The 144179-nt window shown below is 38.6% G+C and overlaps 4 protein-coding genes across 8 annotated transcripts in view; 2 read left to right on the top strand and 2 right to left on the bottom strand.

Annotated features, from left to right (window-relative positions):
- Positions 1-19409, bottom strand: part of LOC139719989 (uncharacterized) — a 23665-nt gene extending 4256 nt beyond the window's left edge. Inside the window, exons 1-10 of the mRNA XM_071631366.1 lie at positions 19109-19409; positions 17964-18180; positions 17091-17180; positions 16100-16171; positions 15578-15636; positions 15031-15083; positions 14043-14185; positions 13566-13652; positions 12139-12210; positions 1073-1134 (exon numbers count right to left, since the gene is read on the bottom strand). Coding sequence (XP_071487467.1) covers positions 1073-1134; positions 12139-12210; positions 13566-13652; positions 14043-14185; positions 15031-15083; positions 15578-15636; positions 16100-16171; positions 17091-17180; positions 17964-18180; positions 19109-19359 — 1106 coding nt within the window. The 5' untranslated portion in view covers positions 19360-19409. The remainder of the gene's footprint in view (positions 1-1072; positions 1135-12138; positions 12211-13565; positions 13653-14042; positions 14186-15030; positions 15084-15577; positions 15637-16099; positions 16172-17090; positions 17181-17963; positions 18181-19108) is intronic.
- A 10982-nt stretch (positions 19410-30391) lies between these two features.
- On the bottom strand, positions 30392-89809 carry LOC139720006 (uncharacterized). 5 transcript variants are annotated; one of them, XM_071631381.1, is made up of 6 exons: positions 89725-89809; positions 68759-69280; positions 35100-37896; positions 34234-34327; positions 32936-32985; positions 30392-31946 (listed from the first exon to the last, which is right to left on the bottom strand). In XM_071631381.1, the coding sequence occupies exons 3-6, from the start codon at positions 37866-37868 to the stop codon at positions 31914-31916; spliced, it is 2946 nt and encodes a 981-aa protein (XP_071487482.1). In that variant the 5' UTR covers positions 37869-37896; positions 68759-69280; positions 89725-89809; the 3' UTR covers positions 30392-31913. The 5 variants fall into 5 exon arrangements, with proteins under 5 accessions (XP_071487482.1, XP_071487484.1, XP_071487483.1 ...); XM_071631383.1 differs by lacking the exon at positions 68759-69280 and adding an exon at positions 89046-89159 and having other exon boundaries at positions 89725-89805; XM_071631382.1 differs by lacking the exons at positions 68759-69280; positions 89725-89809 and adding an exon at positions 89046-89227.
- Positions 89810-93859: 4050 nt separating this feature from the next.
- On the top strand, positions 93860-120416 carry LOC139720005 (eukaryotic translation initiation factor 3 subunit L-like). Its single transcript, XM_071631380.1, has 18 exons — positions 93860-93997; positions 100569-100611; positions 101049-101202; positions 102132-102211; positions 103371-103432; positions 105012-105081; positions 106889-106962; positions 109112-109192; positions 109590-109680; positions 110474-110628; positions 111374-111544; positions 112345-112478; positions 112920-113093; positions 115739-115796; positions 116534-116572; positions 117543-117635; positions 119248-119328; positions 120149-120416. Exons 1-18 carry the CDS (start codon positions 93965-93967, stop codon positions 120182-120184), a joined length of 1629 nt encoding a protein of 542 aa, XP_071487481.1. The 5' UTR covers positions 93860-93964; the 3' UTR covers positions 120185-120416.
- A 6076-nt stretch (positions 120417-126492) lies between these two features.
- The window catches only part of LOC139720008 (transmembrane protein 184B-like), a 79361-nt gene continuing 61674 nt past the window's right edge, over positions 126493-144179 (top strand). The window contains exon 1 of the mRNA XM_071631386.1: positions 126493-127078. Coding sequence (XP_071487487.1) covers positions 126839-127078 — 240 coding nt within the window. The 5' untranslated portion in view covers positions 126493-126838. The remainder of the gene's footprint in view (positions 127079-144179) is intronic.

The following is a 144179-nucleotide window of genomic DNA, read 5'->3' as shown; positions in this document are numbered from 1 at the left end:
GCATTAACGATAATGACAGTAGAAGTAGAAGTAGAAGTAGTAGTAGTAGTAGTAGTAGTAGTGGTAGTAGTAGTAGTAGTAGTAGTAGAAGTTGTAGTTAGCAGTAGTAGTAATAGCTGCAGTAGCAGTAGTAGTTGTAGTAGCAGTAGCAGTACAAGTGTGATGATGAAAACACATAAAATATGAATTGCAATAATTGCAAAACCACAGTTAGTGCAATCGCATTTAAACAAAAATCATAAATCTTATTACTGATGTGATTTTAGTTTGAAGTAGGACTTTGTGAAGAACATTATATCACATACACAAGATTTCAAAAACAGCAAAATGTTGGATCATGATATTCCATAAACAAATACAATACAACTTTAAAGCTATATTGCTAATAAAAACTATATATGGGATATCCTACATACAATAAGGGCCACTAGATGCTTTAACTTAGCATACCAAGGCACTTGGTCTAAGTTTTTTTCTTCTTTTTTTTTTTTCCTTTTTCTACAATTCTTTTTAACTTACTGTACAAGACTGGTACAAACAACTGTACAATGGCCATTGTCAGGACTTTCACAAAATATAAAATAAGTGTAGCAAAAACGGCTGCTGAAAACTGCTTATGTCATCCATTAGTGGCGAGCCTAAGTAGTAAAATGGAGTCAAAAGGGGCCTGAGCTTTCAATTCCTAGCAGAATCTTCATCAGAGGCAAAATGACAAACAGGCAGGGAAAGCAATCACATCATGGACTACATACAAAAGCACAGTCAGGGGAGGGCTAAGGACACAGAACAAAGAAAACAAAAGGGAAAATAGGTAGGGAAAACAATCACATATAAGGACTACACACAAAAAGAACAGTCTGGGGAGGGTAGGGACACAGAACAAAGAAAACAAAAGGGAAGGGTAGGAGGTCATGGGCAAGGAGCCCAACAGGTATAAGTGAGGGGGATTAAAGGAGGATCAGTGATAATCCTGAGGACCATTGGGGGGGGGGGGGGCAACCTGTGAAGGATAAGGATTAATAAGGAGGCAACATCAAACAAAATAAGAAAATACAAAATACAAAATACACACCTTAATCTTTCCACAGCTTTCATTTGATCCGATGTCAGCTGGTTGTGTGATATTCTCAGAGCCTAAAATTGGTTAGAAAGGAAGGAAAGAGAGAGGAACACAAAATATACCCTGCATTAGAGTACCTTCAAGACTAACCGCAGCAGCGACCCCATACGGACAAATACGTACCGTAAAGGGGTCGCACAGCAAACCTATCCTGTCACGGAAGCACCTGATATGGCTAAGCATTTACGTGACCAGAGACCAAAATAGAGGGTTTTATACCGAAATTAGTGGCCTTACTCTTAGATAAGATACTTACAATCACGGCAGGCGAAGTCGATTTACAATATGATCTGTTTTGAGAGCCCTGTGAAAGAGTTTATCCGAGGTTTTTATAGTCCTACCGCATTTCGTATTGTAGTATGACTTACACAGCGCATGCGCTAATATGGATAAAACGTAGCACATACTGTAATACGCAATGTATGCGTGTGGAAAAAAACCGGACGGCTCGCTGAGAACTGAAATGAATATTCATGAGACGTAACAAATAGAATGCATGCTGGGCGATGATTTACTATCGGGCCTACCGGCACTTATTTATTTCGTTTTTAAAGCGCATTTCGAATGTGTGGTTCATTATTTATTTGCAATAAAGGAAGTGCACACATAATGAACATCTGGAGATGTGAAGGATTAAGAAAATGATAGGTGATTTTCATGATAGAGGGTATGTTTTGTTTTGTTTTTTATTTTTTCCCCAGTCTGCAGAGGAAATGCCCCAGATGTCTCATCTATGTAGATCAAGTTTCCTTTCACACTGTACATTATAGTTTTATTAAATGTTGTACATTCACAATGGGCTCCACTCACAAGCTCTGCTTCTTGGGGACTCATATTCATTTTTGCTTCATGTTCATTTTCTACTGTGATTTGAATTGAATACACTTCTGTTACATACATGTTTTGTTTATTTCCAATAGTTGAGAATTGTTTGATTATTTATTGAGAGACCTCCCCCCCTCCCCAAGACTTCTGTCGTATGAGAGGAGATCCTTCCTGTCTTTCTTTTTCTGTCAGGCTTGTCACTTTCTGTTTGATTGTGTGTATGTGTGTGTGTGTGTCCGCGTGCATGTGTGTTTCATAATTATTGTGTGTAACAAGTTGGAAGAATTGGAAGCTAAATTTCTATGTACTGTGACATACAGATAAATAAAATTGACTCTTGAGTATTCATTCATTTTCATTCATTCATTCATTCATTCATTCATAGCAATGGGACAAGAAGTGTCTTCTGAAAATTTTTGAAATTTCAAATGTCATAACTTCCTTATTTTTTATCCGATTTTTATCAGTTGACATCACACGCTACGCAGTTCAGTTCTTGCTACCACGTTACTCTCTCGCAAACATTGGGATGCGCTGCCAATGTCACTTCAGGCAACATATCCAAGCAGGACAAGGTCGACGGAAAACTGTTTTCCTTTTCTCTATCAAGAAGGAAGCTAGACTCATATAATAATTTTCATGCATCATCCGAGATAGAGCAGCGATATTATTGGGAGTCTCTTCGAAATTCTCGTGCACCTTGCGGAACTGCTACGATACACTAGAATATTAATAGTGCTTTTGGCTGCGGATTCTGAATTCAGAAGAATGGACACATTTGAATTTCACATTCAGCCTCAGCAGCATGACCCCGCTCTTCGTGTGTAGTCCCGTCCATTTGTCTTTGTGCGCTGTGCCCTGGAATAGTGATATACAGTCAGTGCACCGTGTCTCAGCTTGGCACTGTGCTGTGGAACCAGAACTTCACGTTGGAGACGAGCAGTCTACCCCATCATGCCCCAGCCTGTTCCGTCACAGTCCCCTCCCTCAACGAGGAAATCAACTGCGCTTGTTTGTCAAGTAATCAAGGAGCTGTTGAACAATGAAGACTACATCAATATGCTCAACAGTGTAGTCAGCAATGCAGTCGACAAGGCCTTCACTAAACTCAACAGCCGTGTTGAAGTGCTTGAAGGTCAAGTCCATGATCTCCAAAATGAATGCGACAACAAGTCACACCAGATCACAGTTCTCAAGAAGGAGATAAGTCAGCAGTCAGACCGAATCCAAAATCTTGTCCAGGGTCAACTCGACCTCGAGCAGTACTCCAGACGTAACTGCATCCGGATCTTCGGTGTCAGAGAAGCAGCAGGGGAATGCACCGACAACATACTGTGCGACATTGCTCAGAGCAAGCTAGGAATCACCATAAACCCAGCAACAGACATAGACCGGAGCCACCGCACAGGAAGGAAGAAACCTGAATCGGCCTCTCATTCTCCCAGACCAATCATCGTCAAAATGACCTCGTACAAAAAGAAGCATCAAATCCTCACAGCAAGAAGAAAACTGAAAGGAAGCGGTATCTCCATTCATGAAGATCTCACGAAGCACAACGTCGATCTCCTACGCAAAGCAACACACCACCAGAAAGTGAAGAATGCCTGGTCATCAGACGGTCGTATCATAGTCGAAATACCTGCCTCACATGGGAAAACGATCAACAAAGTAATCAGAAGTGAAAGTGATCTGGCCAGATTATGACTTCAACTTCTCAAAGTCCCCCACCTCCATGTATGTATCCTGTAAGTTTTTGTAGTTTTTGTAAGAGACAACGGGCTCAAGATAATATCTGTTATTTTTGTGCAACCTCTAGTTCCAGTCGCCTGAGGGCATTAGAAGAAGATGAAGATGGTGTATCTGTACTTGGTACTGAAACAGAATATTTCATTCCAAGTGAATTTGCCTCTATGATGAATGGTACGTTTTCAGAAATGTTTACGTGTCTGCATTTCAACTGTCGAAGTTTGAAGGGTAACAGTGATAACTTTATATCGTGCATTAATTCCTTGAATACTGAAATATCTATTATTGCTGTATCTGAAACATGGGCACAGGGAAATGAATCCCCTCAGTTTACGTTGCCCCAATATAAATTCCTCGGAAGGGGAAGAACAGATAAGAGAGGTGGAGGTGTTGGTATGTTCATTAATAAAAAATATAATGTTAAACAGAGATGTGATTTAGAGGTTTTTGATCAATGTATTGAGTCAACATTTGCTGAAATTATCAATTTGAAGGATAAAATTGTTATTGGCGTGGTATACAGACCCCCCAATCAATCTCTTCAATCATTTCTTACTGGTCTACAGCCAACATTACAGAATATATCTCGAGAAGGTAAACATTGTATCCTACTTGGTGATTTTAATGTTGATTTATTGAGTTCCGACAGTTCCACTCACCAATTCTTGGACTTAATTCTTACCTCCTCATACACTCCTACTATTTTTAAACCAACACGTGTAACAAACCACTCTGCAACCTTACTTGATAATGTATTCATTAATCGTCCTGAAAATGTAGTTAAGTCTGGTATATTGATTTCAGATGTGAGTGATCATTTATCACCCTTTGTCATCTATCACCTTGGCCGTCAGCAGGTGAGCACCGAAAAGGAATCATCCACTTATATTTACAAAAGAATGATACATGAAGAGGGTATGACAAATTTTTTTTCATTGCTCCAGTCTTATGAGTGGAGCCACCTGGAAAATATTCCAGACATCAATGAGAAATACTCTGTTTTTATATCTCATTTTATGACCCTGTACGATGAGTGCTTTCCTATAAAGAAACTTGATAAAAAAAAATATGAGAAAAAACAAACTTGGTTTAACAGCCATCTGAAGAAGTTGTGTAAAAAGAAATACATTTTGTACCGTAAATACATCAAGAATCCTACAATGTACAGAAAAGAGATTTACGTCAAATATAGAAATTTTGTGAATAATGAAATACGACATGTTAAGCGGGAATATTATCATGGTATTTTTGATAGAGTAAAAAATGACCAAAAAGGTACATGGAAGGCGATTAACGAAGTCTTGAATACATCGAAGTCTAAAACTACATGTGCAAGTATTATGAAAGAAGGTGTTCTGATTGAGGATAAAGAAAACATTGTGAATTTATTCAATGATTATTTTAGTAATATTGGTTCTGAGTTGGTTAGAAATATGCCCCCGTGTTCTATGAATAATGATTTTTCAGAGTATTTAAGACCGAGAGTATTACATACTATGTTTTTTAACCCCATTTCTGAATCTGATTTGATTACAGCTGTATTAAGTATAAAGGATAATAAGAGTTCAGGGCATGATGGCATAGAAGCATTTATTGTCAAAAAATGCATTCATTTGATTGCATCCCCATTATGCCATATTTTCAATACTTCAATTGAAAAAGGTGTTTTCCCAAGTGATATGAAAATCGCAAAAGTTATCCCAATCTTTAAATCTGGGGATAAGCGTCTTTGTTCTAATTATAGACCAATTTCTATTTTGTCCATTTTTTCAAAGGTTTTCGAAAAGTTGGTACACAAACGATTGATCTCATTCTTGGAAAAAAATGCAATCCTGTATCAAGGGCAATTTGGTTTCAGACAAGGATATAGCACATTTATGGCCCTTTTAGAATTTGTCAATAATGCTACTTTGGCTTTTGAAGAAAAAAATATTGTTATTGGATTATTCTTAGACTTATCAAAAGCCTTTGATACTATTGATCACAAAATTCTGATAAGTAAAATGTATCATTATGGAATTAGAGGCAATGTGTTAAACTGGTTTGAAAGTTATTTGTTAAACAGAAAACAATATGTGTTTATTGATAATCATACTTCACAATTTCAACATATCAATGTTGGTGTCCCACAAGGATCAGTGTTAGGTCCATTACTCTTTTTGCTTTATGTAAATGACCTGGCTTTTGTAAGTGATGTTTTAAAGCCCATTATATTTGCTGATGACACAAACATCTTTCTGTCAGGCAAGGATATCCATGATATGAATGTTGTATTCAATGCAGAACTTGAAAAGGTGTATTCCTGGTTTTTATCCAACAAACTCACTATTAATTTTGAAAAAACAAATTTTATGATATTTAGACCTCAGCAATTACAGCTAGATACAGCTTTGTTTGATTTATCCATTAATGACCAAAAAATAAGTAATGTTAAAAAAATAAAGTTTCTTGGTGTCATTATTGACGAACATCTCACATGGAAAGAACAAGTGCAAAATATTTCAGGTAAAATAGCAAAAGCAGTGGGTATTTTAAACAGATTGAAGAGTTTGCTTCCTCTTCGAATTATGTTAAATATTTATAATACCTTGGTTTTGCCACATCTTTCATATTGTACTGTTGTATGGGGAAACTGCTCTAAATATCTTTTGGACAGATTGCTTGTTTTGCAGAAACGTGCAGTCCGTTGTGTCTCAAACTCTCACTTTTTAGCTCCAACAAACCCTTTGTTTGAGAAATTGAAGGTTTTAAAGGTCTTAGATTTGTATACATTGCAGGCAGCATGCTTCATGTACAAATTTTCTAGGGATTTACTGCCTGATGTTTTTAAAGAGTATTTTATTTGTAATAACAAAGTTAATTTGTATAGAACTAGAAACTCTGATAAATTGTATGTACCATTTTACCGTCTTAGCCTGTCAAGAAAGTCAATAAGGTATACAGGCCCAAAAATATGGAACTCAATTACCCCCAGTTTGAAATCATGCCCCACCATTTCATCATTCAAAAGACAGTTTAAGTTACAGTTGATTAATGCATACCGGTATTGTTCATAGAACTGTACTGTGTCTATACAGTGCACTGGCTGATTCTCGGCATGTGTTGTTCTGTGTTCTCTGTTCGGGCGCCTGCTCGGTGGCCTTCACCCCGGCGCGCTGGCGGGGTGCGCGCGCCGGGGTGGGGGTCGCCGGGCGGCCGCCTCGGGTGGAGGATGTAGGGTGGTACAGGTTGGGAATCGCGCGCGTGCCTGTGGTGATTATGATCGGAGCCTTCTACATTCATTGTACAATGTATTACAATTATTCTTTTACACTGTACTCAGTACATGTATCGTAATGGAGAGCTCTGATCATGTTGGAAGTGGTGCGCCCTCAGTGGCGGGGCGCGGCTCACGATATTGCTTGGCATAAATGTACACACTGAAGAATCACGATTATACAGCTGCACACCATATTCAATGATACTCGGTATTATGATGATATGTATTTTTTTTTTTGTCTTTGTCGATTCTTATAGAATATTATATGCTCAAACCATATATATATTTCTTAAATTGCATTCAATGATAATTCTTGCCCATTTTTGTCCCACCCTTTTTATGGTTGTTTTTGGTATGTCGTGGTTCCTTCCTTTTGGATGTGCTTTTTTTTCTTCTTCTTCTTCTTCTTCTTGCCCCTATTTATTGCAAATCCAGTTCTTTTTTATGCGACTCATGATTTATGTAACAGTGTATAACGACATACAGTTTTAATATTGTATATTTGCTCAGGGGATCAGCCTCGAAAGGCCAATGGCCTACTGCTGATCTCCTCCACCATTTATTTTAATTGTTATGTCAATCTGGAACACACACTTTTTAACTTTTAACTGTGATTATGTATTTATCCAAAATAATTTTTGGTTTGTATGTATATGTTAGAACTGATTGATTGTGTATTTATATGTTTTTACCTGAACTGTGGAAATAAACTGAATTGAATTGAATTGAATCATTCTTGCACTGTTCTGCTGGATTTTTTTTATCATTGTCGTGAAATTGATAAAATTTTAGATTGGCTTTCATCTTAAAGGCATAATGGATTGGTTAATGAAAAACTAGAAATTAACCCTTTCAGATCCATCCACATGGTCATTGGGATTGTATTCCATTGCTCCCCATGGCTTTTTTTTTTAATGTTGTCTTGCTTGACCAATACCCTTTTAAGCCTTATACATACGTGTATGTACAATACTGCTGAAATGCATGCCGGTATTCCCCAACGCGTTTACATCGTTCGTTTGCTTGCGATCGGCGGTCATGCCATCAGACAAGGAGTATGTATTCGTAGAGGCGCACGCATTTCTGTGGTCATTTCACTCATGCCTTTTTTTAACCCATGATCCGATCCCGGCTTTGCAGCAGCGTGGCAGATGACATGATAGAACGAGTTTACTTGTGCAGATTTTTAGAAAAATTGAAAAAATTACAGCAGTATAAAGATCTGATTGCGTTTGTTTTCATTTCATTCCTTCAGAATGGTCTCATAATGAAGATAGGCACAAAAGGGATAACGAAATTTGTCCTGTTGTTTACCTTTCAAGAACGCATGCACAAAATGTGACGAGAAAAAAATTAAAAAAAAAAATCATAAAATCATCGCAGTCCCGTTGAAATTTGCGGAAACAGTAGGCGCGAAAAGGATCTTGAATTCGGTCCTGCATGCCATGTTGGTTATCAAAAACGCATGCACAAATGCGAAGAAATTATCGGGAAAAAAAACTATGTACTTTCAATCCTTCTTGTGCGTGCATCACAACAGATTACAGCCGAAAGAATTCACGAAATCATCGCAATCCTGCTGATATCTGAGGTATAGAAATAGGCGCAAAAAATCGTGATATTCGAATAGTGCGAAGAGATTATTGGGGGAAAAATAAAAGACACATTTTCAACCCCTTCTGGTGGTGCGTCATAAAGATTACAGCCGAATATCAAATCATGGCAATCCCGTTGAAATTTGAGGAAACGATAGGCGCAAGAAGGATATCGAATTCGGCCCTGAATACTGTCTTTCAAAAAACGCATGAATAATTCCGAAGAGATTTTCGGGAGAAAAATAAAGAATGTTTTTTCAACCCTTCTGGTGTGTGCATCACAAAAGATTAGAGCCGAAATAATTCATAAAATCACCGCGATGCCGTTAAAGTTTGAGGAGGCAATATAGGCGCAAAACGATTCATAAATTCGGCCGTGAATACCTTCTAATCCGAGAGGACGCGCATTTACGAAATGTGGGAGAGAATATCGGTAAAAAGTATAAAAGGACACATTTTCAACCCCTTTTGGTGTGTGCAAAGTAAAAGATTACAGCCGTAGGAATTCATGAAATCGTCACAATCCCGCTGATATTAAATTGATAGGCGCAAACAGGATCATGAATTCGGCCGTGTTATGATCTTTCAAGAACGCATTTACGAAATTCGAAGACTTTATCGGGGAAAAATAAAGAACACATTTTCAACCCCTCTTGGCACGTGAATCATTAAGATTATAGCCGAATAATAATCCATGAAATCATGGCAATCCCGTTGAAATTTGAGGAAACAATAGGCGCAAAAAGGATCATGAATTTGGCCCTGCATGCTGTGTATCTTTCAAAAACGCATACCGCATGCACAAATTCGGGAGAAAAATAAGACACATTTTAAACCTCTTTTGGCGCGTGCATTATAAAAATTACAGCCGAAATGATTCATGAAATCATCACAATCCCGTTGAAGTTTGAGGAGAACAAGAGGTGCAAAAAGAATCATGAATACGGCCGTATCATTTCTTCTAATCCGAGAGGACGCATTTACGAAATGCGAAAAGATTACCGGAGCAAAATAAAGGGTGCATTGTCAACAATTCTGGTGTGTTCATCACAACAGATTACATCCGAACAGTGATCCGAAGTAAAGTTCATGAAATCGTCACAATCCCGCTGATATTTGAGTTAGAAATAAGCGCAAAAAGAATCGTGAATTTGACCCTGATGCCGTATGCTGCCGTATATACCTTTCAAGAGCGCATGCACAAATGCGAAAAGATTATCGGGAGAAAAATAAAGAACTCCTTCTGGCACGTGCATCAGAAAATACTATACAGCAAAAATAATTCATATAATCATTACAATCCAGCTGAGCACCAAAAATGTGAAAAGCGCAGAACTTAAGTAACGCGTGTTACTCTACGTGCGCCGATGTTGACAAAAAGTCACAAACGCATTTGATACAATCTGATTTTGTTCATAATCATTTAACACTTTGATTCACAAACATTCAATTCTTTTAAAATGGTTCTATACACGAAGAAGAGATAGGAGTACAAAGCATTACAAATTCGACCCTGCAGTGTACTTTCAAGAACGCCAAGATACGGGAAGAAATTTTCGGAGGAAAGTTAAAAACCGCATTTCAGTCCCTTCTTTTTTTCTTTTTTTTTACTTCCTTTTCGTATCAACAAATCAATTCACAAATGATTCCTTTTTGTTCCTTCTCAAGAAAATGATCCGTAAACAAGGTACTTGAGTTTACAAAATGTTTATTTGCAAAATGTTTTTTTTTTTTTTTTTTTGGGGGGGGGGAGGTAATATTATTGTCGACAAAAACATGAAAATAAATTTGCAAGCCAGTTAATGCTTTTTCAGGTTGTTGTTGACCAGTAAATTTTCTGTTCCGACCAGTACAAAAATGGGGAGGAAAAATGGATATTTACTGATCCGACAGAGACAGGTTGGACCGGCAGAAAAAAAAAAAAAAAAAAAATGGGTTAGTGTGCAGCCCTGCTTTATCCAACTTCCAAGATTTGGTGATGAAACCAAAGCAAGCACTCTTGCCAAACTCAGTTGGCAACATTAGGAAGGTGTCATTCTGTTTCACTGCGTTCTTGATAATTTCTATTTGCTCCACTTTGAACTTAATTCTTTTTGCATCCTCCTCTACTTCACTTAGAGCATCTTTGAACTCCATGATACCTATCGTATTGGTACGAACAAGTGTCCTTTATTAAATGAGACCGAGAACCAAATACGAGCAACATTGTACATATGGCAGATGACGTAAAATATGAATATTCATTTGCGCATGCGCAGATCAGTATATTTGCGTGATACGTTCAAAACGGCGAACGGACAGTATCTCGACTAGACGGTCTCAAAGATGACTATTTATCTTGTTTTCGGAGGTAATGGTGAGAAATACATAGTCGTTTCTATTGTTCAACAATAATGGTTTTATATCATGTGGCTTTTCGTTGCGAATCCAAGTGTCCTTTTGAGCGGTGAGTTGTTTACGTGTTGCAGTGCATTTGAGTGCTTCCTAAAATTGCATGGGTTGCTTCGGGGCGCTGTTACTGTGTTACAGCGCCCCGCGACGGGGTTACTTCAAGACCAAATTAAAGGGATAGCCGAAATGATGATTATATTTTTTCTTTTTGTTTTTATTGAGGCATAACAAGACCATACATAGGGTACATACACATTATGATGACTATACAGTTATTTACAGCCAAAAAGCCTTTCAAATGAAGAGGGCGAGGGTAATCTCTTTCTTCAATCATTTTCCTTTTTTGGTGTGAAATTTCAGTGACTTGTTAACCGGTTGAGGACGGTTTGATTTGGCTACAACACGCATTTCCCATAGACACTTGCCCGAGAATACTCGGGACTCGTCCTCAACAGTAAATTCTGTAGGTTTTTGAATTGACAAATGAGGTCTTTGACCCTTATGGTGTGATTGACACACACGCTGGAGCAGCTTCTTCACCAACTGGCATGGATGACTGGAAACTAATTGGCAATGAAAGGAGATCATCCATAGGGTAACCTCTCTAATCCCTTTTGTGACAACATGGCCTTTCTGTTTAAGACCAAGGCACTTTGCTACACCTGAGTGAACTTCCTGAAACTTCAGGACTGGATCAGATTTGGAAGGATTACTTCATGCTGATGAAAAGGGTTGGTAAGTTATTAGAGCTACAATTGTAAGCACCGGGGCATGTAAAGTCAACACTGTATCTGATATGATTTCAACTGCACCAAAACTGTGACAAAAAAATAGTGATCTATACAATAGTGTCCCACTCTACATTTCACACTGCAAGATGTATCCTTTCAGTTCTAGGGCAACTACCCCCTGGACAATTTCCCCAGACTCTTCCCCTGACCCTTACTGCCCTGATATGATCCTTTCAACAATCATCACCCCCCCCCCCCCCCCTCAAAAAAAAAAAAAAAAAAAAAAAAAAAAAAAAAAAACACCAGTATAGAAATGAACAACAACAAATAAACATGCTCCAGCAAGAAATACCAAATGAAAGCATGAAACCTACATTCTATCGCCAAACACTATAGGCCAGTCACTAGTATAACTGTACTGACTACATGCAATATGTGTCCTGTAAAACACACAAGCTCTGAGCTACTTACTGTGAGATTGTGAAGGCTTTTCAGTCCGCTGATGTCAGTAATTTTGTTGTTTGACACATCTAGCTCTTGCAACTACGTAAATGCAGGGAAGAATAATAGGTACAACACATGCACTCATTATTTATCTCATAAGAGAATAGTCAAGTATTTCATCACCTCCATCTTTGTCATAAACAAATATTTTCAAAATCCTCATTTCACAGCAGAAAATACTATGTCTGTTGACTCATCAATGATATTTCTACACTCCTTTCATATTTATCATGTTATTGTAATAAAGTGATTTATAATCAAGGTTAACTTTTAACAGAGAGTGTAAATAAGAAAGACAAAGAGATATCTGGCTTTGTGTTTCAGGACCAGGGATAAGTGTGACCAGTTACATGGTCATGTTACTTACAGGGAATGTCATGTCTTAGAGTTCAAAATTTCTGACCAGGTAATAGATAGGACAATGATATCAGAGAAAAGTTGTACCAAAGCAGACAAAACGAGTCAAAGTAGTTGTAAGTAATCATGTAATCATGAAATGTCTTCTATTTCATGTCATGAAAGGAGAAACCTTGACCTCATAACTCATGAGACCAACATGAGCCAAACATTGCAAAATCTACAATATACAATACCTTTTGGTCTCTTCATAAACCAAAAATAATATGATAAACAGGGCTGCACACTGACCTATTTTTTTCTACTGGTGCTAAAGGTACGGGTTGGACCAGTAGATACCCAGTTTTTTCCATATTTTACTGGTCCTGTTCTTTCTTTAACTGGTCCCAACAATGTTATTTTTTTTTTATTGGTCATGCCGGACCAGTAAATTTGGCAATTCATGAAAAGTTAGAGGCCCGATGGTGGTTTCCACCGGTCTGGGACTGTCAGACTGGCGCCAGCATTAAAGGGGCTGTACAGTACTGGTTGAGGTGGGGATTCATGTTTTTTACATTCCGAAGTGAGATAATGAGAAACCTCTTATGAAATATGAAAGAGCATGTAATTTTAAGAAGGATTCAATGTTTATTTGATGGAAATTGGTTTTCAAATGGCTGAGATATCCAAAAAAGTGATGACAATAAAAGACTACAGGCCACAACTTTATTAGGATCTCTTTGTCTCACCTTGTTTTTGGATATCTCGGCCACTTCAAAACCGATTTTCATCAAATAAACTTTTTGATACCCCTTAGAATTGCATGCTCTTTGACATCTCATAGAGTGGTTTCTGAATCTCTCGCAAAATGTTAAAAGCTAAATCCTCCCCTCCACCAGAACTGTACACACCCTTTAAGCGTTGGATAAAATCATGTAGTAAACCTCTCAAAATATTCCATGTAGCATACAGCAATTCATTGGAGGCAACACGGTCATGAGGCATTCACTGACAAAAGTACTAAAGTAAATGTGTGTGAATACAAAGCAGGAGCTTACCTTTCTACACCTTTTGAGATCACTGATGACTCTGAGACAGTTGTGGGTTGCATGAAGCTCTTCCAGTGAGGACAAGGCATTGAAGGCCTGAGCAACAATGATAACAAGATAATACAAGAATAACTTGAAACATAATCAGCCTATCTCCTCCATCCAAAACAAAAACACCAACACCAACAAAGATTCATGAGCATTTGATTCAAACTTAAATGCAAATGATGTTATCAAAAAAAATTAATTTCACTTCTCTGAACATATATATTCTGCTGCTAAAAATTATTCATCATCACCCTCCCCCAACCCTCCCCCCCCCAAAAAAAAACCACTTCTGCAACAAGAAAACTCGAGAAAGGGATGAGGGGAAAGGATTTGAGTGCTGAATCCAATCAATATCATTGCAATATGGTTATTTCTTGATGAAGTCCTAACCGCAACTGCAGCTTAATAAAAAGGTATCCTTGAACCTTGGCTACTCACAGACAGACTGTCTAGCCGGTTGCTGCTAACGTCCAGGTAGGTGAGCTGAGAGCAGGCAGCCAGCTCCCTGGCCTCCACCTTCCCGAGACAGTTGCTGTCCAGCCGCAGCATCTTGAGCTTCCGCGAGAGGGCCAGACCTTTACCTGTCGCCATGGTAACAATGGGTCATTGGATAGTGATGACAAGATTGGAGTTGAGTCTTGGAAAGAAGACTGATAGAATAACAACTCGCCTCAATACACTTCTAAATTCAAATTTCTTTGTGTTCTGACAGTTGTTCATACCAGATCCATATGGTTAAAATGGTTGATATAGCAAGAAGTTTCTCCAGTCCTAACATTATTTGTGAACTTCAGATTACCAGCGACAACACTAAGGCTGAACAAAGACACACATAATACATTCACTTATTGGTCATATAAAAATATTATGCAAATAACACCAGCAACTACATTAAGCAGGAATGAGCATGTTTTGATGTGTAGTTACTGAAGCAGTAAGAATGCATATCATACAAGGGAAAATATAAGCAAGGCTTTTAACCCTACGCGACATTTCGCGTGATTACTCTGCAACACACAATGCTCTCGCCGCGATGCTCTATGACTTTTTTCTTTCAAGTTTCCCGCACATTTTGACACCAAATTTGTGACACCCGGGGGTACGGTTCTAAAGTTACATAACATTTTGTACATGCATGTGAGGCCGAAAATGGCTCAAAAATGTGATTTTGTGTACAAAGTCAATGCAAATTGAGTTTTTCACATGGTTCATATAAATATGCTTATTTTTACTCTCAATGGCTAAAATTAATTTCTTTTAGGAGTATTATGCTTCAAAAAGTAGATTACATCGCACACTACCATTGTGCAAATTTTCGCGGCGATCGCGCGATCTAAGGCCCCCCCCCCCAGTCTTTCGAGGTACCAAAATAGCCCAGTCTTTTTAGGGTTAATATAGACACAAGTTGCAAGTAGGTCCCACCTACCTATGGTTCGGATCTTGTTGTGTTGAAGTTGAAGCGAACACAGCTCTTGTAACCTGAAAAAGAAAAGCACATTTAAAGTAAAGATTGGTTTTGCCCATAATGTAACAAATAACTTTACAGCCCATGCAAGTTTATGATTTGAATCAAACAAAATATGGAGAGAAACCAAATCCCTTGAGCAATATTCCATCTACTCTGGATCCCAGAACTTAGCAACATTAAAAAGAAGAAAAAATGTCACCGATCAAAATGATCTGCTGCAGATCTTGTATGTTTAGATCCACTGGCAAGAGGAGTAAATGGGTGTATGAAAGCAGAAATTTGAAGTACACTAATCCCTCACTCACAAAAATATCCACTAGATTTCCCCAGATTTTAGGGATGTGCATAAACATACATTGTAGTGTCTTTTCATAGTTTTGGAGAGAATCTGTTTGGAATATCAGATTATTAGAGCAAATATCAATGATACTGCAAATCCAACTATTTCATTTTAATGTCTGGCTATGCAAACAAACAATCAAATACAAGCCATGAAAATATTCACCTCTCCAGGTTTGTGATAGCTGTAATTCTGTTATCATACAACTTCAGGTCACGGAGATCCTGCATTTAAAAGAACAAAAAAAAAATAAATACAGGTAAAATGACAATGGAAAATATCAAAAATAGAATCATAAGGGCAACAAATCAATAATAAGATACACAGAGCTCTTTCTATGAATATGTAAGGAGAAGAAAGGTAGATGTGCTAGTAGAGAGGATTTATTCTTTTAAATCTCCAACAGTCTTATTGGCTGAATGTCTTAGAATTGCTCAACACAATTTCAATTCCAGCCTAATCTGAATTATAGCCGATATTCAAGCAACACAATGTTTTAGGAGCAAAATCATTCAAGCCCTGCTAAGCAACTTTCTTTGTCTTCAAAAGTGAGTACAGGTGACCAATACGAGAGAACATTTCAGTACGTAGAGCATTCAGTAGCGTTTTATGTAAATGCATGCATACAATGTACGTGTATATAATGTTGATTAATTAAAAAACTACAACGCTTGATCTGGTTGTTACTTTGTTGTTGGTCAGATTCTCAATGTTCCTGATGCAATTACAAGACAGGTCCAGCACCCTCAGATTGATGAACTGAAAGAAGAAGGAAAAGATGACGTACATTGCATTTACAATGTAAATACTTGTATACTGTAATACATGATTATCAGCATGATCAGGGAGCATGACCCACACATGCACACACACTGACATGATCCCACACATGCACTATACAGGGGCGGATCCAGGAATTCTGTAAAAGGGGGGGGGGGGGGGGGGGCGTGACTGACATTTCTGGTGCCACTTCTGGGTTTCATTTTATTGTTTTTCTTTTTATTTCTTTTGTTTTTTACAAAAAATAAAGGGGGGGGGGTGCGCCGGTTGCGCCCCCCTCTGGATCCGCCACTGCTATACCCATTTACCAGGCTGCTCCCTGGGTGTAAGTGGGAACCACAGAAATTTTACCCACAATGCCTAGCATTCCAGCTGTCAGGTTTTTGTTTTGTTTTAGCAAAGCGAATACATCTATTGACTTATGCATGGCTGAGACCATTCAATCATGATGACATAGGTGACTTGTTGATTTATTGATGTCATCTGAAACGAGAATTTTATGAACAATTTTATATGATCCCATTGACTATGACTTATTAATCATCTAGCACAAGGATGACTTACAATTGTACATACATTGTAGATCCATACATGGATTTATCATAGAGATCAGATTAACATCCTTACAAAAAATTATTGTTATAACTGTTTACTTTATGAACCGAAACCTTACAGTGTATACTGTTCTGGCTACAAAAGCTCTTGTTTACAGACAACACAGAAAATAAAGTCAAAGTGACACTACACAGAATTTAACTGTAAACCTTGTGGTACTTCCATAATTTGTAGAATGCTGATGATCCTGCATCAATCGTGTCAAAACTGATTGCAGCGAACATTGAAGCACTGCTTTCAAAACACGTTTTCTTTGCAAGTAGTATGTCATGCCTATACTTACCACATCTAAATTGTTGATTGTTCCAATGTTGGCAGCATGAAGGTCGATCTCATACACCTTGGTAACATCGCTTTCATGGGATGCTTCAAGCTAAAATTGTAAATATCATATCAATGTATGTAATGAAGAAATAGGACAGAAGTGCACTACTATGGCATGTATAATCAAACAGCCTTGATATAAGGTCATCACTGCCATCTAAAAGCACTATAAGATAACTGCAAGGATATGAAACCACAAATTTGTATTCTCTATGAATCTAACAAATTTATACTCTCTTGGTAAAACAGTAATATTTTCATCATAAAACAGTTCCCAACAATTTCTATACATGTTCCTCACAAGCATACAGAAGTGTTCAAATTTGTTGAATCAGAAAATTGCAATAAGTAGTAAGCACTCTGGTTGTGGTAATGTACCGTATACAAACAAGATATTTGTACCTCTGATTTGTGTGATAAGACACCATTTCAAAGCAAGCAAAGCCTACTATGTTGAAGTTCTATGATACTTGCCTGATGGCATAACAAAAGCTTACACTACATTAAAATCTTACAAGAATCCCACAGTACTATGGCAAGTAATAACATTTCAAGCCTTTTTAAGAGGACGAAAACCTAGAAAAGCTTGAATTTTGAAAGTGAAGTTGTATTCTTCTATATTTAGTTCTTATCATGGGATTTGACATTCAAATCATGCGATCCAAAATTATGTTTTCAACAAGAGCAATTGATATTCTACACTACAGTAGAACATACAATTACTAACTAAAGTTTAATTCATCTTAGAAAATGGAATGCATGAATCAAATTTCCATTGTTCTCCAGTCAAAAGATTAAATGACCTGCTAGGTGCTACACCTCTACAACTCACCAATTCACGTGCATTAATTCTGCCAGTTGCTTGGCGGGATCCCACATTATCCTCAGGTTCTTTTCGTTCTCCTCTATCCTCTGCCTCAACATTAATGAAATTGATTTCAGTGTCATTGGTATGGGACTTTTGTCGTCTACTGCTTTGAGCAGACGTGACCTGTGATACTCCATTTGAGGGCGACCTTTTCTGCGGAGCCATGGGTCTACGTGTGGCACTGTAATTTAGTGAGAAGGAGGTAAACATCATAAAGCTTTAATCTTGAAGACCTGGCATCCTGAGCAGTTACTGTATCACATTAACTTCTCCCTGCAGACATACACTTAATTTTTGAGAAATATTAGAGCAAGCCGCCTATAGCTTGACAATAACACCGTCCAAAATTCGACGACTGGCTGTATGTACAAGCGTAGAAATCTATGCCCCTGTGTGCGCGTGTGGTTAAATTTTGGCACGGGAGGTCGAACCTTGATGCAGGTTTTTTTTTTTTTTTTTTTTTTTTTTTTTACCAACTTCGATAATTAATAATATTTCAATCCATCTTCCTCACTTCATAACCAAAGCTGCAATCATACATCAGCAGAAGAGATCATCTGCTCAAACTCTGTGTCTCCGAGAGTTCAATGAAATATTTTGTCTGAACCTTTGGCTTTTACAATGTAACGTTAGGTATTAGCCCATGCCTTGCTGTGCACATCAGTTCGGGAAACCCACTCACAAGGGGGGCCCCTCCTTATAAGGCATGGCCCCCAGTGTGGGCAGCGCAGCATGAGCGGCCATCGCCAACCAAGCTCCAAGTCATCATCATAGCTAGTCATGTCATTGTCGTATGTACACTTTACAATACTAACATAGCATACTGCGCATGCACCGCATAATTATGCATAATGCATTGTTACGTGCAAACTCTGAGGTTTGATTAGAGATTCCTCTAGTTAAACTGTAGTGTTAGATCTACAGTTGGCATGGTTGGGTCTATCAACAATATGAATATGTGGGACTAAAGGGAGCATACAAAACCTGCGTCCAGCCATCTCTGGAAATACAAGCATAAGCAAAAGCTGTCCAAAAAGAATACGACGAAAAACATGTAGGCCTATATTTTAGATACCATCTACCTTATTAGATGTGATTAATCTACTAACCTGCTATTCTGGTTCACTTGGCGTCTCATTTTAGGTGAGTTTTCGCTCTTTCGTCTTGCTTGGAAACCGTCAACAATCCCGTTTCTCACCATCTTCGCGCTGGATGCACTTGCTGATTGCGTAGAGGAATTTTCATGATCACCTGTATTTTTTAGCCTCGTAGACGTAGAAAGCGCGGATGGAGAGTATTTCCTCCTCGACACACTTCCTGCTGTATTTCTTACGCTTGAATTCTGGCGAGATGCACTCATGGTGACAGAAAATGAGGTCGAAAACAAATTCTCACGATACTTATATTTCTGCTGAGGTCTGACTTTTCGTGTGTGTATAAAAAATAAAATGCTACACAAATCGATTAACGCCCTCTCCGTCCAAAGATCGGCATTAGTTCACAAGTGGAGTTTCAGCTGCGCTGATGGAAAGGAATGGTTACACCGGCTTTCCGGCCTCAAGCTCTCAGTCCCATTCGCTTACTTTCGAAGATGTGATACGATGTTTGCGAATCTGTCCACTAAAAAGTCTTCGGTTTGCAACTGACGCATATATCGTGCGCACTCGTGAGGAGTCATTAATTATTGTGTTCTTTTTGATATGTGAGTTTCCGTTTTCGATTTTTATCTAATTATTTCTATGCTACAAAAGTAATAGGTCTAACAAAGTAACATTAAAAAAAAAAATCTTCATCCATGACCGATGACCATGGTCATGGTATGGACCATGGCATGAGCTGATATGACTATGACTCCTGTATGTATGAGGCTCTCCCCATGATGGGGATGATCATCTACAGTTGATCTACCTCTTGTTGAGAGGTAAAATCTAGGTTTAAGTACACATACCGTAGTAGAAATCTACAGACGTCACAGAACAGAGATAGGGTGCTAAATGATAGTGATCTATAGATTCTGTGACTGTGTTGTTTGAAAGTTTGAATGGTGATGCATATCGGGACAAGCACACCTACAATCAAGTTACTAAGTAAACTACATGTACCTGTAAAAGTACCGACATTTTCGCGCATTTTGCGCAACCAGAAACTAGCGCGAAAATAAAAGCACGCAAATATTTTTGCTTGCCATATGTTCCAGTAGTTGATGTCTTGATTCTGCGGAATTAAAAACACGCGAAACTCTTCTTACTCGGCTAAGTGCAAAAAATTAGTCACGCGAAAATATCCACTCTTAGTCTAACACTAACAGTATCATACCTAACCCCAGGGCGCAGTAATAATACTCCTTAACACAGTTATACTGTAACACAGTTATACTGTAACTGCGACCAGCCCCAACGCTGGTCGCAGTTTAAAGGTGCATGGTCCCGGTAGTGTAGAGGGCGTTGTTGATGGTACTGCCGATCACCGTTTGCATTGATACGAAGATTACTGAAGTTGAGCTGTCATCAAGAGTAAAGTGCGTAGGTGTTGCTAAGTAATGTTGCCTTCGTTGTCTTCTCTGCGCATCACGCAGTCTGTAGTAATGCCAGGGTGGGTGCATATGTGCTTGTTATTATGACATCACGAAAGAAGATTGCTATAGCTGTCATCTCCCTCAGCCGTATCATGAGCCGAACTGTGATCGGACCACTGACTACAGTGAATCGGACTTCTTGGGACTCTGGAAAGTGGGCCAAAGCATAAGCGTCAAAGAGGAGTCGATAGCATAGGTCTCTATAGGAAACTTGCGCCGTGTGCCCACGTACGCATTTGACTAAAACACCGGGACCATGCACCTTTAATACTATCATACCATACCACACCACACACCCACCGCCACCTGGCCTTGATGTACCTTGGTATCCATGTCATTCCAGTCAATATCTCCAAATTTCACAAAACCAAATTGTATCAAAATCACTGAAAATACCTTAAAGCTTATTTCCAATCATTTGGAAGGTGTGGATATCAACATAGACTTTCATGTCATCACAACAACTCCCTCTTTTTTATTTTTCCTCAAACCTCTGAAACTTTTATAATTCGCGATCGTGGCTTGAATACACTTCCCGCACACTCAGAAACTGGAGGCAGGCATCAATTATTATGCAAAGTATCCTTTATATAGACGGCACTGCTTTCAAGGAACAGGGAGCAAAAATATGTGCACATGTTGTGGCAAGTTGAATAAAGTCGGTTGAGAAATTCAATTCCTAGAGCACAAGCAAACGACCACACACAGACAAACACAGACAGACAGACCAAGGAAGACACAGACATGCATGAAGTTTCTCAACCAACTTCCTTTAACTTGCTATAAATCATTATACAGTGGACTCCCATTATAACAAAGTCCTTAGGACCAGCAGTTTCCTTTCGTTATATCGAAATTTCATAATAACCAAATAAACAATAAAAATACATAGAGTGGATGACGTTGCGGCCTGAATTTTTACTTCATTGTAGCTGGAATTTCGTTATAACCGTGTTCGTTATAACGGGAGTGCACTGTACAATGATTATAAGCTGCATGGCTAGTTGAAAGAGGTTATGTCACATAATAATAATATATTAATATTAGAGGGCCAACATCAGTGACAGATAGTGCAAATCTATAGCATACGCCCTGATCGCGAAGAGCGAATCTTTTTGAGCAACGGACATGAAAGTCGACATCGGTTTGGTTCAAACTTATGTGAGTGATTGGAAGTTAGCTTTATTAGTGCCACTCGAGGGAGCAAGTAAGGGGGAGTGTGTGAGATTAAAGTGACTCCCACGGCAAGTACGGATATCTTTAAATATATAGTACAATCTGGTGGTGCATATAAAATGGAATTTAACATTTTTTCTAAAAAAAGTTTGTCCCAAAATGTGACATTTTTGATGGTAGGAAATTCATGATTTTTTTTTTTTTTTTTTTTTTTTTTTTTTTTGGGGGGGGGGGGGGGGGGGGAGGGAGTTGTAAAGTGTGAGAAAATGATTGCCGGGTATTTCAGTATGAGAAAGATGCCTAATGCATAAGACTTGGTACATGTATGCAAATTCTCTCAATATATGTACTGTATAGTAAAGCTGTTATTTTCGCGTACATATATTTTTGCGAATGAGGAGATCACAAACATTTTCGCGAATGGACGCCAATGCTTAACATTAATGCACTATTACCCGAGTGCATGGCAACATTTTCGCTTGTTGTTAAATTTGCAGTCCAACAGTGATTCACGAAATTCGCTAAAACTAAACCCTCGCAAAAATAACAGCTTATACAGTATATGTAAAAGTGTAGGCCTATGAGTATATGGTACTACATTTTGATGAGGAATTCACCCCAAGGTCATCAGTTATGATCTTGAGTGTAATATTTATTGAAATCCCCATGAGCAAGCATTTTGCCAATGCTGCTAACACCCTCTCTCTCTCTCTTTCACATTTGATATTCTCAGTCCATCCTCCGAAGCATGGATGACCAGCTATCATCTTCATCCTCATCCCTAAGTCTTGAGGAGCCGGGTCTACTCTACTACGGAATTCTCATCCCGTTGACCATTCCTGTCTTTGCGTTTTTTGTCCTCGTCAATTGGCTTGGCCTCAAATTCTTTCAGCACAACTAGAAGTACGGCACTGTATCAGGAGGACAGTCGTGTACCTGCAGCACACCATCTCTACGCAGTCAAAATGTCAACAATGAGACTGGGGGAAGATCTGCTGGCAGCCTCATATTATTGCTTTGGGCTAATATTCCTTTGACAACAGAGTGAAAGAACATCATTTTGAAGTGATGACAATTTGTTTGCAACTTCATTATGCATGTATTTTTTTTTCTTTTATTCAATCAGTGATTTGCTGGAGAAAAAGGAGAAAAAAAAAAGTGTTTTGCTGACAAGAGCGATGGTAGTGGTTGATCTGCCAAGCTTTATGTGTAAACAAGCAGCAAGAGAAAGTTCCCTACCAGAAACAGGAACTGTATGTACAGTGTACAGTATTGTGCAAACCAAAATTGACTTTGAAATGCAGTTCATGTAGCTGATTACAAGACAACCACTGCAGCTGATTATATTGCAGTCCCAACTGATGGAGCATGAACCCCGAATGGATATTTTTTAACTTGGCAACATGAAGCAGTTCTTTAACTTGGAGCCAGGCTTAAAGGACAAGTTCACCTTCATAGACATGTGGGTTGAGTGAATGCAGCAATATTAGTAGAACACAGCAATGAGAGTTTGAGGAAAATCGGACAATCCGTTCAAAAGTTATGAATTTTTGAAGTTTCTGCTCAGTCATGGCTGGATGAAAAGACTACTATAGCTTGTGATGTGTACAACGATATAAAGATAGTATAAAGAAAATTCAAGATACACTGTATTTTCACTTTTCTCACATGACAAAAGAGCACTCGACTTCTCTCTTTCAGAAGTCAGGGGAATGATATTACCCCTAACATACGTCAGTAACAAGTCGAAGAAATGTGCACTTTATTCAAAAAGTCAAGTTTTGTGAAATTCTCTTTTTATTTTCCTTATATCATTGTACGCATGTGACATCATACACTGTAGTAGTCTTCTCCTCCTGCAGTGATTGCGCAGATACTTTAAAAATTCATAACTTTTGAATGGATTGTCGGATTTTCCCCAAACTTTCGCTGATGTGTTCTACCATGGACCTGCTACAGATATGGACTATGAACGGAGGTCTTTCTTTGATCCAATGTTCACCACCGCCACCTGATTATGTGCATCTTAATGAGTATATTCAGACGTTTGGACAATGACGATTGTGCAATCGTGCATCGTCTCTGTCAAAAGAACCGTTTCCCTCATTTCGGTCCTATTTGGCTGTGGTGCCTTTTCAGACTCAACTGCCTTTGAATAAACACCAATGATGGGGAACAGCAAACCTCAAACAAGGACAAATTTTGCGTCACATAATTGGTAATTACTGAAGCGGACACTTGCGGCCACGCATGTAACGTCCCTGAATGGCGAGACAAGCATGTCCTTTACTGTAACTGTCCATGTTTACTCTGAAACAATGTGCGACAAATGGGGAAAAAATAGATTACAAAGCACAGTCAGCCTGCCTAATCATTTGCTTTTTCTTGTAAAGTACCTGTATTTCGCAAATGACATTGCGTTAGCGATGATTTCGTAATATACACTACAACTGCACATGCATATTTCTAGATTTAAGAGAGTTATCTTCTGCGCATGTAGTTTTTAGATTTCTCAAAGCGCCGTCTTGTTTTTATCCAGGCTGGCTGTCGGTGGACAACACTGGATCAAAGCAGGAAAGCATGTTCAAAATGTTTTTGTGACGCTTTTGACAGAAACAGGTGCACTAATTAATTAATGAGCAATGAATGTCCATGTGTAGTAGGTCCATGGTTCTACTAATATTGTTGCATTCACTCAATCCACATGTATATGAAGGTGAACTTGTCCTTTAAGCTTATTCCCTGTGTATTTTTCACACTACAGACAAGGGATCCAAAGAACCTTCAAAGAAATTCAGCAATCTCATGTCTACAAATGAAATCTTTAAAAGGGGTTGTATGCTGTTGAGCACTAAGCATGTACAGTCAACCTCACTTAAATCTAATTGGACTGAAGAAAAAGCTTCGACTGATAAAAAATTTGACTTATGGGGGATTAATATCAATAGAATATAAAGAGAAGAGGACTTGATAAGATCTTTGACTTGGGCAATTATTTGACTTACAATTTGTATGTGAGGTCAACTTGAGCAAGGTTGACTGTACATGGCTCAGTGGTTACATAACACTTGCAGATTTTTGCCTGTTAAGACCATCAATAAGAGTACATTGAAGAAATTTGTTTTGAAAGAAAAAATATGGCAAAAGTAGCAAAACAAAGCAACTGCCAGGTAGGAAAATGTCTTCTGGACTAAAAGAGACTGATGCCAATTACAGCAGTATGTGTGCATGGTAGCAGTCATTTACTGTGTTATTGTACTTTAAAATAAAACCTGCATGCTTGTGGACTTAGAGTACCAACCTTCACACCGCCAGGCGGAGGCCTATTGAAACATTTCTTTGATCTTCATTCAGGATTTTCATTCTTCTGCTTTGTTTCCATTTCAGTGTGGTCTACATTCAAAACAATGCACTTTGTGACAGCTTCAGTATTTTGTGGCTAGACCTTATTCACAACTAGATCATTGTGGTTGCATTTATTGTGGTGAAACTTTATGAAGCCAGCATTCACCAACAAAATATATTGTGTTGATTTCGAAAATGTAAAATGATTTGAAAGTAGACAAGCAGTGTACCTGCACCTATCTGCTGGCAGATAGATCAAACAATATAAAAGAAGGAAATCAGGTGTTAACGTTCGATTGCAAAATCAAAGACAATTGTGAAGTTGACTTAAATCATGCGTAAAGCTAGATACCCATTGCAAAGTAATGTCCAGTTACATGAAAACAGTGCTTGTGTAAAACCTTGACAACCTGCTGGACTGCTCCATACACTGCTGGAGCTGAGGTGTGGGGTTATTTTGTGAGTAATATGTAAATAGAGTGTACATACATAGTTTTTACGTGACATGATCATGACAGAATAAAAATCAAGCACCTTCAAAGATTCTTGGAATTTTACAATGCTTTTTCGTCTCTTTTAATCACCAGGCATTGATATTTGTTTCGATGATTTTTAACAAAAGTACAACACAAGAAACGAATGACACATGAATTATGATTCAGACTAATCTTCTTGTATCGCATCTGGTAACAAGCTATCGGCATGACAAAAGCTAATAGAAAAATGAAACAAGACATGAACATGACACATAAATTACATGAAGACAAAGAAAAGCGACTTTACACACAGTTAATTCTCTGTACATATTTACAACCATGGAATCCACCTCCCTCTGTCAAAATGGCTGCTTGGTTAAAACAATTTTGCAGCAAGGGATGCCAGTGGACAAAGTTTCAGGAAAACAAAATGAATATTACTGATGCATGGGTGTTTCTATTTACATACATGTACCATTCTGGTTTGCAGTCGACAAATGCAACAAAACAACCACTTGATTGTTGGTCACTTGATACAGATGTACAGTGACTGACATACATATAATTACGGTTTAGATGGAAGCAAATCATATGTGTGTTTGCTATATGTGCATGTTTATGAATGCCATGTTTCCCTGACAATTTACTACACATTGCTGTGTTTTACCAAACATCTGGAAGTTTGATCCATACACAAACATTTAGTGAAAAAAAACCAAGGAAAGATGGCATGAAAAGACCAATAACATAGAATATTCATATGTAATAAATAATTGGACTAACATCAAATGGGATGCCTGAAAGTGCCAAACAAATCTTGACAATTTGTTGTATGTACGGTGAACATCCTTACAATGAGCTTCTTGAGACCACTAACATTCTCGTTTGTTTGTTTTTCGGGTATTTTGTTACATAAAGGATAAAAACAAAGGCATATTGTAGGAATGGAACCTACAAAATTACCTGGTTATACAGTGCACTCCCGTTATAACAAACACGGTTATTACAAAATTGCGCTTACAATGAAGTAAAAATTCGAGCCCCAACATTATCTCAGTTCTATATATTTTTGTTTATTATTTGTTCAGTTATGACGAAATTTCCATATGACAGAAAACAGCCAGTCCCGAGGACTTCGTTATAATGGGAGTCGACTGTATCAGATTTCCCGTAAGATATCTGACCCCAATATGATCAGGTTCCCCTGTATTCAAATATTGCCAGTTGCAGAAAGTCAGAATCATCATGTTTGTTTGGTAGCACTTACAAATTCAATCTCTCCTTTCATTAACATCAGTGTGTATTGATATTGAAAACTGCTCTTTCGGTTTCATTGCAAAGACAATGAGATCAACCACAATCACATTACAAAACAAAGTATTGTATTATGACCACCGTCAATCAACAGCCTTCCAGGAATGGTTACTTTCTGTGTGTGGGCTACTTTACTGCAATATTGGGTGGGGGGAGGGGAGACACAGACTCCTTTTTCTTCTGAAATAAAGAATGAATGATATCGCCATTACACTACAAGGTGGAGGCGTAAGACGAGATCTTTCAAAATTTCAATTTGAGAGGAAGCATTGTAAACATCACCATGTGAGATCTTTTTATTGTGATCCCTTGAACAACTGCAGGGCACAGTGATTGGTTTCATTTGTTTGAAATGCTCCATTATGCACATTTTGCACTGCCACAAAATGCAACTTGCAAAACCTTGCTGCTCACTGAATAATCAAGCAACCAACCTGTAAAAACAAAAATTTTCACCAATTTTGCGAGGAGCCAAGATTCGTGAAATCCAAATGCACACAAAAGTTCATTTTATGCATTGCCAGAGGCAATTCGCAAATATTTCATGCCGCAAAAAAGGGTGTTGACTCCAGTCTGCGAAAATTTCTTGCCTCAAATATTTCTGATTGTAAAGTAGTTTCATACTGCATAAGACTGTCACGTCTGCATCATCAAAATTATGCTTAGTGCACTTTGTCTATGCCTCACCTTCTGAAAAGCTAGTTAACATTTTATAGGTTACTCTTTGCATACAAATGATACAGAGTCAAAGTCAGCTAGGCAGATTACTACCTGCTCATTACCAAAACTCTGCAACACCAAAGCCACTACGATATCTCTTACATACAAAAGAAAATAGCCTCAGAATATCTTTAAGGATTATATTAATTGTACCAGGTGTAGATGACTTTATTAAGTACAAAGATTATACAATGTGCATGGGATTTCTGGTCTGAGCTTCTCTGGAATTTCAACATAGCACAGAACAATTTAGCCTACCATTCAAGCCATTAAACGTGTGGAAGAAGCACGCTATTTATTACACAGTAAGCTCACTCGACACAACTGTAGTCGAGTTTCATAATTCTTCGCATAATTGATACCTAATACTTGAATCTCCTAATTTGCATATCTTTTCAACCTACTAGAATATTGGCGCACGGCCAGATCTACTGATGCCCAGACTAGCAGATATGTAGCACATACTCTGCATAACTTTGTAAATACATTGTAGTTGCATGGGTTATTTATGACTTTCAGTGAAAATGACAGTCAAGAACAAGTGTGGGGCAAAGTTCATCACAGCAAAAGTTGTATTGGCTGGAGATTGCATCCGAATGCTGTCAGCTGAATCCCAGACAAAAACTATACTGTGCAGGACCACTTATGGGATATTAAGAGTACAGTCAATCACCACATTGCTGTCAAATAACTGTAGACACCATGCTTCACTCTATCTCTTCTTTCTTTATTCTTCCACATAGGTTTCATATCTACATGCGTTCTGCTCGTAATATAGTAATGGCAGTTTTGATAAAACTTTTGAGAGGAGAACAATTGAGTTGTCAAGGTGAGAAGAGTTCAAAGCCTCCCCATGGACAGCAGGGTGCAAATCGGGGGGGGGGGGGGGGGGGGGGGGGGGGACAAACAAACAAACAAACAAACATCATTTGATGAACCCTGCGAATCCATCATGCAACTGTTCACATGGACGAACTAACAAAGCACTTTTCTGGAAGAGTTTGATAGAGGTCTCCAAGCAAACTGTCCAACCTGCTGCCCCAGAGGATTATTCCAGTTTTGAGGGCCCGATTCACACTACATTTTAAATCCTCTCCCCTTATCTTATATCCCTACAAGGGCACACATTTTCTTGTTCTTTTTTTTTTATGAATACAACTCAAAACCTTGATGGTAAATTAAGAATGTCACGAACCCAACCTGTGATTTGAATACCTTGTGTTGCTCCAATATTACCTGTTGGCAGTTTAGAACATCCTTATGGGAGAAGCGGGTACAATCTGTATAATGGGAGCTCCAACACAATATCACATGATCGATTCACTGTACAAGGGGTTGACAATTTTAGACAGACACCAGATGGGGAGGGCTCTGAGACATCGAGTGTCTGAAAGGACAGCATGAAAACGAAAACAAAATTTGTGCTGACCGTATGTGACAGATTAAATGTACGTACCGGTAAGCAAGAAGGGTGACACGCCTTTGTTTCTCTCATCCTACACTTGGCATGGTAAGCCATATCAACAAGGTAGGTCTACACCTTTCAAGGAAATGTATGCCATATGTGCCATATATCTTATGACAGGGCTCGACACTAACGGTGGCCCGGTGGCCCGGGGCCACCAAAAATGAAAGTCGGGCCACCAAATTTCAAAAAAGGGCGAATTTGGTGGCCCGCCTCGGGCCACCAAAATTTTTTGAAAAGTATGTCAATAAATTCGCAACTTTTTGCGACGGAAATTAGCAGTTAAATTTGTTTAAAGGATAGATAAAAAGGACTGAATGAGTGCCTGAGAGTGAGTGTTGCAAGTTTGTTGAAGTTTATTTATGAGTAGATAATTATGTCCAACTTCTAATTCTCACTATCATAAAACTTAAATATTTGACTCATTAAAAAAAAGGACTTTTAATGTTTTTTATTGGTTTTTTTTCGGGACACCAAATTTTTCTCTTGGGCCACCAAAAATTTGAAATATAGGATTTTGGTGGCCCCATCGGGCCACCAAACAACAAAAAAGTTAGTGTCGAGCCATGCTTATGAGTATGATATTTCCCAAATTGGGACTTGTAAGACCATTTCTCAAGGTTGACTTCACCAATGAGAAGCAAAGTGAAGGAATAAGGAAACGAGTGATATCCCTTTCCAGAGAAGGATTTAGTGATTCCTTACCTTGGGGACTAAATACAAGGCATTCATGTTATGGGTTGTACAATTTTAGCAGGTTGTTCATTTCACCATTACAAGTCCACTTGCAAAATTTGTGATAAATAAAAACACAGTGAAATATACCATGTATACAGTATGGGGACATTAACAACAAAAACATGGTCAAAATCTTTGAGAAGTATTGCAGAAGGTTAAACATATGGCAGTATTCCAAATACCCTTTGAAGACAGAAGACCTTTTGTTCCTTACATCTTTAATCCTCAAAACCGAGAGCTGAGTGCTAGTAATGTTCAGCACCGAGTATGAGCAGCGAAACTCGACTCTAAATGCCACCAGGCATGGCTCACGTTTTATCCTTTTCCCCCCAGAAACTCACATTGAAAATTTCTTTTATGTACTGTAACGTGATACAACAAATCATATCGGATTAACTGGAACGGGCATGATTGTGGCAGACATGGAAGATGAAAGGCATAGCACTGTCTGTGATATCACTTAATGCATTCACCATGTTGATGATTTGCGACATGATATATGTGCAACTCATGTGTCAAAACTGTGAACCCTCCTCATCCCCCTCCCCCCCCCCCCCCCCCTCCAGTTTTTTTTTTGGTGGAGTATCTTGAAAGCAAGAGATGGACAAGATGCTGCAGTTAAATAGCTGGCAGGTGTTAATTATCAATGCTGACACAGGTAGCAACGTAATGACCTCGGAGCATTTGTTTTCATCTGCATCACTACCAAAGTGCCCTTGTAATGGAATGCATACAGGCACAACAACAACAACAACAACAACAACAGAGTTGTGTTATCCATCCATCCCATTAATGTATAATCTGTCCGAAAACAAAACAAAACACAAACAAAAATCAAATTTGGTTCTCTTCGGTAACATGGTCATTTTCAGTTTCTCATACATCTTTCCACGAACACACAGAATATTACATCTCCAAGAAATAAAATGCATGGTAGCATTTTATTCTCTTACCACCCTAACATGGGTATCTTTCTTGTTGATGGTCCACAATCTACAACTCCGTAGACATGAAACGTATGCACTTGAATCACTTTTCACAACATCGTACACAATACAAAACAGAAATGATTCTCTCAAGTACTGAATTATTTTTCATATCTGTCATTCATCTCACGGCAGATTTTGGCGGGATATGTTGAAAGTTTAGTGTCAAAAGCATCCTGTGTGAAGAGACCATGCCATACACACCACACATGTTCTTTGAAACACGGTGTACACACAGGTGTTGAGATTGATTAACACCTGTAGGTTCATAGCAACCACCTGCTTGCCTACACAGCAAAGCTTTACACTCTCTTCTACACTGTTATCACATTTGATTAACACTTTACTTGGATATGTGGGTGGCTTATAACAATCAGAAACGTGGATTTCTTCACTGGAATTTTCACAAGAGGAAGAATGAGTGTGAAAAATTGGATGGGGACTTTACCAGGTCATTCGAGACTGCTTTGGAACCCACTGTAGCTTCTGTATTCAAGACCACGCTTTGTCAAAGTTAACTGCCAGCAACTGGTTATGGGCTGTAAATACATTATATTGAGATCTTCATCAGGGCGTACACATGTATCCCATTTTGGGATAGCAAAGCCCAGTCCTAAGGAACAGCGGCATTCGGGGTGGGGCATGCTTATCACGACTGAATAAATATAATGTAGGATGGCACTCCACATAAATGAGCAAAAAATCCTCAGACTGTTAAAAGTCTGTGGTCAAATCAACCCATGAGTACAGTGCATGGTAAGGGGACAAAAAATGAAAATCAAGTCAGATAACAACAAAGCAACGATTTTGCATGATGAAACATTTTTCCACCTTTCTTCAATTTGACATACAAAATGCCTTTTAACGCACTCAAATTCAAACACTGTACCATGTAAAAACAAACAATAAACAAAACGATGGTAACACAATCAATACAGCTTTCCACAATTACTTGCATTGTCAAGAAAGCAGTGATCACTATCATATCCCTTCCTCAGTCACATGAAAAAAAAAAATGCAAAGAAATACAAGCAAGAAGATCAAATACAAGATGCTTCGAGAATTGGCTGTGTAGTGTCCGAGAAATGTTTTCTCTCGCCTCCCGGGAGCCCGGAGAGATTAGGTTTCGCCTCTCATCTTGACTTTCTTGTCCTGCACACAGAGAAGAAAAAGAAGGAGAACCAGATGGGCAATTCTGTGGTCAGTAATGTTATATTTGAGCAAATTTACATATTACATATAATAAATCACCATTTCTCCATTTTAAGTCAAAATCATGTGAGAAACATGTTCATCCTTCCTAGGATTATGATGTAGAAAAGAATGAATAAAATTAGAGTTGCCATGGCAACTTAAAGGGTTGGTTAGTAGCGTTACGAAAAAAGGACAGACAAAAAAAAATCAATGTCTTGTGACAAAAAGTATGCAAAAATGTAAGTTACTACCAACAAAGTGTCACATCTATTTCAGTTATTGCATCATAACAAATGTTCCCACAAACATTTTTAGCAGTTCAACCAATAATTTTTTAGCCACAACGTAGACCTTCAAAAGCATGGTTAGTAATGTTACAGTTAGTAGCATTACATTTGTCTGGAGTATTTCTGTGAGTCATTTCACCCTTTTTGTAATTGATAAAATATCACACGACCTCTGAAATATCTAAATATATCTATCTTTTTCTCTTTAGCAAAAGTTGGAAGAAACAATATCAAAGGAACCCACTGTAATTTGCATTTAAGTGAACTTAATTAGACCCAGTTCCACGTGTACATTTTAAATGATGGTTTGAGATCTCGCATAATCAATGAAACAAAAAAATAAAATTTACTGAATTTGAAAGACCTTTATGATTTCTGAACATCCATGCCATCATTTGATACCAAAATCAAAGATTACGATAAAGAGGCACATTTCTTTTATTGATGCATTTCTGTCAATGATATATCTATCAATCACTGGAAAAATGGAATATGATTAACAAAAGATACTGGAATGCACCTTACCCTAGACTGAGCATACATGTATGTTTTCCTGCAATGTCTTTTGTTTCAGTTAATAAAAACTATGGAAACATGGAGATAAGGCAAAAGTGGCAACAAATAAACTGACATTGCAGACACCTTCTGGAGCATGCTTACCTTGTGTTTAGGACAGGTCATGGAGAAGTTATCCAGATGCATTTGGCATTCTATGTGGTAGGAGGACGGAATGAAGGGAAAACAAGACATACGTAGTGAGTACTTGTATACTACAAATTTATGATGCCACTGACAAAACAGGGCGTACAAAGTGCTACAAATAAAGAGCTGAATATGGGGCCTTTTACTCATCTTGTCTGTAACACGGAGAAGAAAAAAAAAGTGCAGTACCTTTGTTGACAACTGACAGAGGTGGGTTTTTGATTTTACTAAACTTATGTGATGCTGATTTAATCATCTTTAGAAGCACAGTGAATACAAGATTCCTCAAAATAATGGACAAGAGAAGGGATAGCCATGATCAAAACTATATTAAAGGTACAAACTGTATGGCCAATAAAAATGCATGGTAATCTTTAGTAATTGTAACAATTGAATTAGTGCTTCTAAAGTACCCACTGACTTAAACTACCTATTTATATTCAGGCACTTGAACAGGATAACATCAAAACTTGCAGTATTTTCACTGTGGTTTAAAAAAAAAAATTCTTGTCCACACAAATGAATTTAAAAAAAAAGAGGAAATAATTGCAACCCTGCACTCTGCCTGGATGATCCATCAAATGTTAATGTCAAATGAAAATGCTGATGTCACAATTACACTTATCTTTTACCAAAATTTTATCCTAGAATTGTAAACAGGCACTGTACTTCTGCTAACACCAACACAACTTTCATAAATGGATATTGCGGTGGTGTGTTGGCTCAAGCACTGGACATAGACATTTGGTCAGAGGGTCATGGCTTCATGCTAACACTTGACCACAGGTCATTCATTAAGCTGTTATTTTTCATATTCATTTTATCATTATTTTTTTTTAAATACTAGATTATATTTATAAGAGAAAACTGAATGGTTTTGCATCATTCTTTAATTCTGTGAAATTGGCATTCAGTGATCTCAAAATCCTACTCTAACAAACTTTACCTACAGTGCACTCTAATTTATAACACACAAAGTCATAATGAAATTTCAGATACAAGTAAGAATCAGGTCCCAAAATTATTATGTACACTGTATATCTTTATAAATCTTATCTGTTCAGCTATGATGAAATTTTGATATGATGAAAGAAAGCGGCCGATCCTGAGGACTTTGTTATAACGGGGGTCGCCTGTACCAACCAACAACTGCTTGGATGAGGCTCCATATTGTGACAGGGAAAGGGGCCAGGAAGATTGAAAACTAAACAAATCAGAGCAAATATTCGACAACACTGCATCACCAACACACTGACCTGATTCCATAGCACACAGGTAATGGTAGACTTGCTTGCATCCTTTGCTCAGGCAGCCGATGGATGCCCCAGGGTCCCGACACAGATTGCATTTCTACAAGGGGGAATTGGAAATGAGATTGATATGGAATACCTTGAAAGTAGTAAGAAAAATTTAGCGTGAGAAAAGATAAAACAATGTCAGAGAGAAGTCTCTTGAAGATGATTTACTTAACACTCTTCATGCGCCCGGCAGAAGGGCCCTAGCATGGTAACTTGAACATTATGCTAAGGCCCTTCTGCCGGACCACAATGTTATATTTATTGAACAATATTCATCATTACAGCACCTGTAACTACACTAGACTACTGTTTCTACAGAATTATATTGTTGCAAATTTGCCAGTGTGATTGCAGGAGAGTTATGTTTTATCCATCACCAAATAGAGATCAGCCTTTTCTTCTTTTTTTTTTTTTGTTCAAGGAGAAAAAAAATTGATATCAATCAAGAATATTTTGTGCATACACCTTGTACCTCTATACAGTCAAACAATACCGACAACAGCATCACAAATCTTATGGAAACCAGAGTATTACATAGTCCACATAATGTTCTGAAATACGTGGTCATTTTCTCCCTAGTAGGCTAATTCAGCATCTTATTAAGAGGGGGTACACATTGAAGTAACAAAGAAACTTCAATGCAAAAGAAAAGTATCTAATTTTGTAAGGTGTATGTAATAAGAGTAGGTAAACCACTGTCTTTTGACTTCTATAAGTAAAGCGACATAGGCTGATGCCATAATACATCAGCTGACATACACACATGTGTGAGCCTCTGTAAGATGTCTCCAGCTAACGATAAACACCAGCTAAGTCTCCTTTACCTTTGTTGCTGCTGCTTTAACAGCATCATGGATGCCGTAGAGCATCCCATGTAGAAAGAAGACTCCCTGTGCCCAGACTGCGCACTCTTCGTGCACCCACAACTCTGGCACCTCATCCTCGCTGTCACTCTGACTCCACTGCGACAGCCGCCTCTTGCCCCTGGATAGGGACATTTCCTCCATGTAAGTGTTGATTTGCCGCCACTTGCGAATCTTTGCAGGATTGGCCTGCTTTGCCAGTAGGGACTTTCCCCGCTGACTCCGCCCTTTCAGTGAATGACCCTTGTCCGAAGTCGATGCACCAGCACCGGCTCCCCTAGAACCAAGGTGTGACTTTCGAGGATCGCTTCCTCTGCCTCTCTCGTGTCGCACACCACTTTCCTTTTGTGAGCAGGAGGCAGTGCTCCCTGGAGGATGGTAGGGTCCATACAAGTCCCCAAGAACACCAAAGTTGGCAGGGTTGCCGCAGAGTGAACACACCCAGAGTCCGGTGGGACTGCTTGGCTCCGAAGCCAAAACAGCCGCCTGGCCAGCAGGGCCTTCCGCTAGCACACTTTGACGCTTTACCTGCTTGGACGTGACCTTCTTTTTACTTCCTTTTGCTTGCTCTTCCTCAGTGCCCGGTGAATTCACCACCTGACTGGAAATGATAGAGTCAATGCTAGTTCCCTGCACCCTCATAATGGGCCCTCGAGCAACAGCAGGGGTTACTTCAGCCTTGCCTTTCACCATCGGTTTGCTTTGCTTAGACTTACTCGCTTCCTCCTCAGCATTGTTTTCGGCGGCACTTTTCTTTTTCTTACTGTACTTTCGCTTAGGCTTGGCCTCCTCGCCATCTTTCTTAGGTTTGTTCTTTGTGCCCGGTGGTCTGCCCCGCCTCTTTTTCAGAGGAAGGGAGTCATCTCCAGTGCTGCTCTCACCCTCTTCTGGTTGCTTTCGCTTTGAGGTTGGGGTAGTGGTTGGAGTTTCATTCGCTGGAGTAGGTGGCGACACCGTTTTCTCACTGAGCTCACTGTGTGTCGAGGGCGGGGTCTCTGGCTTGGCTGGCTGACTTTCCGAGGAATGCTTCGGCTCTGTACTTTCCTTTTGGCACTTGGTTTCAGGTGGAGCACAAGGTTCTCCTAGTTTTTTGTGTGGTTCTCCTGTGTTTTTGTGTCCTTCCTGGACATTTTGTGTGTCTTTGGTTTGATCAGTGTTTTTGGTTTTTGACTGCCTTGCCTTCGGTGGCTTAAAGGGCACACTACTTTCACAGTTTGTGCCAATTGTGGAGCCAACATCATTCTCCTGTGTTGTGTCTGTCCTCCCATTTGGATTGGTACTGACCTTTCCACTGTTCGCTTTTGTCACTCTTTTCACTGAACTGTCTTTTTCACTGCAGTTTTCTGCTGGCCCATTGACAGTACTATCTTTTCTTTCTGGCATTTCATCTTTTTCTCCAACTCCATTAGCTAGTCTTCCCTCCACTTTGTCTGTACTGTTAACTTTTTCACAAATGACTTGAGTCCTTTTCTCATTAGAAGCATGTGAGGGGTTAAGACTAGTAGCAACTGTTCTACTGACTTCCAAAGATCCATTGGTTTGACTATCATGAAGCATTGAGCTGTTATCTGACACTATTTGATCTAACGACTCTTTGGCATTTGATTCGCCAAGCACAGCGACCATTTCTTCCAAGCGAGGCAAATGTCCTGGGTCAGACACTTTTGCGTGCCCGCTGTTGTTTCTGGATCGCTCAGCACCTTGCCTGGATTTCTGGTTCCACTGGTCCCCTGATGGTTTGGAGTGTACTAGCTCTACATACTGCCCTCTGCCGTCTGTCTGGTCAACTGGCCTAACTTTAGGAGATGGCAGTGGATACAGCTGTTGCGGCTGCTGTCCTGGTGGTTGTGGGTATGGACGGTGAACACCAGCAGAGCCAGGAGACTTGGATCGTGAATGTGGCATCGCCGGCACATGGTCAATGGAATTGCCTGGAAGTGTCGGTACGCTCTGGGCGCGGGAAGATGTGGGAGACATCTGGGAGGCAAAGGGCACAGGGGAGCTGGCTGGGAGACTTTTGGGGCTGTGGAGATTTCCCCCTGGCCGCATACTGCTGGGGGAAGCCAGTGGCGGAGAAGCATGGTTCATGTGATTGTGCGGTGAGGTCGGTGAGGTAGGAAAGCCAAATGGGGTGGTAGATCGATTTGCCGGTGAGCTTTGGCTGTGCGGATACATCCCTGGCCCATGCATCATAATCGGGGAGGGTATTGTTGGCCCGGCACTTGCTGATCTTGGGTAGCTATGTCCGTGCCCATTGGAACTTCCCATTGAGCTAGAATTGGACATCTGACGCTGGTAAGGGCTGCCCATGCCCCCAGAGTAATTGGCACCAGGAGGGGAGAAACCGCTGTTGAGCGGTGAACTTGGATGTCCGTGTCCAAAGTAACTTTGAGAGCTTGGCCCCGAAGAATACTGGCTGGCATACCCTGAAAGAGTCTGTGAGGCAGGACCAAAGTTATTGGCAAGACGCTGTTGTTGCTGCTGCTGCTGTTGATGCTGCTGCTGCTGCTGCTGGTGGTCACCACTGCCTGGCATACTGGACATGCCCTGCTGAGGATAGCCCGTTGAGTTCTGGCCCAGCACATCAAAATCCTCCGTCAGGGCTCGCATCATGGGGCCCATCTTGGAATGGTCCAAGTCATTGACAGGGAATGACGGGTCCTGTTGCATAGACGGCCCTTGGCTGCGGCCGTAGAAATATTGGTTCTGGGGATCCATGGCTGTACACATGTAGATCACATCAGGATTGCCCTTGGATCTGTGGAGTCAGGTAAAAAGAGGACAGAGAGTAAAGAGATTAATTGCTTTGACTGACTTGCACTGATGACAATACATTCAATAATCAAGTTCTGGTATTCCACAATTAGGGGGAAAAAATACTGTCCTGCATGTTAACTTTTAAATGCAAACAACCAACTGAAACTCTATGAATTATATTATTAATTGCCCATCGTCAAAATGAAAGATGAACAGCTCTCAATAATGCATGCACTAATAAGTTGCAAGAGGATATAACCATGGGGCTGTTACTAAATAAAGAACTGTGCGCATCTGACAAGCTATAATTATGTACCTCGACGACACATATCAAGTGCTTGAGAGGCATAATGAAAGCATGACTCTCTATCAAAAAAAAAAAAAAAAAAAGTGCATCAACACATTATTATGAGCATATGTGTGCAAGACTGAGTGCAAATTATGTACAGTGTCAAGCTCCAAACTGTAGCGCCTGAATATGGCAGACCCCATAAGGTTCAGGCTCTAGTTCTAATGATTTTGACAAGTTCAACTTGGTACTACAAGTATACACGGTAGTACCAGCAACATACGTCTCAAGGTCATGTTCACTTAATGAGCTATCCTGTACACTGGACAAGCTATCCCCTGGATAAAATCTGTAAAGTTATTGACAGTTATGATGTGGTAGTCTGCCCTTCAGACCAACATTATCAGCCGTTTTTTAGAGCAACATTCTCGTAAACATGTACTGTACACATTGCACACGGTATGATAGCTACATTTTGTACCAAAAATAACCAATAATTTGTCAATAGTGGTATATCCTATTAATGCTATACAATTTCTCTGATAAACACTCAACATATTTCATGAACACTTAAGTTCATGACCATCATTTACTGGTACACTTTGTAGCCATGAAGGACTTAGTTTACACCGAAGGGCCTTTACTAAGCACACTGGAAAATGATAATCATGACACTTTACATGAAATTATAGTAAAGTTTGAATAATCATAAAGTGTAATTGTGGCCAATTAACTAGTTTCTAAAACTTTGAATGTAAAATCACAAGCTACTACCAGTACTTTGGTGGCAAATTCTTTACTGTCAAGATATTGAGACATACAAAATGTAGCAACATACCTATTTTGTTTAATTAAACATTGTAAAATTCCCTCAATTTCCCATAATCTAATCTACAGACAGCTACCTCCATTTACATTTACAGTAATGGCAAGGGGAAGGTCTTAAGAGCACTTGGCTCATAACCTCGTGATATCAGAAATTAAATATGATTTGAATTGAATTGAACTGAAAAACCTGTGTATCTGGTGACTAAAAGCGCTTCCAATGTCATAGTGTTTCTTTCATTGCTGTAATATGTTCACCCAATGATGAATAAATTCCTTTGTAAACACCAAAATTTCAAGAACTGCAAAGCATCATTACTAGAACAACAAACTAACTAAAATAATTAACTAACTTACTAATAACCAGACAAAAAAAGGCAGACAAAAAAGTCTGATGAAAAACGAATGCAGTTTGTACAGGAGCTTGATTTTCTTTATACCAAATGTTGTCCTTTATAACATGAAGTACTACGGTACACTGGTAGAAGTAGCCCCTGGGCTTCAACATGAGAGTCACTACTAGCTGGCAGATCCTGATTGTAAATTTTGATTTGATCACCATTCATTTCTCAATGTTCATCAACCTGCCTATCTCCCACTGAGCAGGCATGGTGGTCTTTACACAGCTTTCTGTGCTCAACCTGATATCACAGTGGCTGAATAAATGCAATATTAATTGTTAAAGGACAAGTTCACCTTCACAGACATGTGGGTTGAGTGAATGCAGCAGTAATTTAGTAGAACACATCGGTGAGAGTTTGAGGAAAATCGGACAATCCGTTCAAAAGTTATGAATTTTTGAAGTTTCTGCTCAGTCACTGCTGGATGAGAAGACTACTACACAGTATAGCCTGTGATGTCACATGTGTGCAACGATATAAAGAAAGTATAAAGAAAATTCAACATATTTTCACTTTTCTCGTATTACAAAAGAACACTCGACTTCTCTCTTTCAGAAGGCAAGGGCAATAATATTACTCGCAACATACGTCAGTAAAATGTCGAAGAAATGTGCACTTTATTCAAAAAGTAAAGTTTTGTGAAATTCTCTTTTCATTTTCCTTATATCGTTGTACGCATGTGACATCATACACTGTAGTAGTCTTCTCTTCCAGTAGTGATTGCACAGATACTTTAAAAATTCATAACTTTTGAACAGATTGTTGGATTTTCCTCAAACTTTCACTGATGTGTTCTACTAATATTGTTGCATTCACTCAATCCACAGTAAATGAAGGTGGACTTACAGGTGTATCCTTTAATCACATCCATCAAACAATGTAGTGTCATTAACATACTTGCCAACATTTTCACTTGAGAAAGCGGTAGAATCCAGGATGCCTATGCGAGCAGCATTGGCTTGAATGCTAATGAAATCTTTCAAAAGCGGTAGTCTACCACCAAATGCGGTAGAGTTGGCAAGTACAAATGTTGTATGTAGTGATATCTACATACAAACAGACTGGGTATAAGACTATTAGAGGGATAAAGGTGTTTAGTCTGAATAATGGTAGCTGATATGACTCTACCCTGTTTCATATCAACTGGCCCGTCACTTTATCTGGTCCTCTGATACTCACTGATGCAGTCATGTAACATGGATACATACACGTACAACATACAATGTAGACATGTTTGGTATGACATTGAGATACCAAATATTACAAATTACTGAATAAACAGGCTTTGAAAATGTATACATGTACATGTGCATATGGGTAGGACTAAGACAATACTCCTAGACAAAACATTTTTGTTGCCAGCAGTCAGCTGATCAATGTAATAACATTGTGTGTTATTAAAACAGAATTTAGTTATAGCTGTAGTCCTTTGTCCTATACATTCATCGATCAATAACATCCATTCTACTATAAACAAAGAGTTAGTTCCAACCCCCTATGTATACACTAAAGAAGGAAAAATGAGTGGATACTGGCTTTGGAAATGAATGAATAAACTAACTGTAAAAGTGGATATTTTCGCGCAACTAATTTTTCACACTCAGCTGGGTAAGAAGAGTTTCACATGTTTTTAATTCTGCGGAATCAAGACATCAACTACTGGAACATACATGGCAGGCAAAAATATTCCCGTGCTTTTATTTTTGCGCTAGTTTCTGGCTACGCAAAATGTGCGAAAATTTCAACATCGCGAAAATGACCACTTTTACAGTATTTAATCAATTAATTAATGTAAAGACAGACAAAAAGGAAGACATCATCCTCTGGCTCATGAGGCATGAAATGGTTAGCAAGCCATCAGCAGCTCAATTGGAGATCAAAATTAAGAAACAACCAAACACACAAGAATGGAATCCGTTCACATGAAGCAAAAAGCTTATTTACATGGGTGTACGTTTATTTAAGATACATTGCAATGGGGATATTCTATTTGTCTCACTTGCAGAAACACAGACAGATCCCTTAATACTTATGAAAATCTGAATAGTTAGCGTGATTATCTTGTCTTTTTGTGTCAGAGTCTACTTGATGAGGCCTGGGTATGAAAGCGGAAATACTGGTAAAAGTCTCACACGCTACATTTTGCATTGGTCAGAAGTGTGTGCACGCCCCCCCCCCCCCCAAAAAAAAAATCATACGACTACAGCAATTTGTATTAACAGTGCATAAGCATACAGTACGTACATGTTACAATGTGTGTGTGTGTGTGTGTGTGTGTGTGTGTGTGAGTGAGTGCAAGAGTATAAGACAATGTACCCGCACAAAGTATCTAGCAGGCATACTTGTGCAATAACAAGAACCCCATATTGTCCAGGTGCATGATTAGATTCTTGATGAATATTTGATGACCACTGCAGATCAAACAGATGAAATATGAGTTTGCCGGTGAAATTAACTTTCCTGAGCAAAATCCCTTTGCTGCCTGCTTGAAGCGGAATATCAGCAGGCCAGCTTTTAGTCTCAATCCAAGGTCTATGTGTATACATCACAAACCATATGGACAAACAGAATAATAGTCGGTGATCTTCCTTGCCTACAATTCCCTGCACAATATACTGTACAGTATGACTGCTTGACCTTTTGTTAGTTGGAACAATGATTTCATTGCTAAAACAGTATGAAGAGCTCATAAAAACATGATGTGATGCACATTTCCACAACTTGTTATTCAAGATCACTTTTGATAGGATGATACAACAGCCACCAGCCAGATGAATATGACATGACTTTGTGTACAACATTTTCATCAACTACCACACAGCTCATTTGATATGAGAATTACAACTTGTACTCACATCTGCTCAAACAGGTTGCAAAGGCATTGTAATCCCATAACTGTAAAGAGCTGTTATTTTCACATACAGATATTTTCATGAATGAGGTCACAGTAATTCACAAAATGCATGAAAATTAAACCCTTGCTATAAAAGATAACAGGTTTTCAGTGACTTTTGCACAATATATTGTATCTAAAACCATGAATTTCTGTGTGCACGAAACTCTTCCCGAACTTCGCGAGGAGTCAAGATTCACAAAAACAAAATGCATACAAAGTTCTTGTCTACACAATACATGGAATGCCAGTGGCAATTTGTGCGAGTTTCATGACAGCATGTTTCTGGTTTTTCAGTTTTCACTACGATGAGTTACAGATTTTTGAAAACTGCAGCTACTCACTCTACAATGTTAAATCATCTTTCTATGTGGTTACTGTGGCAACACTTAGTACAATAGGCAAAAAAAAAAAATTATATATTTTGCACATCTTACTTCTAGCTTTACTAATGCTCACAGAAAATCAAAAAAAAAAAAGAGAGGAAAATTCTCCTTAATACACATATATGGATTGACAGAATGCAGCAATATTAGTAGTTAACATCAGTGAAATTTGAGGAAAATCAGACAATCCATTTAAAAGTTATGAATTTTTAAAGTTTCAATACAGCCATCCCTGGATGAAAAGCCTACCTACAATGTCCTGTACTACAGCTTGTGATGTCAACAATATAAAGAAAATACAAAGAAATTAACCATATTTTCACTTTTCCTGCATGGTACTGTGCATGTAAAAGAGCACTTGACTTGCCTCTTTCAGAAGGTGGGGGGAGTAATATTATCCGTAACATACGACGTGGAGGGAATGTGTACTTTTTCAAAAAAAATGAAATTTTGTGGAATTCTCTTCATACTTTTCTAGTATCGTTATATGACATCATACACTGTAATAGTCTTCGCATCCAGCAGTGATTGCACAGAAACTTCAAAAATTCATAATTTTTGAACAAATTGTCCAATTTTCCTTAAAATTTCACTGAATGTATTTTAGTGAAATTGCTGCATTCACTCAATCCACATGTATAATATGGTGAACTTGGCAAGTACACAGTGTAACCTGCTCACCCCAGGTTTCCAGTGGACTGACCAACCAAGCAATCAACTACATGGTCCTCTAACTCTATACCCATCAAATTTCATTTAGAATGGTAAGACCATTACTTCCATATCAGTCTTCCTCTGTTCTTTAATGTTAACAAAGAACATGCTGCTCCCTCTTCATAAATACAGCTGCACTCTGTCAATCAATCAATTTCTGTCTATACGCATTGTTTAGCATCAGAAAATCTGTTGCTAATGCTATTAAAGAGTCATGGTTAGAGGAGAACTCTTGGTTTTGTAGTGAGATATTATGCATATTTGGGGAATCCCCTTGGATGTCGCATCTCTTCTGAATGACCCAGATGTTTTGAAGTAGCCTACACACGTATTTGATGAAGAGGGTTTAATTGAAAGAGCAGCTGTGTCATCATCGACCCGACTCAATGACGTGATGGACACTCATCACATGATCCATCATTGCATGCCACAATGACATCGTCCACAATCAAGAAAGGTCACAGTGCTCTTTATATCGATATGCAAATACAGAAACTGTAAGGTCTATTCACACACAGGTCATCGGTTTATGGATCGTGTTTAGCATAAAAAATCTATATATTCAAATTCATGACATTCTTCCGTCCAGATGTTTTCATTGCAACTGGTTGACAACCAGTTGCAATAAAAATCTATATTGTATCTTACACTTGCATACAGTACCACAGTTCACATATATGTCCAAAGAAAATCATTCTGCTGCACATATAGCACTTTTAATTCCTAAATACACGTATGCCTAGACTAAGAATGACTGAGGTGCAAGCCTGGGCATCCTTGTGCCAGGACCTGCTCAGTGTGGTGTAGTGAATCATGGGATTCAATAATTTTTCCTCTGCTTGTCGCACAATCCAAGCAAAGGCATAGGCCTACAATACGTGTATTTTGAGGACTTCCATGCAAATCTGGATCAATTTTTACATTGAAAAAAAAAAGCAATATTTGAAAACCATTCATTTTGAGTGTGTGAAAACAGGGCTGTAATGTATGTAATGGTGAAAATTTTGTAAAAAGTTGAAAGAGTTAAGATTGCTCATCTAAACTATTCGGGGAATGTACGTACATTGTACTTGGAAAATGTCAGGGAACATTCATGAAATGATCACCTGTCAGTATCATACACTCTAAATACAGCCAATACTACCAGCATTCCAATGTTGTATTTCAACACCCACAGCCAGTGCCAGGAATGTCAGTCTCACAGATATGGTGCAACATGAAGGCACACTCTGCTACCGACAGCAGATTATGAATGCATGTTATTCTAAACTCTTCCACAGTGATGACGTACCAATGGTTCAGCACAATTATTCATTGCGCATAAATGTTGACAGGGAGAAGATGGCTATAAGAAGACTGAAATAGATCATATTTAGCGGTGTTGATTGAATGATGAAGGTAATTTATTTGTCTCACCCATATGAGTGAGACACTGCCTCGATGAAAGCAGCAACACTACCAGTAAATGACAATTAGGGCACATACGGCTGTATCATGCAAGAGCCAGGGTCGAGAAAGTCATAGGATGAATAAGAAATGATGTATTGTCTTTGTCAAATTTGTCTGGGTCTCGGGGCGACTCGTGATATATTGAGCTTCAGAGCCCACACCAAGCTCACTGGCACACAGGCCTGTTCATAACATCTCGTGTAATTCCAACAATCTGAAATTGGAACGCAAAGTGACCAAAAATGAGAGATATGGAAGTAGGAATGGGGCAGGCTGATGGCTCTGGAGGAAAAAAGAGACAAGGAGGGGGGAAAGGGAGAGGGAAAATGGAAGGGGGAGGGAAAAGGGGGAGGGAAGGGAGGTGAGGGAAAATGGGAGGAGGAAGGGGAGGGAGGGGGAGGTGAGGGAAAATGGAAGGGGGAAGGGGAGGGAGGGGGAGGTAAGGGAAAATGGAAGGGGGAAGGGGAGGGAGGGGGAGGTGAGGGAAATGGAAGGGGGAAGGGGAGGGAGGGGGAGGTGAGGGAAAACGGAAGGGGGAAGGGGAGGAGGGGGAGGTGAGGGAAAATGGAAGGGGGAAGGAGAGGGAGGGGGAGGTGAGGAAAAAAGGAAGGGGAAAGGAGAGGGGGGAGGTGAGGGAAAATGGAAGGGGGAAGGGGAGGGAGGGGGAGGTGAGGGAAAATGGAAGGGGGAAGGGGAAGGAGGGGGAGGTAAGGGAAAATGGAAGGGGGAAGGGGAGGGAGGGGAGGTGAGGGAAATGGAAGGGGGAAGGGGAGGGAGGGGGAGGTGAGGGAAATGGAAGGGGGAAGGGGAGGGAGGGGGAGGTGAGGGAAAACGGAAGGGGGAAGGGGAGGAGGGGGAGGTGAGGGAAAATGGAAGGGGGAAGGAGAGGGAGGGGGAGGTGAGGAAAAAAGGAAGGGGAAAGGAGAGGGGGAAGGTGAGGGAAAATGGAAGGGGGAAGGGGAGGGAGGGGGGTGAGGGATAATGGAAGGGGGAAGGGGAGGGAGGGGGAGGTGAGGGAAAATGGAAGGGGGAAGGGGAGGGAGGGGGAGGTGAAGAAAATGGAAGGGGGAAGGGGAGGGAGGAGAGGTGGGAGAAAATGGAAGGGAGAAGGGGAGGGAGGGGGAGGTGAGGGAAAATGGAAGGGGGAAGGGGAGGGAGGAGAGGTGGGAGAAAATGAAAGGGAGAAGGGGGGAGGGGGGTGAGGGAAAACGGAAGGGGGGTGTGGGAAAACGGAAGGGGGATGGGGAATGAGAGGGTAAATGGAAGGGGAAGGGAGGAAGGGGGAGGTGAGGGAAAATGGAAGGGCAAGGGAGAGAGGAAGGGAAGGGGTAGTGGGGAAGAAGGAGAGAGGGGGAGGGAAGATAGAGAATCAACATACCATTACAATGCATTAGTCTAATAGGAATCTTGCACATGGCACAGCATGGGCAGCGTGCCTCTAATGAGATCTCGGCGAGAGATGAGCGAGTGTTGAGGAATGTGTGGACTCAACCTGCGGGACAAAAATTGATCGCACTGCCAGCCAGCAGTCCTGTCTGTATTTCTGTGCACACTTGACCATAACCCCAGTCTTGGACTTCCATTCCTATATGTACAATGTAGGCCTACAATGTATCTGGTCTTGAGATCATGGTCTGCGTGGAGATATAATGTAGCAATAAGATAATACACTAGTAATGAAGCTTGAGATATGTGCGATGCAAATATGCAGCACACCAAAACCATGTTCTACAGTACATCACAGCTGCAAACATTGTCAACCCATCAATAAATTGCCAAAAAAAAAAAAAAAATACAGACCTACATTTCTACTACTGGAAGAAATTACACAAGTATGTACTTTAAATGTACTTTTAATACTCAAAAGCAGCAAAGCAATGAAAATACAATATATTGCAAAATGTGTTCAGTGTTGGTCTAGATCATTTGAATGTTAGGAAGTTGTCTAACATAGCATTCACTGAGCATATCAAATGAGTCATCAACTAGTCATCTAATAGAATTGATATGTTTTTGCTTTGTGCATTTACTAAAACATCAAATATTTGACTGTGTACTTCATTTCCAAATGGTCATTTGCATGTAAATTACTAGTAGTGAAATAAACAAAAATGACATACCAAGGTACATTGTATTTCTTGCTACATTTTCTCCTGACGTCAACCTTTTCTACACCATGCTGTTTACCGCCGAAATGCGTGAGATAAATAGCACATTCATTTATGAGTAAAATTGATCTATCACTGGAATCATTTCACCTTTATTACTATTACAATACACTACTCTCTGCAATGTGTTTTTTACATGTAAATCTCCATGATGAGCTAAATATCACCATCTATTCTGGCTATATTTGCTCAAAGACCAAATGCCAACCAATGCTAGAGTATATATCCCACATTCTCTGCACAAGAGAATGGGGGGGGGGGGGGGGGAACAGTCTCCTACTCAAGAGCCCTCATAGTCTTTTGTCAAGGCCCTGTCGCTGTATGGTGACGAGAGTCCAGCCGAGTGGGGTTGCGCGCAAGGGCCTTTTGAGATCTGCTTTGCATGCTTTTCTAGTCCTTTGAATTACAGACTTTTGCTTCCCGATTTCGGGAGCAAAAGTCAACCAATCTAATGTGTCTGTCTGCTTGAGCCCAATTTGCATACTGCGAATGTGTTAATATTTGATATATGACTATTCATGAGTAGAGTTCATGTGTCATGAAGAATAATGTGTGAAGCAGATCTCAAAAGGCCTTTGCGCTGTCGTGCTCAGCTAGGCTCGCTTTGCTTGCCTGTCATAGCCATCATACAGCGAGAGGGACTTGACAAAAGGCTAGAGCCCTTCTCGAATGCAGAGCTTATTGAGCACTATGAAATCCACAGTGCAGCAATCATTGGGCACACCACTGGAAGCCACAATACTGCTGCAGTCTACGGAGGGAGACTACTGTTGTATACACACACGCACACCACCCTCCCCACTCCACTACAGGCATGACTCATACTCCCTGACGACCAGTGAGAGAGGGAGGCAGAGCAAGTCATCTGCCTGCCTGCCCGCTACCCTTCTCCCCTGCTGAGCTCTTGAAAGGCGAAGGGGATGCAGGGGGCAAACATCATAATATAGGATTCCTGCAATAGAGCCTTAATGAAGCCTTCAAGTCTTAATTCACTGCCCCTAGTGCCAGCAATATAAATACAAATTCTATCTATGTGCAGTATTGCTCGTGTTAACCACCCCTCCTCCCCCCCCCCCCCCCCCCCCCACACACACACAAAGACAAATAATGACCCGCATTTCCCTGTGTTGCTATGTACTCATATAAGGTGCACTTCAATATAATCCCATATAAAATCCTTCTGGAAGACTAATGAATTGAAAACATGCAGACACAGGCACACAATAATGACTTCGTGCACATACAAAGTATTCCTCATAGGGTGATCACTCGCATAATATACGAGTATAGCCTTGTGAATCCCAGACCTCAAATAACTCACCTACAATAATTTGAGGCATTTTTTTTCTTCTTCTTTACCACTCGTTTGACTTACACTTTTGCTCCGAAAATCATCAATTATACACAATTACGCTGGAGATTTCAGGCCACTGACCACTATATTCCTTGTCTTCACGATCTCATGTGCAAAAATTTGAGACCAGAGTCGAAACGGAATATGAATGAGAAGCAAGAGGGTGGATGGAAGTGCTAAGATGAGCCCCGACACTGAGTCCTCACAGCAACCATGCACAGCAGCAACACTTGGCACATCTATGGCAAATTTAGTCTCAAAGGTGCAGACTCTGCTCGATTGCTAAATGTTCTGTTCCTCCATTGCCAGAGCCTGTTTCTTACTTATCTTGTTTTTGTTTTGTTTTTCACAGTGGGTAGTGTGTGAAGTAGCCTTTGCAAAACAAAAAGATGATTCTACTGTAAAACTTGGCAAATAATCATTTGTACTTCCTATCCCACGATATACACAGGTTTTATGGAATAACATCAAAAGACAAAGAATACAACATCCAAAACATTTTTGCTTCATTTTGCTCATTGACAATTTGTATCCTGATAAAAAGCAGGTCCTGTGCAGTCTACATCTCAGCTTGTTTAAGCCATGCGATTAATGGGCCTCAGGAATGTTTCCATGATCTTGCCCTGTTTAATCAATGTTCTCATTTATCTGAGTCCTGATTAAAGGACAAGTCCACCTTCATATACATAAGGATTGAGAGAATGCAGTAATATTAGTAGAACACATCAGTGAAAGTTTGAGGAAAATCGGACAATCCATTCAAAAGTTATTAATTTTTAAAGTGTGTGTGCAGTCACTGCTGGATGAGCAGATGGATGATGGACGAGCATGATGTCACATGCGTACAATGATATACAAAGGAAAATAAAAGGATAATTTCACAAAACTTTGCTTTTTGAATAAATTGCACATTTCTTGGACTTGTTACTGACGTATGTTATGGGTAATATTATTCCCCCTGCCTTCTGAAAGAGAGAAGTCGAGTGTTCTTTTGTTATGTGAGAAAAATGGAAATATGTTGAATTTTCTTTATTCTTTCTTTATATCGTTGTACACATGTGACATCATAAGCTATAGTAGTCTTTTCATCCAGCCATGACTGAGCAGAAATTTCAAAAATTCATAACTTTTGAATGGATTGTCTGATTTTCCCCAAACTCTCACTGATGTGTTCTACTAATATTGCTGCATTCACTCAACCCACATGTCTGTGAAGGTGAACTTGTCCTTTAAATGGTGGTGACTGTACTTCAAGGTCAAGGAGGAGCAGACCAGCCTACACAATGTACATCAAGTCTGGTCAGGCAAGAAGACTGGATGAATGTTTCAACATAGAGTACAGTATCTACTTGCCTCAACGGGCACAAAAGTACACTGATAAAATGTCAGTTTACTTCCAGAAGGTCTTCTTATCAAACTGTGATGATGTGTGATTATTGGAACTTAAATTGTTTCTCTTCATGGGGCAATCTTAATTTGAATGTTAAGGAAACAGAGGAAAAGAAATGCAGAGAATGTTTTCTCCTCTCATGCACCAATGTGGAGATAATTGTATAGTGTCAACAGTGTAGAAAATATACTTTAGATCAATGCAGCTGTTTCTATTAGCCTAGAACTTTGCTACCTCAAACATGTCATAATGGGTAGGCTCTTAATATCATATCCTCAAGGAGCACTTACTCATACTGGTAGAGTTTGCATAACAGATATGACAATATATAGATAGATAGATAGATAGATAGATAGATAGATAGATAGATAGATAGATAGATAGATAGATGGATAGATAGATAGATAGATGGGTAGATATATAAATAGATGGGAAAATCATTTCTAAGTGGAGTAAAGATATTTGAAATCAGTGCTCTCCTGATACTGCAGGTACACTTACACTGTGTATGTACATGTCCCAGTAATATGTGGACAGTAATTTTCATGCTTGTTCATTATTTTTCAAAGGCATACAAAGTGTAAGTCTGAGCATAAGCTGGGATGGGTTATCAGTTACAACCCATGTTCTCTGTACTGCAGTCAACTATGGATCTGAACTTACATTGTATATCAGTTGTGGAACAGCAGAGCAGAGCAAGCACAAAATCAAAGCAAATTGGCCTGCAAAACGATTTATGGGGGCACCGGATTTGAAATCTGATTTTGTTGGCCGAAAGACAACATCCCTTCTTTGCATTGCCAGTTCATTTTGTAGTTTATGAGTAAAAAGAAAAAAAGAAGAAAAAAAAAGAGAGAGATTGCCTACCATAAAAACAGACTCACATTCTGTGTATAGGACACAGGCTTATCACCTGTCACTTTGTTTTAACATGATGGTTTGCTTTTCTCTAAAGACGACAGTGGTTGGGGAAAAAAAACAGGGACAGCCCATTTTGCCTGACATTTTGATAGAAGAGAGTAATGAGGAAATGGAGGATAGTCGTGCTGTTTATCAGTACACCACATACAGCACATCCACTGTGTCTGACCATAAAACTTCATCATTTGCTCAGCTCAGAAGAATGTAAAAAATGTTCAGTTGTACTGGCATTTCATGTTATATTCTTTTCTTTCCTGTGTCAGTTATGGTCTTAAAAGGCTAAGTTGATAGTGCATGAAAGGGCATTTAACCGATACATGAGTCTGTGCTGAATGACCTTTGTTGTTGTTTTTGTGGTTATTAGTATTATCATTTGTATAGTATTTTCACTGTATAGTTGACTTCCAAACCACGGATGTTGACATTTGAGAGGAATTTCTAATATCTGAGGCTCAGACTCCATTGTGATGTTAGGTATCGAGGAGAGTTCATGCATGCCATATGGTGTACGTACATTGTAAATATCAGACTCTGAAATGAAGGCTGCATGTATTGAGATGTGCCGTTGCCGACAAATTTTGGGTATGTTTGCTGCTGGCTAGGCTCCCCTCATTTGGATTGCCGTAGAGTTAATCTTTTTCTCATTTTTGTAGGCTACTGACAAATAAAAAACATTAGTCGCTCTTCAACAACAACAAAAATCAATCAATTTTATGGCTCATCTGAGCCTACGGTTTAAGTGAGCCCATGCAATCATCTCTCCGCTGGTGAACATTGCGTGACTATTTGTTTGTTTGTTTGTTTGTTTTTTCTTTGGGATGCATGTACTGGAACACACATCGATAGATTGAACCAAATTTGATAGAATTGCAGAGACTCCAGCACCTTCTGATCTAGAGATTCTCCCACCTGAAACCCCTAGCAAGCTGGAGACTCCAACTTGATGTGCACGAATCGTGCACATCATAAGCCCAAATTCCCTTGCGGCTGGAGTCCGGTTCTAGATGCTCTTTCGTGCTATCTCAGGCTTATTTTCGAACATACATGTACAATGGCACCAGGTTTTAAAAAGGTTTGGGTTTGAAAAAAGATAATTTCAAGCGGGAGACACAGCATCAGGGCGGGAGAAATTAAATCTCAAGCGAGAGAACGGGAGATTTTGCGAAAATGGACTTTCGTTGGGAGATTTCCTGTCGAAAGCGGGAGAGTTGGATTCTCTGAAATTGTTAGTCAGTGCCTTTGTTGTTTGTTTTGCTATTTTTTTTTTTTGGAGGGGGGGGGTTGGGTGGGAGCAATTGGATATGAGGAAGGGAAACTACAATGTTCTAAAGTGCTTTCTTTTTTTCTTTATGGCCTTCTGCCATCAATTGGATGCTGACAGTGAGCCTAAGATTATCACATTAGGATGGGCTACCTATATTCACGCAGAATGTAATTTCATAACTTCAGAAAAGCCAGTTTTTGTGTAGATATGCACACACTTCTCCTAGTAAATATGACAAGAGCAGGAAGAACAGAAAGAAAAAAAAGCAAAACGAGATTTCAGCACAGAAGAAAATCAGGCAAAAGTCTGACACCGAGGCTGGCAAAATTGCAGCAAACATTGAGGATCGCGCCGCATCTGGCAAATTTAAACAGCGTTGCGGCAGCGAGACAATCTCTGATCCCCTTCTCTGGCTGTGCACTCTTGAGCCATGAGTCATGGCAGGCATAATGTGACATGGAAGGTAAACATACCTGCAGGTCAGGTTCTGCGCTTCACAGTGCCAGGATAAAAAATCTTAAAGGTCTAGCACCTGTAAATATTTATCTATATATACACACTTGTGGAAATTAACTTCTTTTTTTTCTTTTGAAAGAAGTGCTAATGATACATAAAAGACTCATTGCATTCTGGATTTGGTATGTGGGTAAACTAAAATCGTTTGACTTCAATCCAGAAATTTTCTGGGAGGGTAGGGGATTCTGCTGAAACTCAACTCAGAGGTCCTACGAGGCACACTGCTATTTTCATCGAACAAAATCAGTCTGTATTTCGTTTATCTCTGCCGAAACAAATATAATTCATCCACATTTTCTTCAAAGTGTTATTACTGTTGCATTTTTGTCTGTCCATGTTGTGTACGTTACACAAAAGTCTACAAATGCTATAAAACAAAATGTTTGACAGTATTTTAGAGCTGTTATTGCATTTCCTAATCAATATTAGGCCATTCACTTGAAAAACAACAAAGTTTCAATGAGCACTCATTATTTGACCTTCATATGCTAAAGTACATACATGTAGATGTCTGTTCAGCATTACAGTGTACGTTACCCCAAAATTTTTCATTTTGACAAAAATTTAATTACTTTTTAGACTGCTTCTTTGAAGCAATTTTAGGGCAAAGTTAACTCTCATTAAAGTGTTCTAAACGATGGTATTGTAGTGAGGGAAATGCACATTGGAAACAGAGAATAAAGTGATGTCCCTGAAATGTTCAAATGTACAAACGTAGGTACCCTTTCACAGTGGAAATGGCTTTAGAGAGGGCCAGAGCAGGGGAAAGGGGAACGGTGTGTATAGTAACTTCAGTAGGAAAGTTAAACAGATGGCTCATTAGCCTACTGCTGGCTGACAACCATCACATTTGAGATATGCATCGACACATGTTTCTGCCAGAACACAATATCAAATTGGATTATTCCTTGTCTCCCTCTTTTCCCACACTGTCGCCTGCACATGGCCCAAATTTCTACGGCCAGACGGGGACCTCTCCTGTGGCGAGATATGAGTCAATAGCATAATTCCATAACCTGGAAACTGAGAACATCATTCCATTCGCAGAGGAAACTTCAAATGTTGTGCTCAATATCAAACACAGACTAGAGGCTCTCTGATGTCAGTCCTCAAAAAGTTAGTCTAGACTGTAAATTTCATTTTCAGGGCGCTGTCCATTGCACAGAGATCTACGATTTGATTCATGACTGATATCATCTGCCACACAATGTCTAACCATGTACGGAGTAGATTTACTGTCAACCGCAACATTTGCACAGGGCCACCAGTTGGGTTATGAAAGAATTCACAAAATTTGCCTCTTCTATTCAAAACCATCTTTCAGTCACAATGAGATTACAAGGTCATACACATTTTCATCACAAGTATGTAACAGCAAATTGTGCTGTTTACTGTGTGTTCTGGAAAGTTTTTTTCAAACAACAAACTGTGAATTCTCAGGTACCACAAATCAACAGCCATGTTCTGCCGACAAGAGTCACTAAAATCCAACTGTCACAGTCAATTTACATACTGTTGTACTCTGTACAATGAACTTTAGTGTACCAGGTAGTGTACAAGGAAGCCTACATCCCTATTTCAACCTCGTATGAAAATTATTAACATCTTCCAAGTTGCACGGCATACATGTACACAGCAAAATAATGGTCCATTATCCTGCAAAGAGTATATATACTGACGACCTAAATTCTAAATTTAACTAGAAATGTCGCTTTGGCGAATGGTATGCCTCCGCCATAATGCATGATTTTCCCAATAGGTCTAGATAGTACATGTGGACAATGTGTGATTACATTTTCACAAAATTGGCAAAATATTGAAATAACAAATTTGTCACAAATGTGTTGAATGTTCACCTTCCTTGACCTAGGTTTAATTGGATGAATAGGAGAGCATGTATCTAGGGATTTAAGGACTTTAACTTGACTTTGACCCATTCATACATTTAGGCATTGAGTAATTTTCAAGGTACAGGTGTGGAGAATTGGTGTGAATTTCTGAATTGAATAGTAAATTGTTACCATTTTCATCTGGCCCTTGACCCTAAAATTCATAAGATAATCACTTTCAGGTAGAACATGCATAATATGTACTAAGTTTCAAGATAACTTGAGCCACTTCCGAGATATGGAGGAAAAAGTTACTTCAGCACTTTCACTTGATCTTTGACCTTTTGACCTTTGAGGCAACAACAGAAGAAAAAAAAAAAAACTTTCCAGAGAATTTCTAATAGGTTACACATGCATACACCAAGTGTAAAAAAAAAATAACCCTGCTGGCATTGCATAAATATGAGGGAAATAGTAAAATTTTGAAGTGTTGCACTTGACCTTTGACCCCATGAACCCTACAATGTACATTCTCTAGATAATCAATTCCAGTCAGTACATGTATAATATACTATGTTCCATGAAGATACCTTGAACAATTTTCCAAGGTACAGAGAAAAAAAAGAAGTTTCAATATTTTTACTTGACCTTTTGACCTTTGACCTTTGACCTCATGACCCAAACTTTCCCCAGAGAATCTTAATTGGGTAATACATGTATACACTAAGTTTGAAGAAAATATCTTCAGGCATTCAATAGATATGGTGGAAATAGTGAAATTTTATGTATTTGACCCTGACCTTTTGACCTTTGACCTCATGACTCAAACCTTCACCAGAGAATCTTAATTGGGTAATACATGTATACACTAAGTTTCAAGAAAATATCTTCAGGCATTCAATAGATATGGTGGAAATAGTGAAATTTTATGTATTTGACCCTGACCTTTTGACCTTTGACCTTTGACCACATGACCCAAACTTTCACCAGAGAATTTTAATTGGGTAATACATGTATACACTAAGTTTCAAGAAAATGTCTTCAGGCATTCAATAGATATGGTGGAAATAGTGAAATTTTATGTATTTGACCCTGACCTTTTGACCTTTGACCTTTGACCTCATGACCCAAACTTTCACCAGAGAATCTTAATTGGGTAATACATGTATACACTAAGTTTCAAGAAAATATCTTCAGGCATTCAATAGATATGGTGGAAATAGTGAAATTTTATGTATTTGACCTTGACCTTTTGACCTTTGACCTTGAGCATGTGCACCCAAAAGTTGATAGGCACAACTTCACCCCCTAATACACATACATGCCAAGTTTCATTAGGATACCTCAACAGGTTTTGATAGTTACCTTGTCCACAAAATTCATTACGGACGGACGGACGGACGGACGGACGGACGGACAACCCGAAAACATAATGCCTCCGGCACCACTTCGTGGCGGAGGCATAAAAATTTGATTACCAGTAATGATGCTGACATCAATCATAAATGATCATAATAACAATAAGAATAGTGACAATACTATTACTACGATAACAATCCTACTTTTGCTCACTTCAATAATGATATCTGTGATCAATAATAGAGCATCCTATTGGAGTAGTTGTAACCCTCAGTCATTTCACAATTTGACTTGTATGACTAATTCTCATGAGATGTTACAATTGTATGTCCACGGTCCATCACAGCATGTAGTATACAGTCACAAAGGAAACTTCCTATACTATAATACTCGAAGTTGTTGTTGTTGTCGCGGCCTTATGTATTTCCTGTTTTATTTCGGCGTTGCTGGTTTCTCTATCTCCTCCCGAGCCGTCGGCTCCGGGCAGTTGCGACCGGTGCCGTCGGCCGCAGGAGAGTATCCTACATCGAATGGCGCGGGTTTCGTCCCCTCTCCGCCTCCGTGTCGACGTCGAGGACGAAAAAGAAAAATTAATTAGCTATATGCATAATGCATTTTTGTGCGTGACGAAAGAGCCGAGCGTTTCAATATTCACGGAACCTGCGCTGGCCTCCTGCTTTCTCGATCTTCCATCTTTTAGCTTGCAGAGACACTGGGGGATACTAAAGATGATGGTGCAGCGAAATCTCTGACATCTTCCGGCGGACGCGCACGCACACACACAATGTACCTCGCAGAACTCTATACACACTCTACACTGTGTGTATATAGTTCTGTGATGTACCTTTGCCTCCGCCTGTTACGTGTACTGAATGTATTGACGATGGTTACACGAATCTGTGTGTGCGTGATATGGACTACAAGGGCATTTACGTACAGTTCGCCATTATTGGCGTCCCCAAATGAAAACAACGAACGTTGGTTATGTAATCGTATTTTGCACAACTGCAGAATACTATATGCAGCTCAGGTACGTCATTTAGTTTGCTCGCCGTTTGCTCTCAAGTCCGGTGTCATTGTACGCAGACTGTTTAGGACGCGGCTAAATATATTTGCCGATCGTACCCTTACATATCAGATTACACGCGCAGCTGTGTCCATTCGTTTTAATACTGCAGAGCTGCTGTAATCATACATATTCATAAGATGAGCGGACGTAGAGGAAAACCTCGCTTTGCCGACCGCCTATTTTTAAAATTGCAAGTGGAAATAGAATGTGTGGTTCTATGGTCTATCAAACCAAGTTTTGGTGACAAAAAAAAAAGAGGGAGCAAATGAAGACGAATGCAGTGATGTATATATTCTTCTTTCTTCCATAACATGGGAAAAATATTAAAGAAAAAAAAATACGAGGTCGTGAGAACCTACTCACACGGGTGCCTATTAAACCTGATGACTATGATCTCCCCCTCCCCAAATAATAACAATGATGATGATAATAATAATGATAATAATAATAATAATAATAATGATAATGATAAGGATAATAATAATAATGATATAATAATAACAATAATAGGAGCAATAATTGTAGGTCTAATATTAATTATGATAATGTACAATCTGAAGCAGATGTAGTTCTATATTAATATGATATATCAAGCCAAGTTTTGGTGATTAAAAACAAAAAGGAGGGAGCAAAATTATGAAGACGAAAATATCTTATTTTTCTCTCATAACGTGGGGAAAAGAAACATGAAAAAAAAAAACCACAAAACAAACCGAAGCCTTGAGACCAGCCGTGGATTCCCGCGGGTGCCCGCGTGGATGCAAGAGCAGGGGGTAATCAAAGTCATAGTGTTAATATCTTCCCGTTTCGACGGGAACAACCTGTGGGCAGAACTTTCGGGGAATCTCATTTGCGTTTTTGGTAATTTTTCCCTGAATGTTTTTGTTTTTTGCCCTGCGGAGGTGGAAATGTGTGTGTGCGTGAGGGGGGGGGAGGGGTGAGGGGCAACAAGACAACTGTTGGACTTCAACGGGTGCAAATAACCCCTCGAAACTCAAGTTCTATAATAAAAGCAAGTAGTGGCGGGAATGATCCCTACCAATGGACCGGATCGCCTGGCATATACTACAAAAATGTATTATAAAATTTCTGGGAAGGGTGATGGTCATTTAGAAGACAGCACAATTAACGAAAGAATGAGAAGACTTTTCTTTTTATTTCTTCAATAAAAATGTGCAAAATCGTATTATGAGAAAAAAAATTAAGCCCCTCAGACCCGTGGATTTCCACGGGTGCTGCTAGTTGAAGATAATAATAGTGACAGTAAAAAGATAATGATGATAACTCTAATGCTAATATTGTCTTTGTGTAGACTCTGTTAAGTGTAATACACTCAAAAGCTACATTCCCACACAGAGGGCAGCATGTACATTGTACATCATTTCAATGTAGTGGAATTCATCCACCATTGATTTTTACAAATTTTTATGGATTATCAGATCCATGCAAAATCATATATTTTTCATTGTATAACAGAGCAAGTGTTTCTGCCAATGATAATACAGGCTCATTTAAAATGGTGCATTCAGCTGCAAAAAAGAAAAGAAGAAAAAGAAATGCGTCTTGAGGAGAAACCAAGCTTACTCCTCAGCAATTCTTTCCATATCAACATTCACGTTTACATTACTGATTCGAAATTCTTTTCTCAGCAGACGTTGCTCGGAGGGATATGCGATGTACGCATAGAATTGCACGCTGGGACCCTCAGCCATAGACTTCTATGTTCATATGATAGGCTTATCACGGAGTGCAGTTTTGAATGACACTGCAAACATGACCTAGTTGAAAGAGGCACACAAGTGCACAACACGATGTGGGACTTCCCAGCTCCCATGCAGTAACACTGTACAATGCTCAGGTCTACATAAAATGGAGTGTAAAACTAATTAAACAGCATGAACTTCCATTTTACACAGTACATGTATTAAAGTCACTATCAAAATATCATCAGTTACTGTAAAAGCTGTTATTTATGCGAGGGTTTAATTTTTGCGATTTTTTTGCGAAGTACCGATGGACCGCAAATTTGACAACACATGAAAATGTCGCCATACACCACAGTAATGGCGCACTTACGATAGGCGTGGAGTCAATTGCAAAACAACATCTCACAGAAATGTCCCAGACCTTCCCATTTGCGAAAATATGGTTGTGTCTGTATGTGAAAAAAAAAAAAAACAGCTTACATTGTAATGTACCCCCTGCTTGTTCACAAAATATGGCACAAGACTGTCAATATTTCCTGTAATTTGTGAGAACAAGCAGGGGGTAACAATCTTACTCTTTTTTGATAGTAAATACATCATCACAGAAAACGTGAAACATTCAGGGGTGGACTTAGCATAAAAAAAGTGCAAAAACATCAAAAACAATGAAAAACTCAGAAACAACAGAGGCATTTATGACCTCATTCATGAAATATACTGTATACAGGTAATATTCAGTGGATTATCGACTATAAATGAGATTACAGAATTTATGATCAATTAAAGATATGTACTACTGTAAAGCAAGATATTTTTGCGGCATGAAATTTTCGTGAATTGGAGCCAACAGCCTTTTTCGCGGCAAACAATTTTTATGAATTAACACTGGCATTCCACCCAGTGTACACAAATAAAAACTGTCACACGCATTTTAATTTCTTGAATCTTGGCTCTTGTGAAATTCACAAAATTAAAATGCACACGAATATCCTCCTTTCACAGTACCATTCATTGTCCTATTCTACTTTCGCATTGTACAGCCTACAATTCAGACACAGGTTTTGATTTTCCTTTCTACAATAATATTCTTTTTTTTTTTCAGGAAGAATGCAACAAAACGCAGTGGAATTGGCCTGGTGTATACATCTCAACACAGCTTCTACTACACAAGATTCTGTCAGCTGAAGACAATCATACTCCTGACTAATAGTGACTGATCACCAAATAATATGAAATCATCAATGATAGTCAATCTTGCCCCACTCACGTACAAGAGGGATTTGCTGAGTAAGCTTCGCTTACTCATATTAAAGCATATTACTGATCTATGAGCGGCTTTCAGGTGCCGGCACAGTACAAATGACAGATCTATGGGTCTTTTAATTGTAATAATGTTTCTGAAGCACCATTCTAAACATGTTATGACTTCTGGAGTACAAACATTCAGATGCTGAGTCTTCTACACTTAAAGGCCCTGTAGCATTAGGATAGCATGGAGTGGGAAGGCTGGCCCGGCTGGGATACATTCAAGAATCCCAAGAATGAATTGTGTACACTTCATCACTGATCTCTATGTAAGTACACACACAGCCAACCAATCTCAACAAGTTGACCGTTACCAATGAGCGTGTTTCTACTAAGCGACGAAAATTCGAGGTGATGCGAGGCAATGCGAGGTGATTCGCGGTGATACGCAGTGATGCGCGGCGATGCGCGGTGACACCTCGAATTTTTCCTCAGTAGAAACAGGTCGGGTAGTGGCCGATGCGCGGTGATGCGAGGAGCTCCGTCATCCACCTTTTGAGGTGGTCGATGCGCGGTGATGCGAGGGACGATTTTCAGTAGAAACACACCGGGCAGCCAAATTTGCGGTGTACCGGAAGTCTTGAATTGGGCCAAAAAAAAAAAAAGGTTGTATTGGCGTAACATGAGATTTTCAAATAGGGTCGGTCGGGTGGATTTTTTTTTTTTTTTTTGCTACCTGCATTTTACGTGTAAAACTCATGCTCAGTAAACAGTTACAACTGCTGCACCGTATGTGCTGTGTTCATCTATTCTACAAATCATTTATGAGGCCGATATTACTCGAATTATACCCCTTCACAGAATTTTAAGATGTTGAAATCCCTATCCTGAATGTTTTCACTTCATATTTTAATATTTTGACTTAGATAAGATAGATGCAAATTGACCCATATGTACGATCTTTTCATCGCACACGGCGATCTCTATGACAGTCCCACATATACAGATTCGTGTAAGTTCTCCACACAAGAAACCTATGGCAAAACTGTGCACAATACATTGCAGTCTGAATGCTACAATGTAAGTATACACTGTATACATCTTGATAGAGTATGCAAATATGCGTCCGTGTTGGAAACAGATGACGTACTGATCAAGCGAGGCTATGCGAGGCGCTAGCGAGATCTCTCCGGAGCTCCCTCGTACATCCGATATCCCCAGAGCCGTTTCCACTTCCAGGTTTTTTGCGATCGCGATCGCAGTCAACAAGATACTTGAAATCGATAGCAAAAAATAAATAAAAAAACATAGGGTCGGCGGAATTTTTAGGGTCGGGCGGGTTACGCCAATACAACAAATTTTTTTTTGGGCCTTATTGGGAGCTTTCGCCCCGCACTTTTCAATCGGTTCATCGCACACTCCGACACTTGAGTGTACACAGCGACTGTAGTTTCGCACACATCATGCCTTGTACACTGTACCAACTTCTACTAAATAATATGAGGTGGTGGTACATGTGAATTACGTGCTTTCATCGTCTATTGTTTGCGTGCCCAACAGCCTATCATACTATAGGCTCTACTATACTCTGCTCTGATTTTACACTGCGTTCATTTTCCCATAAAATTGCATCATCTCGAAGTTGTAGATTCCCTAATTCGTTTTCGATGGAATACTTACGTTATATGTCTGAGCCCCGGGAGAGCATTAACTGGACCCTCGACCTGCAACGATTTCTAATAACCAAGTGGTAGGAAATGTTGGTGAGGGGCATTTTGTACGGAAAGACTAAACAAAATTCACTGGACTACCACAAAATGGCAGAGGCAGTGGTAGCGCAGGCAGGGCTTGTGATTACTGTGACCTGAAAATACGCGATTTCCGGATTCACCGCATTTAGCACGTCACCTCGCATCACTGCGTATTTTATTGCTAAGTAGAAACAGCTCGAGTGGTCGTAAAATACAAAGGTACAAGGTGATGCGGGGGACAAAATTCGCAGTGATGCGAGGTGATGCGAGGTGCTCTATAAAGTAGAAACACGCTCAATGAGTGTACACTTCGATGCACATATTTGCTGATGGGCACTATTCGTGGTTCTTTAATGTATCCTGGTGGGCAATAAATAAAGACCAATTCAATCGAGACACATGTTTCTCCACGCTTAAGGCTGCGTTCACATAGAAGTATACTATTCGGGTATTCGGGGCTCATTTTCGAGGGCACGCGAATAGCTTGAATTGAACCAATAGGATTTCCTCACACCGGTTCACATAAGAGGGCACTATTCGAAAGTACCGAATAGCTGCGAATAGTATAGCAAAGTGGGAATCGAGCTTGTTCGATTTTCTTGCAGCGTATACCGTCTGTCGTTTATGAAATAATGACAATTTTGGTCTGGATTTGCCCTTTAGCAAAAATAAGCATGTAGACTGATATTCTGATGCAGTTTAGAAATTGTTAATAAGATTTGCTGGAATGTAGGAGGAAGAAATCCTCACTGCATGGGATGGTGAGTTGACGGTGCGGGTGATGGTGTACTCGGTGCCTGAATAGCAAATAGCGAATACCGAATACTTCTATGTGAACGCAGCCTTGAGAGTCTTTAAATGCCAGCTGCACATAATGTTCCCTAACTACAAGTGTTACACACTCCAGTAACCCAGGGCCTGGTAATCAAGGGCACAACCTTCCATGTGTCTCCATGCACAAGACTGAAAACAACTGTACATGTATGTTTACACGTGAATACAATGTGTTCACCATGAAGACAGCCAATACCAGCTCAAGCTTGGATAAGATCTACATTGTACCATAATATTCATGTTGTATACATCCAACCATTTAGACTACAACGTTATCAATTCATGTGCAACAAGAATCAAGCAACTTGAACTAAAGAGTGAAACACCCCTTCATACTAGACCCTATGGGACAGGCTTGGCACAGGTTCCCATCGCAACCCATTCGGCATACAATAATGTACGTTCCTGTGGTAACTTTCGCACCTTTTTTCCAAAGCAGGCTAGATGCCAAGCATGGGTGTTTCTAGCCTTTTGTCAAGGCCCTCTCGCTGTATGGTGAAGAGAGCCCAGCTGAGTGGGGTTGCGCGAGGGCCTTTTGAGATCTGCTTCGCATCCTTTTGGTAGCCCTTTGAATTACCGACTTTTGCTCCCCGATTTCGGGAGCAAAAGTCGACCAATCAGCATGTCTGTCTGCTCGAACCCGATTTGAATGGAGCGAATGCACGCCGCAGACCTCACAGAACTCTACACACAGAGTGTGTAGAGTTCTGTGGCAGACCTCTGCGGGTGGTCAGTGATGCATGCGAACAGGCATGACAACACCAAGACTGAGGATTCGGGGAGCGCGCCATTCCATTGGTTGACCGGAACCCATTAAAATGAGTATTCAGAAGGGTTCACGTGTCATGAATAATAATGTGTGAAGCAGATCTCAAAAGGCCCTCGTGCTGGAGCGCTCGGCTGGGCTCGCTTCGCTCGCCCATTACAGCGAGAGGGCCTTGACAAAAGGCTACTAGGGCGTTTCATGATCAAAATACTGCACACACAGATGGATGTATGCGACTGTACTGCCCTTTCTCGCTCACGATGGACAATCAGTAACTTGTATAAAGTGACTGGTGGTTTACCAGGTTAATGTTCATAGCATTTCAGCTATTTCTTCAATCAGTGCAGATGAGGAATGCAACACAGAACTTCTTCCAGAAGACCTTCTGCGTTCATGCTGAGATTGTAAGATTACAAATTTCACGCTGTGTTCATTCACTGTTCATGTTGCATTCACCCGAAGAATCCCTCCCCATCTGCACCTTTCACACTGACAGTTCACTTGGTCTAGGGCGCACACAGCCACAGTTCACCATATGTGTGTGTTCAGGCCAATATGAAAGGGGTATGTGGACAGCTACCCTAAAGTACCCTTCATTCATTTGTATTCCGTCATTTCATTTCAGACACAGCATATACATTGTAATATCGTTGATGGTTACTGATGGCTTTCCTAATGGATTTTATGGCCAACTTCCATTTGCTATGGGCATGATGTCCTAGATGATTAAGTAGCCCAAAAAGAGAGATTATATTTTTCTTTGAACTTGATCAATCATTTCTTTAATGAACAGAGGTAAATGAAAAATAGAGATAATTGAGGGATATCACTCTAGAAGTAGTTTTATTTTCAGAAGAGGGGACCTGTTTCTCAGCTTCGTCGAATCAGTTAGTCGTGCCAAATGTTCACTTGTTCTGTTTGATGAGTGACATCTCAGCACGCACAGAGCTGTGCAACTTCCACAAGCTTGCTTCTGCTTTTCTCTACAGCCTACAATACCACATTCTGACCTGCAGACTTTAAATATCAGACAACATCTTATAATTTGATCATTCAAGAGCAAATTAAAGCCCAGCTTAATTCACAGGTATAATACATTGTATACATGTATATTTACTCACATAGAATGTGGGAAGTGCAAATAAAAGATTTACAGTGTATTGGTCATTGTGAAAGCAGTCAATTAATGTACAAACTAGTACAATTTGTAGGTTGTAGGCCTTTGGAATGTGATAATTAAAGTGCAAAATGTATGTCATGTACACTCAGATAAATGATACAAGACAACCTTTCAAATGTGCAACACTTCCTGCTAACATCACAGTATTAAACTAACAGAGGCACTATGACTACACGTATTATACCTACAAGGTACCCCCCAGAAGTCCCTTGACACAATAAGCCAGTTCGCAGAGCCTCCACTTTGCGCATGAGCAGAAGAAAGGTCATGCAGACCAACAGGCATGTTGGTTTTTAAATTCACTGGATATTAAAGCAACTGTGATGTTTTATTATGTAATTATTATTCATGTAGACCCTAATCCTTATAAATGCTGCTTGGAAACACATCCACCTGACAGCAAATGTGGTATTTGGCAATATCAACAGAAAGAGGTTGTTAATAAATTCAATGCAAGATAATGAAATGGATGCTTTTCCAAGTGTTAATTGATGGATCATTCTGGTCATCTGGTCTACGCAAGTTCAATCTTTGTTTGAACAGGATTGACGATTCTATAAATTGTTAAGTAAAGCTTATAAATGCATTATGTCGCTCTGAAAATGAATGTGCCCCTGATAGACTGAGAAAAAAAGAAAGGTCATTCAGACCTATGTGCCCGTGAACTAACTCTCAACTGGCTCATTCAATAGTTGAATTGTATTTGCTGACTACAAAATGTTGTCAAGATGTACATAAAAAAACTGCTCATCTCACCACCAAATATCCATGGTACAGAAATTTAAGTAGCATCTATTATCTATACAGCATTGCCATGTGAGCATAATACAAATTAGCAATCTACAACCTTCAAAGAAATATCAGCAAGGACATCTTATTTACACTCCCCATTGCCTTTGGCAAACTCCTCAGGCAAATCAGAAACTACACAAGATGTATCAGTACGATAAAAGGAAAATGCATGCTAACAAAAATGGCCTGTTCCTTGGCTTCATTTTGCAAACCTCGGAGGCAAGAAGCTACATTTGTACGAACTGAACTTTCCGAAGTGATGATAATTTATTTGCCAGGCCAATATGAGGGATGTAGCAGCGGGATCTGATGTGCATGGCTTTGTTGCCAGGCAACGGTCCTCTTCTCACCATCTGATTCCAGCGAATTGCCTTTGGCTGGCACAACTGTACGGGAGCACACACTTCCAGAGAGACAAAAGCGGGTCTGATGAAACACAGAAAATTGCCCTCTCAGCCATGGCCACTTCCATGCAAATGTTACATCATAAAGCACTCTGTCATGACTGTCAGTGAATAATATACAGAAGTGTCCAGGCACTGAAGTATAAAACGTATTCATGAACACACAGGTTCAGCATACACCTGTGCACACGCCCTGTACTTCGCCACCGCCACATACCAATTTCTGCTCACTCTTTTTGCTTATGAATCCATCCCCCCCTCCCCCCCTCCCCCCCCCCCCCCCACCCCCGCCAACATGCCATCCTCAGGTTGACATCAATTATGCCAGCTCCTAAAGTCAATTTTCAAAGGCCGAGTGCTGTCCAATTATCGTGAAATTGGTGGGAGAACACACATTCTGCATTATGCAAATTTGACAGAAAACTCGTCGTGCTTTGTGTGACGGGCCTCCTGCCATCAATGACTCTTGATGTGTCATTCTCATTCTGTTTCTCCACCTTTGCAGCAGCGTCACTTTAACCCATTGAGGACGGACTGATTTTGCTATAACATGCATTTGCCATAGACACCTGCCCGAGTCTTCTTAGGACTTGTCTTCAATGGGTTAATAATATGTACAGTGTGGGACCTTTTCTTGAGCCAATACAAAAAATTATACAGAAATGAAGGCTTGCTGTGCTTTCTCATCTTATTCATCATCTTTTCATGGTTCTTGGAGGAGAAAAATCAATTCATGCCGGTCTGCCCACAGACCATCTATTATCAAGGTCAGGCCATATAGGGGCTTTTATCATCATCCATCAAAGGGCAATATTCAGCCATTCCCACTGGAAAACATGTCAACTCTGATTTCACATGAGAAAAAAAAAATCAATTTTCAAACCAAATCAATTTTGCCCTCTGGGAGTTTTGAATGTTGAGGATTCACTCATGTAGTGATTGATGTGCATCTACATTTAGCCACTCAATACGTGTAGCACAGTGACGTAGCTGTTGTAATATAACAATGTTCAGTGGTTGTACCCCTTCTTTACATATCGTATAGGCACAGCAGTGATCAAAATTCCAGTGTCGTTCTGACCTCATTCAGACATACATTGTAAAATGCACTTCTTTTTCTTCATTTTATAAATTTTTCCTCATGCAGGGATTAAATTTGGCACTGACCGCCCAGCCCTATCCCAAGATGGCTATTAAAGACGATGACAGACTGGTCAAAATTTGGGCTGACCATGGGATGCCTTGGGCAACCAGAATGTGCTGTCCTACATGTACAGGGTAACCTTTGCTTCTATTACACTGTACACTGGTATTAAAAAACATCTTCTTTCCCTCGCTTGATTAGGCTCTTGGTCATGGACCCCATATTATAGTACATTTGTATCAAACAGACAACTGCCCTAGAAAGGGATGGTATAGTATTGGTGGAGATGAGCATTGGGCTTTTAAGTTTTTGCGAGATACCAAGAAAACACTTATGAAATAGTACAGAGCATACCATATTAAGAGGAATTCAAAGTTTATTTGATGAAAATCGGGTTTGGAATGACTGAAACATCCAAAAACAAAGTAAAACAAAGTGATCGTAATAAAATGTGGGTCCCACACTTTATTAGAATCACTCTGTTTTGGATATATCTCAGCCATTTCAAAACTAATTTTCATCAAATAAACATTGAATTCCTCATGGAATTACATGCTCTTTCATATTTCATATGAGGTTTCTCATAAGATCTCACCAAAAAATGTTAGAAACCTGAAATTAGGTCTCAACCAAAACTATACGACCCCTTTAACCCTTTACGTGCCAATTTAAAGTCAAATGTGCACAAATTTCACAGACAAACCAATGGACAGGAAATAAACTTAGCACACAAAGGGTTCGCTTGGAGTGGCAAGTTTGATTTCCTCTATTTTAAGCAAGAAGAAGCACCCTGTATCAGAAAAAAAAAAGTGTACTCTTCCACACACACACACAAATGTCACCTTGACAATAAGATGACACACTTGATTAAGAGAATAGGCTGTGTGAACTACATAATTATACACTGTAGCCCAGCATGAGATGTAAACAAGACATCTACATTGTAATGATCAGAGCAGGGAGGTGGAAGAGACTCTCTTCCACCTCACTGATCAGAGCATGTTACTTGAGGTTATTTTTAGCTTTGCTCCACAACATGACTATGACCTTGGGGTCACCAATACACCTCTGTATGCAGTCCCTACAGCTGACCTGGCTAAACAATTTTCAACAGCTTGCAATCATTAAAGTGCAATTTCATATTAAAGGGCAATTACACCACATCTTTACATTGATTTTACATTGAAATGTGGTTAGATTGAGATTAATAAATAGACTGATATCACTTTAATCAACATTAGACATACACTGTAAGATAAGAAAGTTAGAGAATTCTCAAACTTTCTCAGATTTTCTCATATTTTCACTTAATATTGAAAATTGTTCATAACATTTAGGATGATGCTGTCAAAAATAAGAGGAAATTTCGAAAAGATTTGTTTGCCGTATTTAGGTCAATTGAGACATGTAAGGCCATTACGTCATGAACACTATACCCAATCTGTATATGTGTGTTACTACTAGTATTACTGCTTTGTGAAAACATGCAAACCTTTTGAAATGCCAAGACTTTCCAAGACTTTCCTAGTAAAAACAAATATCTTTCTACGAAAGATATTTGTTTTTATTTTCTGTACTTATTTAAGTCAAAGTGACCATGGCAGGGAACAGCACTCGTAAACCTTTAAATGCTCAAATTGTCCATCTACATATTGAAGGATGGTGCTTAGAACGATCCATGTCATATTCTGCATTGCTACTGAACTACCTTAGTACTTGTATTCGCTGGTTGATTATGAGGTATCATCCTTGGAGGAGCATTAGGATAATCTATGTGACATTCCACTACCACTCCAATTATTCATAGGGCCTACAACAGTAAACACTATGTACACGTGTATACATATTCATACAAATATACCGTATGAACAAATTGAATACTCATATGTAGACGGTACATACAATGTATTTTAAGAATAAATATTGAAAATCTATGTAAGTATTGGTCAGTGAAATGCATAGAATGAGAATCAAGGTGGCAAAATATAAAGTAGATCTTTTATTCTCCCTTGTGTCCCTCATTCATTATTGCCATAGATATTCCATATTGAGGGCATCAATCATTTGCAAGGTGTAATGTCAATCTGTGGTCTCTTCACCATGAGCCTCACACCTAGTAATAGTTCACATTGTCTTCCCTTTTACACTGCAACAATAACAACAAAAACGGCTCCTCCAAGCCATAGACAAAATAATAAATTGGGAATATCTTACCACACATGAAATTCAGTATACCAGAAGATGTTGATGCATAGTGCTTCTGCTGCTTGTCCACGATTCCCCGGCAATCAATCATGTAAACTCCATTATTCCATGGCAAGCAGAGAAGAGAGATGCCAGATTTTTTCAGCGTTGTTTTCTTCCTTTTTTTCCCCCTTTCCCCTTCAATGACTGTTCAGAGGCAATTCTGATTCCTGTTGAAATTGCACGATGACCAGACGCAGAATTCTTGCCGATTTATGTGGAGGTCTCGAGAGCAAAGGTAAGGGCAACTGGGGAGCACAGAAACTGCTTCTCATTAATCACAGCATACTTTGTAGTAAGGTCCAGGTAGAGAGAGAGTCATCAGTGAGTTGATTGACACCGCAATAATTCTGCTGAGTCTTGTGTGCCCAGACGTTGCAGGTCTGACGCAGGCTTCTCCTCTGCCATTCTTGTTCAGAGCCTTTTCATGATCCCATCATCGGTCGGCGTTCTGATGACACGAAACATCAGTCTTGGGCAGCAAGCAGAAACCTATTTGTAATCGAACAGAATAAACACACACACACACACACACACACACACACAAATGGTTTGTTAGTGCTTCGAATCATGATATAACATTTACAGTATCCTAATACAAGATCCATGTTTTAACTTCAGATGGCTATAGTACAACCCAAAGAATGAGACTCAACCTTATCGAGTGTCTTAAGAAAAATTTGAAATGAGCACAAACTGTCTTGCCATTGCAACAGCATTATTTGTGACAGTTAATCGTATGTCTAATGTATGCACACACACATTTAATGTTGGAAAATCATCTAATTTCAAAATTACTAAAAGACACTGCTTTACTATAGATTTTTGAAAAGTGTATTCTTCCTTGAAATAGAGCCTCGAACAAATAACCCACAATACCATTTGGAAAGCAGCTGGTTTTCATGAACATGGGATTTGGAGAGAAGATCCTTGTCACACAGCATGCATGAAAGCATATATTTACTGAAATGCTCAAACTTTAAACTTGCCGATTTATACTGTGCATACGTGCATTTATCATGGTCATAATATGCAAGCACGCGACTGGCCACATTATCTTCCAAATTTCCAGGAATTCTTCCTGGTGGGGCACACTATGAGGTGCAACTCAGTGCCATGGGAACTGAATACCACCTTCTTAACCTCTTAAGACTGTGATCCACAGATTAATGTCGCAAACTATTCTTCTCTGGGTAGTAAACGGTTAAATTCAATATCTGTTCCCATCACATTGCAACAGCCCTGCCAATATCCAGTGTAAACAGTCCAGAGGGAAAATCCCTGAAAAGTAGGATTCAATTCAATTTCCCTTCTATCTTAGGAGGCCACAACAGAACACAATACAAACACTTTTCACTTGCAGGAACTGATTTGAAGGCATGCAATTTTCTAATTCCGTACTACAATCGAATAATTCTGAACTATAAAATCAATCATATGAAATCTATTATGGAGGAATTGCTTTTAATGCATTTTCATAGCCACACAATTACACTGGAAAGGCATTCACAATTTGTTCGAGGTAAAAACAAGCACGATGGTGAATTACTGAATGCATATTGTCAGTGTCAACAACCTGGTGATGAAATACATATTGCATGCATCCATGCTACCCCGAGTTCCAGAACACTCCAGACTGTGGTTTCCTAACGGCTAATTTCAATGTAGTAAAGATGCCCACTAGATATAACAGTACTGAAGTGCTCTACAAATAATCATAACTTTTTACCACTTTTATGATCTTGCAAAAAATGTTCAAGTCAGCCATTGTTCTTGTTTCATTGCCTTCATTACAAGTAAGTCTGCTACAGGTTGCATCTTCTTTTACTATGTGAAGCAATGAATCACTTCTGCCAGGGAATAAACTTCAGAAACTATTGAAAAGAGACAACAAGACAGGTAAAGTAACATCACGACACTATTAAATCATCCTTTCAGCATTCAGATCTTGATGGCCACATTTGACAAATACCACGATCGTACGGTAGAGATGTTGCCTTTTTGTAACAGCAATGGAAGATGGTTTGTGACTCAGGGCTACTATTTTCATAGAAAGAAACAATTCACTATGTTTGAGTACAATGCTACATATTCATACATGTACAGTGTAAGTGCAAACATATTAGTATTATATGTGTATGTTGCAAATACGACTTCTTGTAACAGTCCATACGAATGCGATATCACACATACAGTTGTATTAGCCTCATAAATGTCATACCGAGCTTACAAAGATTATCAGCTGAGAAAGAGGAGGCACAAAGGCAACCAAACTTCAGCAATCTCCAGCCGCATTCACACGTACAGGAGTTATCATCTTTTGCATCGCGCTGCAAAAATTGATTTTATTTGCCACCTTTAACACACACGCTGCGCAGGACAATTTATTGCAAGAGTGCAGTTTAAAAAAAAAAATAAACAGTGACCAGGTCATGACCCGGCAACTGAGTTTGTGGACCTACTGTGGCAAGTTGCATCATAAATGGGATTTTAAAAATCGGTTTAAGTCCTTGTGTTCCATTCACACACATTGCGCAGGGCAAATTATCGCACGAGTTAAAAAAAAAAATAATCTAACGGGACTGACCTTTGCATCAATATGTTATAATAGCAAGAATGACCAATTTCACTGTATCGACACACATGAATTAAAGGTTTCTCATCTTGGTGCAAAGATCGATTTTAACAAACCGCTAATTTCGGATGTGTGTGAATGCAGCCTCTGGTCATCTCAAACAATGGCTTTGCAAGGCTGCACTCTCTACACACAGGTGGCTGTAACTATCTCCAGTATCTATAGCGAAAACAAACAAAAAATACAGACGGAACAACAAAACAAAATGAAGAGAGACTACGTTCTCGACCAGTACGCCTATCCATAAAAAGGGGCCATCCTTCATGCTATGCTCCCGCATCTCTTGCAAGATTGATGCGACGAAAGCCTCAGCACTGAAGGGGGAAAATTATTCTGTGGCTGGTTGTTTATTGCTCAAAGGTTTCTCCTTCTCTGTAATATGCAGCCTCTCTGATTCATACAGAGATTGACAAGCCCTTCGCAGGAGTGGTGCATTAACTTGGATGGCGAATGCCCAAACATACAGCAGTACGCCTCATTCTTATATCAATACACCTGCATAACCCAATATCTCAAAGTGTAGTTGAGCCTTTATCGACTTCTGTATATTTTTTTTCCCAAGGCATTATCAAGGAACTCTACTGAATTTACAGGAAATATAATGGTCAAATGCTAATCAATTTATGTTTGATGTAAAATGTCAATGTATGGTTGATGAGGGTGAATTCCTGTGCAAAAAGAGTCCCACATGAATGATAAATGGAATGGTTTTCCCTTGAACTTTAAAGGGTGTGTACAGTTCTGGTCAAGGTGAAGATTTAGCTTTTAACGTTTTGTGAGATATTCAGAAACCACTCTATGAGATGTCACAGAGCATGCGGTTCTAAGGGGTATCAAAAGTTTATTCGATGAAAATCGCTTTTGAAATGGCGGAGATATCCAAAAACAAGGTGAAACAAAGAGGTACTAATAAAGTTGGGGCATGTCGCCTTTTATTATCAGCACTTTTTTGGATATCTCAGCCATTTGAAAACCAATTTTCATCAAATAAATGTTGAATCCTTCTTAAAATTACATGTTCTTTCATATTTCATAAGAGGCTTTTCATCATCTCACTTAGGAATGTTCAAAACATGAATCCCTACCTCAACCACTACTGTACAGTCCCTTTAATAAGGAGACTATTTCTCTGTTGGTGTTGTAAAGAAGCATGAAACATCAAAATAATTTGGGCACTCCAGCAAAAAAAGAAAAGAAAAAAAGGTTGTCCAACTTTAACATCATCTAGAAAGATTATGATAATGTACATGTGTGACTGAAGGAAAAATATTGCTGCCTCTAAGAAACCTGGAATCCAGGATGTGCTGCTATTTTTATTTTAATCTTTAGAAAAAAATACAAGCCTTCAAGAAAGAATATGAAATAGTTTTAAAGCTAAAAGATCAAGGTTTTACACTAGTTCACATAAATTTGGTTAGAGACAGAATAGGAAGACACAATGAGCACAGAACTCAACACCTCTACCTGCCTGAAAAAAGCTGGAATTTTACACAAAGATTTGTCAATTCCACAATTTTATTATATTGGGTGACCATATATTGCTTTCCTTTTGAAATACATGTACAGGCCACTGTGTAGTGCTGTATGATTATATATTTCTTAATCTACAAAGCACTGCCAATGGTCTTTTAATCTTCAAAAGAGATGGATACCTGTACATTACAAAAATGATTGTTACTCGGACACACTATTCTTCAAACCAGCAAATCACTGTTTAGTCAGTGGCAATGACAGGAGATTTGTCTTTTAAATTTGACTACTAGCTCACAACGATGATGTTGGATGGGACAAAGAGCCTGAGGCAAGAATCCCTACTCCTAGATCATCATAAAGGAAAGTACTTGATGGTCAATGCAGCATGAATGTGTTGCACACAATAGATGTCTGGAACAAATTCCCCTTTTATACAGACACAACACTGACTCTAGCTTGTATTCACACCCTATCGCACATCATGCATTGCTCTGAGGACAGTGTACATGCATGTAGCTCAAATGTTATAGCACAGAGTACTGCTAGATGCACACAAAGAATGAATATAAAAGAGCTGATGTCCAGTTGCAACCAAATGCTCTTTTGGCAACTGCATTTGAGGTCCTTTGCACAGTTCTACTCCCAAATAATGGAGTTGTATGTGACTCTTGGTCTATCGCTACAGACATATGTAGGGTACAATGCAACCAGTTTATCATTGATTCATGATCACCTACAATTGTATATATGGTATGTCTACAATGTATGCACTGTGTAATTTAACAACTGTAGGTCAAAGGTTCATGTTTGAATACATACTGCATCATACAAAATGTACGAATGTACACATTCAAATACATACAATAACACCGATAAACAAATATTACATCCATAGAGACATGATATACAAGAGGGCTACAGGCCTTCCAAATGGTATCTGATTACTTCCAAACGTAAACAATCTAAAGTTCTGTTCCCCTGGAAAACATTTTATCCCATCTAACTTTAAGGCCCCACCACCAAAAACAAAACAACCAATAGACATAAGCAACAATGAATTTGACAACTGACTTTCACGTTGATTTCACTGTTGTTGGCCCATAAACTGATGGCAACTTTTCACAGCGGGCAGCCTATGCTCCAGCTCTAGTACACTGTAGGCAGAGCTTCTGTCTGTTACAGTCTGTACAATGTCACATTAACAATGTTCTCAGCTACAATACTAATTACGATTCTTGTCTATCACACAGCATTCACACAGAATGTGACCAAAAATGGATTCAATAACAGCATAATCCATACAATCCCTCTGTGACAAAAGCACATCTGTAAACTGTCTAGCCATGTCCGACGTGCACGTAGTAAAACAGTGAGAACGAAGTCACATCCTGTTACTACAGACAAAACGAATGCACTTACACTTGACAGATATCCATCCACACGTAAGGAACAAGACTACACTCAGGTAACCATGAAATTCTTCTGTGAAAGCCACCTTGAGAGTATTCCACTCACAGACTGTTAATTCCACAGAGCTTCCAGTTCCCAACGAAGTGAGCCCATTACAGCCCTGCTTTGTGCTTGTGGCTCATTCAAATGAAATAGGTATGGTAGTTCAAAGAGTATTACAGAGCATGGGAAGGAGAGAGCTGAGCTGAGCTGAGGGAGGGTGGGAAAACGTGGGAAGCTGCAGAGATTTACCTTATCTTACAAACATTCTCTCTCTCTAACTCCCCCCTCTGCTAAGCCTGCCACTCAACAAAGTCAGTCAACCACTGTGTTACAGCATGGACACAGGTCCTGATGAAGGTACAGTGTATAGTACAGTGAGTGTATACCATACTCGAGCCATAAATAAACCACTTTTACACCCTGCCACAGTACCCCCACTGTTCAGACAGTGTGCTGCTCTGACTGGCTTCTATTTCCAATTTTCAGCCCTGTACACGACTTCAGGAACATATCCTTCGACTGAAATTCTATCGTACGCGAGGATTACAGTTGCTGCCACTGACTGACCGACCAGAGATTGCCTATATTATGTTTGCTTTCATTGCTCAGTGGCATTTCACCTGATGTCAGCCACCATGCCAGGGCAGAATGTAAACAAATAGAGTTATTGTTCTCCCACGAACATCCATCAAATTGGCAATAATGTCCTGGGCAAAGCAAGAAAGGCCATTTCCCACTGGTTCTGCATAAACAGTGATTGCTGTCTTTGGAGTGGTAAAAAATAAAGAGAAGAATATGTCTGAAGTCACAACGCCTTTCATGACTGCTTATATAGCCTGCGAGCATACATATGTGCATTTGTGCATGTGCTCGCGCATATCACTGCTGTCAAGTGGGGGTGTGAGTATGTGCTGGTTCCCTAAACAACCCCCCTTTTCTTCAGAATATTATGTGTACATGGCACAAGGACTGGCTTGGACAGACACATGCTGTGTGCTTAGCGCACTTGTCTATGCATGCGATCCATTATGCAGGGCAATAACGCTCCTGCAGTGCAGGGGATAGGAAGCGCACAAAAGCAGGCAGTGTCCCATAGATGCCAAATTGTATGGAAAACACAAGGTAGAGCAGATAGTGTGGGGGGGGGGGGGGGGGGTGGTGAGAGAGAGAGAGCTCACAGACAGCGAGAGGGAGAGAGAGGAAGAGAGAAAGGGGGAGAGAGAGACCACAAGAGCCAGGCAAGAATGCAAAGTGCCAAGTTAGTGTGGATTCCAGACCCAAAGCATTCCATATTTCCAATGAGGCTGCCCATTCAACACCATGAAAAGCAGCGTGCTTCCTACAAATCAAAACCAGCCCATACTGACAGGCTCATGTGGAGCATAATCTTTGTCCGCATCATTAAAGGTTAGTGCTATCTGGGAGTTACTAAACCAATCAGAAGGGTAAAATGTCAAAACTTTAAAATATCAAAGTATACAGCTAACAAAAACCAACTGACCAAGACTGAGACTGAGACTGAGAAAAAGGGGATGAGGGGGGGGGGGATGAGAAAAAGAAAGGAACAGAAATAGAGGGAAGGAAAGAGGGGGATAGAGGGAAAGAGACCAACAGAGGGAGGTATATTTATCCCTTCTAGTACTGCTGGTAGTGTGTGGAGTGATCAACGAGGGGAATGATAACAAGACCAGGAGGGGCTCACTGATATTTCAAGCTCCTTGAATGAACTTGGTTGATGGATGAAAATGCAGTCTCCCACACACATAAGAATACTTCAGCACTGACAAGCAGAAGAGAATACCTGTTGCCCATTCTTTTCACATACATTCTCTCATTTTTTTAAATCTTTTTTTTCGCACAATCCTTCCTACAGAGATGGCATGTAACATATGTGCAGATCAAGCTGTTTAATGTCAACTTTGATAGCAGAAAAAAAAAAAATCTTATATTGTGTATTTCATTTTCATGGAAGAAAAATAAAAACCTCTGATTCTACAGACATGTAGCCTATTGTAGGCTACACTTCCAAATCTTAGCTCGTTGAGGACGAGTGCCAAGTACACTCGGGCAGGCCTGTGTCTATGGGAAATGCATGTTGTACCAAAATCAGTCCGTCGTCAACGGGTAAAAATGTAAGCTAAGGAAAACCTAGTGTACAATGTATACGTTGCCAACCAAGAATAACCTTTCTAAAGAATATAAGGCTGCTGGATCATTGAGCATTATTAATCTACAGGGGAAGTTTCCCCACAAATTCTTTATATTGTTGATCTGCAGTGACATCACCAACTGTTGTAGTCTTCTCATCTAGCAATGGCGGCACCAAAATTTTACAAATTTACTTTTGAACTGCATGTTTGATTTTCCTCTAAATTTCACTGATTCTATTCTACTGATATTACTGCATTCACTCATTTGACCCACATACACATACGTGTATGTACTTGTTGAAAAAGAATTACGCGTATACAATTATGAGCTTTAACATCACCCTAACTTTGCGAGTTTTCAAGTCCAATGAGAACAGTCCTAATATAAAGTGTACCTTCTTTGCTTGGTCTGACCATGTACGATTGTTGGCATCTTCTATGATACTATACATCCCACTAAAGGTCAAGTTCTTGGGCCTATCATCAACCATACATCTATCGAAAAGCGACTAAACCTGCATTTGAAACTGACGACAGAAAATCGAGCACTGGTATACAATCGGTTATGAATCCTACGACAGAAGGAAGGGGCTTTTTCAGGGTGGTGGGTTATCATGCACTTTCCACCAAGCACATCGATGGCCACTTACACACAATCTACGGCAGCTTGCCGATCTCTGCGCTTGAAAGCATGATAATAAGAGAGCATCTCAGAGCCATAGCAGAAATGAGAAAATGTATGGCCGGATGTATTACTGATTGAGTGACATGCAGAGCACTCTGTCCTGGTATGCTTTTTCATCAGCTGGTAGTACCGCTTTGCTCATATAATGCACAGCTAAAACACAACAACAACAACGCAAGAATTTCTTCATTATTCCACTGTGAACTGATTAATCACACTCTGCCGCTGGGGATGTAATAGGACAGAGAGAGAGGCCCCTGGCTCACTCTATGTATGCTGGTACAGCTTGGTTGGAAAATAACATCTCTTTCCCTGGATGAAATACAATACATTTGTGCAAGTCTACATGGATTCTGATTGCAACAAAATGGATGCTTCAGTGGTCTGTTTAGTCAATGGAAATTTGATATTCACCATTACATTCACACAGTATCCCATATCAGCTAAGGTAAGAATTCTACACATCTCATTTTTTTTTTTAAATCTATGAAACTATGTTAAAGATATTTGATTGAATTCTCAACCAGAATTTCTTCTGAGCAATTTAAAAATGTAATCTACACAGTATCCTAGCTTACCATACTGATTTGACCCATGACCCCTGGAAACCGTACATTGTATGGCCAATCATCATGATTTACATTTTGTTATTATTTGATTAATAAGATGCTTTGTATTTCTGGTTTGAAGATATTTCTTTACAAACAAAACCATCAGTGTAGTCCTATTCTTATGTAAGGTTATCTTCTCTGTCCCATGTCTAAATGCATCAATTTGACCAAACATATCTTCAGTTATCCCATCTCAAATCTAAATCTTAATCTGAGACATTAATCAAACTAATCAACACCAATCACAACTGATCAAATAGGTACGAAACTGATGTGATTTGTAGTTGTAAACTAAAAAGCACCCAGAGAGTGCAGACCTCCACCAAGCAGCTCATATCCACCTACATTGCTATTTCCAGTAGTACACTCATATCATATTCTGCATTGATAGATTCCTTGACTGTCACTGCCTTCCCACCCCCCCCCCCCAACTTTCTGGCCAAAAGCGCAATGACTTTGAGGGTCGCAAAAGCAAAGTTTGTGCATCATCTAGCATTCTTCATGGACCCTACAAATGATAAAGAATCCTTCAATGATTAAACAAATAGTTAACGTGGACATATACAGACCACTGCCAAAATTTAATCATCCGCTATGTTCCTCAGGACTATCATTTTCGACATTTCCAGAAAAATTTCATTCAAATCTGCTGATAACTTTTTGAATTACTTTGCAGACAGACAGACTGACAGACAGACAAACAGACAAACCAATGCTGGCACAAAAACATAACTTCCTTGGTGGAAGTAATTAGCAAAGTCCACTCTGAATTCCGCTGCATTAGCTCTGTTGACATTCAAAGTAACACAAACACAAACATAGTATTGATAGACTGCATCAAAAGCAGACACTTGAAATATTCAGAGAGTTATGTTTCACTATGAAAACTAATACTCAAATGGGAGGGGGGAGGCATTATAGTAACTACTTGGTTCTTACAGTACAGTAAGTATTGATAGACTTCATCAAAAGCAGATACTTGAATTATTCAGAGAGTTATGTTTCACTATGAAAACTAATACTCAAATGGGGGGGGGGGGGGGGGAGGGCATTATAACTACTCGCTTCTTACAGTACAGTAAGTGGTCAAGAGCACATCAAACACAAGAACAAAGCAAGTCGAAACCAGGATTGGGCATCAGGTTGGCAGACTGCCAGGAGGTCAAACGCTTGCACAGAATGTCACTGGGTCACTGAGGGTCTCCTCTCACTGTCTGGCAGAAATCATAGAAGGATATACCCGGCTAGAGTGTTTTCCTACTGCATGATCAGCATGGGTATGTATCATGATGCAATAATCTCCAAGGCTCTGTAAAATCCCCTTGAAAGTTCAAGTGCATGGGTGTAGAGTCTGGATAATAATTCAATTCAAGCAGTACTGGCACAGTACGAGCTGCAATGACCGAATGTAATTGATGTTCATTCACATTCCTTTTTCATCATGGATGCTGGCAAAACTGAAACCAGATCGTACAACACGATGGAAACAATGTGGGCTTTCACATAACATTGTAGCCGCAAAAACATGGGAGCGTGGAACACTTAGTACATTACTGTCCCGAATTCTACTTTCGAATTTTGGTCTGATGTAATTGAAACCTACTTAATGTAATTTATATTTTTTTTAAGTTATTTTTCATATCATTGTGAAAAGGTAGGGCAATTCTAAATTTCATGGCCTTGATTGCACACACTGGTCATTTTGTGGAATAAAATACACAATTGAGGTAATTTTGCCAAGTCCTTCCCCCCCCCCCCCCACCCCTGAAAAAAAAAAGTTCCATTACTAATACTATCTCTTACCAAAATATGAAATGGATGAATTCTATCTTTTTGTGTGTGCTCATTCCAATTTTGTGGTAGTGGGCTTCAAACTTACAAAGTCAGTTTTTATCATTTTTTAGTGTATCAAAGCAATATTACCGCAGTTGCATTCTAACACATGATGTAGAAGGGTGGTCAGGGTAGTATTGCAGTAATGTCAGGGTTATGCTAGGGTAGAATTTGACAAAACTTACCGCGACAATGTCCGAGCAACATTTTGTGGGCACCCTTTTAACAGGCAGGGTCAACAAAAGATTACCCTGCTGTTACCCGGACATTGCCAAGGTAACTCTAGTTTGAAAGGCTCTGTTAAAACGGGGCTTCTATCACTGTACACAAGAATGGTAAACGAGAATGGCACAGAATAATGCTATCATATTCAAAGCAAGACATAACAACAATGCCAACAACAACAAAAAAAATGATAATGATGAAATCTTATACACAAAGATTTATTTTTTTTTCAAAATGCAGCAACAATATCAGAAGAAAAAAAAAGATTATAATGTTAAAAGCAGACAAAACAATGAAATCATTATATATGACCTACAGTCATTACAAGTTTAGCTGCTGGTCTTCAAATTCTTTCTAACACCGACTGGTATATATGGTACATTTCCACTGAACTTGCTTCACTAGCCATTCACTGTACTATCTCTCTCTATTCTTCTCTCAATCAAGTTTTCCATTTCCTTTCCTTCCTTTTCCCTCCCTCTCTTCTCCAATCAGAAAACGTAAGACCTTGGGATTATGGATGGCATGAAGGGGGAACTCATTAACTATTCAGACAATGTGGAGTAATTTCTTGTCAAATTTGCACCAGCAAAAGGGTGAAAGAGCGTGCCCCGCAGTGATTCACACCATTATGGCTAAAAGCTCTGCATTTACATGCATGAGTTTAAAAAGGCCCACAACCAAGGGCGAAACTGAACAAGTAGGGCCTGTTTTCACTGAGACAGGAACGGTTCAAATCAATGTTCGGAGAGAAGCAAGCAGCAATGCTATTTTTTTTTTTTTTTTTCAATAGAGGCAAAATTTGTGCACCAAGGATTCATACTCTTGTGAGATATTCTGCGATTATGAGTGTGCACTTGCCTGTATTAAGCCTCCATCAATCATGAACAAGATCAATGACTTATGGGAGCAGTGTACAAGGTAACTGCTTTGCATTGATCACCTAATAATAGAGCAGCGGTGCCGTGTCAATCACAGTTTACATGGCATACGCCTGACCACTCTTTACAGTAGGGCCTATTCTACTCACAGGATACCCAAGGAGCTTCATCATTTATTTATTTATTTTTTTTTTTTTTACACTCTACGAGTCTCTAGCCAGTAAATTGAATTTCCCCTAATTCTAATTTCACTTACTTTCTACATGAACATGGTTTAGAAGACTCTAGTGAACATAATTAACAAATACGTACTGAGAGCCTCTAGTTGAAATTATGGATTCAAAGGTGACAGGAATAGCACTATTCTGGGGGGCACAGCTCTGAAGAAATTTGTGCATTTTTCGTCAATGAGGAATCCGTATAATTTCCCTGGAGGCTAGAAATAGTGCATCTGATAATTTGTTTTATACCTTCAAATATATCTTTTAAAAAAAGTTATTAAACATCTTCACTGACAACAGATGTTCATCTAGTGTGCCTCGTGAGAATTAATCAACTTCCATTTCGATCTTTTACGTACAGCTTTGATTGCAAATACCCTATTAAATATAAACTCCTCAACAGCTGCCTATTAAACCAGGGGGAGCTTCGCTTTGAAAATTTAAGTCAGTCTTAAAAGTTAAGATCAACTATACTAAAATAATGGTACATGTATGCCACTAATTTTCCTGTTTACTTTAAATCACTTTTCAAAATATTTTCAGAATCCACTTCATATTGTTATCAAAATTTACATATTCCTCAGCCACTTCTTTTATTTTGCATACTATTGTAGATGGCTGCTGCATTAAAAAAGTTTTTCATTTTCATTCGGAAGTTATATCATTGAAGACACATATGCAGCATATCATAATTTAAAGTTTATCTTAACTTTCAAAATCGACTTGAATTCCATGTGAACCCGCCCCCACCATGTGCAAAATACTTACAAAATGTACTAGTTTTTAACTTTATGTTCTTTCAAGAGCTACAGTACTCCTAACCAAAACACAACTTGGGATAGAAAAGGCAGGTCTGTTCCTTTAACTTCTATTAAGGTCATCTTATAGAGGTGAACCAATTCCCTTTCTCCCATGACCATCAAAATCCAAACAGGAACAAAAAGTAAGAAATTCAGGCCTGTCACAGTTTTCAATTATTTTGTACCAACATGGATGAAACCAAATACACACACACACACACACACACACACACACACACACACACACACACACAAACAAACAAACACACACACACACACACACAATAAGGATGACAATGACATAGGCCTACATTGTACACAGTATTCACATTTACACATTCTATATTTGGCTGCCTCAATATAAAAGAGTGACATTGGCAATGGTAATCTGTAATGATATGATAGCATACTGGTAATACATGTACGTAATAATACAATACTGATAATAATGATAATAATAATAATAATAATAATAATAATAAGAAGAAGAAGAAGAAGAAGAAGAAGAAGAAGAAGAAGAAGAAGAAGAAGAAGAAAAAGAAGAAGAAGAAGAAGAAGAAGCAGAAGAAGAAGAAGAAGAAGAAGAAGAGAAAGTCCTACACTTATAAAACTCATAGAAAGATTGGCAAGTTCTAATGAGTACAATATTGTGGTCAGGAGGTACATATATCATGAGTATTGAACAGGATGTACAGTTTGTTATGAAACATGTCATGTACAGTACACCTAATCAATCTCTGCACTGCTAAGTATTTCAGCATGAAGAGGAACATGCGGACCAGTAATCATTGGCAAGTTCACTGTATGCCCAGAGGGCACAAACCTTTGTCACGTTTTTAAATAGACTCCTCATAATAGCATGGTTGAATTAATCTACTTCAAACAGGGAATAATGACTTCCTAATGACTTTAAATGTCATCAAATTTGTGGATCTTTGGAAATTCCCATACCAAATGGATAAAAAACATGGGTGTTTACTTTTCCAGCTTCTGATCAGTGAAGAAAAAAAAAATATGAAAGCAGAGTTTGCTCACCTGTTGATGATTTTTTTGTAACCTAAATAAGGCAGGAAATCAAGCGGTCTACGCTTGAAGACAAAGCTGAACTATACATTACCATATCTTCTACAACATCAGCTAGCATAAAAGTCCACAAATGCAGTTCGAACTGCTTTACCAATCCATGCTTATAAGTACGACATGCCAGTATTTCAAATGTACAGGTTTGCAAAGTCAATCTACCTTTTTTCCACAGTCAATGTTGTTATAGGGGTCATTACTCTTTTCAGAACATGGTGGGTTCAGGAGCTTATTTTACGAAAGAGTTACCTGAAGGCCTACAAAATTTCACAATGTCATAAACACTGAAATCACAATGTATGTTACCGTTTACAGTATACTGAGCTCAGTGGTCATACTATATGTAAGTACCATCATTATCAAAATTATCAATTGCATTAAATCTTTATTTGTGTGGTTGCCATCAGCGCGACTATCATCATCCTGCATTAATACTAAGAAAGGTGAAGATGTACTCTGCACAAGAGGTGTACAGCAGCATAGCGGGTCTGCGAATGATAGTATACTTCGACACAGAAATTGCAGTGCTCATAATATGGTATGGGCTAAATCGTACAAGGTGTCTACAATGCCCTCTCCTCCCCTAGGACAGTGGGGCCCATACATTGGATGTTCGGAGGTATTTGTGAGACCTGGGTCAAATCTCTCATTATTCCCACCAGCTGCATTGCTTTATAGGATTCCTGCAGTACAGTTAACAAGCGGTCCAGGCTCGGGCCAGATATGCATCTCACATTCTTGCTGGGGCTTTTATCGCACACATGCAAAAGTTGACCTATGACTCTGGCGAGAATTATGTTGTGTTTCCACCCTTATCCCCACCACTTGGTTCAACCTGCCACTGGGGAACACAGATGAACAGTCTCATGTGCTGAAAATAGCACTGTGTACCACTCTCTTATACATGTAATACACAGTGCAGCTTTGTAAAGCTTTCACATCAGGAGCACTTGATATAAAATTGACGGCTGGAAATACTATCTGGTTTCTACAGTAGAATCTAAATAGCATGATGTCCTGCGCTGGCTACTTGTGTGCACATTATTGTGTTGCATTTTGAACCCAGTGATCACTGATGCATACAAATTCACCTCTATTCGGATGCATCTAACACAGGTGCAGACATTTTGTTAGTGTTATTTATCTTCTTCTTTTTTTAATCACTGAGATAGAGTAGAATTCCCTAGAATCCTTTGAGGAGTTGGTGGAATTTTTTTAAACCACTAAAACACATTGTTTTATCATTCTTCTAACTTTTGAAACACACTAGTAATCTTGAATATCTGCTCAATTCCTACTCCAACAATAAAAGCCATTCTAACTTTGCAGTGAATAGGTGTGTTTACCGAGACTCGTTCTGCACACAATATTTCACATGGTATATTTCACAGTGTTTTCATTTTCAACTACATGTACTATCCACAAAATAAATAATTACATTGCCTCCCGCTCATATCACAAATGCATTGCTGTCCCCAAGGCAAGATATCGCTAAACTTCTATGGAACTAGCACAAAAATAACATGCAACAATTGTTTTGTGATACTTCGGATCAAAATATGTACACAAACACCCTATCTGCAAAATTACTTTTTATGTAGAAAGACAAGTGATGTTAACTGTAATTGGAATAGTGCCCTACATTAATTGTGAGGAAATTTCCACTTTTACAGTTTAATGAAGGCAACTTTAACTTGCCTTTATGATTAATCCCTTGAAAACAATATCACATAATACTGTACATGTGTAGGTTTATACATCTGTATGAACTAATTCTACCCTCAACAGCTTCATATCTCTTGTGACTACTGGTTACAAAGGGTACGCTAAGCATCTTTTTTGTGTGTGTGTGTGAACATTAATCTTTGTACTTACCAGCAGTACTGAAAGTCATTACACACTACACTTACATTTGAATAAGAAATCTTAACACATTCATAACTTCCTACTGCACCTAATATTTATTTAAAGCATAAGTGTACTGAACATCACTGTTTATTGACTTTTTGGTCACATTACGCTATGATTTTAATCAAATTCTTACTTTAAATGTGGTCGATGTGGCATTCTTGGCATTCCGCCGACCTTAAAAAAAAACTCAAGTAATCCCCATCTGAGAGAGTTCAGTTTTCAGGTCACAAGAATGCAATGCTTGGTCATGATAAAAACTTATTTGTGTACTACATCTTAGCAATTTCCTCATGTGCATCATCAGACAACAAGCCTGCTTGTATACATGTACACTGTAGAAGATAGAAATACAATGTACAGTCTGTACATTGCTTTTAAGTATTGCTACCTCCTGCTTAATAATTAATGATACATGTACACACTGGCAATATCTGTAAATTCATCATCTACTTTAATACTGAAGGAAAATGTCCATTTCATTTTACACGATACTCCCATCCCCTCATTTGCACTGAGAGAGAGAGAGAGAGGGAAAAAAACCTGATACTGTAACACGATACAAAGTTTGATAGAAAGTTTATCATTTGGTTAGAATTTGTGCACTGAGCAGATAAGGATGGTAGTGTGTGAATTCAGTTTTACATAGTGAGGGCATTACAAAGAGGGGAAAAAATCCAAGGACGTAATGATCCTAATGGGGAGGAAATGTTGAACTCAATGGTAACATTATCACAACTAGAACATCACTACCTCTATTGCAAAACTCATTCACACATGTACGAGCCATCTGTTTTGGTATCATGATGCAAAACCTTCATTTACCTCTTTTCAATCATCGTAAAGAAAAAAAGAAAGAAAGAAAGAAATGACTTTGTTGCAAGCCAAGCAAAGCCCAAAACTGGACATGCCTCCACAAAAACCAGGATACGATCCGAGCACCCTCAATCCTAGCCTCAGGCAGCAAGTTGCATCTTGGAGTTACAAAACAGACAAACAAACAAAAAACAAACAAACATAAAAACAACAACAAATAAAGAACTTATTTGCATGCCATTTAAATACACTATGAGTAAGGCAAAAAATTACAAGGGCTAAAAAAAAAACAACCCCCCTCCCAAAAAAAAAAGCAAACAAACAAATAAACTAAGATGGGCTGATTTTCGCCTCATGATGCAGGGTATATCACAGTAATCACTGATATTGGTGCGTCCATATGAAACAAGAATCAGGAGAATCACATACCATTGCAAAAAAATCAACCCTTGAGACAACAGTATTCAGGAGTATGTGAATGGGCCTAAAGGAGGGTACTAGAAAAGGAAAGCATAACATATCATATTGAATAGCATTTGTGACACCACAGCAACAGATCAAGAAATATCAATATAGACATTTGTACACAAGCTTAAAAAGCTGAGATCATCTAAATGCTATATCAAGCATTATACATTTATATTTAGGGGATTGTAGATGAGATGCAGTAATCATAGAGCACTTTAAAAATTCCTCACACCAGCTTTCTCATACATTTTTTTTTTCTCATTTAGATTTGATACATGGCACAAATATCACATTCTCTTCTAGTAACCTTATCCTAATGATATCCATAAGAAGAGTCTGAGTAACAGAGAAAATGCAGGCACTGATCAGTTGCATTTTTTCCCCCATCGCTATTGAACCTGGCTCAATGCGATCCTTTTACAGGGTATATTCTACTTTAATGACTGGCAGACATACTGAAACAAAAGCACAAACAGGGCTGCAAACTGCATTTTCTGGAATACATTCAGAGCCATAGATGGTTTAGCTAAAATATACAAATCAAAATTGAAAACTAGAAAAAAAAAATACTGAAAATATAAACAGCCCAAATACTGTAATACAGTGACTAACTAAGCAAATATACATGCACATATGTATTGGAGTAAAGAGTCCAACCAATGGACATGTACACTATATCCAATTTTTCTCAAGGAACTACCAATTTTGAAGCACAAAGTACACTTGCATTTAAAGTTAATAAATAAAAGCCTAATATTGTCTAATTCTACTCGACAGCAGTAATGATTTACTGTACAAACAGAAATCTCACTGCAACATTGCAGAAAACTATCTTTCTCATTAACGACAGTGTGAAGTGAAGTATAAGTAAAGGATCTTTATAATACAATAATTTGTGATAATATATTGTATGTGTAATTGCCATAATATGTATTGATGTGGTGTGACAATATGGGATAGAGATGTACAGCTGTACCTTGACAACATACTAATGACAATTGCAAAGGAACTGGAACATTCTCAGACCTTGACAGTTTCTATTTCCTATTTCCTTCATCTTCTTGACTAAAAAAGAAAGATGGGGGGGGGGGAACATGGTCTTTGATGCTTTGAAGCTGTTGGGTTGTTGTTCTGTTGCTGGGTTGTTGTTTTTTTTTTCATTAGTTTTAAGATTACTTAGAGTTGTAGCTAAAGCAGCCACATATTTGCAACACAAGACAATCCATTTTGCATCTACAATACTTGGGCTAGGTATTAAATTTCAAATGTACATGAAATATAAAAAACAATAACAAAAGAACACACACAGAAAAAAAAATCTTTTGGGAGGGGGGTTCATCGAGTATGACTGAAAATACACTTCGGGATCACTACCACAATGTGTTCTAAATCATCTAGATCACAACTTCAGGCATTCATAAACTTTGATTTACAATGTAAAAGTATTCCACCTCCAATGGTAATTTGAAGACATGTTTCTTGAAAAGTAGTGTCAATGTCAATGAACTGTGATTTCACAAGTCGGCACAAGCTCAAGTTTAGCAAATCCCTCATGACTTCAAAGCACTTGAGCAAAAGTATCTTGTACTTTTGCCAAGAAGATCTGTAGTGTTTGTACAGCTCCTGGCCCTTGTCTAAATATCCTCACATGGACAACAAATAAATTCAAAACTGTCAAAAGTGAAACTTGAAATTATGTTGTATAGATTTTACTATCAGTAAAAAGTCAAACCGTAACATAATCATATCTCAAACACATCCATCCTACACCGAATCTTAGCATTAAAAAGTGATAGCTTAGGTGCAAAAAGTAGACCTTGACGCACCTAAGTGCACGCTATCCCTTCATACTTACAGGCACTATTTACCATTTGCAGATGAAACAAAAACCCAACTTTAGTGCTTCAGAATAGTTCTAAAATGTGAGTTTAGTAGGGCTAGAAAAAAAAAATGTAAAAATTTGAAACGGTATAATATTGTTAAGTATTGTTAAATATACAAAATGCAAACAATAGTTATAAAAAGCATGTTTCTACTTGTAGACTAAACCGTCTAACGTTACAGTTATGGTTTGAGAAAGGAAGTGTATACAACCACACGCGTGTGGACGTGTGTATACATGTTGCACACACATACGGGGGGCTTTATTAGATAGCGGGGAACTCATCGCGTGTTGAAGTGGCCACACACAGCGTGTTCCCCGCTACGCAATGGAGCTACTCCGTGTGTGTGGTATGTACACACGCGTCCACGAGTGTGGCTGTATCCAGCGACTCTAGCCATGGCTACAGCCACACTTGTGTGGCTGGATGGTAAAGACACGTGTACGCGTGTGGTTGTATACACTGCCTTTGAGAAAAATAGTGATATCTCCTCAATATATCTTCAAATAGGCTTTTAGAATATTGCAAAATTTTTACATGGTAGGATGTTTTGTGATACAACTGACCTATAAATGCATCTGTGATATCTCGAACATTTCTTAAAATCACTGGACACTGCTCCCAATGGCAGGGCTGCCAAACTTGAGTGAGAGTTTGGCGTGAGACACTGCGAGGGAGCGGAGCGACCTCCTGGCTAGCACCTGGCGGCCTGCTGTGCGGCCTTACGTACGTACGTACGTACTACGTACACAGTCAGTGTATGTAAAGCGATGTAAAGCACAAGTCATAGCCATACATGTACTGTAATTTGCCAAAAGTACAAGCTACGCTCACGTGGTATAGGTAGAAGCCAATCGTAATCCAATAGCTCGTCCTTGCGCGCGAACCGAAAACGATTATTATTGGTTAAGCTTTACACCGCGCTGGAAAATCTCGACATTTTGGGCTTGGGCATATCGATATTCGGAATATCAGAGAATTTAGAGATATATTTATTTTTGTAGTCATGTACAGTCCATTTAGGGGGTTTAGCGTGAGATTTCGTTTATCAGAGTGAGACAGTCAAAATTGGTTGAATTGCGTGAGTCTCACGCTCAATGCGTGAGAGTTGGCAGCCCTGCAATGGTAAACAGTACCTTTAATCATAATCATTCAAGTTTCACTTGTACACACTGTGTGGGGGTGGAAGGGGTCACATCTGGCCAGGGCAGGTACAGTACACATGACACAGCAGGCTGGATGGAGTGAACCTCGACTAACAAAACACAAGGGACGAACGACAGTTATGCAATTTACATCGATTCTAGACATGACAGAGTGTTGTCGAGAATGTAGTTTTAAGAATTCCAGACTCTAGGAAAAGCATGGCATGTGAGAATAGTACATTTGACATCTCAGGTTTTTTGCCTTATCCCCTGAGCGAACCTTGGGATAGCCGCCCAGCCTCGCTCTCGAACAAAAATTCGTGCTGCCTAGCTAGCTAGCTGTGCGCTGCTTTACCATGCCTTTTCCCTCATGAACTCCCTTGCGCTAACGCGCTGTTGCCAGCATGTCTCAGATCCACACAACACACCAATACAACCTCACATACACACACATGCATCGTACACTCGTCACATAGCATGCAAGCACCCCAGCACTACGACACACGGATCTGGTGCGTACCCAGCCAACACGGCTATGTCGGATGGCTCGTGGTTGAATCGCAAAATTACACACTTCCCCTTTTGTCTACAGCCCCTCAGACATTGATTGTTCGGAAATTTCCGTGCAAAATAATATCATAAATACAATGATTCTATCAATTCTACTTACCACTGTGTAATCACATAGGAAAGTTGATATTTCTGAAACTTATCACCTGATTGTCTGATATTGTGACTACGCTCGCTGATATTCCTGAGGCTGCAACAAATTAGTCTTAGCGGTAGGCGGATTCGTTCATTTTATTTTATTTCGTTCAGTCTTCATACAAGTCACATTATCCCTATTTTTTGTACCTATCGTACAAGTCGAAAAAATACAATTTGTACATTAAAAAAAAAAGAATTGCATTGCGTCACATTAGATTGTTGGTTTTGATTGCATGTGGCAGTGAATGATGTACTAGTAATACAAATTGTGTTTTTAAGATTTCAGTTGTGTTTGGGCCACCTCACTGAATATACTAGGCCAATTGCTTTATCACCGGGATTTATAATTGCGACTTATTTGCATTAAAGCTATCGGATATAACAGAATATCAGTGAGATTTATCACAGTAGGGGACAACTAAGTCATACATTCAGTCGTTGGTGTAACTTTAAAATAATTATAGTGTGGCCAAGGAATGAAGACCAGAAGGGGCGTCAAAACAGTGAGAAAAAGAAAATCGAATGAGAGAGGAATATGGCTTTTGGGGCACTACCCTGAAATAACTGAGAGCATTTCAGCTAGTTTGTTTTAAAAACTTATAAAAAAACATTGGGCCGTACTCTTTGGTCAGGAGTTTATTTAACAACGCCTGATAAAGTAATAATGGTGATTGGTAATTTATAATACACATGATATATTACCATTAAAGAAATTCTCTGTAAAGTGTTTATTGTTCTTGGTTTAATTTGTTGTAAAATATAATATTTAGTGACCATTTTGCTCCCATTCCATATGTGAGAGTAGTGAGTCTATGATAATTATCTCCCATATCCCTATTGTAAAGGTTATGTCCTATTTTCTTTTCTTTTGCTATTAAATATTATGGTTGTAATGTTGGTTTTTGCTTCTTCTTTTTTATGGTGTTTGTGTGTTTTGTTTTGTTTGGTTTTTTTTTTTTTTTTTTCGTGAGCAACAATCATCCAACATGTTTACGTGTTTACATACTCAGGGAAAGTCATAAATGGACCAATTAGGAACAATGAATATAGTGTTCACATCACTGTCCATGTGTCTGTAAATATATATATATATATATATATATATATATATATATATATATTGACAGCAAATCTTGCACATATAGACGTGGCTGGTGTTGGGTAGCACCCCTTTAATCATCAAGCCTTCGCCCTGTCAATAGATTTACTGTCCTTGCACCGCCCCGCCATGTTGTGGTTAAGTCCTTTGATGTCTGTATATATATATATATATATATATATATATATATATATATATATATATACATACATATATATATATATATATATATATATATATATATATATATATATATATATATATTCTGATTCCTGCTTGTATGCTTGACCAGCAAAGCACTGGAGCAGAGTTATAGATCCTGCTGCAGAACTGGTAGGCCTACTGGTCAGTGCCGTATAGAAAGAGTTACATACGGCACTGGTGTTTTACTGGTATTACAAATAGCGCCCTCTTTTGACTTTTCTGTACATAATAATTATGCAGATTTTGTGCTATCAAAGAGGTTACAGGGCTCACAGAGGTAAATAATTCCCCAAAATGACATATGTTAAAATTCAAAGTAAAAAAATAAAAATCTGTAAAATAGCTGAGAGAAATAGGATATTTCATCTTCAGTAACCTAAAAAAGTGAGGTATACCCTTTCATCCATCAAATTTCCAAGGGGGGTTTTTCAGCTCAAACTCTGTCCAAGGGTTCGCAAAACCAGACTAATATGTATACTATATATATATATATATATATATATATATATATATATATATATATATATATATATATATGTATATCTTTTTTTTCTGTACATGTGCCCAATCAAATATACAGCCTGTAGTCCCTTCAAATATTCCATGTAGAAACGCTTTCATCTTCCAAACAAAATGCAGTTTGTAGAAATATTGTTCCTACTCAATATCTCCAGCTATTCAGTTTCTGCCAAACTGCTTTTTCTGATTCTTAATGAATCTTGTTCTTCATTTATTTATTTTAGTATCTTTGATATGATTTTGTGATGCGATCAGGGATATTCTATTATATTTTACAGGTGTGAGCCCTATTTCAGTGGTGAGTATAACCTCATTGTGTGCTTTACACATATCTCTACATCTTGAAGTGGAGATCAGTGGCGTTATGTCATAGAGAGAGCTGTCAATTGATTGGGATGATTACCATGGACACTAATGAGACCTGTTATCCATCTGATTATGCTATAACCTGGCGTCTCACCATTTTTAAAAGCTGTTTTGTGCTTTATTGTTTGCTTTTGCTGATTTGTTTGTTTGTTCATCAATTTGATATGGAAATCCAAACCCGAAGAGAAATGTGGATTGAGTGAAAGCGGCAACACTATTAATAGAACACATCAGTGAAAGTTTGAGGAAAATCGGACAATCAATGCAAAAGATATGAATTTTTAAAGTTTTGGTGTTAAAACCACTGGATGAGGAGACTATTAGAGATTATAATGTCATGTTTGGACAACAATATAAAGAAAATATATAGGGAATTCCACAAAAATTCACCTTTCTGGCATAATGAAAGAGGACTTGACTAACCGATTTCAGAAAACAGCGGGAATAATTGCTACCCTTGCAGTATCAAGTTGATGGAATGTGTAATTTTCATGAAAAAGGAATTTTTGTAGAATTCCCTTTATATTTTCATACTTCTGAGAGTGAAATGAGATTTGTAATTCTGGAGGCTTATCAATACTCACTTTTCTTTTCTTTTTCTTTTGTTTTTTGCACTTTCTGATTGACAAACCTTATTTCATCCCTGGACTATAGAACCTACAGAATAAATAACTTTGATTAATTTATGGATTAATGAACCTTGTTTCAATTTTGGATTCACGAACCTTCGGAACAGCGCCACAAATTACCATAATAATGTACCCTTTTTTTTTCAGGTTATCGAACATCAATAAAAGTATTATGTAATGTGCGTCTTTCGGAATAGCAAATCTTCGGAACATATGGGTTATAAAACACAAGTTCTCCTCGGAATGGTGTGTGGCACTGACAGCGAATTGAGTGATTTCTTTATAAACACATTGAAATGTAAAGTGTTCGCTCATGGAAATGCCGGAGATCTGTAAATATTTCTTCTGCTATTTAATTTCGTATGGGATCTGCATTACCTCACAACAGAGCAAACTTTTCATGTTTTCTTTATTCAATTCAATTCGATAGTTTATTTATTTCTATCATCAAACAAAAAAAGAAAAGAAAAAGAGAACATGATTCAAAGCAGTACAAGTTGTCGATATGTCTTTCATTCGTCTGATCAGGGCATTTTTTTTTCAAATATAATATTAAGTATATGCACGAATGATGTCATAAAAAAGAAACAATGCACTTTGTCATGGCAACAAAAATAGTAAATAATCATAACGATTGGTTTATCAATGAAGCTTGGAAATGGCTTCATTATACATGAAGGAATTTCATTATTACCATGTTTGCTGTGAGCGAATTTTGCACCATCTAGACTGGTATTGATGATAATTTCGTGACCTAAATTTTTACTTCGTTGTAACGTAATTTCGCTATAACCGAGTTCATCTTAGCAAGAGTGCATCAATAGGACAGAATCCCTACCTGCCCCGACCCCAAATCCACACATTCCTGTGGTCCTTGTACACGAGAAGCCACACGAAGAAAATAAAGAAAACAAACCAACAGGCAACCCCAAAACAAACATGAAAAATATATATAAATATATTTCTTTGGTTTAGGAAATTTTAATTCAAATCTCTATGTCCTCGCCCTGTAACTTTTACAATCTCAAAGTTACCACTCTCTAATGTTGGTCTAGAGACCCGGGATAGACCTGACACTTTATGATAAATCACACCGAGCATGCTTTTTCCTTTTTTTATCTTTATTTTCCTCCTCTTCGGCCTTTACCACTGATTTTATGATTAGATCTACCGATCCGACTCACTGGTCAACAGGAGATCAGTGGCCCTCATTCTCCTCGCCGACGTTGATGGCGTATGTCGTGAAAAAAAAAAAATTATTACCGAGGCGCATGCGATGCGTAGAGAAATGTGCCGGGGTTGACCGCCATTATTGTACTAAACCTATTCTCGTTTTTTTTCGAATGCTGATTTGTACTGAGTGAAGAAGTAGGAAGAAAATTATCATGCATTCCCAGATGGATGATTATGGGGCAGAGGTAATGTATAATGATATGAGTTAACCCGTATGATGTGCGAGGTTAACATATGCGACCAATGTCATTAAATGTGTAGTCCCAGTCCATTCAGTAAGTTGTTTGTTCCGTACAACTCTGTATCATGCTACTGTATAGTGTATCAGGTATCGCATCGGCTAGACCGGCCCGGCTCTGCGCAGTAGCGCAGTGTGAGTGATTTCAAGTTCGGTGCGACTGCTAGTGCTGGTGTTAGTGCTATCTCCCAAACAACTGCCTTAAATCGAGCTCCATCACCGACGGTCAGATTAACGCAGTGATACCGATCAAAATTATCGATCCCCACCCCATGACCTAACCGCAGCAGCGACCCCATACGGACAAATACGTACCGTAAAGGGGTCGCACAGCAAACCTATCCTGTCACGGAAGCACCTGATATGGCTAAGCATTTACGTGACCAGAGACCAAAATAGAGGGTTTTATACCGAAATTAGTGGCCTTACTCTTAGATAAGATACTTACAATCACGGCAGGCGAAGTCGATTTACAATATGATCTGTTTTGAGAGCCCTGTGAAAGAGTTTATCCGAGGTTTTTAAAGTCCTACCGCATTTCGTATTGTAGTATGACTTACACAGCGCATGCGCTAATATGGATAAAACGTAGCACATACTGTAATACGCAATGTATGCGTGTGGAAAAAAACCGGACGGCTCGCTGAGAACTGAAATGAATATTCATGAGACGTAACAAATAGAATGCATGCTGGGCGATGATTTACGATCGGGCCTACCGGCACTTATTTATTTCGTTTTTAAAGCGCATTTCGAATGTGTGGTTCATTATTTATTTGCAATAAAGGAAGTGCACACATAATGAACATCTGGAGATGTGAAGGATTAAGAAAATAATAGGTGATTTTCATGATAGAGGGTATGTTTTGTTTTGTTTTTTATTTTTTTCCCCAGTCTGCAGAGGAAATGCCCCAGATGTCTCATCTATGTAGATCAAGTTTCCTTTCACACTGTACATTATAGTTTTATTAAATGTTGTACATTCACAATGGGCTCCACTCACAAGCTCTGCTTCTTGGGGACTCATATTCATTTTTGCTTTATGTTCATTTTCTACTGTGATTTGAATTGAATACACTTCTGTTTACATGTTTTGTTTATTTCGAATAGTTGAGAATTGTTTGATTATTTATTGAGAGACCTTCCCCCCCCCCCCAAGACTTCTATCGCATGAGAGGAGATCCTTCCTGTCTTTCTTTTTCTGTCAGGCTTGTCACTTTCTGTTTGATTGTGTGTATGTGTGTGTGTGTGTCCGCGTGCGTGTGTGTTTCATAATTATTGTGTGTAACAAGTTGGAAGAATTGGAAGTTAAATTTCTATGTACTGTGACATACAGATAAATAAAATTGACTCTTGAGTATTCATTCATTTTCATTCATTCATTCATTCATTCATTCATTCATAGCAATGGGACAAGAAGTGCCTTCTGAAAATTTTTGAAATTTCAAATGTCATAACTTCCTTATTTTTTATCCGATTTTTATCATTCTTGCACTGTTCTGCTGGATTTTTTTTTATCATTGTCGTGAAATTGATAAAATTTTAGATTGGCTTTCTTCTTAAAGGCATAATGGATTGGTTAATGAAAAACTAGAAATTAACCCTTTCAGATCCATCCACATGGTCATTGGGATTGTATTCCATTGCTCCCCATGGCTTTTTTTTTTATGTTGTCTTGCTTGATCAATACCCTTTTAAGCCTTATACATACGTGTATGTACAATACTGCTGAAATGCATGCCGGTATTCCCCAACACGTTTACATCGTTCGTTTGCTTGCGATCGGCGGTCATGCCGTCAGACAAGGAGTATGTATTCGTAGAGGCGCACGCATTTCTGTGGTCATTTCACTCATCAGATGCCTTTTTTTAACCCATGATCCGATCCCGGCTTTGCAGCAGCGTGGCAGATGACATGATAGAACGAGTTTACTTGTGCAGATTTTTAGAAAAATTGAAAAAATTACAGCAGTATAAAGATCTGATTGCGTTTGTTTTCATTTCATTGCTTCAGAATGGTCTCATAATGAAGATAGGCACAAAAGGGATAACGAAATTTGTCCTGTTGTTTACCTTTCAAGAACGCATGCACAAAATGTGACGAGAAAAAAATAAAAAAAAAATCATAAAATCATCGCAGTCCCGTTGAAATTTGCTGAAACAGTAGGCGCGAAAAGGATCTTGAATTCGGTCCTGCATGCCATGTTGGTTATCAAAAACGCATGCACAAATGCGAAGAAATTATCGGGAAAAAAAAACTATGTACTTTCAATCCTTCTTGTGCGTGCATCACAACAGATTACAGCCGAAAGAATTCACGAAATCATCGCAATCCTGCTGATATCTGAGGTATAGAAATAGGCGCAAAAAAATCGTGATATTCGAATAGTGCGAAGAGATTATTGGGGGAAAAATAAAAGACACATTTTCAACCCCTTCTGGTGGTGCATCATAAAGATTACAGCCGAATATCAAATCATGGCAATCCCGTTGAAATTTGAGGAAACGATAGGCGCAAGAAGGATATCGAATTCGGCCCTGAATACTGTCTTTCAAAAAACGCATGAATAATTCCGAAGAGATTTTCGGGAGAAAAATAAAGAATGTTTTTTCAACCCTTCTGGTGTGTGCATCACAAAAGATTAGAGCCGAAATGATTCATAAAATCACCGCGATGCCGTTAAAGTTTGAGGAGACAATATAGGCGCAAAACGAATCATAAATTCGGCCGTGAATACCTTCTAATCCGAGAGGACGCGCATTTACGAAATGTGGGAGAGAATATCGGTAAAAAGTATAAAAGGACACATTTTCAACCCCTTTTGGTGTGTGCAAAGTAAAAGATTACAGCCGTAGGAATTCATGAAATCGTCACAATCCCGCTGATATTAAATTGATAGGCGCAAACAGGATCATGAATTCGGCCGTGTTATGATCTTTCAAGAACGCATTTACGAAATTCGAAGATTTTATCGGGGAAAAATAAAGAACACATTTTCAACCCCTCTTGGCACGTGAATCATTAAGATTATAGCCGAATAATAATCCATGAAATCATGGCAATCCCGTTGAAATTTGAGGAAACAATAGGCGCAAAAAGGATCGTGAATTTGGCCCTGCATGCTGTGTATCTTTCAAAAACGCATACCGCATGCACAAATTCGGGAGAAAAATAAGACACATTTTAAAACTCTTTTGGCGCGTGCATTATAAAAATTACAGCCGAAATGATTCATGAAATCATCACAATCCCGTTGAAGTTTGAGGAGAACAAGAGGTGCAAAAAGAATCATGAATTCGGCCGTATCATTTCTTCTAATCCGAGAGGACGCATTTACGAAATGCGAAAAGATTACCGGAGCAAAATAAAGGGTGCATTGTCAACAATTCTGGTGTGTTCATCACAACAGATTACATCCGAACTGTGATCCGAAGTAAAGCTCATGAAATCGTCACAATCCCGCTGATATTTGAGTTAGAAATAAGCGCAAAAAGAATCGTGAATTTGACCCTGATGCCGTATGCTGCCGTATATACCTTTCAAGAGCGCATGCACAAATGCGAAAAGATTATCGGGAGAAAAATAAAGAACCCCTTCTGGCACGTGCATCAGAAAATACTATACAGCAAAAATAATTCATATAATCATTACAATCCAGCTGAGCACCAAAAATGTGAAAAGCGCAGAACTTAAGTAACGCGTGTTACTCTACGTGCGCCGATGTTGACAAAAAGTCACAAACGCATTTGATACAATCTGATTTTGTTCATAATCATTTAACACTTTGATTCACAAACATTCAATTCTTTTAAAATGGTTCTATACACGAAGAAGAGATAGGAGTACAAAGCATTACAAATTCAACCCTGCAGTGTACTTTCAAGAACGCCAAGATACGGGAAGAAATTTTCGGAGGAAAGTTAAAAACCGCATTTCAGTCCCTTCTTTTTTTCTTTTTTTTTTTACTTCCTTTTCGTATCAACAAATCAATTCACAAATAATTCCTTTTTGTTCCTTCTCAAGAAAATGATCCGTAAACAAGGCACTTGAGTTTACAAAATGTTTATTTGCAAAATGTATTTTTTTTTTTGGGGGGGGGGGGGGAGGTAATATTATTGTTGACAAAAACATGAAAATAAATTTGCAAGCCAGTTAATGCTTTTTCAGGTTGTTGTTGACCAGTAAATTTTCTGTTCCGACCAGTACAAAAATGGGGAGGAAAAATGGATATTTACTGATCCGACAGAGACAGGTTGGACCGGCAGAAAAAAAAAAAAAAAAAATGGGTTAGTGTGCAGCCCTGCTTTATCCAACTTCCAAGATTTGGTGATGAAACCAAAGCAAGCACTCTTGCCAAACTCAGTTGGCGACATTAGGAAGGTGTCATTCGGTTTCACTGCGTTCTTGATAATTTCTATTTGCTCCACTTTGAACTTAATTCTTTTTGCATCCTCCTCTACTTCACTTAGAGCATCTTTGAACTCCATGATACCTATCGTATTGGTACGAACAAGTGTCCTTTATTAAATGAGACCGAGAACCAAATACGAGCAACATTGTACATATGGCAGATGACGTAAAATATGAATATTCATTTGCGCATGCGCAGATCAGTATATTTGCGTGATACGTTCAAAACGGCGAACGGACAGTATCTCGACTAGACGGTCTCAAAGATGACTATTTGTCTTGTTTTCGGAGGTAATGGTGAGAAATACATAGTCGTTTCTATTGTTCAACAATAATGGTTTTATATCATGTGGCTTTTCGTTGCGAATCCAAGTGTCCTTTTGAGCGGTGAGTTGTTTACGTGTTGCAGTGCATTTGAGTGCTTCCTAAAAATTGCATGGGTTGCTTCGGGGCGCTGTTACTGTGTTACAGCGCCCCGCGACGGGGTTACCCATGACCCAGCAACACTAACCAGTTGAATCATTCACACCATCACTGACACTGCAAAAGTCTGCAAGGATTGCGCAATGAAAAAAGTGATGGCGCGCGGGTACACTCCATCTTCAGTCAAATTTTATAATAAATAAAAATTGAAAATAATATTTGGTTCTTGAACTTGTCTAATGAATTCTTAAATTCCTAAATTAACGGAATGAAAGAAAGAAATCCCATCCATTTTATCACTGTTAATTTGTGTTAGGGTAACATGCCCAGTATTCGGTCACCTAAGCTTTTTTGCAATATTTTTCAAACTAAAATAATACATACATACATCATATCTGCAGCAATGTATGTGAAATATATCAAATTTCTTTAATCTCAATTTTTATTTTGTTAAATATGACAAAGAATTTCACAAAATCGCAAAATATATCACCCTGAAAATTCCCCAATACGACCCCAGTATACGGTCACCGGCTCCAGTATTCGGTCGCGCGATATGCGCGTTCAAAGTCAATGCGTGTTCAAGGCGGCTGAAAAACGGGCGCGCGTGCTACCTTGTTGGCGCAAAATTGCATCGGGGACGTTGCGGCGCCCGTTGGTGACCGAATACTGGGGACTCGGCACTTGCATTCAACCCTTGTGCATTGAGACACTGTATCGGCACGTACGGAAATTTTGTTTTTCTTTTGCGTTTTTGAGGATACCATCAGACTCCAAAGCTTGCGATAAGCAAAAAATCCTGCGAGAGAACGGCCTATTTCTCGATTTTTAGCGCTTTTTCGGCGACCCGTATTCTTAAAACTGGGCCTTATCCGCGCACGCTTTTGGAAAGTAGCGCCGATTCTGCACTTTTGACGGTAAAATTTGGGATTTGGATGGATTTTTGGAGGGGGCTAAGGGAGTTTCCTGTTGTTAATGAGTGTGCAAGTATGTGAATCAATGTGATTTGCATGTGTTGTGACAGTTGAACTTACTGGCTGGTGACTAGTAATAAGTGACCGAATACCGGGGGCTGACCGAATACTTGTGCCTTTACCCTATCATGGTTTATTCGCTTCCTTATGTCATTTGAAGTTCGATTTGAAACAGTGTTGACAGAAAATTCTGATTTTCCTCCTTTAGTTTCCCACTTTGTTTTTGTTTCAGGAAATAAAAGAGATACAAGAACAAAAACATTTGGTATTTCATGTCTCTCATTGTGTTGAATTGGTCTTTTATAATCATTGCTATCTTGAAGGGTATTTGCAAATGAATGACAAAATGTCAATTTTTGCAATTTTTTCTTATGTGCCTTGGAGGACAAAAAATAATGTGTTCACTCTTGTGTAGATGTTTCCTTTGGGCCTTAGTATCAACCTACTATGTTGATAGCCAATTGATTTACCTTTAACATGGTATATGATACATTGATTTTTATTTTATCCTTCTTCGACTCGAGTAGGAGTAATATTTACGGGAAATACAAACTGGAAAAAGTGTTTACTTTCTTTTTTGCAGAGTGTATATAATACCCACGTTTTAAAATCATCAGATCTAAATGAGGCTGTGCAAAACTACCCTAGTGCCAAGTAAGCAGGCATGACTGAGATGTGCAATACAATAAGTTATCTCCTCTTTCTTTGCAGTATGACCCGTATGGCTATGATGATCGCTATGAGTCTCACACAGGTAAGACACTTTGGATCTGTTTTCTGTTGGTCAGACATACCGCAACAACTTTTGTGACTCTTCCACTATATTCAAGCAGTTTTGATTGCTAACCCTTATAAAGTGTGTAAAAGAACAGTTGTCTTAAAATGTATATTCAACAGTCTGTGAAAATATGGAGGAGGGAAGGTGATGTTAAGAATTCAAAGCTAGACCAAAACTGAAGGCGGTGTTATAAGACATCTGTCACATCACCTTGACTCTGATGATTCTGAATCGCACAAATTTCACAGAGTAAAGTAACATGAGCCTTAGATGTTATGACTGAAGATTATAGTTACAATGGGCACCACATGAGACTGATTTAAGATGCTGTACATGCAGGACGAGCCAACATGATAAAAGTACTTCTTCTGTTTTGTGTTGCTGTATTTTTCCTCTTCTGTGATTTATTCCAGGTGACCCCAGCAAAGACTTCCTGTATGAGCAGGATTACCCGCCTCGCCAGTCGCGTTACATTGTCCCGGAGGAGATTAAGAGATTCATTCAGGTTTTCCAGCGTAATATAAAGGAAAACAATGTGTACGAGATCAACTTCTGCTACGAAACAACGTAAGTTTTTCCCCAGCATGTTGATCTGCTGTATCTTTGTTGTCTTGCTTCTCTCATTTTATTATCTCTTTCTCCGTCCCCCATGTTTCATTTTGTTTGTTCTCAACAAGCATTGTTTGTGTCCCATAAGGTAAGCGATTGATTGAAGAGGTCGGACAATGACTTATTCAGTAATACTACGTTGTGTTGATCAGTGAAAGCTAGTGTTGTTTCTGAGTTGAAAAAGTCAATCAATCTCGCTGGGACTTGAAGCAGTGTAATGATATGTAGTGTCTATGCTTTCAGCAAGATACTTTTGCAATGCACTATTCAGAATTTGGTTGTAATGTGTTGGATTGGACTTAGCGTTGACTTACTCTTTGTAAGTTTCAAACATGTGGGCTAGGCATGTGGAGAATGGTGCGTTACATCAGAATTGATATTGTCTAAATGGCTTCTCTTTCAAGTTACGCAAAATTTCCAACTTCAACACTGTACTTGAGTATTGCATGTGATTTCAGAACAGTGCAAATCACATCATAGTTTAAATTACCAATTGTTACTTTGCGAAAAATTTGATTACTGAGGTATATGTTCATCATCCCTTTAAATTTCTTGAATCATCTTGCATCATTGAGTTATTGGAGGTAAGATAAAAGTATGATCAAAAAGGTGAATGTTACATCAAGACAGTAAATGAAATATTCATTGTCATTTGACTTACTATCCATTAAATCTTCCATGGGACGTGATGGTTCTAAGCTTTAAAGATGCCAGCTGTGATAAATAGAATACTTGGCATTAGGTATGCTATATAGCATGTATTGAAAGGAATATATAGCATCATATACTTAGCCTGTGCATTGCTGGAAGCTTGTTTTTGACAGTATTTGTTCTAGAAGACTCTGTTTCACACAAACCATCTATTTGGTACTGTTTTAACCTGACAGATTCAACAAACTCTCTGAGAGTTACTTCAAGAACTCAGCTTGGCCGTCTGCAGACACCATAGCACCCCTTGTCGAGAATGGTAATAACAGGCAACATGGTTTCACATACAGCCATATATTTGGGAATTTGGAATTGAATGACTTTTAGTTATCATCAATTCCATTTGTACTCCAGATATGCAATTTTATGAGTTCATTCAATATATGGTGTACACTTCTTGTCAAGAAATGTGTCTGTTACGTATACATGTTCACTTGGTTATCTCTTTCTGTAAAACAAAGACTTGAATTGAAGAGTTCCTTTCCAAAGGTGCTCAATCCATTTTCCATGAAATTGGACTTTTTGACAGAAAGTGTTAATGTTTTATTACTGGTAGTTCCATACAGTAAACTCCTCAAAGTAGTGAAAATGGAGAAATCAGGCAATGAAAATTGAGTTTTGTCTGCAAAGGTTTGAAATCCAGCAGGATCCAGTCAGAAGCCTGTGTGAATGCTTGACTGGACTTTGGCCCCCAGAGTAAGGCCAGACTGACTAGCTTTCCTGCCTGGTAGCTTTCCAGATGACCCACATATTACTTCAGCATTGGCTGTGAAATGTTTCATTTCTATGCATGCAAATTCTTTGGAGAGGTGGAGGAAACAGGATAACGTGTAGTGATTTCATACGAGAAAACTGCACAAATATGCAGAAACTAGTCACTGAAAGCAATATTTACGTATTATTCATCACCATGCCTGAATTTTTGTTCCACAAGATTCTAAATCCACAAAATCTTAAAAAAAGAAAAGAAAAGAAAATGAATTCTTTAAAAATCAGTGAAGACATAGATTTTTCCGAGGCACATTTTCTTTGTTCCATTCTGGGCTGCTATTATGGGACATAAAGTCATTGCATGAAAAGACTTGGAAGCATGTGAGATAAAAATCCAGATTTTTCTCCTTACCATCAAAAGTGGATGTAGCACCTTTTGGAAAGGAACTCTTCAAATGTATGCATTACATTCTCAATTGTCAACCATTGAAACACGTGAGTCAAAGTCTCTTTTGGAAATGACCCTGAAGAATTTAACATCATTTAGCGTTCCTGTTGGTACCATTTCTGTGAAGAAATATGGTGTATGGAAGTTGCATGTTTAATTAACAAGAACCTAAATGTGTGACACTTTTTTAGTGACACTTTTACTGACACTGAAATGTGACACTGTACCAAGAATACATTCTTACTACTTCACTCTTTAGATGAAGTATTCATCATCTTGTACAAGGAGCTGTACTACAGGCACATACTAGCAAGAACACAGGTAAGAAAGTCAAATTCTCTACTAGTGCTTATCTACTTTGATACTTGTAAATGTACTCCGTAAAATGTTTTAAACAAAGCAGTAAATATAAATCTGAGTAAGATTTTCCTCACACCAAAATGGAACCGTCTATCATGTAGCATGGGGTACTGTGATATTGACATTGCTTTTCATTCTCTAAATTTGAAAAAATAGCTACTGTTAAAGTAGACATTTTCTTTCAGTTTTGCAATTGATTTTCCATGCTCGGCCCAGTAAGATGAATTTTGCATGCTTTAAATTTCGCGGACAGTTACAATCAAGTGAGCACTTCCAAACAGCTTACTGCTGCCACAATGGTTAAGGGCTTTGGCAGCACATGCTACAGTGAAAGGAGACTGATCCGCATTACAGCAGCAAATTTATTCATGCTACAAGGCTAGCGAATGTGAAGAGATCTACAAATGACATGACAGTTTACCCCCCACAGGATACACTTATCTTGAGATGAAATTGTAAAATGATATTTCATTATAACATTTCTTATAAAGATACAAATTTCATGGAGCCTTGAAAACTTAAAGGAGACCTCCGGATGATTTTCAGATTTTTACATTTGAACAACTATAAATTTGTTATACTGAGGACAGAGTTTCAGAATTTGTGATAATTGGGATGAAGAATAAGAATATTTTCAAAATCTAGAACAAATTGCAATGAACAAGGATGATGACATGGCAGAGTCACCATAAGAATGCATGAGTTGGGGCTCAAGGAACCAGAACAAAAGAAGAAGGCATGCATAGATTATGCACAGGTGAACTCGCAACCAAGCAGTATTGTAATGGAATTACACTGCTACATTTCTGAAATATGTGAACCTCCTATGTCATCATCCTTGTTCAGTGTAATTTGTTTAAAATTTTTCAAAGTATTGTTTCTCTGCTCAAGAACCACAATAAATTCCACAAATCTATACATGGAGTTGTCGATTTATGAACTACATGATGTGAACTTATGAAAATCGTCTGGAATGTCCCTTTAAGTATCACTCACACTGCCATTTTAACTGCTTATGTTTCAGTGAGCAATGTTTTGTTTACAATACTAGTAGTCATGCATGTGTTCTTACCAGACACATGGGCCTCCTCAAGATTACTTTCCAGCTCTCTTGATCACACACTTTCCATTTAAAAAGTTGGTTCTAATTTCACTTGGCCTCATCTCTTTCTGCCTGTCCACAATCATGCACTCGTCCAAAATCATGCACTCTTGCAAAAATAGCAACCAAAACTTTGTGAACTTTTATTCCTGCACTAGTATCATGTTGGACGGATTGTGCTAAAATTTTCACACCACAACAATTTCCACTTTACAGCTTATAGCATAAATCATAACAGCAAGTGATGAGAGATTATGTTCATATGATAAATTGGAGATAGATCATAGGAGTTCCTGAATATTGACTGAAATTCATAATTTCTCACAACACTTAATATGATTCGAATTATATCAACTATCATTTAGGAATATATGCAAGAAGAAGAAATTAGTATATATATATTTTTTGTTGTATTCTACTATCTTTCAAATATCTCAGACTGGACCAGACCAGATGCAGAGATTTGAAGCTTACTACAACTACTGTAATCTCTTCAACCACATCCTGAGTAAGTCATGTTTCCATTCCCACTGAATGCAATGTTAATTACCCCTGACAAGGGAGGAGGTTATATTTTCATTGGCACGCCATTTGTATATTTGTTTGAAAATGCAAAATAACTCAAAAAGTTGTGAACGGATTTGGATGAAACGTACAGGAAAGTTTGAGAATGATGCAAGGAACAGATGATTAAATTTTGGTAGTGATCAGGGACTTTTTATGGATTTCATGAAGGGTTTTCAATATCTTGGCAGGTATGGTCAATGAACTTGGGAGCTCAAGCTGCCATTTTATTTTATAGAGGTTTGCATATGTGCACTAAAGTGCATGCTCTAGTTTCTGCTAGGGCGAGGCACACCGTGCAGCTGGAAGTTGATGACGTAACAAAAGGTTTCTATATTGTGAAATCGGGCGATTTTCAGCACGCATATGTATATGAGTGGAAATCACTGATCTCATTTTGCAAACAAGATCAGTGGTGGAAATGAGCTGCTTGGCGGAGATCTGCGCTCTTAGAGTGCTTCTCTAGTTTGTATTTGTGAGTATTCCACAGTATGGAGTTTAACATTGTGTTCTGACGGAGAAAATATGTTTATTTAAATATAGGCTGGTTAGGAGTATATATGCCATTTCTTGGCTATCTTAGAAGAGTAGCAAGTTGTCTAGATTTTTGTTGTCTGGAGGTGCTGTGGCATAGTGGATAAGACTCCCAACTCCCCATTGGAGGACACAAGTTCAATTCCTGCCCAGTGCTTACGTCCTTGGACAAGATGTTTTTACCCACCGCGGTCTTCTCAACCCTGGTGTATAAATGGGTACCTGGCTATGCTAGGGTAATACTGTATACGCCATATATTTCGCGAATCGGGACTTCCCGACAATTTTGCTAGTGGTTAAATTCGCGATCGCGGAGTCCTGTTCTGAATGGAGAAATGTATACGCGTACGTCACATTCATATCGGCATTAGAGTCAATATTTTCGCGTGTTTTTTATTTCGCGAATAGCAGCTGACTCGCGAAATATTCGCCATATACAGTAATAATAAGGGCATGACCCTCTGATAGAGCAGTGGGAATGCTGAAGAGGCTACCCTGGATAAAGGAGACATTATCGTTATTATTGTCTTGACAGTTGGAATAAACAAAGATAACCAGTTCCTCATTAGGTCTTGTTGAGACTGAAGACCTTCCTTCAGTAATAGTTGATGCGCCTAGATCATGCATTCGTATGCCTCCTGCCTGAGAGGTGCGAGAGGCATTATTCTCATTGGTTCAATGTTTTCCATCTTTGTTCACTCCAGCACTCATAATGTACTTGTATGATTGCTTATCCACAAAGAACTTGTGTTGATGCATCAACTCTAGCTTTAACTTCATCTTTAGGCATTTATTCTTTTATTATTGCTGATAAAGAGTGTGATAAGGAAAAAAAGCTCCTCCCAATATATAACCCTTCTTACAGTTTAATCAGCTTGTTTTCAGCAGTTCCTCAAATGCTTGAAAACAGAAATTAACCCACAAAGGCAGTAACATACCTTAACAATGACCTTGAACAAAAACTCATAGATTGCAAAAGAATGTTCCACTTTGATGTAGCCATGTAAACTAAGATTTTTATGTACACAGTGTGTGAATTTCACAGTAATGTTTGGCATATTCATCTTGTTCAAGTAGAGACTGATGACATTCGCATAAAGTTACAGTGAAGTTTTGAATAGCAAGAGGACAGTCAAATCCAGGTTCATTGCCAGAATGCATGTTAATTATGTCATCAAAATTATAAATGTCTGTGATTCCTGTCATGAATATTTTAGATGCAAAAGGTCCAGTGGATCTACAGCTACCAGATCAGTGGCTTTGGGACATCATCGATGAATTCATATATCAGGTAAGACTGTACTCTGGTGACACGTTTTGAAAAATGTGTTTTTATTTTGGGGGACATATTGATAATTGATAGCCTTTAGTCCACAATCTATCCAGAGAGTTGTGAGGGTAGTGATAAGGCAATGCTGCACACTGACACTGGTCCGACTGTCCCTGACCAGTAAAAATCACTGTTGGACCAGTAACTTTGTCAGGAATGGACCAGTGAAAAATGGAAAAGTTGGGTACTTACTGGTCTGACCTGTCTGTCAGACCAGTAGAAAAAATGTGACCGGCGACAACGGTTTCAGGCAAAAGTCGGGAATTTTGAAAATTCATTTTTTCACTGAATCACATTTCCCATTTCCTAAGCTTTGCATTGATATAAAACACTTGTATTCTTCGGCACCATAAGTGGGCACAGAAAGAGAAATAAAATGCACTTTTTAAGTTGTTAGCCTGACAAAATTGCGAGAAAACAGGCTTTGAAGATTCACCTCTTTCTCAAAGACAATGTCCGAGCGGCGATGCGAGGGGAGAATCACCCATCCGTACGATGGTGCCAATTGATGTTAAGCCCCGCCTCTAGCAACCACATCGCCTTCTGATTGGCTCACTGAGAGAGTCAAATTTCCCGGGCACCTTCCTCGGAGCTCAGCGTATGGAGCCGAAAAACAATGCGTTTCGCTCGGGTTTGTTTACCAGTACTTCTTTCAAGATGGCGAATACGATAATTGCACGTATGGTGTACATGTACATGACGTGTATGGTGCACGTATTACGCAATGGCATCCACACGCCATGACTGTGTGCATATGTAACAGGAGCGGTGGCGAATCCACACATTTACAAATCGCGTTTTCATTGTGATTGATTTGTCTTTATCATTGGTGACCCTTTTGAAAGCAGAATTGCTAGTGCTGGCAAGGGTCATGCTTAAATTAAAAAAAAAAAAAACATGACTCGTTAGTTTGATGCGATTTTGACGTGTAGTATTTGAATATAATTGGTCACATGTGACTGCTCCTTTCCTCTTATCTGCCTTCCATTGAGTCAGTCTGCTGTCATAATCTTTACTACATGTACAAGTAGACACATTTGAGAATATTTAGTTTTCTTTTCACACGATTATGTCATGCTACACGATTTTTGTTTCACTTCCGTTGTCGAACATTGCGGTAGAATAGTTTGGACAGAAAGCCAAACGAAGAGCACGCACTACAGAGCGAGCGTATAAACCACTATAGCAAGAACAATGGAGCATGTAATCGTGCACGCGTGGACAAAGCATTCCCCACACGCTGCAACTGGTGTCTCCGAAAGCCGAATTATGTAAATGTATGCGACGCACCAGCCAATCGCATGCGAGACCATGCACCGTAGCAACACTGGGGATATTGGCGCGGCGTTCGAAAGAAGCTCGAAACTGACGAGTGCGATCCAACATAGGGTACTTAAAATTCCATTTTCGAAAGGAAAAACTTAGTCTTATGCTATGAAATTTAGGGTACATGTAGAAAACATATCAAAGATTTGATTTCTGCAAAAAACCTAAATCGACAAAAATAATGGTCAAAATCTTTGCACCCCGCCTAGGAGGGAATTTGCTCTTGCGACTTTTGCCTGAAACCGTTGTCGCGGGTCACAAATAGATTAATGTACAGCCCTGAATAAGGTGTTTACCCCCAATATCCAGGGTTATCTTGTGAAGCAGAAGGTCATGTTTCCACTGTTCAGCAACTAGTCCCTCTGGATCTCACCCACAGCTTATCCTTGCATACTGTGTCATCATCCTTCAACATAGGCAACTAGAAAATTTCATTGTTTACTAAAAAGAAAAATATATGTACAAAATAAAGAATAAGAAAATGTGCAAACATATCAGCAGGAGTGCTTAAAAGGGTGTTGAGTGTTTGTTTTCTCTAATGTATTTTGTTTAGTTGTGCTTTATTAAATGAGGGATCTCTTTATTTCTGTTAGTATGCTTATTTCGGTGTTACTACTTGAACAGGGAAGTTACTTGTTGTATGCTGTCATGTTACTTTACAAATTGTCTTCATGTTTGCTTCAGACTTACAGGGTAAAAGACAGTGTGTAAACACTACACAAGCATTCCACAACACTCTGATGTATGTTCTTGCTTTGATGTTGTTTTAATCTTTGTTTGACAGTTTCAAGAGTTCAGCAAGTACCGGTGCAAACTGAAGGAGAAGACAGAAGATGAAATCTCTGTTCTCAAGGTCAACCCCAAGGTCAGATCTCATTCTTTATTCTTTTATTTTTGTAGCTTTTGATTTGACTCTATCAACTTCATTTTCTCCAAGATGCCTCATATGAATTCTGTGAACACTACTGCTAATTTATTTTGATGTTCATATTTTGTGCTTGTCTGTATGAAGTGTACGATCTCTGATATAATTTGTTGCAAGGTGACACGAAGTTTTATAGTCATCTTTTCATCTAATCGTGACTGTTTATCGTAAAAAAGCATGGTATTGCATTACCTGTAATATCGAAAACAAGAAATATATGTTCAGATCCCCATCTTCATTTTAAAGTTTCCATAGGATTTTAAAGATCTCTTTCTTGTCTCATTTGCATGCATGACATGCACTATCACTTATCTCAATATCTTAATCTTTCCATCAGATCTGGAATGTTCACAGTGTCCTGAATGTACTCCATTCTCTGGTTGAGAAATCTGGCATCAACCAACAGCTTGAGGCATATGGATTAGGAGGTAAAGGGATAGTGTATCAGTCTGAGTTACAAAGCAATGCATGACCATAGCGCAATGAAGATACATTGTGTCATGACCAAACTAGTTATTCTGTTCCATACAGTTTGTTCAAATTCATAATGCTTCTCAAACATTTTTTACACTGCATGGCCCTTCAACCATGTAAGATTGAATGTGACCTTTTTAATGTTCTTATTTATGGAAAAGCAAGCCACAGAAAAATTTGCAGTCATAGTTTTTGTAGAGCCCTCAGGAGGTGCAGGGAGACTTAGGGATCGCATGCGGCGTCTGTCCGTCCATTGTCCGTCCGTAATGCTACAAAAACTTGAATAACTCTCTACTGAGGACTTCAATTTCAATCAAACTTGGAGGGAAGAGTGGTTATACAAAGTTACACATTTTACAAAACATAAAGGTCACCTCAGGGTCAAAGGTCACAGGCAGGGGTCAATGAACTTTAGGGCCCAATGTTAAGGTTTTACGGCGCGTTTCGATTATGGTTCATAACTTTTGATGTATAAGTCCGTTTGTTACCAAACTTGGATAGTAGATGTCCCTTGGGGAGTTGAAGGTCACCACAAGGTCAAAGGTCATAGGCGGGGTCAATGAACTTCTGGGATTAAGAAAAACATTAATTTCTTCTACGCAAATGGGCGAGACACATTTTGGCACTTGCCTTGTTTCTTTTTTGTTTACTGTAGTTGAATGGTGTTTAGTGTTGAAGAAAAAATGATTGTAGATAAGATGTATATGGAAGAACTTTGCACAGAGGGTATGTTTCCATAATAACCAGGTGATCCGGAGACAGAAGCGTCTGACTTTGGCCGCCACCCTCTCTACAAGATGTTAGGCTACTTCAGTCTGATTGGACTCCTGCGCCTGCACTCCCTGCTGGGAGACTACTACCAGGCCATCAAGGTGCTGGAACACATCCAGCTGAACGAACAGGTGTGTAAGCTGTTAGGGAGTGGTTGGGATGGGGGGGGGGGGGGGGGGCGTTGGGGGCATGGTGGCGGGTGGGACGGGGGAGAACACAATTTAAAAGTGTACAGACTTTTGTGGAGGCAGCTCATTCCCCTCCAGTGTCTTGCAACTAATGCAGTTATATATGGTACATGTAGGCTACAATGAGTGCGTGTACCATATATAATGTATACTATATGATTGTCACTTGCTTCCTTTTGTCAAATTTTTATGTTTGCAAAAGATCTAAAATACCTTGGCAAAATGAAGCAAGTTTTAATACAAAAATCACTATTTCATTGGGAGTATAGATAATCTTTGAATTGTCATAATACATCATCATATGACTTGCTTGAATCTCAACATTATTTCTCATCACAAATTTCCATGCTGAAGGGCCTACCCAAAAACATATATATATTGTTTTTTGTTTTTGTTTTGTCATTTGAAGCATTGTCACTTGCTTCCTTTTCCCAAAGTAGGGCAAAGTATTTCTGTACTGAAGGGGGGGGGGGGGGGGGGGGGGGAGGGGGGAGGCCCCTCTCTGGCTCTATCATCTACCTAAATAGTAAATAGCCCGGCCTAGTTAGGGTTAAAATGATAATTTTCTCGGCAGCAATGATTAAAGTGTTCATCCAGTCATGTTATCAATTCGAATGTTTTGATGATAATATTTATTTTCGTAGTAATGATGATTGTACATCCTTGCACATCATTCCTCGCACCATAGACCCTGTACTCCAGGGTGCCAGCCTGCCAGGTCAGCACCTACTACTACGTTGGCTTTGCTTACCTGATGATGCGGCGCTACCAGGACTCCATCCGTAGCTTCACCAACATCCTCCTCTTCATCCAGAGGACCAACCGACTCCTCTCCACTGGCTCCTACCAAGTGGATGTGGTGAGTAAGAATGGACGCCAGATCGGTCGCTATTTGGCAGAACCACGTAGCGGTTTCTCAAAATTTGGCCAACTTCAATTTTTTTCTTGTACAGTAATGCGTGGTCTCTCATCTGTCAAAATTTGGCCCTCAACTCAATTTAACAAAAAAAAAAAAAAAAAAAAAAAAAAAAATCATCATTTAATATGTAAAGGTAGATTTTAGCAATGTCCGATTTTGGGCCAAAGTAATTTGGCAAACCGTGTATGTATGTTCTGCGACACACATGGTGTTGCCAAATTGAAAGTCATACATGAGAGCTGCTACTTGGTTTGCAGTACCACAATTTATTGAGACCTGAAAGTCCTTTTTTGTGAGCTTGACATGTTTCTACTCCATCCATTCTTGCTGTGCAAAACAAACTCAAGTGTTATGATCAAGGGAAAGACTTTGTGGTGACAGTGATGTTCAAGAAACATTGTGCCCTTGCCAAAGCTTACAAATAGCTTTCAAGATAAGGTCCCTTTTATTACATCTTTTTAATACTTGAATTGTGATCATCCTGATGTCATTTGGGTTAGAAGCAAATGGACAAACAAAAAACTCACCATTCAATTTTTGACATCAAAATAATATAGGGAAAATATAATCCACATCTCTGTATTCTATGTTTTTCTATATTTTATATATTCAATAGTTTACATTTATATGCTGTAGTGTTCATTTGGTGTTTTTTTTTTCCACTGGTGTAAAAAACATTTAATCACATGGCACTTGCATATGGAATAATATCCAAATACTGTCATGTGTGTCCAACGCAGATCAAGAAACTGCAGGACAAGATCTACAAGCTGCTGGCCATCGTGTTGACCCTTCACCCCATGCGTATCGACGAGAGCGTCCACATGCAGCTGAGGGACAAGCTGGGAGAGAAACTCCAGAAGATGCAGAGAGGGTGAGCTGTACTTTAGATATCTAAGGCTCCTGTAAGAGGGCCACGGTGCACCCACAGTCATTTTATAATTCACAGGTACTCGTGGCGAAATACCTTTTGTTGATTTTTTTTTTTTTTTGCTCGATCATTTATTGGGTAGGGTCCTTTACATATAGGCAGTTCTGTATGTGATTAGTTTTGAGAATGATTTCAGTCTGGAAGATTACGTAAAACCTGAGGAATGATATATTCCTTCAAGGTGTCCATTGTGGTAGAGACCATGTTTTCTTTCTTGAGATGTGAGAGGACAGTAAGAACATGCTCGAGATCATATACATCCTTTTCAGGCCCACACTCACATCCAAGAAAAATACATGGAATAAGATGGTGTACCGTGAAATCACCTGTCCCTAAACTAAAAAGCTTGATGCAGTTTTTGTTGTTTCTTCCAAATGTTCACAGAGATGTGCAGACCTTCGAGGAGTGCTTCTCCAGCGCCTGCCCCCGCTTCCTCTCCCCGGTGCCACCAAACTACGACGACCCCGGCGGCAACTTCCAGAAGGAGCCGTTCCAGCTCCAGGTGAAAGTGTTCCGGGATGAGGTCTCCCAGCAGATCCTCATCCACACCATCAGGAGGTGGGTAATGATTGCTATAGTCATGGCAGCATCTATGGTATGCTGAAAACTAGAATGTTTGTATGATACACCTGTTTTGTGCATGTTTTCTTTCATCTAAAGTGAAAGTTATTTTTATTTGCTGTTACAATATTTGTAACTCTGAAATTTGATGAAGCATGCATAATTTTTGCAAATTTGCTGTTTTTAAACCAAGATATCATTTTTTTCCTTTATATATTTTCCTTTATTTATTTATTTAGTTAGTTAGTTAGTTTCGCTGTGCATGAGTATTTTTATGCCTCCGCCACGAAGTGGTGCCGGAGGCATTATGTTTTCGGGTTGTCCGTCCGTCCGTCCGTCCGTCCGTCCGTCCGTCCGTAATGAATTTTGTGGACAGGGTAACTACCAAAACCTTTTGAGGTATCCTAATGAAACTTGGCATGTATGTGTATTAGGGGGTGAAGTTGTGCCTATCAACTTTTGGGTGCACATGCTCAAGGTCAAAGGTCAAAAGGTCAAGGTCAAATGCTTAAAATTTCACTATTTCCCCCATATCTATGCAATGCCTAAAGATATTTTATTGAAACTTAGTGTACACATGTATTACCAAATTAAGATTCTCTGGTGAAAGTTTGGGGTCATGAGGTCAAAAGGTCAAAGGTCAAAAGGTCAAGTAAAATGTTAAAATTTCACTTTTTTCTCTGTATCTTGGAAATTGTTCAAGGTATCTTCATGGAACATAGTATATATGCATGTACTGACTGGCAGTGGTTATCTAGGGAATTTAGGGTTCATGGGGTCAAAGGCCAGGGGTCAAAGGTCAAGGACAATACTTCAAAATTTTACTATTTTCCTTATATTTATGCAATGCCAGCAGGATTATTTTTTTTTTTAACTTGATGTATGCATGTATAACCCAATAGAGATTCTCTGGGATTTTTTTTTTTTTTTTGCCAAGAAGGTCAAAGGTCAAAAGGTCAAAGATCAAGTGAAAGTGCTGAACTTACTTCTTTCTCCATATCTCGGAAGTGGCTCAAGTTAATTTGAAACTTAGTACATATTTATGTATGTTCTGCCTGACAGTGATTCTCTTATAAATCAAAGGCCAGAAGAAAATGATAACAATTTACTGTTCAATACAGAAATTGCACTTTTTCTCCATACCTTGAAAATTACTCAGTGCATAAACTTATGAAAGGGTCAAAGTCAAGTTAAAGTTCTTAAATTCCCAAATACATGCTCTCCTATTCATCCAATTAAACATAGGTCAAGGAAGGTAAACGTTCAATACATTTGTGACAAACATGTCATTTTAATATTTTGCCAATTTTGTGAAAATGTAATCACACATTGTCCACATGTACTATAGACCTATTAGGAGAATCATGCATTATGGCGGAGGCATACCAGTCGCCATAGCGACATTTCTAGTTTTCTTTTTGTTTAATCAATAGCGATTAGCAGCCCTGCAATAGTGAAGGATTAGGATATGAGGAATGTACTTCATTCTGTATCTTCGTTACGACGTGTTATCTCTATGGGAGTGCAGTTTTTCTGCAAATGAAAATTGACATGATTATTTTTTTTTAGCACTAGCTCACTTATGCTTCAATGAATTTCTCTCAGATTTTAATATGTTGTAGCTGAGATTTTGGGCTATCGTGAATGTACCCTTCGTTTTTTCATACGATGTCGGGATTACGTCAAAAAACTTGGTTGAATTTAAAGCTTATCTGCAATGTATTGAGATGTTTCTTTCTTTCTGCAATTTTCTTTGCAATAACTCAAGAAAAACAGTTTTTATCACCCTCAAATTTTGCACATGCTTAGTTCATGTCACATAAATTATTTCATAAAATAAAAACTTTTTGTTTAGACATTATTTTGGGTATGTAAATTAGGGTCAAAGGTTATAAATGTTTCATCCTGTATCTTAGTGAATACACGTCCTATCTCTCCCATATGTTTTACATTGATATAGCTGATTCTGGGTGCATGCACTGGTAGGGGAGGAAGGTCTCGAGCCTCGGTGATTAAGTTTGCCTTTTCCTCCCTGGCAACCAGCAGCATGCACCTGGAACCACCACAATTTTTATATCATGTATTTTGGATTTTCTGTTTGTATTTTATGTCAGCTTGTATTGTATATTGTATATTGAATTGCCGAATAAATAATAATGATAATAATAATAACTTTGGTGCAGGTTTTCATAACTTGCACAAGCTCAGAGAGATATCCTTTTTACTTTTCTTGTGTCCAAAAATAGGAAAATAAAAGTGCAAGAATTGGTGTGGAGATTTCAGATGTGCTGTGTAAATCCTAGGCCGTTCTGATCCCGAGCATGCAGTGAAAGTGAATGTCATTGGTTACTTTTTATTTGAATTTCTTGGTTGTTTGTTAGAAAGAAAATTATGCTGTAAAACCAGACATTTTGGCATGCATGAAACTTCTGCAAATTTTGTTAAGGGCCAAGATTCACATAAGTGAAATGCAAGCGAAAGTTTTGTCTACACAGTGCATTGGATGCCAGTCGACAATTCGTGAAAGTTTCATTCCATGAATGTTTGTGGTTTTACAGTATACTTTGTATATGGTAAAGAGGCACTACTGCTCTTCATTATTTGTTATTTATTAATGTATTTTCTGTTTTGTTTTTCAACAGTTTCTTGAAGCTGTACACTACAATGCCTGTTTCTAAACTGGCTGCATTCTTGGACATGGTGAGAAACTCTTGTATAACTATGATGAAAGTTAGCAGGACAATTATTGTGGTTGCAACGAAATGATTTGTGCATAATGTATCTAGATGATTAAAAGTTAAACTTTCTTTTTTCCTCCTTGAAGCCTTTTGATGACACATTTTTCAATTTTCTTAGAAAAAAAAGAATGAACAGCAAATACTAGTTTTGCTATGAGGGTTGATGCAGTATTTCTGTTAAATTTTATAAATTCTTTAGTACCATTTTTCTACTTAATATAAAAGATGTTTAGTGAGCAGATTACATAGCAAGAGACTCGGCTTATGGCATACGTCATACCAACCAGGCATGACAGTGTTTCTAGTTGCTTATTAAAGTTACCAAAGTCAGTGTGTATAGTTTGTTTTTATCATTGTAGAATTTACTCGGCAAATTATAGTTTTCTTTTGTAGTTGCACCATTTGAAGAAGGAGATAACTTAGTGGGAAGACCGTCAGAGAGTAATATAATTGCCTGAATCTGTTATAAAGGGTAACATTGATCTTTTTCTCAAGAAATATAAAATTAATGAGGAATATTTTGACCATCTAAAATAGGATCAAAGAATAAGTTCAGATCTTTGAGTTTCAAATTGTACCGTTTTGTGTCCAAGTGCATTTTCTACTTGTGAGCAAGAAAGTGACATCTCCATACTTGTGATGTTTTTAAACATTCTCTCTCTATCCCTCCATTTTTTTCTTTTTACATTTTGCTTGCAGACTGAGGAGGTCTTCCGCACCCATCTTTTATGTTTCAAGGTAAGTTGTGCAATACATCTCGCATATCACTGTTCTAGCATAGAAGCGACAGTCATGTCATTGCTAATAACTGAAACACATACACATTGGGAAAAAAACAGCAACAACACATTGACAATTACCTTACAAGGGGGCAGCCTTACGCCACCTCAGCTTTTGTTGCACTGTTTACGAGTAGGGCTGGCCTCAAACTGGCTTTCTTCTATAAATGTAAGAGGGGTCCCAATTGTGGACAGATACTTGTTTGGTATACACCTGTATAATCAAATGGCCTCAGCCTCATCTCCAAACCCCAAATTATTTATCACTTAAATTTTTCACTTCTTTATTATCATCAAAAGTATAATGTACCCTGCTTTTGGGGGTTACTTATGTTCACTACTCTTTCCTTTCATTCACATTGTATGTATGTGCCTTTGATTATGTTGGAGATGGAGAAAAAGATGAACTTGAACTAGCAGGAGAACTATATAATGGTAAATGGTGACATCTTCAGCTTTTTAAACTTTGAGAGCACAAGCATATCTTTGCCAAGTATCTAGGTGCTCAGTTGGAAACAATTTGAAGACTTGAGTAGTTCCTAAGGAGGTTCAGAATTTGACAGGGTCTCCTGTCTCCTCATAGAAATGAAGCATAAATGCTATTTAGTGAGGTGGCCCCTCAGTAAGTTTAATTTCACAGCTCAGACATTTTATTGACTCAGTATATCACAAATGATAATGGCAAGTACAGACTCCATTTTTTCTTTGTTTTTCTTTTATATAAGGTCAGTCATCAGTCCACAGTAATGAATTAGCAGACACATGTAAAGCACCAACTCCAGGGATTATGCAATGTAATTGCTAAAGCCAAACCCATGGATGTTTGCAAAGAGCACATAAGTACTTGGACTGTAATATTTACTGTGAATTCTGGCTTTAGCTCTTTGCAAAAGACTATTCCAGTTCCTTTTCTTGTTTCTCCCCCTCAGCACAAAATGAAGAATCTCGTCTGGACCAAGGGAGCCAGTGGGCTTGAGGGAGAGTTCCAGTCTGCCTCTGAGGTCGATTTCTACATTGATGGGGTGAGTATCTCATTTTGCTTACAGCGAGGTATTGATTTTAATGAGGTAAATTTGTTGGTTCTTATTTGTTACTGCAGTATTCAGCTGGTCTCTTTTTTAGTATGTTTACAAGGAGATAGTGGTTATAATGGGTCTAGTGTTCAACATCTGTGTAGGAAAAGTTATATGTAACCCTTGCTCGTCTCATCTTGATTATGCTACCGCTGCTTGGGATCCATACACTAACAAGAATATTTGCTCCATCGAACAAGTTCAAAGACAGGATGCTCGTTTTGTTACCAACACATACGACAAAGAAGCAAGTGTCACCCAGCTGCTTCGTTCGCTCAATTGGAACTCACTCCGACACAGACGGGAAATACACCAACTATCCTGTTTTCATTAGATGCTCCGCAAGGAAATCGACATACATCACACTGAACATATTTGCCCTAAACCTGATAGAAGTAGGCGGGGACATTCAAATCAGTTCAAGGTACCAACTAGCAACACAGATATGTACAGGAAGTCTTTCTTCCCTCGAACCACAAGGGCATGGAATATTCTTCCTCAATGTGTAATCTCTCAAGTTAACCAAGTCATTTTTAAGACCATGGTTTCAAAATATATTCTCCCAAATTGAGTCAACCCTTTGCCAGCACCTCCAGTTTAAACTCCGCTTGGGGTCTTTTGGAGGATCACTACCAAGTACCAAGTACCAAGTAGTGCAATTACCCCCTGGACAATTATCCGAGACCCTTCTCCTGACCCTAACCCTAATCCTAATCCTGAACCTAATCCTAACCCTAACTCAAACTCTAATCCTAATTCTAACCTTAACCCTAATCTTTACTCTAACCTTATCACTAACCAGTATTTAGCCAGGGGGGTAATTGTCCTCAGGGGGTAATTGCCCTGATATTGGTTATAACAAGGTAAAAGTAGTGATCCAAGCAACCTTTTTACAGTGGGATTTCCCTGACTCTACGTTCCGCTATATCTTTTAAAAGAAAGAAAGAATAGAAGAACACACTGGCTTATATAATTGCTGCATTATGTGTATTTCTCACCTTCAGAATGCCACAAGTGTCCACAAAAGCAAATTTTCAAGGAAGGTCTTACAGATTAGATGAGGTTATTTTGTTTGAAAATTTGAACATCTTTGCATAGATGCTGTAAGCAAAAGCCCACAGCCCCATTCCCCCCAAAAGATGTGATATCTATTAATGCTACAAGTACCATTGTTCCCCCCCAAAAATATGACTTGCTATTATTGCTACCATTGCCCATTGCCAAACCAGCAGGTTATTTGGAGTAGAAGTTCACACCAGCTATTGTGATTAATGAATGCCATGCTTGAAAAAAAAAAATTGATAGAAATTGATAGATTTTGCAAAAAAAGTAATTAAAAAGGCTAGGAACTGTAAACATCTTAAACCTGACAAGCCGGCATTCTTTATTCCAGATCCCATGTGATATCTTGCAAACAAAGATTGCTGACCTTGAATGTTAATAGAATTTGAGAACAGACAATAGTCTTGGCAGAATTCTTTATCTCACCCCTATCTTCTCTCGATGACTAAATAACCATACATATTGCTTTCCACATCTGTATTTGTTCTGTGTATTATAGGACATGATTCACATCGCTGACACAAAGGTGGCTCGTCGCTATGGGGACTTCTTCATCCGCCAAATCCATAAATTTCATGAGGTATGTAACCAGAAGACCTTTCTGTTCTCTTCCGTTGTGTTAGAGTGCATACATTGCGCCTGTGACACTTTTATCAACAGCAGGAATGCCATCAGTGTCAGCTGCAAGAAATAATTTGCATCACTTACGAATGCCATGTATTTGAAATTGTGACAAAATGTGACATGTGGTCACAGGATACTGTATACGATGTTTTTTTTTCGCGTACAGATATTTTCGCAAATGAGGAGGTCAGGGACATTTTCGCAAGATGTTGTTTTCACGAATTGACACAGTGGCCTATATAAGCGCACTACTACCTTAGCGTATGGTGACATTTTCGCGTGTTGTTAAATTTGCGGTCCAACTGAGATTCGCGAAAATTAAACCCTCGCGAAAATAACAGCTTATACAGTATCTGACTATTTCTGTGAAAAAAAAAATCATATTCATAATGAACAATGCTAATGAAAGTCTCAGTCTTGACATAAGATGTAGGTAGGAGATGATGAGATTATTGTTTGAAGGGATCAGTTTTCATTGTGGTGATCAACATGATTTTGATAATGTATGGTTCTGATGTGTGGATTCCGTTTGTGTGAAATTTTCTTTCACATGGAGCGCACGCAGCATGAAGTGTCAAATTGTGCCTGGAAATTTTTAAACCCTTGAGAATTGTGCAGTTCCTCTTCACCCACTCTCAGCCAGTGGAATGAAAAACATGTTTGTTTGCAAGGAAGTTGTGACATTTGATACCACAAAAACACCCTCTTAATTATTTTTAGAGAGAGAGACTGCAACCAATGCTGTGAGTTTGAATCTCTTGTTTTTCTGTCTGCAGCTGAACAGGAACCTCAAGAAAATGCCATCATCCTAGAGGAGAAGAGATGTGATACGTTACAAATTCAGCAGCGTCAGATAGCTAGGCAACAATATGGCAGTAACAACAACAAGGAAAACATCTGTAGTGAGCAGCGACTACATTGCAGGCAGATGGTGACTTTGGCCAAGAGTGCTGCAACAACTTCATATTGACCACAGTAAACTGCAGGGTAGAACAATGCTTTTCGAATCACACTCCCTTCATTGTCTTAAAGGAGACATGTCAGCTATGGAAGATCACTGGAATTTACCTTGATGTATACCATCATGTGTGTATACAACCCTTGTGTAAAAAGTTGCATTTCCAACATTGTTCTTTTTTTCTGGCAATGTTAAGAGTATAATCCATCAGAAAGATTTCTAGTCTTCTTTTGTAAGTTGATGAGAAATTACTTAGTCATCTGACCACAACAATATAGTACATCAGGTAACATTTTTGCAATTAAAATGTTGTTGCATATCTACAACAAACCAAGTTTGTTGGTACAGCAAGACTGCTTCTCTTGTGTGAGAATTTGTATAATATTTCGTCTTGTCTTCATGTTGAGTGTTGCACAAAGTAAACACTGCAGTATTTACTAGCCTGTGATTAGCGTGTAGCCGCCCAGGATTGACTTCAAACCAACTTTCTCAAAATATATTTTATTATACAGTGCCAGTGAAGTAGTCAAAGAGGACATTATCTATCAATGACACTCTTTGCTAACAGAACAGAAAGTGTGACTGTTTTATAATATCTTTCTTGACATCCTAGTAGCTCTGACTATGTTGCAGTAAGTAGAAATTTGTGTAAAGTATGTAGGCTCTCCTCAAGCTTTCGTATGCCAAGATTAAGTGGAAATTTTTGTACTCGGTCGGGTAAGTTTAATTTCATGTGTTTTAAATTTCACGGGTGGTCATTAGTGAGCACCTCAAACACTTCACTGCTCCATAGCGTTTAAGGGCTTTGGCAGCATTATATTACAGTAAAAGGTTACTGGTCTTCATTACGACAGCAAATTCACTCATGCCTAAGGACTAGCGAACATGAGGAAAACTACAAGAAACAAAGAAATAATAGGCCTACCCCTACAATATGCCTATATTGAAATCAAAGATATAAAGTTATCTTACATATGACAAGCCAAAAATTCACACACTTTCATTTTCACACTATTTTTAGGTCACACGAAACCTTCCACCAAGCAAAAATTTCCACTTTTACAGTGTATTTCAAAGCCAGTAAAGTATTGGCAGCACTTACTCTGAACCAAGAAAACGATGTGTCCTGCGTCGTGTACAAGATGATAAAGATCAAAGTCAAAATAACTGGGAATGGCTCAAGCTCTTTGATGTGAAAACAAACACAACTGTCTCCTTACAGTGATTATTAATTTGCATATTGTTTTGGGTTTGTTTGTGTTTTGAACTTTTATGGCCCATCAAGAGCGAACTGGAGAATTGGGAGGATTTAATTGTACAATCCTGTTTTTGTTCACATCACATCTATTTAAAATGATACAGCCATTATCACTGTAAACATTAACCTTATTGCTATGCAGAAATATAGCCTTCCCTCATCTGGTTTATCATCTTTGATCCAAGACTTAAATTCTTTGAGGTTGGCAGCAAAGAGTGGATGAAGTCAAAGGAATAAACAAACAGGAATCGGGGGAACAAACTGCATCCCTGGAACAGCAAGTGTACATGCCTGAGCAAGATGTACATTTTCCAGGAAAACTGACAAATTGTTCATCATGGGTGTGAAAATATGAATCTAGAATCACAAAAATACTTTTAAAGGTAAATGTTTTCTTGTTTATTACTTGTCTGCCCCATATTCTTCTGTTTAGGCATGTGAGAGAGTAACCAGTGATATGAAATCGCTGAATTCAACATGACATACATGTAATAAATGAGAGTAAAAGTGAATCCATTTGCTGTTTGTGTTGTCATTTCAACTCAGTAGTTTGAATAGAGGATTAATCAATAACTATAGTAACTTGAAGTGAGGATTATGTGGATCAAAGAAATTTATTGCAACAATTGTGAAAAAAACCCCAAAGAAATATGCATATAGATACTTTAGAAACAGTCAAGATATAGATACTTAAATATTGTATGAACTTCCCTCAAAAAATTTTGAGGTCAATGATGTTTCAGTTTAAAGACAAGATACCCAGACAGGTACATGTATTTACATAGCATCATATAATTATTCCTATTAATTGAATGGCAGAGCAGCTGTTGAAAAGCAACACAAGATTTGTCTATTATGTGTGTAGACTTTGCACACATTTATGCTACTTATTGCACACTGTACATTCAGGGTTGCATACTGTATATGCCAAATATTTTGCAAGATTTTTCTTTCCGCGAATTTAGAAAATATCAACTCTGATTCTGACGCAAATGTGATGTGCACACATGCATTTCTCCATTCAGTACTGTACTCCACAATCGCGAATTTAACCACTTGAGAAATTGTCAGCAAGTCCTAATTCGCAAAAACTTAGACTCGCTAAATATATGGCGTATACAGTATTCAGCATTATTATACAAATGCCATACACAGCATTAGATACTAGGTATTATATTTATGCCTTAGTGGGTGTGTGTTGGTGTGTTTGTGTATGTGAGTGTGTGTGTGTGTGTGTGTGTGTGTGTAAAAAGACCCAAATATATCGTACTGTATGTTTGAAAAATGATTTAGCAGCACAAGAATGAAGAATACAGCTGCTTTTTATGCCTCCGCCACGAAGTGGTGCCGGAGGCATTATGTTTTCGGGTTGTCCGTCCGTCCGTACATACGTCCATACGTACGTCCGTCCGCTTTCGTTTACGCAATAACTTGAGTAATATTAACTGGAATTTTACCAAACTTGGTCCAAATATGAAGTATGATGGGGCAATTACTTGGTTAAATTTTGGGTGAAATCAGCCAAAGGCCAAAGGTCAAAGGTCAAGGTCAAATCATGAAATTGTATCTGTTTATGCGATTACTCAAGACTGGATTGAGCAAATTTCACCAAACTTTGTTGGAGGATGATGTATGATAGGACAATTACTTGATTAGTTTTTTAGTGAAATCGGACAGAGGTCAAAGGTCAAAGATCAAGGTCAAATCCTAAAATTTATCTGTTTACGTGATAACTCAAAACTGGATGAAGCAGCTTTCACCAAACTTGGTCCAAGGATGATGTATGATGGGGCAATTAGTTGAGTAGATTTTAGTGACATTGGCAAGAGGTCAAAGGTCAAAAGGTCAAGGTCAAATGCTAAAAATGTTGCTATTTCCCCCATATCTATGCAATGCCCAAAGGTATTTTCTTGAAACTTAGTAAAAAAACTGCATAAAAATTCTCCAGAGAGAGTTTCATGTCATAAGGTCAAAGGTCAAAAGGTCAAAGGTTAGGTGAAAATGTTGCAATATCACTTTTCTCGCAAATGGTTCTATGTATCTTTATGGAACTTGGTACATACGCATGTACTGACTGGCAGGGATTATCTAGGGAATTTAGGGGTCATGGGTCAATAGTCAGGGGGTCAAAGGTCAAGGTCAACTCCTCAAAATTTTACTATTTCCCTCATATACTTTATGCAATGCTTGCATTATTAGTTTTAAAACTTAATGTATACATGCATTACCTAATGGAGATTCTCTGGGAAATTTCCAGCCAGAAGGTCAAAGGTTAAGGGTCAAAGGCCAGGTTTTAATGCTCCCCCCCCCAAAAAAAAAAAAAAAAATCTATTTTGTTCTGTAGTTACACTCTTTCTTCATACCTTGGAAATTACTCAATGCATAAACTTATAAAAGGGTCGGTCAGAAGTCAAGTAAAAATTCTCAATTCCCCAAATATGTGTACCTCCACTCTTCGACAGTTATATAGCAAATCCAGTTCAAGGAAAGTGAACATTCAAGATATTTCTGACAAACCTGTCATTTCAATATTTTCCCAGTTATGTGAAACTGTCATCACACATTGTGAAGACATTGTACTATACACCTATTGGGAGAATTATGCATTATGGCGGAGGCATCAGTCGCCATAGCGACATTTCTAGTTTTTTTTTGTTGGTGGACATATTGATTTTTAATATGGATTTGATATTGAATGAAACTCAAATAAAGAATATCATAAAACAAAAAAAAGTGTGTGTGGGAAGGGGATAGTAGACATGTAAATAAAAAACAAACAAACAAACAAAAAGCGGATTTCGTTCCTTGGTTAAAAGAGTTACAATGTAAGTTTGACATTAGTTTGCACAATGCTGGTGTTAGTGCATTTTGTCCTTATATAGTGTAAGATTGAAGTTATTTTGTACAATGTTTGTGTATAATGCAGTTTGTCTTTGTATGATGTTTTGTTTTGTTTCTGTGAATGTTTCTGTTTCTGTGATATGAAATTGAACAAAATTCGAATAAAGAATTATCAAAAAAAAAGTAAATGCACAGGATATTACATTGATTTCCTCTCTAAGTCCTGACTTGCTATTTTTTCCAACTGTGTGGCAAATACAATCTAATGGCTGCATATATTCCTTTAACTTTAGAAAAATAAAGATTAAAAAAAAAAAGGAAAATACATACACATAGTGAATAATCATGCATGCAAGGTACATGTACCTCAATTTCAATTGTGACTTAAAGCACAACAACCAAGAAAGGGTTGTGTAATTAAACCTGCACAAAAGAATGTCACATTGTGAACACTGTAGGCCTCGTAATCATCAAAAGATTAAGAGTTTAAAATTACAGTGCTGTTGTTGCCATTTGAATGTTGCTTTACTTCATTTGGAAATTCTTTACTTCTGACACACACAAGTACAACATAGAACTGTCATTTTACTGAAAGTTGTGAAGCAATGAAGATATAGAATGGTGTGTAATCTAAAAATGCCTGTGACTATAATGAATTCCAGAGCCGACAAAAAAGAGAACATTTGAAACGAACAACCTTATAGGCCCTATTGTGCAGACACTGCTCATCATAAAAAAAAAAGAGGGGGGGGGGGGACCCAGAAAAGTCGTCAAGAGAAATGACAGGAATTCCATCACAGTGATGACACGCATGTCCAGAGCTGACTGAATGAAGTTCTCACTCTTAACCCATTCTGTTTGGGAACCCGGTAGCCTGCATATTAAGTCTATGGGCATTTCAGAATTCAGTACAGTATGGGTTAAGATGGCCATCACATCTTATCCTGTGTTTTATAAGAGTCTAAATAAATCAGAATGATACAGAAAAGATGCGATTTAAATGCCTCTTTGAAAGTTGCCCGTAAACTTAATCGACAAAATGCCTGCGAAGATCCTTCCACTTTTTTCCCTTTTTTAATGCAGTCTACACACTGCTACAACATTTATATCTTGCAACAGGTAGGCCTACCAACTGGATAACTGTGTGATGATAGCTTAAAATATCAAAATGATGTAGAATGAAAAATCAATACTTAGGAGACTACTATTTGAAGCCAATACAGACCAATCAATACAAGTTTAGTAGACCATGACTAACAGGGGCGGATCCAGGAATTCCGTAAAGAGGGGGCGCGTTTACAAAATTAAAGGGGGGCGCATGCACCCCTCCCCCCATTTTTTTTTCTTTTTATTTCTTTGGTTTCAACAAAAAATAAAAGGGGGGCGTGCGCCGGTTGCGGTCCTCCCTGGATCCGCCACTGACTAATCTATTTTAGTAGTACATTTCCCAGAAATGCTTTGTTTTAATTGTTTTGCTTGCTTCTGTTAAAAAAAAAATGACATACTATTCTGCCCTTCATGATCGAAATGAAAAGATCCATAACTATAATTATTATCGTCTGTAGGCCTACATTATCACTGCCACAGCAACACCATGGAACACATTAGGAGCGACAAGAGACTGTTAACAGTTATATTAATTATGTTGCAGTAGCCTTTCAGGATCTCCACGTGGAGTTCTCTTTTTTTATTATAGTTATTACGTGTATTATTACTTGGCTATCGACATTTCATTTGCATTACGCACGGTTTTATTTTTGGTGATTCCCCTAATACAATGACAACAACTCGAGTAAACACATATCACGCGTGGCAAAAGTGTAATGCGCATGTGCAAGAGATCGATCGATTCTTGTCTTTGTTTTTGTTTTCTTTTTTCATCTTCCTTCCGATCATCTCGCCTGCATGCAATGAAATGCACTTGCGGTACCGTACCGTACCTACGGCTAGCGAGCGCGCTGGCTCTTCTGTGTTTTTGGAGGCGACGCGATTTTGAGTGTACCGTATGCGATCCGATTGAATCTAGTGGATACTACGGGTGAATATTAAATGGCGAAAGTGATCAATGGAAGTCTCCATCGGCTACATGATAATACTGTATAGGAGATAACATACTGCCACTGATAAACGACCAGTCTATCTTTGTTTGAAGATTATTTCCAACTTGACCACTTTGATGAATATAACTCCATTCATCTGAAGTGTTACGGGCTCTTTCAGCAGAGAAATCGAAAGATCTGGGATCGTTTGTGGATTTCGTACTCCGTCCAAAACACACAGCAGTTTCCTCGCATCGCTGAGCTACAGCAGGGGTTGACAGCGTACGTAGCAGACCGTGTCGCCCCTGTCGTGCCCGCAACCCTCCTGATAGTTTTCGTGGGCGAGCCCCATGAAATTCAGGCGACAATCATGTCTGCAACACCACCTCATCAAACCGTTCCAGGAATCAACACAAGCGCGAGCCAGATGATGACAACACTTGCCGCCACATTATCATCATCTTCACTCTACAATGGCACGACTCCACAGTTGCCAGAAACCACCACAGCAATGCCACTTTCGATACACGAAATTTTCTTGCAGACGAAGGCGGCTAGGGCAATTGCTGGCATATTTGCTTGGGCGGCATTAATTGTAACATGTTACCAGGTGAGTATAAATTCACTAAACATAGAGTCTAATTGATGTGGTGTAATCCTTGTTTTTAGAGGTTCTAATGTACCGGTAATGGGTATTTCGATCAGACGTATCCTTTTTACACTGATAGAGAAAACCTAGTAGGCCTATTAGAAGTAAAAAATTAATTTAATGTTAGTTTATTCACATAGAAGCACCATATCTGCAGCTTTGAAAATGTGTACCATCATAAACTTGGCCTAGCTCGAGCTGGTAAACTCGGCCACTTGGAATCACTGATAATGCGCGTGCTGGGGGCCGAGTTTACCCGCTAGGCCAAGTTTACCCATAACTATCGTACTTTTCCCCCTCTCTTAATAAAGCGAACTCGTCTGCAGTGGTTTCCACGAAAAGTAAAAAGGGGTCAACTGGCTCCTGAGCTGATCTTCAACTAGGGTTTGAGTTGAGTTTGAGTTTGAGTTTATTTATAACAACAACAACATATGTACAGGAAAGTTTGAATACATGTTGAACAGTTTATACATCAATATTAATACATAGCACATGTAACTGTCTAAACGATCTAAACAATAGGCCTACATATTGAATATAAATATATAATTATAAATGATTAGGTCTATGTAATCTAAAACTATTAATCTAAAAAAGAGCTACAATATGGCAATGTTGTACACAATGAGGTTGCTAAAAGAACCAAGACTTCCAAGAGGTACATGTAGCACAGGTGCTAGTAGGTGTTGGTCCTTTTAAACACGTATTACATAATGAACTATTGAAATACATTTAAAAAATACTGTTATAACATTATTGATTTGTATTACCATTGTCTATCTACAGATTTAATGTGTTTTGCTAAATTACTTTGGAAATTTTTCCTGGTATCAATACTCCTTCATTTTTTTTTTTTTTGGCAAAGCATTCCACAATTTCACTCCTTTCTATGTCTATGAAGGATGCACTTCTACAGAAGAAGAAAAAGAGTCTTGCACACCTGCTGCATTTGCAGTGGTCTGAATCCAGAGGGATGTGGTGATTCCAGAAAAATCAAAGCCATAAGTCCCATAGTTTCCCCATAACAGTTAGGCCTAATTATTCATTCTTTATGTCGGGCCTAGTCACATTTCATTGAAAAAAAAAATGAACTCAAGTGAAACTAACTTTTACGAGACTAGTCAAACTCAAATGCTACCTAGCTATTTACTTGTAGAGAACAGACAATTTCTGTAGCCAAATAATGAGTGGCCCTGTCAATCTAATCATTGAAATGGTAAGGAATGATTATCAGACGAACTCAGATATTACATGTATACTGTACATCCTTCTGAATTACAAAAAAAAAGAAGAAAAGAAAATGTGTTAAGAGTAAGACAAGAACTGAATGATGATTGGTGTTTTTTGAAAATCTAAGTAGTAAGAATTAAGATCTTAACTTTACAGTAGATTTCACATTTAATTTAATTTCATTTTTGATTTCATTTCCCAACAATACAAACATTTACATAATACACATAATAACACAATATCAATACAGTCGGAGTAACAGAGAAAAGTACTGTAAACTTACCAATATGGTGCTACATAAAAGTAAAAGACAAAAAGTGACAGTGACACTCTCACTGAATTATTTGATTCTTTGTGCTGCTACAACTAGCATAAATTTCAGCTCTCATACATTTCTCATTGAGTATGCACAAATATAATAAGAGAATTTGTAAAAGATAACAAAATACAATTGAAAAATCTAGGGCAATTACCCCCTGGACAATTACCCCAGACCCTTCGCCTCACCCTAACCCTAACCCTAATCCTGAGCGTAGTCCTAACCCTAACCCAAACTTTTACCCTAAACCATACCGGTACCCTAACCCTAATCTTAATTACCTTATCACTAACCAGTATAGCTGGGGGGGGGGGGGGGGGGGGGGGGTAATTGCTCTGATACACAATTAACATGATGTGTCACATGCACATGGCATACATAAACAGGTGAGACATATTAAAAGAGCAAAACTTTATTTCCTTCTACAGTGAGTATCATATTATGAACCCACATTCATAAGACTGAGTGTGAAACAAATCATTCAACTGTATGGTTGCTTAAATACCTGTTTTGTTTTGTTTTGTTTTGTTTTTTAAATACCTGTGTTTTTGCTTGTGATTTAATGTGAAGGTATTTTCTTATATGTAAAAAATATGTGGCATAGGTACACCTGTATATATTGATGTACATGTTTCTGTGATGGGGGATATGCTCACATTTGGAATCCAGTTATCTGCTCTAGATTTTGTATTATGAGATTTTTTTAAAGTTAAGCCTGTGATCAAAGTCAGAAGGCCGTGAATTCACAGATTTAGTTGATCATGGATAAGCCTCGACAAGAGCAGTTCACCTGGACTTGTGATTTGTAAATTGATTAGGCCAAGTAAAAAAAGAAACCAGTTTCTCGTCCTCGCGCGCATCGATTTTGGCCGCCGCGTCGATTTTTTTACTATTTACTATTTTCAAAATGGCGCTGAAAATACCAAGAAATTCATAATTCTCGTCCCAGCCCGCTCCCCGCCCGCATCGATTTTCAGTTGCCGCATCGACTTTTTTGTTATTTACTATTTTTTCGGCCGCCGAAAAAAAAAAAATCGACAATTCACCTACCAATCGTGATGTCTTATTTAAGCGTCCTCTACTTAGCTGTAGTACAGCAGCTGTAGCTTCTGTAGTGCGTATGTAATAACGCATGCATTTCACACTGCGAGCTCGGCAAGAAGGAATGACCCACAAAGCAGTTGAACTGTAGTTGGATGGGCGGGCCTGGGCTGTGATGTATAGCGCACTCGGTACGTCGTGATGTAGACAGGACGTTGAGCACCTTCTGTACATTTCTCTCGTGCTGTTGCCCGCTTCATGTGCTGCTAGATTGATTGCGCAATGTAACCACAAACCCCGTTATAACGAGGTCCGTGAGACCGGCGATACTACCTCGTTATAACCGGTACCTCGTTATAACCATACTCATCAAAAACAAAGAAAAACATAAGCATGACGTCATATACCCATCAATGAAACTTAGACATATCCTTTGCGTTGTTATTACACAATTATTAAGCGTTATTATTGAGAGAATAAAGGGAGATTTGTGAATTAGACGAAGAAATAGAGGCTGAAATGATAAGTTAATTCTTTATTGTAATTCTTGTTTGTGAAGCTTTTTCTAAACACCAGCGCAAATATGGGGGCAAATATATAGAGTAACATACAGGCCTTGTTTACCGTAGGCCTAACTTGCTAGGTATTTTTACGCTGTTGGTGCCCAGCGGGAATGCGATGATTTCATGAATCATTTCGGCTGTAATCGTGTACACATGTACAATGTATGATCGTTGCGCCCAAATGGATTAAAAACCCAAATGGATTAAAAATGCGTTCTTTATTTTCTTCCGAAAATCTCTTCGCGTTTTGTACGACCGTTCTTGAAAAATATATCTAAATGAAAAAAAAAATATCTAAAAAAATATCTATATGTGACAGTATTGAATGTGGGAGGTTGTCATCCTGTTTACGCAAATCTGTACCAGATCTATTCAAACTAATAAATGCGTTTGTTTCTTTTTCTGATTTAGGTTAACATGCGTCATTCAACTTTTTTACGCTACTGTCACCTGGCGAGATCGCGATGATTTCAGAGTAGTTGTTTACCGCTAACTTGCGAGGTATTTTACGCTGTTGGTGCCCAGCGGGAATTCGATAATTTCATGAATCATTTGGCTGTAATTTTATACAATGCATGATGGTTGCGCTCGAAGGGATTAAAGATGCGTTCTTTATTTTCTTCCGAAAATCTCTTCGCGTTTTGTACATCCGTTCTTGAACTGTTGAGTGCGTTTGTTTCTATTTCCGAGCACCGATTAAGTAGGTTAACATGCGTTATTCATCAATTTTTACGCTACTGTCACCCGGTGAGATCGCGATGATTTCATTAATTATTTCGGCTTTAATCATACACACTCATATTCAAATTATCATTCGTTAAATGATAATGAACAAATCCAGATCTATTCAAACTAATACATGCGTTTGTTTCTTTTTCCGAGCACCGATTAAGTAGGATAACATGCGTTATTCAACTATTTTTACTCTACTGTCACCTGGCAGGATCGCGATGATTTCACTAATTATTTCTGCTTTGATCATACACACTCATATTTAAATTGTCATTTGTTAAATGATAATGAAAAAATCCAGATCTATTCAAACTAATAAATGCGTTTGCTTCTTTTTCTGAACACCGATAAGTATAGGTTAACATGCGTTACTCAACTATTTTAACGCTACTCAATAATTGTCACCCGGCGGGATCGGGGCGATGATTTTATCATTTCGGCTTTAATCATCCAAACTCATATTTGCTCAAAACCAGCAAAAGAACTGGAAGTTGGAACTAAAATCGGAAAGGATATAATGATGAGGTGCACACACATTCCAATTGTCCATTTTTGGTTATGATTTTATTGTCGCTACATGAAAAGTTTTTGAATGCGTTATCTATTTTTTTCTCGTTGCGCTGTGGTCTGACCTCATAGCACGCACGCGTTTCTCGCGAAAAAGAAAATCGAATGATTATGTTTTATGATTTAGTAAGAACATCGGAAGGTGTTCCTATGTCTTATCGCGTGATTAAGAAGAAAACATGGAAGGAACGGTTCTCTGCAAAACGGGAAAAGACGTGGATAGCGAGATTTCGGTTTCCAATGTTTCATTTGTCGCGTGTTTGAAAGCGGCAATTTGGTCAAGAAATGGAACCTCGTTATATCCGATCAAATTGCTTATGTTTTTCTTTATCATGATTTACCGAAATTGTCCTCGTTATAACCGGAATCTCGTTATAACTGAACGCGTTACAACCGATTCGTTCTGCCATTACACGCAAAGGAAAACGGGACCGACGCGATCACCTCGTTATAAGCGGTTCCTCGTTATAACCAAACTCGTTATAACGGGATTTCACTGTAGTAGAGGAGACCAGCCAGCCAACATAGCATCGTTCTGGAGCTGGAAAAAAAAAATCGTGGAGTGATGGAGAGAACCGATCTCAAGCGCACGAGTGCACAGCGAACGGCTTTAGTATTCAACTGGTTCGTATTCTGTCTTTCAGTAAAAAGGAAATCAGGTGGTTGTTTCACAGGGTTGACAATTGGCAGTACTGTCTGCGGCATTTTAAATCCTTGAGCGAATAAGTTTTCATATGAGAAAAGATCTAACTCAGTAAGTTTGTGTTGTGTTGAAAGGCAAAAATAATGCTGTGCATTTCCAGAGATATTATGGTTGGATTCGTAGGTTCAACAAGTGATGCATAAATGTGTATATTTTATGTTAAAAAAACGTGTTTCTTTTCCATACCCTTGATATGACTGAATGAATACAGTCACAGTGTAGTTAAATTGGTATACTTGTCATGCATAAACAGCAATATACGCAGATTTGGTATTAAATTGTGCATCACTCAAATGATAAGTGGTTTATATCACTGCTGCTTCTTGGTAGCACTGTAATGATGGCCATGGAAGAAATGAAGGGAGAATGTGACTTACCTTCACAGGTACATGTTTTACAACATATGTAGTTTTGGTATACAATCATTCATCATCCAAATGATGAGTGATTATCAAATGACTTTTTAGAACATGAAGAAACATCTTTAAATGTTTAATGCTATAATGCCATATCAGTCAGTATCATTTTGACATCCATCTGCAATTATTGAACAAGCCAGTTTCCAGTTGAATGTGCTACAATAATTGTACTGTGAAGAAATGCAGATACATACCAGCTGTGTGGACACAAAAAGTCACAAACACAAATGATAAATAAAGCAGTGTTTTGAATATCATGGAATTCATTTCAGTCGTACATTTGTTGAAAGACATGTTTTATACCTGTTTCAATTTATAGCACAATACATCAGAATTGCAAGTACACTGGTATCAGAAATGCCATTACAACACTAAATACCAGTATTAAGATGGCCATTTTCCCTTCGACATCTGTAGTGGAAAGAAAAAGCAAATGTATTTCTGCATGCATGAAGTTTCATTTCAAGTATGGTACATATATCTATTTGTTTGAAAATGCACATAGTGCAGGCAAGACATACACTTGGGACCTGGTCTCTCATAACACAGCTACCAGAGTGATATTTCATTTCGTAAATTGGATATAGAAAATAGTAAAGCCCTCTCTCGTTACCTTTCTCAGAATTACCGGACGAGAAACACATATTACTTTCATTTTGACAATGCTCGAAAAAATAGTAAGATATCAAATAGTAAGGACCTCCCTCATCGCCTTGCTCAAAAAACCCGGACGAGAAACTGCTTTCTTTTTTTACTTGGCCTTATTACTATTCAAAAGATGGCAGTCTATTATAAACTCTCAAATTTAGAAAAGTTTGTTGTCATTACTCAAGATTTACAATAGTCAACAATTTCATCATAGTTATACTGTATACCTATGATATTCAGTATTGGATGAGTAACAACACTTAAAGGACAAGTTCACCTTCATAGACATGTGGATTGAGTGAATACAGCAATATTAATAGAGCACATCAGCAAGAGTTTGAGGAAAATCAGACAATCCGTTTAGAAGTTATGAATTTTTGAAGTTTCTGCTTAGTCACTGCTGGATGAGAAGACTACTACAGCTTGTGATGTCACATGAGTACAATGATAAAGAAAATATAAGGACAATTCAAGATATTTTCACTTTTCTCGCATATTAAAAGAACACTTTACTTCCCTCTTTCAGAAGGCAAGGGGAATAATATTACCCTTAACATATGTACGTCAATGACGAGTCGAGGAAATGTGGACGTTTTTCAAAAAGTAAAATTTTGTGAAATTCTCTTGATATTCTTATCGTTGTATGCATGTGACATCATATACTCTAATAGTCTTCATATTCAGCAGTGACTGTGCAGATACTTTAAAAATTCATAACTTTTGAACGGATTGTCTGATTTTCCCCAAACTTTCACTGATGTGTTCCAATAACATTGCTGCATTCACTCAATCCACATGTATAACGAAGGTGGACTTGTCCTTTAAGAGCAATCTTATTTACATTTAAGATATCATTTCAATATATATTTGACTCATCTCATGAAATTCAGTGATCAGATTTTAAGATCACATTCATGATGTGAAGTTGAAGTATTTCATAATGTTATTAAACTTGGTGTTTATACTGTAAGTAGTATCTAGGCACCAATTAAATTCTATGCAAAGGGTAGTGAAGTCAGCTACACATTGCCAAAGGTCAAATTAAAAAAAAATTACCTGTTTTACTGTACAAGTACTTACAAATTGTATTATTTACATGATAAGTAAGCGTACTGTAATTTCATCAGTAGACCCTGCTACAAATGTATCTTCCCAGATTTGATCTAGAAGACGTAAAAGCACGATGTGATGTACCTACATTGTACTTAAAATACCACCCAACAAGAAGTAGGTTTTCTTTATATGAAATGTACAGTTTGTATTACCGTGAAAACATTAACAGTCCATTGGAAGAATTTAACGCTGTCCTGCATTATTCTGTGTAATATCCAAGTCCTTAACATTCTGTCATCCACCCATACTGTAACAGCTTTAAAATGTTAGGTTGAGAAATTAATGAATACATCAATGAAGTGGGAGACACACCAAGGCAAGGGATGAGATAGATCGTCTAGTCTTTGACAGTCAGTCTCACTGCACTTTTCATTGACTTCAGGCACCCCAGTCTGTTTATAATTTACTAGGCTTTGTTCTGTTACACTGACAAGGCTGTTACATGTCGTCGGGTGCCCGTGCATTGGCCGCTAACGCAATACAATTTGTATTGCGTTAGCGGCCAAAGCACGGGCACCCGACGATGTGCCAATGACACGACATCACTTTTTTTTTTCTCTGTTCAACAGCCTGAATCAATTTTCTTCTTTGAGGTCTGTATGACCCCATCCTGTCTCATTTCATTAGGAACCCGACATCTGTCCCGCTGCTAAGTCACTCACTAGATACTACACTGGTGTGTCAGCACTGTTGTTTATCATTGTCTTAACAGCTCCATGGTCTGCAATGTATATTCCCTATTTAAAGTCATGCATAAGTCTGCTCTTCTTGCAAAAATTGCTGCCTGAGTTGGAATTTTTGAGTAATCTGTTTGCAAAATCAGTTTGACATGAAGCATATTATGTGTAGGGATTAGTATAAGCCAAGAATTTAACAGATGGTTTGCAGGATCTATGGATTATGGTTGCTACAGTGTACAAATTTATATGATTTGGGTATGATATTAAACTATCACATAGCAATTGTGGTTTCTTGGATTGTTCACTATGACAAAATACTGTAAAACCTGAAATTTTCACGTGCATGAAATTTTGGCGAATTTCGCGAGGAGCCAAGATTTGCAAAATTCAAATGCATGCGAAAGTTCTTGTCTACATTATGCATTGAATATCAGTGATATATCTCGGAAGTTTCATGCTGCAAAAAATGCCATCAGCTCCAATCTGCGAGTATTTTTGGTTTTACAGTAAAACAGCAGTCAGGCATCTTGTGCCTTCCACTTTTTACTATTTAGCAATGAACTACAATGTACTTCTCCCTGATGAAAGTAAAAAAGGAAAGGGAGAAAGGTAGAAAATCAGTGAATTGAGAAGATCTAGAAGACTAAAATTTCATGCCTTGTCTAAATCATGATGTCCAATGTGTCAAAGTGTTGGATTTTTAATCTTTTCATTGAAAAACAACTCTGAGTGGTAGTGCAGTGGAAGTTTGCTCCATTATGACTACAAGTTGCTCTGAGTATCCTCATTATTCAGATTTCTTAACCAGACAAGAGAACAAATGGGCAGCAAATCGTCATATCCTGATTTCCACGGTTTCGTGTTGGTGTGACAGAGATCGCTAGCTGGCAAGTCGTGATTGATCCTTGTGTTTTTTCCCCCGGCTGATTAGCCATATGAACTTAAAGGCTCACTGCACAGTCTTGGTAAAAAACAAAAGAACATCTAATGCTGTTAATGCAGCTCAAATATTTTTAATGATACAGATACATGTGTGTACCACAATAACTTTCTGATGGGTTGAAAGTTGTCAAAGAGCACTTTATCTTGGGAGAAATTGTTGTATTAAAATGAAATCTTAACATCAAAGACCACAGATCTGAGGACATGTAGCAAAATCATGATGGTTCCCTTCATCATATCTTGAGATCTCATCCTTTAACATTTGCTGACTTTCTTATTGACATACAGTTCACTTTCATAATTTTCTGCATTTGTCTGATTTCACTGTTTTAGACTATAGTGACCATGAATACTTATGACAAACAGTCATTTCATTATGTGTAGTAACCCTGCAGTGTCATCAACCCAAAGGCACAGGTGTCCAGTCTGCTTGTTAGGTTTTTGTTTTTTCACCCTTGAATTTGATCTGTATAGTTGGCAGAAGCAGTTCACTGAATTATTAAAACTGGTTGTGAGCCATCTATCCCAGGAGGCTAATTAACAATACCTGGCTATCATACAAAATTGTACATGTACATCATGTGAGATCAAGGGTGAAGTTCCAACAGTGTTGTGCAGTGTGATTTGAAATGACTGAGGACTATGGTTTTCAGGTGTGACATGCAGCCATGTCAGAAGACTGATTGATCTGTAGGGACCAATTATTTTAAAGTAGAATTTCAAACCTCTGAGAGGGAAACACTGTACAGTGTATCTGATGTTTTGTAGGGCACAAAGAGTGTTGCATAACGTAGTTCATGTTTGTTTTATGGCCAGATATTTCTCTTTTTTACTTTATGTCGTTGAACAACTGGTAGTAATGCTTGTCATCAACCTGTAGAGTAATCTATGTATACAGTAGGCCTACATCAAGTTGATACATTTATCTTTGTGGAAAACATCATGGGTACACAGTACTCACATGGGATCACAGTGAAATATTGATTCTTTTTTAGAGAGCATAATTGTTGAAATTACTGGAGTATTGTAGTTCATACACGTATGCTCACTTGAACTATTTCTGGAACAGGGTATTAAAAACTACCAGGTCATGTGACTCCATGTAGCCAATCAGCAAAACAGCTGAGACAAGCCCTTAGCCCGTTGAGGACAAGTCCCGAGTATACTCTGGCAGGTGTTTATGGGAAATGTGTGTTGTAGCAAAATCAGTTCCCACCTCCCTGGTCCTCCATGGCATAATGTGTACATTGGTCTGTTGAGTTACATGTATGAAGGACTACAGTGAGTGTACCTTTCACTGTGACAATGCAGGTGTGATATGAACTACCGTAGTCCAAGCACAAATGAATTTTTGTTGAATTATGCTGCATGGAACTATATTATTGTATAATGTAGATAGATCAGAATAGTTTTCAGAAAAAAAAATCATATGTTCAGACACTAGTTATCAGCATCTGTAATGATCTTACATTAGTGTAGACAGTATTAAAGATTTTTACCCCCAAATGATGCACTGTTTTCCATCTTATGTGCTTCAGAGCCTGAGAAAGTGTACAGTGTACTTGTAGCTCATAGAAATACTTGACAAGAAAAAATGTGCCAGAGAATTTAGCCCAGCTGTATCATAATTTTTACAACTTATCCATGGTGTATACAATTCTAGAGTGAGTTTTATCAGTGATCTTGGCAAATATTGCTGTCGTGCTAGTCAGCATTCCAATGTGTGCCCTTATGCCATGTGTGAGACCATTTTGATCAATACGGTAGTTGAATTGTTCATAGGGTGCATCGTGTGGTATGTTCTTCAAGAAGATGTGGATATCGGATATTGGCCACCCTGCCAAACTAACCTCACATACAGTGCCCACTCAAGGATGTGGGTGGAATGCCTTCCAATGATGCTCCCAAGAGTAGACAGCTAAAATTCTGCTTGTAATACCGTACATTTCAGTTTCCAGGCTACTGTGAAGTTCTCATCCCTTTGCTGTTTTGGGTGTGTCACTGTTGCCTAGGAAACACAAACAACAGTTTGTTCTTTTACACTGAAAGAAGAACAATGAGAAAGTTACAACTAAAACTGTTGCTTCCTGGCTTAAATAGCAGGAATGTGCTTATTTCTCCCTGTTTGACTGAAGGTCAGTGGCAGGCATGTTCAATATTAACTTCAATTGTACATTTGCATTATATGGCTACTGTACACTGCGCATATTGGTTGAGATGATCATACTGCTTACATTTTGAAGTGCTGTGGTCACAGATTACAATTTATCAGTAGTTTTTTGATAAAAGCATCTCTTATAAGTGCTCAGAGCAATACATATTTCACTGTGAAAGTATTCAGGGTGCAACAAGTTGTGTTGATTTACATTGTATACTCATATTGACAGGGAAAGCAGTCATTTTCCCAATTGTCACCCTTTAGAATGATGTGGAGGCTGCAGCATTATTTAGTGAGTAATCTTAGCACAGGGGTTCATGCCAGAATTGATTCTACAACTAGTCCCGTTCCAAAATCGTATTTGTTGAAATTTTGTGCAGTATTCAAGGTTGTCTCCAAGTGTTCAGTGTGCATTGCACAAGAAATACAAGTGCACTGTGGAAGATTTGTTGTCAACACAAATGTTCATTGTACAAATGTATATTGAAAGACAGAATGGAGAATATTGTTTGTGACTTGCTGTGTGGTTATAGTGCATGTAAATTTATGCATCTTGACACAAGACAGTCAAGCATAAGTCCTCTGTATGTAATATATCTAGGATTGTCTATTCTTTCTTTCGTCTCAATTCATCATGAATGTTGCCAAAATTATATGCAGAGGTGATTCAGCTGATGGGGAGGAAGGTACACACATTGTCATTTGTCTACTTCCAGACATTCGTACATCAGACATTTATCAGATCAAAACTGAAAATCAAGTTCAGCAATCAAAATATCAGGGTATGGATTGGCACTGTGTCTGTGCAGTTTGTATAGAGCCATAATAAAGATTATGACTGTACAATGCCGTCTTTTGAGTGAGGTATCTCAAATTTTCAGTAAATTGCCATTTAAAGCAATATGAACAGATACAAATGTATTTCTGGATTAACTCATTCATGGGCTGATTTTGCTGTACAACATGCATTTTTCCCATAGACACGTGCCCGATATACACGGGACTCGTCCTCAACTTGTAAAAGTTGTATGAGCATTTCAAATGTGAGATATTGAAATCATGCTACAGAATAAAAGGGATTGTCATCTACTTGTACATGTACAGTGAAAATCATGTATCTGTGCATCAGAGAAGATAACTGAAATACGTGTAACTGTCCCTAATAAAGTTCAACATGTTGTTATAGATGAGTCATTTAATACAGACATTGATTTCAGTGGGTGTGGTTGCATCGTACCACCATGTCAGTGCAGGTAATGTATGGTGCATGTTGGTTGCTACAATGTACAACACACATTTTCCATAGACCCCTGCCCAAGTATACTCGGGACTCGTCCTCAACCTGTTAAATGTGCCATTCTAGGCCCTATACACATAATGTACAATATGTGAAATAAAACCATCAAATAATCATGGAAGTGATTCAGAAGACAGGGCTTTGATGAAGCACTTTCATCATTTTCCCCGAGAACCAAGCATTTTTTCCCCTCCTCTTTAAGAACACTCCAGTGGGCATGTCGCTATGGCAACATCACATAACTTCACGTCTGAAATGGGTCACAGAGTGGTTCATACTACATGTATGGGGTGATCTTATAGACAGTCTGCAGCCTAAATACCCTAGGGTGGTCTTTAGATGCACAGGGCCTACTAGAGCTGCCAAATCTCTCCAATTCTGCAGGAGGCGTCCTAAAAACTTTATGCTTTTATCTTTCATGCAATCCAGACAAGCAAATACATGCCAAGGCCTCTAAAGATTTGGGAAAGTTTTTGTGCCCCTTAAAGGCATTATTTACCGTTTGCCAATGAAAAAAACCACAAAACAGCTTTAGTGTTTCAGAATAGTTCTAAAATGTGATTTAGGGATAGAAACAACCAATGTAAAAATGTTTATCAGTATACTCAATGTTAAGTATTGTTAGATACAAATGCAAAATGTAAACAATAGTAAATTGTTTCTGGAATGAATTGACTACAGTTATCTCTTATTGAGAAAAATAGTGATATCCCCTTACATTTTAGGCTGTATTGTGAAATTTTTGTGGTAGAATGGTTTGTGATGAATACAACTGACCTACCCAATGTGATATCAAATGTGATAACTCGAACATTTTTAAAATCACTGCTCCTAATGGGAAACAGTACATTTAAGATGAATTCAACACATGAACATCTGATTATCATTATGCCCCTGATTTCTGGCTGGCACCACCCTGATTTTGATAGACGAATGATAGCAATCCAGGATATGCTTTGGGGAGGAACTTCTTAGCATGATTATACAGTTATGTCAGAGGGCTCTTTTCAATTCTCATTGTATTTATCTTCTGGAGTGCCTTGTTTTGCATTTGTTTTTTTTCACACCACATATTTTGCTTTTCAAGTTGGGAGTATACCGTAACCAGGGAGGTGGGAAGAGCCCACCTCCCTTCCCTAAACATTCTCTGTTTTTTTGTCACGTGCTCATTATACTTGCCTTTTTGATTGTGTACAGGGAAGCGGATGTGAAATACTTAAAGAAAAAATATGGTTTGTCACAATTCCTGGTGGGATCCGTGAGAGGGTACATCATTCTCGTAGCAGTGCAATATCACTGTATCAATCATGCAAGAGTTTGATGCCCCTTCTGCGGGTGCCACCCGTAGATTGATGATAGCAGCTTGGGAGGGAGGTGCTCTGTCAGCAGTCAGTTGTATGATCACAGGAGGAACGATGATGCAGTGTCTAAGTCTAGTTTTTCGTCCATATATTACTGCTTCTCCACTTTATGCAATATATTAAAACTGCCTGTTGATCTTTTAAAGTACAATAATGTACATGTACATTTCTCAAGAAGTAACTTATTCCAGACCTTGTTACAAAAAAAAGAAAGAAATTTACGAGCAAAGTATGTATGTTTCTCTCAAGTTCTATAAATGAATGATAAAAAAAAAAAGATTATGAATTGGAGCCTATGGCCTTTTTCAAGGCATAAAATTATCATGAACTGCCACTGGCATTCAATGCGTATAGTGTAGACAAGAACTTTTGCGTGCATTTTACTTTCCCTAATCATGGCTCTCACGAAATTAAAGGACAAGTTCACCTTCATAAACATAAGGATTGAGAGAATGCAACAATATTAGTAGAACACATCAGTGAAAGTTTGAGGAAAATTGGACAATCGATGCAAAAGTTATGAATTTTTAAAATTTTTGTGTTTGAACCGCTGGATAAGGAGACTACTACAGCTCGTGAGTCAAATGCGTACAACAGTGTAAAGAAAATATAAAGAAAATTCAACATATTTTCACTTTTTTGCATAATAAAAGAAGAGCACTTGACTTGCCTCTTCCTAAAGGCAGGGGAAATAATATTACCCATAACATTTGTCGGTAATGAGTCAGGGGAATGTGTACTTTTTTCAAAAGATGAAATTTTGTGAAATTCTCTTTATATTTTCCTTATATTGTTGTACGCATGTGACATCTAAATTATTCATACACTGCAGTAGTCTTCTCATCCAGCGGTTACTGCACAAAAACTTCAAAAATTCATAACTTTTGAACGGATTGTCCGATTTTCCTCAAACTTTCAATGATGTGTTCTACTAATATTGCTACATTCTCTCAATCCTTATGTTTATGAAGGTGAACTTGTCCTTTAAAATGCACATGAAAATTGCTGGTTTTACAGTATTGAGAATTCCAGGATCGTTAGCTATGAGGCTTCTCTGGCGAATCTGAAGCACCCCCTGGTCTAGAGACACATGGAGAGAATTTGTGTGATTATAGAGGAACTTTACGTCTCAGGAATATTTTCGGGAAGGAATTATATCCTGTTCTGGCTTGTGTCATAGTGGGATCCCCTCGAAAGTTTGCCAGGATTGCCGTTCAAGGATGGAGCCTTTCCTCCTCAGGGTCTGTCTTTGGTCCCAGGAACCCTTTCAGATTGACAAAAACACTTGTTCATAAACATGTTTGAAACAAACATTAAATGCTAATTCAGTAAATATTCATATGTCTGAAGGGAAACCTGAATCACATTTTCTCAAACACACTTCCCTAATCACATTTGGCCAATTATTGTTGGGCAGTGTCTGTTTGATAAAGTAATAAGTTGCTCAGTTTTGGGTGCATGTTTTCGATCTGATTGGTTTGACTCCACAACACGACTTTAGAGGCGGAGCTTAGCTCTTGACCTTGTTTTCATTTCCACCATGTTTGGTGCATCATTTATGCACAGTGTACTTTTCTATGGATGAAGCATCACATTCAAGTGTCGCTTTCGATCAGCCAGGAAGTTTGCAGACAAGCAATCAGCAAGGAGATGCATTCGGTCTCTGAGCGCTCCTTAACTTGAAAAACAGAAGTCACTTTTTGTCTTTAATGAGTCTAAAACCACTCTACATGTAAGTCACAGAGGAGGTGCCTCCTCAAAAGGTCCTTGTACTAAACCATGTTTATGTCCCAGTTATGTGGAATTATGGCTGTAGTTTTTAAAATACATCTACTGACCCAAATACTTTTCTGTGTTTGTGATTGTTTGGACCAATAGAACAAAATCAATATCATGACACTTTGACCTCAGTGAAGGTGACTTTCATAAGGATGGTTCATTAAACCTGAATTCTCATAGAATTGAGTGATTGTATAGACTGACAAAATTAGAACAACTTCATTAAATGTTTCCTTCAGCATACTGCACTAGCTAGAGTGAGTCAACAAGAATCCAAGTAAGACAGAGTTGTACCTTGATTGATCTTTCGTATTTTAATGTCGACTGGTTTGTGTGTTTTTTTTTTTTATTAGGAACACTTATAGATCAGATTGTCAGGGTGTATTGATCATCTAATGATTCTGACATTGAAATCTTACCTGCATGCAGAATATCTTTTTTCATATGTGCATGAAAGTATAAAGAGAATGAAGGCTGTTTATGATAATCCATAGGCATGGTTATGGGATACCATTCTCAGCCTTTAATCTTGGCTGTCATGGAGCTGCCATTCTTCATATGGGATACCTCCTGTTGACAACAGTATGGGATGAGTCCTGCATACAGCATTGTACATCACTCCATCTCCGGGTAATTATCTTCCATTCTTCAAATCCCGCGAGTGGCTGAGATAAGTCGCTGTTGTTGAATGATAGTCTTTTGGAATCATGCAAGAGCTCGACGCAAGAGGCAAATAACGCTCCTGGTCCTTCTGCGCTACAAATCATTTAGACAGTCGGATGGTCTTGGGGCGAGCTTTTTTTCCGTCATTCCAATCTTCGTGGGGGCCATCGGATGAATATATCCGTCGAAGGATAATGGGCTGGAGTCTGCATTTCATGCATATGATTTACATGCAGCCAGCCAACATTCGTTACGACCGGAACAAACTTCAAACGAAATGAAAAAGGACAGTGTGATGGCTACGATCTCTTGGTATTAAACAAGATGCAAAGTGACCAAAGTGGAGGGCATCACTGTCTGCCTGTGTTGTCGTTGTTGTTTCATAAACCCATCCAATGTGTATTCAGTGATGCCATCTGCTCATGCTGTTATGCTAATATATTGTTGGCTGAGAACCAGAAGGCCGTTATCACAATTTTGGGGGATGGCATCACAGTATAATAGAACTTGATCTCCTCCACATCATGAGGTCAATATTGGATTATTTTCATTTTCAGTAAAATGTTAAAAATCAAAACCACGAGGGCACTATCTTTTATGTGATACTTTGAACAATGCTAACAAATCTACCCACTTTTGATGAGATAATTGTTTTTCTTTTATGAAAAAAGAAATTGATGGTTTTATATTATTCAGGCTCAAATCTCAGAACCTGATAGTTCCCTTCTGATTCTCAGCTGATGATACACAAAATGAATGGCCGCTGGGCAGGAAGGGCAGTGGAAATGCTCATGTGGATACCCTTGGTGGAAGAGACTTCATCATTTTTTTATATATATTTGTTCAT

The sequence above is a fragment of the Diadema antillarum genome, unplaced genomic scaffold, assembly GCF_040938485.1.
Source record: "Diadema antillarum isolate AM-2024a unplaced genomic scaffold, OU_Dant_1.0 scf00000119, whole genome shotgun sequence".
In the NCBI taxonomy this organism is placed as follows: Eukaryota; Metazoa; Echinodermata; class Echinoidea; order Diadematoida; family Diadematidae; genus Diadema; species Diadema antillarum.
This window is presented reverse-complemented; position numbering and strand designations above follow the sequence as displayed.

Bases quoted from the DNA above. Each gene is read 5' to 3' on its own strand.
- LOC139720006 (XM_071631381.1), bottom strand. From the start codon at position 37,868: ATGTGTACAGCCATGGATCCCCAGAACCAATATTTCTACGGCCGCAGC. The intron at 32,986-34,233 runs GTCAGTGTGTTG...CCTACCACATAG, and splicing joins CCTGTGTGCTATGGAATCAG to AATGCCAAATGCATCTGGAT. The intron at 31,947-32,935 runs GTAAGCATGCTC...CTCTGTGTGCAG, and splicing joins TGACCTGTCCTAAACACAAG to GACAAGAAAGTCAAGATGAG.
- LOC139720005 (XM_071631380.1), top strand. From the start codon at position 93,965: ATGCATTCCCAGATGGATGATTATGGGGCAGAG. The intron at 106,963-109,111 runs GTAAGACTGTAC...TTTGTTTGACAG, and splicing joins TCGATGAATTCATATATCAG to TTTCAAGAGTTCAGCAAGTA. The intron at 117,636-119,247 runs GTGAGTATCTCA...TGTGTATTATAG, and splicing joins TCGATTTCTACATTGATGGG to GACATGATTCACATCGCTGA.